This window comes from Carcharhinus amblyrhynchos, chromosome 3 (assembly GCF_965287045.1).
Source record: "Carcharhinus amblyrhynchos chromosome 3, sCarAmb.v2.hapA, whole genome shotgun sequence".
NCBI lineage: Eukaryota > Metazoa > Chordata > Chondrichthyes > Carcharhiniformes > Carcharhinidae > Carcharhinus > Carcharhinus amblyrhynchos.
Genome location: NC_137326.1, coordinates 74,397,070 through 74,541,248, shown reverse-complemented (window position 1 = coordinate 74,541,248; position 144,179 = coordinate 74,397,070). Strand labels below are relative to the sequence as shown.

General features: G+C 41.6%; 3 protein-coding genes across 6 annotated transcripts in view; all 3 read left to right on the top strand.

Moving 5' to 3' along the window:
- LOC145341404 (single-pass membrane and coiled-coil domain-containing protein 1-like) overlaps positions 1–15,077 on the top strand; it is a 16,321-nt gene extending 1,244 nt beyond the window's left edge. Inside the window, exons 2-3 of the mRNA XM_080186343.1 lie at positions 4,784–4,933; positions 10,803–15,077. Of these exons, the coding sequence (XP_080042469.1) occupies positions 4,784–4,933; positions 10,803–11,250 (598 nt within the window). The 3' untranslated portion in view covers positions 11,251–15,077. The remainder of the gene's footprint in view (positions 1–4,783; positions 4,934–10,802) is intronic.
- A 4,443-nt stretch (positions 15,078–19,520) lies between these two features.
- rnf168 (ring finger protein 168) lies at positions 19,521–49,941 on the top strand. Of its 2 annotated transcripts, none has more exons than XM_080185302.1 (6): positions 19,521–20,009; positions 25,782–25,858; positions 34,606–34,782; positions 40,637–40,773; positions 44,679–44,751; positions 47,065–49,941. In XM_080185302.1, the coding sequence occupies exons 1-6, from the start codon at positions 19,679–19,681 to the stop codon at positions 48,205–48,207; spliced, it is 1,938 nt and encodes a 645-aa protein (XP_080041428.1). In that variant the 5' UTR covers positions 19,521–19,678; the 3' UTR covers positions 48,208–49,941. The 2 variants fall into 2 exon arrangements, with proteins under 2 accessions (XP_080041428.1, XP_080041427.1); XM_080185301.1 differs by having other exon boundaries at positions 44,667–44,751.
- Positions 49,942–58,001: 8,060 nt separating this feature from the next.
- ubxn7 (UBX domain protein 7) lies at positions 58,002–139,295 on the top strand. 3 transcript variants are annotated; one of them, XR_013886307.1, is made up of 12 exons: positions 58,002–58,129; positions 70,076–70,247; positions 90,262–90,329; positions 91,117–91,182; positions 96,824–96,936; positions 112,559–112,705; positions 116,276–116,366; positions 119,776–119,903; positions 120,216–120,615; positions 133,401–133,480; positions 133,602–133,728; positions 136,445–136,556. XR_013886307.1 is itself a non-coding variant. In XM_080185300.1 (11 exons), exons 1-11 carry the CDS (start codon positions 58,051–58,053, stop codon positions 136,604–136,606), a joined length of 1,482 nt encoding a protein of 493 aa, XP_080041426.1. In that variant the 5' UTR covers positions 58,002–58,050; the 3' UTR covers positions 136,607–139,295. The 3 variants fall into 3 exon arrangements, 2 of the variants coding, with proteins under 2 accessions (XP_080041426.1, XP_080041424.1); XM_080185300.1 differs by lacking the exon at positions 133,602–133,728 and having other exon boundaries at positions 70,076–70,223; positions 136,445–139,295; XM_080185298.1 differs by lacking the exon at positions 133,602–133,728 and having other exon boundaries at positions 136,445–139,295.
- Positions 139,296–144,179: the final 4,884 nt, after the last annotated feature.

Below are 144,179 nucleotides of genomic sequence, written 5' to 3'. Positions count from 1 at the left end.
CCAAAAATGTGTGGGTTAAGTGGACTAGCCATGCTACATTGCCTCTTAGAGTTGGGGGACTAGCTAGGGTAAATGCATGGGATTATGGGGTTGGGGCCTGAGTGGGATTGCGATTGGTGCAGACATGAGCTGAATGGCCTCCTTTGCACTGTAGGATTCTATGATTCTAAGGGAGGGAGGCACAGTGAACAGAAAGAATGAGGAAAGAAGAATCTAGATCAACAATGGTGTGCCTATGAAATCATCCAGTCTCTTCTACATTGGATTCAGATACTTGGGGTGATGATCTGCAACTCCATTCCTCTGCCACCTGTGACCTGGCTGTTTGTACCTTTTTTAACACTCCTTGATTCTGACTGTAACCAGTAATGCATCCAGGGAGGTTGATCTGGGAGACAACTCATCCATTTCTGCCAGCATTATTCACCAACTAATGCAAGAAGAAATAGAAATGGAAAGAATATGAATATCAGTGCATCCCACAAGCTTTTAATCGAAGCCTGAAGCCTTCAAATATCCTCCAGCAGGTCTGCCACAGAAATTGCATGGTGGACAATTGATCTACATTGAGAAAATTGGCCATCCAGCCTACTAATATTATTATAGTGTGGCTCAGATATTAAAATCTCTTTTTTTTTGTAAAGCACTGTCTACCCTATTGTAGGGTCATTTGAGAACACAAGAAAGTCCTTGTTGCCCTTTTGTGAGTCACTTTAGGCCAAGGTAAGGCTTATATCTCAGAGTTGCAAGCCACGACCAGCAGCTGAACCATGGAGTTTTCAGTGGTGATAGAAGAAGAATGAGAACCTTGAGAGGCAACTGCTGCTTACAAGTGGAGGATCCTCGGGGACAAGGATTTGTATTTTCGTTAAGCAGACATGAGAATGGCAATGGGAAACTACACCATGTATTTTTTTCCTGGTCACTCAATGAAATTAAAGACAGGCAGCTCCTGCATGCAATTGGAAAGTAAAGGACAGCGAGGCATGGAGAAATGAGCAGGTGCCTTGAGGGAAATATTACAATGAGTTTAGAAGTGATTTAGCCAAGTCCAGAACTAGGGTCATAAATCTAAATAAAGCCAACTATGTAGGTATGATGGGCAAGATTGGAAAATTACATTGAAAGGAATGATAGGAGACAAGTAATTGCATTGGGGAGATGGAGGAGTAGAGGTAATGTAGCTGGATTAATAATCCAGAGGCCCAGGCTAATGCACTGGGAACAAGTATCCAAATCCCATTACATCAGCTGGTGGAATTGAAAGCTAGTCTAAGTAATGGTCACAATCAAACCATCGTCATCTGGTTCACTAATGCCACTTAGGGAAGGAAATCTGCCTTCCTTACCTAGTCTGACGTACATGTATCTCCAGATCCACTGCAACTGCCCTGTAAAATGGCCTAGCAAGCTACTCAATTAGGATAAACAACAAATTGCCAGCCTCTCCAGTAATGCCCACATCAATTGAAAGAATAAAGAGAAAACTATTTAAAGAATTAGAACATAATTTTCAACAAAGCTGCCACGCTAGCATCTGCCCAGCAACGTGGAAAATTGCCTGGATATGTCCTGTAGAAGGACAAATCCAACCCAAGCCAATTATCACCCCAGCTGTCTATTCTTGATCATCAGCAACATGATGGCATGTCATCCACAGCACTATCAAATGTCACTTGCCCGACAATAACCTGTTAGCTGACGCTCAGTTTTTGTTCTGTCAGGGCCACACAACTCCTGGCCTCATTGCAGTCTCAGTTTAAATATGGACAAAGGAATTGAACTTTGGAGGAGACATCTTGAGTTCAAAGGCAGACTGACTGTGGCATCAAGGAGCGCTAGCAAAACAGGAGTCAATAAGAACTGGGAGGAAGCTCTCCACTCAGCTCCAGAACATTACTGCTGGAGTTCCTGAGGGTAGGCCCAATCATCGTCAGCTGCTTCATTAATGACCTTCCTTCCATCATAAGGTCAGAAGTGGGGATGTTCACTGATTGCACAATATTCAGCACCATTCATGATTCCTCAGATACTGAAGCAACCCATGTCTGAATGCTGCAAAACCTGTACAATATCTTGACACATGTCGATTTTGACAGCTCTGTCCTTCAGAATTTGGTGAGCTCAGTCATTTTTGGGATGGACATTGAAGCCTCCCGTCCACCAATAATATATTGTGCCATTGCTCTTTTTGACGCTTTTTCTAAATGGTGTTCAACATGGAGGATTCATGAGCTGAGCAAGAGTGCTGATTGGTCATCAGAAGATTTCCTTGCCCATGTTTGATGTGAAACTATGAGACTTTGTGGGATCCAGTGTCAACATCAGGGACCCTCCAACTGTACTTATCTGCATATACCACCATGCCCCACCTCTGGTAGCTCTGTGTTGCTGTTGCAGGACAACAACCAGGAGTTGATGGAGGAATCGGGCTGATGCTTATCGAGTCTATGTGACAACTCTCCTAATTTTGGTACTAGTTCACAGATGTTAGTGGGAAAGATTTTGAGAGTTGACTGGGCTGGATATGCCTGTGTTGTTTCTGAATCTGACGCCAGGTAGCCCATCTAGTTTTATTTCTGCTTTCCTTTTATTTTCACGGTATGATGTAATTTAGTGGCTTGCTAGATAATTTCAGTGAGTTAGTAAAGAGTCAACCTCACTAGTGTGGGGCTGGGATCACACATAGACACTATCCTAGAAAAATGATATGTTTTCTTCAAGCCTTCAGTGAACCAGTTGGGTTTTTATGACAATCAAACAGCTTCATGGTCCAATTTAGAGCCAGCTACTCCCCCATCCTATTCCCCCATCTTAATATTCATTATATTAAGTTGCAAACCGAAATGAAACCCAGCTATCATTTACATTTAAAAATCCCAGTTGAAAACTATGTGGTAAATTATGTCAGGTTGGTGAGAAGGTGTCACAATCATAGAGTGATGTAATCACTAAGTGAGATGGATACATTTCCAGCTAAAGGTCACTACTTTTCAGGCCAATCAGAGCATGTGTGCACTTTCAGAACGCTCCAATGACCGTTTTGAGGCTGTTTATTCTGAGTTCAAGTTCTACAGAGATAAGGTTCAAGACTCTGATAGCAGGTAGATAATAAATCTTAGAACTATTAAGCTTCTTGAAAGCAACAGGATAGCAATATGATAACCTACAAGATCTACTGTGGTAACATTTGCAATAATTTGCTGGATCACTGCAGTCATCAACTGGATCTATTGGTGCACAATTGAAGTAATCAGTTGAATTTATTGGGTTGTTATTACAATGTTTGGGTGCAATATGTCGGATGATATGAAATTGACTGCAACAGGACATATATAGGTAGCCGCAGCTTGGACAGACAAATGGCACAATGGACTTTAACACAGAAGTGTGAGGTCAGGCATTTCTGCAGAAGGCGTAAGGAGAAGCATTATAGACTTGAATTGAATTGATTTATTATTGTCACATGCGTTGGGATACAGTGAAAAGTATTGTTTCTTGTGTGCTGTTACAGATAAAACATACTGTCAAAGAGTACATACAGGAGAAGAATAGGGTGATTGCTCCAATTGTATACCCTAGAATATAGTTGCAGTTACTGATGGGATGAAGAGAAAGATCAGCTTATTGTGGTCCTATCACACAAATTAAGATTTAATAGCATTCCTAAAGAATATGCAGGGAGAGAGGGACCTTAAGGTCCATGTGCACTTTTTGAAGACATCAGGACATATTGAGAGGGTAGTAAGCAAAGCAAATGGGATTTGGAGCTTCATAAATATAGGTATTTAGTGTAACAGTGGGAAAGTTATGTTCAACATTTATAAAGTCCTGCTGACGCCACAGCCAGAGTATTGCAAATAGTTCTTGTCACCACACCTTATGAAGAATTTTAGTGTCCTTGAGACAGTACAGAGTAAATTTACTCTAAACCATGAGAATGGTTCCAGGATTGAGGCATTTTAGCTATAAGGATATTTTAGAGAATTAAGCTGGAGATAGTATCCTTGCAGCAAAGAATGTTGAGGGGAGATTTGATAGAGCTGTACAACATTATGATGATTTTTAACTAAGGTAAAGAAAGAAAACTATTAGCTGATGGTACAAGGACTGGGGGACATGGATTTAAGGGGCAGGATTTACCATGCAACATGCCACATATTTCGCCGCCATGAGATCTTCTGGTCCTGCTGTTATCAATGGGGTTTACTGTTGAATGCACCCTTTGCCACCAGAAAGTTCTAACCAAGATTTTGGGCATGAAATGTTGTGGATATGTGAGGAAGAACATTTTTACAATTTGAGTTTTAATGACCTGGAACTCTTTATCTTCAAGGGAGGTAGAAATGGAGTTCATTTATAATTTCAAAAGGAAATTGGATGGGCACTTAAGGGAAATAAATCTGGAAGTCAACAGGGATATGATGTGGATATGCCAGCGTTCTCAACAGGGATACCCAGGGGGAATTGGACTGGCTGGATTGCTCCACATACAGCCAGAATCAACTTGGTAGATTGAATGGCTTCCTTCTGTACTCTATGGCACCATCCCCTTTAATTGTTCTAATCCCTTTAAATTTCTCTTACAAGCATTTTTATGTTGCTGTCACAACTCGTAAGCCCCTACATCCACCCCAAATTTACAAAAATCAATGAGATGAGTGGGCACTTTGCCATCCTGGAAGGATCAACATTAGTTCTTAACCATAGATTTTCACTGGGAATGCATGACAGAGAATTTTGTGCACTTTTAAGTCTACACTTCTTTTGATTCAACTTTCAGATTGGAGAAGAGAATAGAGGAATTGAAAGCTGAATACCAGGCACTGGATCAGAATGCAAAGGAGCTCATTCAATCATTCGAACCGCAATGTGCAAACATTGCTCAGGAAGCCGGAGAAGATGAGCTATGGTCATCGCTCCTGGAAGACAGGTGATGTACCGATAGAAATAGCTGTGCAAGGACAAGAGGACTCCATTCTGCCATGAAAAAATGGATCAGCTTGGCATGGGATGGTTACTTTGGACCTACCCTTGCAAGCATCAGAGCTCAACTTTGACTAAGCACATGATTGCCTCCCCAGAATCTGTATGGAGTATCTGGCCTTGATGGCTTAATTGGAAGTTCCACTCCTGCTCCTCTACAGGCTATACACAGGTCCAGGCCTCAGCATTTTGTTTCTCAATAAGTTGTGTAGGTGACAGTGCAAGGCCATTAGCTTAGAGTGTTTACAGTACATACATTATTGGGATCCCACTTATTTATATATAGCTTATATTACTGCTCAAGGTTTCAAAATTCCTGACATGGGAGAAAGTATAAATCCTATTTCCACCTAAATTTAAACTGGGCCTGATTCCTCTGGAACACTGCTTTAATTGGATTGAATTTTTAAGTTCTAGCCAGGAGCAAAGAGCCATTTGTGGATCTTCTGCCTATCATCTCTAATGGGCGTGTTTAGGGGCCTTTCAGAAATTTCTCCTTTGTACTTATGAAAAGTCACGCTAGTTCACGAATCAACTTCTAGTCTTCTGTAGGTCCCAATCCTTTGCTTTTCAGAGGTAACTGGTCCCATGAGAATTCTTTTATCCCTTGTGCTGGACTTGTCATAATCCAGGTCAGAAACTCCGTAGTGTTTTATGAAGTCAACCCAGACCATAAGTTTTGCACTTTGAACTAGGTGCAGGTAAGCATAAGATGTTTCACTCCAGGTATGAGTCAAATGTCCCACTAGGGATAAATTATCAAACAAAGTTTATTTAAAAATATAGTTGAACTATAATAAGAAAAATCAGCAATAACTTTTACCAATTACAATAATACAAATATAACATTATATAAACCTTAACAGCTAAGTTTTCTGTTCCAAGCTAAAATAACTCCCACAAACATACACCCAGTTCTATACTTAGCACAGAGCAAGTATGCTCAAGTGATGCTGGACCTTGCAGCTTTCCAACCCCTGCTATGGGTGTTGAATTGAAGACGCTGAGGCTTTCTCAGTCCTGGGACTTTTTGCACACCTTGAGACTCACACAGATACTGCTTGCCTCTAGCATCTAGCTGCACCTCACAGGCAGCAGAATTTTTACTCCAGAGAGAGGCAGAGAACACTGCTTTCAATCTGCAGTCCCAACAACTTCTGCCAAAATGAAAGTAAAAACTTGGATTTCTCCTGTGAGAAAAAACACTTTCCCAAATTACCACTGACCTGTCAATCATTGTTCACCCAACAACTCAAAAAGGATTATAAAACTCCAGGAATTACATTAGTTCAAATTAAAAATAACCAAGAAGAGCAGTATATTGCTTCAGCATCATTTAGAAGGCACTAGTACAGACAACATGGTGAAAAAACTAAAAATGTCAGGCCTGCTTAAAAAAACTGCAGGGAACATGATTAAAATACATTTTTAAAGGCACAAGATCATCACAGACTTGTAAGAGCCAAAGAATAACAAGTCACTGCTGCACCTCACAAGGTTGCACCTCACAAGGTCAAGTCAGAATAGACATCACTGGTGACCCCAGCACTAAGGTTAAGCAATAGGAATTCTGGCTTCCAGTCAGGGAAGCAAGAAATCCATTCTTAAACCAGTGATGTAGCAGGCACCTGAGAGTTTCTGAATCTACATGTACAAATTCTTGATTAGCTTGCATGATTATTAAAGCTTTTTCGTTGGTTGCAAGATTCTGTAAGATTTTAAAAAGCCTTTTACTTTATTCCCAATTCTCCAGACTTATTGCCACTGTTTGACTAATGTCACAGAGAAATTCCAGTCCAATCCCATATGTCTCAGACTCAATGCATGATAAATTTCAATATATATGAATATATAATGATTGCAAGCAACCAATTTGGCCCATGAGACTCTCAAGTAGGTCACAAGTATCTCCCAAAAATACACTGTAATCTACACTTGTGCTTTTACAATAATGCACCTACTTTTACATACATTAAAAGCAGCTAATCTGTTTCAATTTGATTTAAACCCATTCTGTCCAAACCTGCATACATCACATGTCAATGTCTTATCAATTATATTGTTAAAGTTTGTTATGCTGCTAAGGGAAACAGGTGATAGGTATTGAACACAAATGAAAAAAGAGTGGCTGGGATGCTGGATTTATGTGAGGAGTGTTGATACTTGCATCAACTGACATGGATCCTATTAACATCTCATGACTGTATTTTGGAGTGTAACAGTTACATGAGGCCCAGTGTTTTTCCATTTCTCAAGGTTGATGCATACTGCTTTCTCCTTTAGCTCATTTTGGTCCTTTTCCATAAGAATAGGGCACTCAGTATAGGTCCATATTTTAACCTATTCACTATCAAAGTCATGCAATATGTTCCATCTAAATAATGCACTCCAATTGTTGATATGTAGTTTTCGCCAATGTTGCATTTAATTGAATCTGTACCAATTGGTTGTTGTATTTATTCTCACCGAAGCAGCCTGTTCTGTACACTCAGAAGAATTCAATTCGTTGCTCTTGCTGGTCTCCATACTCTCAACGTGTAAACTGTAGTTCCCTATACTACACATGAGATTTTTTACCTAAGTTAACCTTTTATTATGCATTGTCCTTCAGCTTCATAGTACCAGTGATTTCCTGCAAAAGGGATAAGGTGATTTACTCTTATATCCTTTAATATCTGTCCCCATTAAGCTTTCTGGTGCTGCCAACTCATCACCTCCACACCACCCTACCCCATTCCCCCAGTCTTCACATTGATGTTGGCCATCTCACTAAAAGAAGCTGCCCAGGAATAAAAATTCCTGATACAGCTCACAGATTAGGGTTGAGGCTGGAACTAAATTAAGAGTTGGGATAAAGCTAGGGTTGGATTTATGATTGGAACTGAAGGTTAGAGTTGAGCTAGAAGTTAGGATGAGAGTTACTGCCAGTGTGAGAGGGAGAGTTGGGATTCCACTTTGGGTTCCAGCATTCCAAGATTTCCTTGGTGCCTTAAAAGACACTGCTGCAAGCAACCAAGGAATGTTCCGGATAGGTCAATTAGCCTAACATTAAATTATTGGAAAAATGATGGAATTTATCATTAAGGAAGTCTCAAAACACTTAGAAAAGCATACTGTGATTTGAACATGTCAACGTGGTTTTAATAAAGGGCAATTCTGCTTGACAAATTTATTAGTTTTTGAGGATGTGACAAGTAGGATAGATAATCAGAACAGGTAGATTTGGTATACCTGGATTTCTAAATGGCATTCAATAAGGTGCTGCATAAAAAGTTAATAGGCAAGATAAGGGCACATGGAGTTGGGGGTAATATATTAGCATGGATAGCGAGTTGGTTAATGAATAGAAAACAGAAAGTGAATGTAATCAGAGCTTTTTTAAATTGGCAAATAGTGAATAGTGGATCAGTGTTGGGTCTTTGGCTACTTACAATCTGTTTTCATAGAATCCCTACAGTACAGAAGGAGGCCATTCAGTTCATCGAGGCTGCACCAACAGCAATCCAACCCATGCCCTATCCCAATAACACACGTATTTACGCTGCTAATCCCCCTGATACTAAGAGTCAATTTAGCATAGCCGCTCAACCTAACCCGTATCTTTGGACTACGGGGGGAAAACCAGAGCATCCAGAGGAAACCCACACAGACAGGAGGCGAATGTGTGCAAGCTCCACACAGACAGTGACCCAAGGCCGGAATTGAATCGGATCTTAGATGAGTATTATATCTACGTCCGTGATGGAAAAGTGGAAAAGTGAGATATGGGAGGACACAGAGAAGCTGCAAAGTAACGTAGACAGGTTAGGTGAGTGGGCAACAAGATGGCAGATGGAGTATAATATAGGGAAGTTATTCACTTTGGTTGTAAGAATAAAAAAGAATATTTTTTGAAAAAGATGACAAACATGTGGGTATCGATATTCAAAGAGACTTGGAAACACTTGTATAAGGAACACAAAGATAGCACCCAGCTGTAACAAGCAATTTTGAAGGCAATTGAGATGTTCGTCTTTAATGAAAGAGGATTAGAGTGGACGAATAAATAAGTTTTGCTACAGTTGTACAGGATCTAGGTGAGACCAAAGCTGGAATACTGTATGCACTTTTCATCTCCATGAGTTAATTGGGCTTATATTCTCTGGGGTTTAAAATAATGAGAGGCGATATTATTGAACCTACAAAATTCTGAAGAGGCTCAATAGGGTGGAGGACACAGATTGTTCCCGCTGGTTGTGAAATCTAAAATATGGAGGCACTGTCTCAGGATAAGGGACCAATCACCTAGGACTGAGCTGAGGGAAAATTGCTTCACTCAGAGGATTCTAAGTCTTTGGAATTCTCTGCCTCAGATGCTCCATTGTTGAATACATGTAAAGTTGGAATAGATTTTTAGTCTCAGGAAATTAAGGGATATGGAGATCAGGCGGAAAAATGGAGTTTAAGCCAAATATCAGTCATGATCGTATTGAATGTCATAGCAGGTTTGATGTGCCGTGAGGTCTACTCATATTCCTATAATCTTGTATTCATAGTGCCAATAAATCTAAATTTTAAAAAATACCTTTGTTTACTATTTATAAAACTTGGAACATATAAGATCCTGAGGGATCTTTTTCGAGCTGATATGGAGAGGATGTTTCTCGTTGGAGATTCTAAAATTAAGCAATACTGTTTAAAAATAAGGGATTGCCCATTTAAGGCAGAGATGAGGAGAAAAATTTTCTTTCAGAGGGTTGAGAATCTCTAAAACTTTCTCTTTCTCCAAAGGCAGTAGAAGCAGAATCTTTGAATATTTTTGAGGCAGAGGTAGATAGATTCTTGATAACCTTTAGCCCCCTAGCTTATCGGGGTAGGCAGGAATGTGGGATTGAAATTACATTCAGATCAGCCATGACCTTACTGAATGGAGGAGCAGGTGCCAGGGCCCAAGTGGTCCTAATTTCATCAAATTTTGGGCCTGGAAATAAAATGCTGTTTGATGATGCACTGAGTGGGAGTGTTAACTTGAAGCGGGGGAAATTCTGACTTCCACCACATTGGTTTATTTGTGACTGTAAGACTTACTTATTTTACTTATTTGTGTCACAAGTAAACTTGATTAACCCAAAGGAATATGAGCAAAAATACTGATGTCTGCTAGAGATGGATTTCAAATCCATGACCCTCGCCCTGCCTCAGAGCCACCCACTGCCCACCAACCCTCATCGATGAAGATATGTACTAAACACGGCAGCAGTGGAGAAGATGAGGGGTAAAACAGTCAACAGGAGGTAGCAGCAGCCACTGATCAGGTCCATAGTCTGTAAAGCAGTTGACTGCAGTGACATGAGAAATTCAATGACCTCATGAGAAGAGGATGAGTACATCAGGTACACGAACATACTGCTGCTGCTGTGGCACTAATACTCAGTGTTAATTATCACTCTCTGACAGGGGTATTCATCATAGCTCCCTGTGAATACAACAATATCCCCTTTCTTTATGCACAACCCATTGTCAAAATCTGTTAGCACAATTTCCTGATTCCAATGGTGCTGCCTACAATCTGGTGGCTTGTGATGAATGTGCACTTCCTATCTGCTATATTGAAGACTTAGGAAGCTACTTAGTGCCATTAAAAAACAGGCACCATGCGATCAAATTTCTGAGATCATATGTCTAAAATTGAGCTAGATTTGAATCTAGGTATCTAGGCATGAAGGTTAATGCTTTAAACCTAATTTTTAATGTTTGTTAAATAATGTTGATTTTCTAAACCACTTTACATCCATCAATACCACAACTTACTCTGTGCTTTCTTCTGTGCCTAATAGGCTCACACATGTGGAAGTCAACATATTCTTCAGTTATGTTGTTGACATGCTTAAGTCTTTGCATCTTTGTGTGTTGGAGAAACAGCCAAGCTTTACCAGCATTCTGCCCACGCTGTCTTCTATCCTGAGAAGGAAAGTTTGGGACATGGAACTAGAGGCCATTTGGACAAGTGTGCTCCCAGAGTTTGGTCTGAATGAATCCGATGTAAAGGCTCTGTGTGCATTCTTTGTGACCCACTGCAATGAGGCTGACTATTACCCACTGAAGGAAAGACAGATGTACAGTCAGAATATCCAAGAAGTCTTAGACAAAGCTGTGCCCAGTCGCATTCTACATCACTGTCTCTGCCATCTCGTGCAGTTGGCAGAGAAAGAAAATAGTAAGGTAGCAACAGAGCAACAGCAAGTCACAAGAGCAAGCACACGAAGGAGACCTAGACCAAAGTGAAGAACAGGACACATGCTCAATTCAAAGCTCAGGGTGGAGATTGACTTCATTGTCCCACGTTGTAATATCCTTTGCCTCCAGTTAATAAAACACGTCACAGATTCTTTGCAAAATAAGCAAGCTTGAACTAATTAAGATATCGGGCAGCGAATTTCTCTCTGGAATCTCAGAAGCAGCATCTGCCAAGAATGTTAAATTGACAAACAGTCAATCAGTACCCAACACACATGGAAGGAAACAGCCAGCAAAACCACAATGCTGCTCAGCAAGGGGTTGCCAAGAAAGTGGGAAGTGAAGTTCAGAAACATTGTAGTGATAAAAGATTCCGCAGTCAGGGGAATGGAAAGGCACTTTGGCATGAGTCTCAAATACTCAGCTGTGATACCTTCAGTTTGAAGGGATGGTCTCATAACTGACACATTGAGTATCCTATCAATAGATGTGATCTGATCTGTTGAGTGTTTCCAGCCATTTTAAAATTTTATTTTGCTTCAGATTCCAGCAGCCACTATTTTCTGACTTCTGTGATAAAGCTCAGCCTGCTGAGACGAGCCTGAGAGCGTGCAGTGTATGAAGCTATTCCAGGTGGGGTTGATCTGAACGTATTTTGACACAGCCTGTGACTTGGTCCTACATATCAATGATCAATCAGCTTGCTTTGTGCTTTCAACAGGCAGTTTCATTTGTGTTACAACTAAGACTTGTATGTAATTAGAAGTTAGGACACAAGGGGAGATTTTTCCAGCACAGGAGTGTGAAGTCCTAATCCAAGAGAGGTTAAATTCCAGACTTTTACACTCATTTGAAACAAAATCTAAATCCAATCATCATACAGTCATATATGAAGGGTTATGTGGACTGGAAACGTTGCCTGTTTTTCTCTTCACAGATGCTGCCAGACTTGCTGAGTATTTATCCAGCATTTTCTGTTTCTATTTCTTTTGTGTGATGGGCACTGACTCCTTAATGCTAAATTAAGTGAATCCATGGGCTAAATCAAACAAAAATAACACGTTGTTTTGGTGAAACGTCATTGAGTTGAAACATTGCTGCCTAGCCTGTTAAATATTTCTACCATTTTCAGTTTTCATTTCAGATTTTTAAAAAAATAACAAGTCTGTATCTTTAATAATGGAATCCTCCATGACTACAGCGTTTCTGCAAGTCACTCTTTTGGCATCTTTGCATTGGTTTTATTTATTGCTTGCCTAAACCAATTTGTTGCCTTTAGTTATCCGTATCGTTGTAAATTCAGCATTCTCATGGGATATTTGGACTCTTATCCTATTCTTCCTCCTAACATGCTCTCAAACAGAATGGAATGTCACCCACTGCATTGGAAAACAGTAAGCCTGAGCCCAAGAGCTGGAGTGACTTGCTGCAAGTGCAGTTATCCCAGACACATGCAACTTTGCACAGGACAGAGGGGAATTAATTTCCTAATTAATAGGAAACAGAGGGCTGATATGAATGGGTCATTTTCAGGCTGGCAGACTATAACTAGTGGGGTGTCTTCGGGATCAGTGTTGGGGCCTCGACTATCTACAATCTATATTGGATGAAGGAGGTGACTGTATTGTAGCAAAATTTGATGACAGTACAAAGATAGGTAGGAAAACAAGTTTTGAGGACAGAATCTGCAAAAGAATATTGATAGTAAGTGAGTGGGCAAATACTTGGCCAATGGAGTATAGTGTGGGAAAATGTGAGATCATTCAGTGTGGCAGGAAAAATAGAAAAACAAAATGTTATTTAAATGGAGAAAGACTTCAAAATGCTGCTGTACAGAGGAACGTGGATATCCTTGTACATCAATCACAAAAAGTATTTGGGAGGCAAATGAAATGCTGCCCTTTATTGCAATGGGGTGCGTTGGGAGGTTGGAGTTTAAAAGTATGGAATTCTCATTATGATTGTACAGAACATTGGTCACACCACACCTTGGGAACTGTGTACAGTTTTGGAAGGATATACCTGTATTTGAAGCAGTTCAAAGAAAGTAAACTAGGTCGATTCTTGGGATGAAGTTGTTGTCTAATGAGAAATGGTTGAGCAAATGGGGACATAGTCACTGAAGTTTAGAAGAATGAGAGGTGATCACATTGAAATGTATAAGATTCTGAAGAGGCTTAACAGGATGGATGTTGAGAGAATGCTCCCCTTCATGGGGGAAATCAAGAACTGGAGCACAGTTTAAAAAACAAATCTCCCATTTAAGGTGGAGATGATGAGGAATTTCTTCTCTCAGAGGGTGTTAATTTTTGGAATTCTCTTCCCAATTGAGCAGTGGTGCCTGGCTGATTGATATATGGGTTATTGGATAATAATGTCCTCTTCTATTCTGTATTCAGGGCTGACTTAGATTGTTACAAAAGCAGAACGAGGCAGATGTTGAAGATCTGAAATGGAAACAAAGTGCTGGAAAAACTCAGTGGGTCTGGCGCATCTTTGGTGAGAGAAAGAAAGTCAATGTTGTGAGTCCAATATGACTCTACAGAGCTGGGCACACTTCTGTTCTACAAGAGAGTCAAAGGTTATGGGGTTGCAGGCACAGAGTTGAGGCTAGGATCATGATCTTATTAAATGGTGGAGCAGGCTTGAAGGCCAAATGGCCTATTCCTGTTCCTATTTCTTACATACTCCATGTTGCAGATGTCTCTGTACTGCAGTAAATGGATTTATCTTAATGAAGAATTTAAATTCATTTTGCACTTTCTATGATGCCAGGACACCTGGAAACACTTTATTGCCAGTGAAGTACTTTTGAAGTGTTCTCATTATTGTAGTGTAGGAAATGTTATAGCCAATTTGTGCTCCATAAGCTCCCACAAAGTGCAATGAAATAAATGATGAACGAGGTCATGTTTTAGATCAAAATATTGTGTAGGGATCTGTTACATCCACCTAAAAGGACAGAAGAGGCCTCGGTTTCACAAAAGATTGCACTTCTGACTGTGCAGCACTCCCACGATGCACCATTGGAGTGTTAGCCCGGATTTTGTGCTCAGGTCTTTGGACTGAATCCTGGACCAATAGCCATCTCACTCAGGTGCAAGGGTACTACCACTGAGCCAGTGCTGACACCAGAAGAGAGTAAATATTACATAAGAGCCATGGTGAAGTTTTTTCAGAATGGTATTGAAGTAAACTAATGTGTCCCTTAAAAACAAACTAACATGGACATCATTTCCTCTGTCAACCTTTCCTGTTCAGTGCAGTCATGTGTAAACGGGTCGAACTAACTGATTGGGGTGATGCAGAGCCATGATCAACAAATTGCTTAAAGTGCCCAAGATATATCATGTGTTTTTGCATGTTATGATGCAGTGAAATACATGCATCTCTTACAACATTCATTACCCAGCACCCTGAGCCAAGAAAGGGGAAGAATTAATAAATTATACTGAGTCATGCGATTTTTAATTAATTCATGGGATGTGGCCATTGCTGGCTGGACCAGTGTTTATTGCCCATCCCTAATTACCTTGAGAAGGTGGTGGTGAGCTGCCCTCTTGGACTGCTGCAGTCTGCGTGGTACAGGTACACCTAGTGTGCTGTTCGGGAGGAAGTTCCAGGATTTTGACCCAGCGATGATATATTCCCATGTCACGATGGTGAGTGACTTGGATGGGAACTTGCAGGTGGTAGTGTTCCCATGGACACTAAAGTGGACATGACTATCTCAGGCTGTTGCTTGCCTAATCTGTGATACAACCCTCCCAAGTTTCATGGGGTCCAGAGTTGATATTGATGACTATCAGGGTCATCTGAACAACATTATTTTTGTTTGATTTATTCCATGGATTCGTTTAACTTAGCACTAAGGAGTTAGTGCCCATCAGACGATTGAAATAAAAACATCAAATGCTGGATATACTCAGCAGGTCTGGCAGCATCTGTGAAGAGAGAAACCAGTAATGTTTCGAGTCCACATGACCGTTCATATATGACATATGATGACTGGATTTAGATTTTGTTTCAAATGAAAGAGTAAAAGTCTCTCCCAATTTTGGCACAAGCCCCCAGATGTTAGTAAGGAGGACACTGCAGGGTCGACAGGGCTGGGTTTGTCTTTGTTGTTTCCGGTGCCTAGGTCAACACTAAGTGGTCTGTCTGGTTTCAGTTATTTTTATTAACTTGGTGGCCATTTCAAAGAGCTGTTAAGAATCAACCACATTGTTATGGGTCTGGAGTCATATATAGGCCAACAATAATTTCCTAACAATATTAGTTAACCAGGTGGGGTTTTACAACAATGGTTCCATGGTCATCATTAGACTTTTAATTCCAGATTATTGAATTAAAATTCCACCATTTGCCATGGTGGGATTCGAATTCAGGTCAGCCAGAGCATTACCCTGGGTCTCTGGATTACTTGTCCTGTGGCAACACTCTGTACTGTAAAACTCTTATGAAGATAATACCACCACCCGCCTTTCCTTATTGCAGTCTCCCTGGACTAGAAGTGTCACAGTTCATTGCTAAAGTAAAATGAACTTGAGTAAAAGTCTCATCATGAAGAACAAAATCCTCAAATGTTCTTTCAGAAGCAAGGACCAATATGATCCAGAAACAATCTGTGCTGGAAAATAAGATGCTGTTTTGGCTGCTGTCATAATGGAGGAAAGAATAAATTGTCCTGGCTAGAGTTAATCATGTTCTTTCGTCTTGCAAGCCAGGAACAGCTCATCAATAAAAATAATTTATTTTTAAAATTCACTAAATTGTAATGTTCTCAATGAATTGCAAATTCATTATGCAATAAATTGCTCTTGTGAATTTCACATCGATTGAAACAAGTTGCCAATTAGCTTCAGATCATGGTCTGTGAGCATTTGATGAGGACATGTCCTCGTTACACTAGACAGCAGAGATTAAATTGCAATATCAAGTGCTATCAGCTCACAGGCCTATCACACCCAGTCTGTGGACAGCACCTAATACAGCTTTCCTTGTTTCTGGCTGAACTCTTTCTACAGGTCATAGTAACTTATGTGCAGCATAATAATTAAAACATTCCTGCCCTCTTCCACTACCAACACACAATCTCTGCAGTGTGTGTTATCTGTAGGATACACTGCAGCCTGTTAACAGCATGCTCTAGCCCCATAACCTCTGGCACTAAGCCAGATCAGGGTCACTGATACATGGGAACACACACACCCCCTGGTCATAAACTATCCTGATTTGGACAGATATCACCAATTGTTCACTGTTGCTGGGTCAGAATAACTGGGGTAAATCTGGACAGCTGGGAAGTTCCAGTAGATTTCTGATGAAAGGTCATCCACCTGACATGTCAACTCTATTCCTTACTCTGCAGCTGTCAGCATTTTATGTTTCTGCTTCAAATCTTAAGTATCCCCTACCTTTCTATTAGAATTTTCCAGAAACATTTCCAGGATATGGTTAAACATGGAATCATCTCCTAGCACAAACTGTACAACCATAGTGGGTGTGGGGCATTTAAAAAAATTATTTTCAGGACTGTGGGAATCACTGGCTAGGCTGCATTCACTGGCCATCCCTTGGTGCCCTTGAGGTGGTGATGTTGAGCTTCCTTCTTGAACTGCTGCGGTCTGTAGCGTGTAGGTACACCCACAATGTGTTAGGAAGGGAGTTCCAGAATTTTGATCCAGTGACAATGATATATTTTCAAGTCAGAATGGTGAATGGCTTGGAAGGGAACTTCCAGGTTGGAGTGTTCATGTGTTTGCTGCTGTGTGGTGTTCACAACTGCGGGTTCGGAAGGTGTTGTCGAAGGAGCCTTGATGAATTGCTGCAGTGTATCTTGTAAACGTTATACACTGTTGCCACTGTGCATTGGTAGTGGAGGGAGTGAATGTTTGTGGAATGGGTGCCAATCAAGCAGCTTGTTTTGTTCTGGATGGTGTTGAGTTTCTTGAGTATTTTGGGAGCTGCATTCAATCAGGCAACTGGAGAGTATTCCACCACACTCTGACTTGTGACTTGTAGATAGTGGACAAGCTTTGGGGAGTCAGGAATGATGTAGAGATGCCAGCGTTGGACTGGGGTAGGCACAGTAAGAAGTCTCACAACACCAGGTTAAAGTCCAACAGGTTTATTTGACAGCAGAAGCTTTCAGAGTGCTCACCTGATGAAGGGGCAGTGCTCTGAAAGCTCATGCTACGAAATAAACATGTTGGACTTTAACCTGGTGTTGTGAGACTTACTGGGAGTTAGGAGATGAGTTACATGTTATAGGGTTCCTAGCCTCTGACGGGTTCTTCTGGCCACAGTATTTATATGGCGAGTCCAATTTCGTTTCTGGGCAATGGTGACCCAGAGCATGTTGATAGTGGGGGAAATTCAGCGATGGTAATGCTATTGAATGTCTAGGAGTGATGGTTAGATTCTCTCTCGATGGAGATGGTCATTGGCTGACACATGTATGACATGAATATTACTTGCCCTCTACCAGTGCAAGCCTGGATATTATCCACGGAATTACAGAACTCTTATGGTGTAGGAGGAGAACATTCAGCCCGTCATGTTTACACTGGCTCTTCAAATCAGCATCATGATTTAATACCATTCCTCTGCCTTTTCCCCACAACCTTGCACTTTGTTTATATACAAAGAATCATCTAACACCTTCTGGAATAGTTCAACTGAACCTGTCTCCAACATATTCAAGGCAGTGCATTCCAGATCCAAACCGCTCTTTCTGAAAAAGTTTTTCTCCCATCACATTTGCAGTTTGGCAAATCGACTCAGTAGGATTGAGGGTTATAGGTAAGCCTAGTAGGTAGAGCTATGTTCGGCGCAAATTGTGGGCCGAAGAGCCTGTTTGTGCTGTAGTTTTTCTATGTTCTAAATCACTTTAAACTCTGCCCTCATACTCTCAATCCTTTTATGGAAAGGACAGTTTCTTCCTATCTAAGCCACCTGACCTACACATGTTTTGAACACAAAGGTTTTTTTTAAGTTATTTATTAGTCACAAGTAAGGCTTACATTAACACTGCAATGAAGTTACTGTGAAATTCCCCTAGTTGCCACAGTCCGGCGCCTGGTTGGGTCAATGCAGCTAACCAGCACGACTTTCAGAATGTGGGAGGAAACGGAGCACCCGGAGGAAGCCCACACAGACAAGGGGAGAACATGCAGACTCCACACAGACAGTGACCCAAGTCAGAAGTCAAACCCAGGTCCCTGACACTGTGAAGCAGCAGTGCTGACCACCATGCTATCGTGCCTTTATCATGGTGAATCCATCTATCCACACATCTTTGTAAACTCTACACAATCACCCAAGGCTGGAATTGAACCTAGGTCCCTGGCACTATGAGGCAGCAATCCACTCACTGCACCAGTGTTGCCCTTCAATGGTCTCAGGAAGGTGATGGCCTAGTGCTGTTATCAGCTAATGTTCTGGGGACTGGGTTCAAAACCTGCATGGCAGATGGTGGAATTTGAATTCAATAAAAATATCTGGAATTAAAAATATACTGATGCCCACGAAACCATTGTCAATTATTGGAAAAACCTATCTGGTTCACTAATATTTTTTAGGGAAGGAAATCTACCATCCTTACCTGGTCTGGCCTACATGTGACTCCAGAGCCACAACAAAGTGCTAGACTCTCAGCTGCCCTTAGGCAACTGAGGGACAGCAATAAATGCTGTCCAGCCAGATTAATCTGGTGTTGTGAGGCTTCTCACTGTGTTTATCGCAGTCCAATGCCAGCATCTCCACATCACGTCAGCCAGTGATGCCCATGCATCGCAAATGAAAACAAAACCTATGTACATATACACCCAGGTCCTTCTTCTGTTGCACTCCATTAACAATTGTACCCTTACTTCATGTTGTCTCTCCATGTTCTTCCTACCAAAATGCATCACCTCAAACTTCTCTGCATTCAACCTCATCTGCCATCTATCTGCTCATTTCACCAATTTATCCAAGTTCTTTTCAGATGCACTCACAGTTTACAACTCTTCCAAGTGTCATATCATTCACAAACTTTGAAAGTAACCACTTCACACAAAATGTAGCTCGTTAACAGATATTGGGAAAAGCAAGGATGCTAATACCGCTCCGGAACCAAACTTTGCTCCATTTGCACGGGAGCTGCTTCAGGGTCCAGACAGCCCGGCGCAGCCGCACTGCACTGGTTTGGTTGCCAGGGACAACACGCGCAGTCGCAGTGGGATCGAGCGGTTGCCAGGATGCGCAGCCGCAGTGCGGTGGTTGCCGGGGAGAACGCGCGCAGCCGCAGTGCGGTCATTTGTGCGCGAGCGGGAAATGGCACTGATTTGAAGGCGGTGGTTATGGGGAGTTTTCCCTCAGCCAGGCTGGGGGAAGGGGAGGAGGGCTTGGCAGCCCCTCTACCCCCTTCAGAACTGCACTGAGGAGGTGAGGAAACGCAGAACCACTCCCAATCTGGACTGGAGCGGCCACAATGGGGCGAAAGAGACGGAGCGGCCTGGCCGAACCCGAGGCCCCGCTCCAGCCCCCGGCTCCGGCCCTCAGCCTGGCCGAGTGCCTGTGCCCGGTTTGCCAGGAGCTGCTGGCGGAGCCGGTGACGCCGCCGTGCGGACACTCGCTGTGCCTGAGCTGCTTCCAGCAGACGGTAGAGATCAGTAACCTGAACTGTCCGCTGTGTCGCCGCCGCCTGTCCAACTGGGCGCGGACCAAGGCCCGAGGCGGCAGCCTGGTTAACACCGAACTTAAAGAACAGATCCGGCAGCAGTTCCCGCAGCAGAGGAATGAGGAACCCAGTGACGAAGAGGGTGAGTCACAGGCGGGAAGCAAAACATCGCGTGTAAAAAAAACATTAAAAAGACCAGTAGAGGTACAGAAATGAAATTAGGCCCATATTGTCCATGCCGACCTACTAACACCCGGATGCCCTTTTAATCATACCTTCCTGCAAACGGCCCATAGTCCTACAGCTTTCAGCATTTAAGGTGCAGATCCAGGTACTTTTTTTTTGAAAGGGTTTAGGGTTTCTTCCTCCACCACCAGCTAAGGCAGTGAATTACCATTACTATTTACCATTTATATAGATGATCTGGAGGAGGGGGTTGAGTGTAGGGTAACGAAATTTGCTGATAACACAAAGATGAGTGGAAAAGCAAATTGTGTGGAGGGTGTGGAAAGTCTGTAGAGGGATCTGGATAGGCTGAGTGAGTGGGTGAGGACCTGGCAGATGGAGTACAATGTTAGCAAGTGTGAGGTTATCCACTTTGGCAGAAATAATAGTAGGAGGGATTACTATTTAAAGGGTGAAAAGCTGTAGCATGTTACGGTGCAGAGGGACCTGGGGGTCCTTGTGCATGAGTCGCAAAAACCCAGTCTGCAGGTGCAGCAGGTGATCAAGAAGGTGAATGGAATGTTGGCCTTTATAGCGAGGGGGATAGAATATAAAAGCAGGGAGGCCTTACTGCAACTGTACAGGGCACTGGTGAGGCTGCAGCTGGAGTACTGTGTGCAGTTTTGGTCGCCGCACTTGCGCAAGGATATTTTGACCTTGGAGGGAGTGCAGAGGAGGTTCGCTAGGCTGATACCAAAGATGAGGGGGCTAGACTATGAAGAGAGAGTAAATAGACTGGGTCTGTACTTGTTGGAATTTAGAAGCATGAGGGGGGATCTTATAGAGACGTATAAGATAACGAAAGGGATGGATAGGGTAGAGGTAGAGAGATTCTTCCTGCTCAGAAAGGACAGCAGGACTAGAGGGCACAGCCTCAAGATAAGGGGGGGGAGATGCAGTTTAGAACGGAGTTGAGGAGGAACTTCTTCACTCAAAGGGTCGTGAATCTCTGGAATTCTCTGCCCGTTGAAGTGGTGGAGGCTACCTCGCTAAATATATTTAAGTCACGGGTAGATAGGTTTTTGACAGACAAGGGAATTAAGGGTTATGGGGAGAAAGCGGGAAAGTGGAACTGATCCTCTTCAGATCAGCCATGATCTTATTGAATGGCGGGACAGGCTTGAAGGGCTAGATGGCCTACTCCTGCTCCTATTTCTTAAGTTCTTATGAATTCCAGACACCCACCACCCTTTACATAAAAAAGCTCTTCCTCATGTCCCCTCTGATGCTTCTGCTGTTTAACTTGAATCAATACTAGGTGTTGATGCATGGAAAATTTGCAATAAGGTAGACAAATTAACAGTGCAAATTAGTATTCAAGGGTACAATATATTATTGTCACAACTATTGGAATAGAGTAAAGAGTGTTGTTTCTTGCATGCTATACAGACAAAAATACCGTTCATAGAGTACATTGGGAAGAAGGAAAGGATAGGGTGCAGGATATTGTGTTACAGTCATAGCTAGAGTATAGAGCAAGTTCAACTTAATATATGGTTGGTCCATTCAAAAGTCTGACGGCAGCAGGGAAGAAGTTGTTCTTGACTCTATTGATACATGATCTCAGACTTTCCTACCTTTTTTCCTGAAGGAAGAAGGTGGAAAAGAGTATGTCTGGGATGTGTTGGGTCCTTGTTTTTGCTGATTGTTTTTCCAAGGCAGCGGGAAGTGTAGATTGAGTCAGTGGCTGGGAGGCTGGTTTGCTGATGGTTCACAGCCTTTTGTAGGTTCTTGTGACACTGGTCAGAGTAGGAGCCATACCAAGCTGTGATACATCCGGAAAGGATGCTTTCTATGGTTGCATCACTAAAAAAAATGATGAGAGTCGTAGCAAACATGCTGAATTGCCTTGGTCCCCTGAGAAAGTAGAGGTGTTGGTGGACTTTGTTAACTATATTGCCAATCTGGAGGGACTAGGACAAGTTGGTCATCTGAATACCTTGAAACTTGATCATTTCCACTTCATCGCCATTGATGTAGACAGGGGGCATGTCCTCCACGACGTTTCCTGAAGTTGTTGACTATTTATACATTTTACTAGTATTGAGGGAGAGGTTATTGTCATTGCACCATTTCACCAGATCCTGTACCTCTTTACTTGACTCCGTTTCATCATTGTTTGAGATCTGACCCACTATGGTGGTGTCATCAGCAAACTTGAAAATGGATTTGGAGCAGAATTTGGTCATAAGTGTATAACGAGTACAGGAAGGGGCTGAGAACATAGCCTTGCAGGGCACTGATATTGAGGATGATTGTGGAAGAGGTGTCCTTCCTGATTGCAGTCTGTGGGTTAACAAGTCTAGGATCCGGTTGCAGAGGGAGAAGCCGAGCCCTAGGCCACAGAATTTGAAGATGAGTTTTGTTGGGATAATGGTGTTGAAGGCTGAGCTGTAGTCAATAAATAGGAGCTAACATAACTGCCCTTGTTAAGTTTATTTATTTATTAGTCACAAGTAAGGCTTACATTAACACTGCAATGAAGTTACTGTGAAATTCCCCTGGTCGCCACAGTCTGGCTTGTGCCTGTTTGGGATGCACCTAACCAGCACTTCTTTCAGAATGTGGGAAGAAACCGGAGCACTGGAGGAAACCCACGCAGACACGGGGAGAACGTGCAAACTCCACACGGACAGTAACCCAAGCCCAGGAATCAAACACATGTCCCTGGTGCTGTGAAGCAGTAGTGCTAACTGCTGTGCTACTATGCCACCCAGATTATTCAGGTGTTCCAGGATTGAGTGTAGGGTCAGAGAGATGATGTCTGCTGTGGATCTGTTGCAGCGATAGGCAAACTGTTTTGGATCCAGGCAATCTGGTAGACCGGAGTTGATGCATGTCTTTCGAAGCACTTCATAATGATTAGATTACATATGATTGATTTTTGGTAGTCTCATGCTGGAATTGGTGTAGGGATGATCCTTTGAATGCAGAGGCCAGTGGGCTGGAAAGTGAAGACGTACCATGGTTCTGGGAGTGAGGGGAAGGGGATAAGGGCAGAAGTGTAGGGAATGGGTTGAACCTTGTTGAGTGTGCTGCCAACCACAGGTAGGGGGAAACTTCCGTTAGGGAGAAGGGCAGACATGTCAGAGGTACCATTTTCAAACGCAACATCACTAAAACAGATGTGATGGAGGTGGAGAGAATGGAGAACGGGATGGCGACCTTATAGGAACCAGGATGTGAGGAGCTGGAGTTGAGGTAGCTGTAGGAGCCGGTGGATTTGAATATTGCTGGCCAATCTTTCACCAGGAATGGAGACAGAGATCTAGGAAGGGCAGTGTCAAGAGATGAACCTTGTGAAACTAAGAGAGGGATGGAAATTTGAAATAAATGGTCCAAATAGGAAGAAAGGGAAAGGAGATGGTGGTGTTGTTAGTTAAGGATAAAATCAGTGCAGTGCTCCAAATGGTAGTGTTAAGGTAGACATTGAACGGGAAATTAGATGCATGCGACAGGGTGCGACAGTAATTCTGGTCAACTTCGATCTCGTTGTAGACTAGGCAGATCAGTTAGCAACAGTACGGTGGCAGATGTTGGTGTGGATTGAGAATTGGTTCGCAGACACAACAGAAAGTGAGAATAAGTGGGTCTTTTTCTAAGTGATAGCTGGTGATGAGTGCGGTCCCACAGGATCATATTGAATGGCAGAACAGACGCAGGGCCAAATAGTGTACTCCTGCTCCTATTTTCTGAGAGAAGAACCACTCATCCCAGTCTCTCATGTTGGGATCTTCACCAACCCTCCTGAACCCTGAGGTCTCCATGTCATACAAACTTGCAGAACTTTGTTAAAGCAAACTAGTGATCTTTTGTGGGTGTACATAATATATATTTAGGTACTTTTTGCGATGGTAGCTTTTCTCAACTTGTGATACTCCCTATTTCAAGTTTGTAACCCATTTTCCTGAGTTATGGTTATACTTGGTCATACTGATGTTCACTTTTTTGCTTCATTTATTTCAGTAGAGCAGATATGTTTGAGGTCAACTTTTTGCCACAAGTAACTTTTTTGTACATAATGTACAATTCCCACTACTCACAGGGACAATCATTTACATAAACCAAAAATCCAATTTAGAATCATAGGATGATACAACACAGAATCAGAGAATGGTTGCAGAGAAGGTGGTCTTAAATCTGTCATGTCTATAATCATGTTCTGCAAGAGCAATTCACCACGTGCCACTTCCCCATAACTCCGCTTTGTTCTCTTTGCATAATCAAATTATTTTTTGAAGGCCAGGACTGTATCTGCCTCTACCATATTCAGGCAATGTATTCCCAATTTCAACCACTTGTGATGCAAGCAAGTTTTTTGTCGTTGCAGAGAAGCAGAAGGAACCCATTCAAATGACTTGTGCTTATGTTTGCTCTTTGAAAGAGCTATCCAATTAGTCACACTCCCCGACCATTTCCCTGCAGCCCTCCAAGTTTTTTCCACTTTAAAATACTTATCTAATTGCCTTACACCACCTTATGTGGTGTTCATTTTAGGCAGTTCCTTACTGTATACAATATTGAAAATAAAATGCCATCCTTATGTTGTAGCAGTTTTAATGAAATCTTAGTAACAAAAATATGTCAAGTATGTGCAACATCTGTGCTGAATAGCAATGCACTGCTACAGGCTAATGTAAAATCGTAGATATTCTACACAGCCGTAATCATCAATCACAGAGGCTGGACTTATCAAGGATAACCAGAATGCTGGTTGTTTGCTTTATGCTGGTCTGAATGTAGGTTTTTCTTCAATCTGAGATCCTTCCAGAAATGTAAATCTTTCACCAATTAGTTCAGCCATGTCAACTGATATGCTTTCCATGTAACTAGCTGGCATTTTCTGTATAATTCACACAAAGGTAAGTGCTGTTCCTTTTAATTGCTATCTGCTAGACATGTTTCACAGCTTTCTGAGTCAAATTAAAAAGCTGTGACAACATCTGGTTCAAAACTTTAAATACCTATCAGGTAAAATAATATGTTAGATGTTGTGCTCGTTGGTCATAAAATGATAAATGTAATAATTACTGGCTATCAAAAAGCAAAATGCTGCAGAAGTTGGAAATCTGAAATGAAATCAGAAAATGATAGAAATACTCAGCAGATCTGGCAGCATCTGTGGAGAGAAAAATAGAATTAATGTTTCAGTTCACAGGCCGTTCTTCAGAATCGAAGTGATATCACCTAGCTATTGTGTACAACAGGCAAATAGCCGGTATGCATAAGTGGAGGAGATTATGTAACTGCTAATTTATCAAATGACATAACTCTGTAAAATGTGTATATCAAGCCTAAATCATAAATTGAGCCAAATTTAGTTTAAGTTCAGCATACTGAATTTAGATGCATAATTGTTCTGGGTTAACCTTTTTTGCTGCTTGTTAGATCCATAACATGAGTTAGCCAGTGGTGGTGCTATGATATTTTTAGTAGCAGGGTCACTTCTGTATTAAGGAACATGAATGGAAAAATAGAAAATAGAAGCAGTAGGCGATTTGGCCCTTCAAGCCTGCTCTGTCATTCATTATGATCATGGCCAATCATTCAACTCAGTAGATTGATTCCACCCAAACCTCCCCCCCCCAACCTCTTTGATCCCCTTTGGAACACAGGGATCCCAGGATTTGGTGGAAATGTTAGGGAATGAGTTATGCACTGGAAAACTGACCAATCCGTTTTTGTTAAGTTGACAGATTGCGCTCACGACCTCAATTATCCAAACCTGGTGAGGTTCGACAGGAGTATGAAGAACAGATCAGTAAGGTGAGAAGTAGATTGCTAGGGTTTCTATTCCATCAGAAAACATTTAACTATAACAATATGGTCTGTGTATATGCAATTGATGTAAGAATTGTACATTAATAAGAACATAAGAAATAGGAGCAGGAGTAGGCCATCTAGCCCTTCGAGCCTGCCCCGCCATTCAATAAGATCATGGCTGATCTGTCGCTGCTCAGTTCCACTTTCCCGCCCTCTCCCCATAACCCTTAATCCCCTCTCTTATCAAAAACCCATCAACCCGCGTCTTAAAAATATTTAGCGAGGCAGCCTCCACCACTTCAACGGGCAGAGAATTCCAGAGATTCACCACCCTTGTCCTCTCTGTAGGTAGCATGGTGGCACAGTGGCTGGCATTGCTACCTCACAACACCAGGGACCTGGGTTTGATTCTGGCCTTGGGTAACTCTCTGTGGAATTTGCACGCTCTCCTGTGCCTACATGGGTTTCCTCCAGGTGCTCTGGTTTCCCCTCTCAGTCCAAAGGTGTGCAGGTTAGGTGGATTGGCCATATTAAATTGCCCCTTAGTGTCGGGAGGCTAGCCAGGTACATGTATGGGGTAATGGGAATAGGGCCTGGGTGGGATTGTTGTTGGTGCAGATGGGCTGAATGGCGGCCTCCTGCACTGTAGGGATTCTATGATTCTGTAATTAGTTTTAATTCAAAAACTGGAGTACACAGGCATCAGTTATACCAAACATGATCTGGTCTTTAATGAAGTAGTACATTACAGGTTCTGTCAGGCACATCGCACTTCCGGTGTGTGTACGTGAGTCTTTACTGAGCTCACATTACACAATACAACATAAAGTGCTCAGCTACGACACATTCTAAATTGAGCACAAGTATTGATACATCATGTTACACAACTCAATGTATATGCCAACTTTTGGACCACCGTTTTGCTTGATTGCTACATTCCATACATACTACCTCTAAATCACAGTGCAAAGGTACATAAAAGTGATATTCAGTTAAAAATAACGTAGATATAGTGAAATTCATTGAGGTCCTTAATCTCTTCCAAAAGTCTTGAATGCCATTTACACCTTTCATCAATTCCTTACTAATAAGAAGAAACCCTTGCCAAGTCCCATTTTCACAATACATAAGAACATAAGAACATAAGAAATAGGAGCAGGAGTAGGCCATCTAGCCCTTCGAGCCTGCCCCGCCATTCAATAAGATCATGGCTGATCTGTTGTGGCTCAGTTCCACTTTCCCGCCCTCTCCCCATAACCCTTAATCCCCTCTCTTATCAAGAACCCATCAACCCGCTTCTTAAAAATATTTAGCGAGGCAGCCTCCACCACTTCAACGGGCAGAGAATTCCAGAGATTCACCACCCTTTGAGTGAAGAAGTTCCTCCTCAACTCCGTTCTAAACCGCCTCCCCTTTATCTTGAGGCTGTGCCCCCTAGTCCTACTGTCTTTTTTGAGCGGGAAGAGTCTCTCCACCTCTATCCTATCCATCCCATTCATCATCTTATACGTCTCAATGAGATCTCCCCTCATTCTTCTAAACTCTAACGAGTACAAGCCTAGTTTATTCAGCCTCTCCTCATAGCTCAATCCCCTCAACTCCGGTATCAGCCTAGTAAACCTCCTCTGCACTCCCTCCAGGGCCAAAATATCCTTGCGCAGGTGCGGCGCCCAAAACTGCACACAGTACTCCAGCTGCGGCCTCACCAATGCCCTATACAGCTGCAGCAAGACCTCCCTACTTTTATATTCAATCCCCCTCGCTATGAAGGCCAGCATCCCATTCGCCTTCCTGACCACCTGCTGCACCTGCAAGCTGGGTTTTTGCGACTCATGCACAAGGACCCCGAGGTCCCTCTGCACCGTCGCCTGCTGCAGTTTTTCGCCACGTAAGTAATAGTCCTTCCTACCATTCTTCCTACCAAAGTGGACCACCTCACACTTGCCAACATTAAATTCCATTTGCCATTTCCTGGCCCATTCGCCCAGCCTATCTAGATCCTTCTGCAGACTCTCCACACCCTCCGCACAATTTGCCTTTCCGCCAATCTTGGTGTCATCAGCAAATTTCGACACCCTGCACTCGGCTCCCTCCTCCAGATCATCTATATAAATGGTAAATAGCTGAGGCCCCAGCACCGACCCCTGGGGCACCCCACTAGTCACCAACCGCCAATCCGAATAGCACCCATTGACCCCCACTCTCTGCCTCCTATTTGACAACCAATCCTCTATCCACGCTAACACCCTACCCCCAACTCCATGTCCCCTGACCTTCTGCAATAACCTCTTGTGAGGTACCTTGTCAAACGCCTTCTGAAAATCCAGAAAGACCACATCCACCGGCTCTCCTCTATCCACTGCCCTAGACACATCCTCATAGAACTCCAGTAAATTTGTCAGACACGACTTCCCTTTAATGAAACCGTGTTGCGTCCGCCCTATCAAGCAATTCCCTTCAAGATGCCTCGCAATTTCCTCCTTAATGACGGATTCTAACATTTTACCTACCACAGACGTTAAACTAACCGGCCTATAATTCCCCGCCTTTTGCCTGGCACCCTTCTTAAACAACGGCGTAACATTAGCCGTTTTCCAATCTTCCGGCACTTCCCCGGAATCCAGCGACGTCTGGAAAATAACCACCAAGGCATCCACTATCACCTCCGCCATTTCTTTCAGAACCCTCGGATGCATTCCATCCGGTCCTGGGGACTTGTCCACAATCAGCCCCTCCAGTCTGTCGAGCACCACCTCTCTAGTAACAGTAATGTCATTAAGACCCTCCATTCCTACCACCTTTCCATCGCTAACACCCGGCAAATTATTCACGTCCTCCTCCGTGAAGACAGAAACAAAAAAGTTATTCAAGACCTTAGCCATATCCCCATCCCCTACCACTAGGTCCCCTTTCTCATCCTCTAAAGGACCAACGTTCACCCTAGCCAGCCTCTTCCTTTTTATATATTTATAAAAACTCTTGCTATCCTTTTTTATATTAAGTGCTAGCCCAGCCTCATAGCTTCTCCTACCCTCCTTTATCAACTTCTTTGTCAATCTTTGTTGACATTTAAACCTTTCCCAATCCTCTTCTCGCCCACTGCTCTTAGCTACTCTAAATTCCTCCGCTTTTAATTTAACACTTTCCTTCACCTCCTTCGTTATCCACGGCTTATTACCTCTCTTCCTACTGTCCTTTTTAACCATCGGAATAAATTTCTGCTGAGCACCAAGAAAGATCTCCTTAAAGATCCTCCACTGCTCCTCAGCAGACCTACCTTCCAACGCACTCCCCCAGTCCACATTCGCCAATTCTTCTCTCATCCTACCATACTCCCCTCTATTCAAACAAAGGACGCGTGTCCGGGAACCCACTTTCTCCTCCTCCATCTGCACCAGAAACTCCACCATACAATGATCACTCTCTCCAAGAGGATCCTTCACCGCAAGGTCCCTAATTCTACCCGCCTCATTACATAGCACCAGATCCAAGATAGCTCGCTCCCTCGTCGGCTCCAACACACACTGTTCAAGGAAATTATCCCGGCAGCATTCCAAGAACTCCTCCTCGAGCCCACCTCGTCCAACATGGGTCGACCAATCAATATGCAGATTGAAATCTCCCATAACTACTGCCGTCCCATTCCTGCACGCCGCACTTATTTGCGTGTTAACAGCCCGCCCCACCTCCAGATCATTATTCGGGGGCCTATAGACGACACCCACCAGCGTCTTCCTCCCTTTGCTGTTCCTAATCTCCACCCACGATTCCACGTTCTGCTCTTTGGCTCCGATATCATCCCTTGCTACCACCTTGATACTGTCCTTAATCAGCAGAGCTACGCCACCCCCTCTTTCCTCCTGCCTATCCTTCCTAAACACTTGATAGCCCTGTACATTCAGCTCCCAGTCCCTGTCACCTTGCAGCCACGTCTCTGTAATGGCCACCAGATCGTATCCATTTGTGTCGATCTGCGCCACCAGCTCATCCACTTTATTCCGAATGCTTCGTGCATTCAGATAAAGCGCTTTCATCCCAGCCTTCACCTGGACCCTATTTGCCGTAACGCCACCACTTGGGACATCCTCGGCCTCTTCCCTTACCTGTACCCTATCCTTAACTTTAGACCTCGTAGCATCACCTACCCTCGCACCCTCCCCCCCCCTAATTAGTTTACAGCCCTGTCTACAGTCCTCTTTACTCGATTCGCCAACACTCTGGTCCCAGCACAATTCAGACCAACCCCATCCCGCCCGAACAAGTCCCACCTACCCCATCTTAGTCCCTCTTGTATGATACTTTATCAGAAGCGTTCTGAAAATCTCAATACACCACATTCACTGGTTCTCCCTTCTCTATTCTTCTAATTACAGCCTCAAAAAACTCTAGTAGGTTTGTCAGACATGTTTTCCCTTTCATAAGTCTGTGCCTTTCCTTTAACATCTTGATCTTGGGAAAGATCAACCTTGGGAAAGGTTGGTGGGTTGCTTTCTCAAAGCTCTATCTGACAATGAAGAGGCTCCTCTTCTTAGTCTTTGTTACCTGGTACAGGGGTAACTCTGTGAAGTGTAGCTATCTCTCTTCAAGAGGAAATCAAATTCAATCAAAGGAAAACTAATGCATTGTTGTCAAATTTTATAGAAACGAAGACACACAAAACCTTTATGCCAATTACATCACAACAACTGTGTCCGTTTACCATATTGGCTCAACATACAATAGAGAAATTAAATACTTCTGTGATGTCCTGTATTCAATAAGCATAGATGTTAGAAACGTCGTTCAGAAAGTGTACACTAACTAAATAACTGGCAATCCTCATCATGTCGGCAAAATTAACTTTCATTGATTTAGCTGATTAAGGCTCTGTGTAGTTGAGCTGTATAGATTAGGAAGATATTAAATTCAATTCCCAATCTATGCTTAGCTGACCAGTCATACCAATAATAAAAGGAGCTGAAAAGAATTGGAGAGAACTATATTCTTAATCAATATCCAATGACGCTTGTAAAGAGCACACGTGGGGATAAGATGACTGGCCATTGTTAGGTGCAGTTGAATGGCTGTGGTGTTCACTCTGTTAAGTTCATTGTTCTTCTTCAAAGGTTTATTTATTTAAAATGAACTTCTGTCATGGCTAAGAACCAAGTTAAGGTAAGCTCTACAATAGTCATTTTTCCAAGTAAAATACAGGCAGCGATACAACAAAGTGAAATAATATGTTGGTTATTACGTTAGTCTTTACATTAACAGATTCACAAAGTTGTTATTTAGGTGAGTGCCCACTGTTGTGAAATTGTATTTCAGAAAGAGTCAATGCCATGAGCAGGAGAGAGAGAAAGAGCAAAATGGCTACCTATTTGGTTGATTTTCAATTCCACATATGAGCAAAAGAGTACGGGTACAGTATTTCACTGGATAGATACACTAGTTTGGACAGGCTTCAAATGATTTTTTTCCATCTAAAGGTGATGGCTGCATGGTTCCAGCAGCAAATCAGGAACTCAAGCTGTTGCTAATATGTCAAAACACCATTCAAGATGTTTTTGTGGATAAAATATTTAGTTAAAGCCCACTGGAAGACTTTTTTTATTTGTTTATGGGATATGGGTGTTGTTGACAAGGTCAGCATTTGTTGCCCCCTCCAAATGCCCGTAAGTGCAGATAATGGTCAGCCACATTGCTGTGGGCTTGGAGTCGCATACAGACCAGACCAGGTAAGGATGGCAGATTTCTTTCCCTAAAGGACATTAATGAACCAGATGGATTACAACAATTGATCATAGTTCACATTGTCACTGTTATGGAGACTACTTTTGAATTCCTGAATTTTTAAATCAAAAAGTAGAGAGAAAATGTCTAAAAGTTAAACTTAAATCTAACTATATTGCCTGTCCTGAGTATTGCTCAGCGAGGAGAGGTAAGCCTATGCAATCCCATTACGTGTAAATTTAATCTTTAGGTATTTTACCTCTTTCCTTTTATCAAAAGATTTCACGCAACTGAAACTGATCCGTAAAACCCACTAAATATTAGTTATGCCTAATAGCAGCATTTAATCCATGTGTGTGAGACCAGTTATGATACATCTGTGAAAGCAAATTTTACTATTTAGCATCTATAGAAGATGAGATACTAATTTGTCCATTGTCCAAACACAGCAAGATCTGAACAATATCCAGGTTTGGGCTTTTAAGCGGTAGGTAACATTCATGCCCGATCTGGCCATCTGCAAAAGAAGCAAATGTGATTGAGGAGAAAACTTGCACGCAGAGAGGGTCTGCAATACGCTGTCTGGAACTGGTGGAGGCAGGTTCAACTGAAGCATTCGAAAGGGCATTAGATAATTATTTGAATAGAAACAATATGCGAAGGTATGGGGAAAGGGCAAGAGAATGGCACTAAGTCATAATGGTCATTTGGAGAGCCAATGCAGTCATAATGGGTCAAATGGTCTCCTTCTGCACTGTAGTAATTCTAAGGACAAAAACCAGATTTGGGCTAATAAGTGGCAAGTAACATTTGTGCCATGGAAAGACTCTTCCCGCTCAAAAAAGACAGTAGGACTAGGGGGCACAGCCTCAAGATAAAAGGGGGGCGGTTTAGAACGGAGTTGAGGAGGAACTTCTTCACTCAAAGGGTGGTGAATCTCTGGAATTCTCTGCCCGTTGAAGTGGTGGAGGCTGCCTCGCTAAATATTTTTAAGACGCGGGTTGATGGTTTTTTAATAAGAGAGGGGATTAAGGGTTATGGGGAGAAGGCGGGAAAGTGGAACTGAGCAGCGACAGATCAGCCATGATCTTATTGAATGGCGGGGCAGGCTCGAAGGGCTGGATGGCCTACTCCTGCTCCTATTTCTTATGTTCTTATGTAAGTGCCAGGCAATGACCGTCTCCAACAAGAGAGAATCTAACCATCATTTCTTGACATTCAATGGCATTACCATTGATGAATCCCCACTATCAACAACCTGGGACTTCAATTGACCAGAAACTGAACTGGACTAAACATATAATTACCGTTTGTTTCAAGAGCTGGTCAGAAGCTTGGAATCTTGCAGCGAGTATCCCATCTCCTGACTCTTGTCCACCATCTGCAAGGTGCAAGTCAAGAGTGTGATACTCTCAACTTGTCTGGATGAGTGCAGCTCCAACAACACTTAAGTAACTCCACACTGTCCAGGACAAAGCAGTCCACTTGATTCCTACCTATTCCACGTACGCTCGCACTCTCCACCACCAGCAAACAATCATAGTAGTGTGTACCACCTACTACCTGCAGGAAGCATTGGAGGAAATCAACCTCCAGTTTCCTGGGTGAAGACTGTTAAGAGAGGACCTTCTAAACTCATGGCTGCTATCAATTAGAAGGACATGAGTAGCTGACACATGGGAACATCACCACTTGGGAGTTCCCTTCCTAGTCACTCATCACCTTGACTTGGAAATACATTGCCGTTCCTACACTGTCACTGGGTCAAAAGCTTGGAGCTCCCTCCCTACAGCACTGTACATGTACCTACACCACAGGGACTGCAGTGGTTCAAGAAAGCGACTCATCACCATCTCAAGGGTAATTGGGGATGGCCTAGCCAACGACACTCATATCCTGTAAATTAAAAAGAAATTCTTGAAGCTTTTCACTTCTGCCATTTTATGAAAGTTGGAAAAAGTACTTAAGTTCTTATAAACGTACTCTTTCCCATTTAATGTTGTTTTAAAACTATTAAACACTTTCTAATGACCAATGAGTAATTGGATTCTCTTAATGAACAATGTTGAATCTGTTTTTGGAAAATTCTTGAAGGTTTCTGGGATATTTTCCCCCTTGACTTGCCTCTCTGATACAAAATCATTAATCATCTTTGAAACGGGGCAATAATAGGTTTTTGATGCTCTGGAAAGGCGCTTGTGTACGTATGGAGTCATGGTGGTTCCAAACAGATGCCTTCACAAGTGATATTGGTCCTGCTCAATAATAGATACTTAATTGTACTTAGCTATTGAGTTTGGTTCATGTTTAATGATTGTTAACCAATCAAAGAGCCATTACATTGGAACATGTTGAATTTTATATCGCTTCTGCTGCAATGTTGAATATGCCTATAAGCATGCAAAATCCTTCCCCAGAGAAGCTTGCAACTACAGTACCACTGCACACTGATTCTGATGAATTACCTGAGAAATTCAGGCTATTATAAAGCTTGGTATAAATTGCCAACTGAGTTTTGTGATGGAGTTTATCCTTTCCAAAGAATTATTTTATTAACTCGTCATTTCAAGGTGTTGCTGAATTAAAAGTGGAGATTTTTCATGTGATATTGTATTTGGATAGGAAAAAATGGACTGTAGCCAGCATAATGTATCTGATTTTTCAGTATTTATTCTTTTATTTTGGCTGTCCGTCAACGTTGAGATTTTGTTTACCTGAGAATACTGGTTTCTGCAAGCTGCAGTAGAAATTTCCAAGTATTGCTGCAAATTTCTGTAAGGCCATCTCAGAAATGTGTGTGCTTGTTGATCTGTTTAGAATTAGTCAGGAGAATAATGTGTGTGAAATTATTAAAGATGCTCTATAATAAGCATATTGGCCCTCTTGGTAAATGGCACCAATGAGAGTTTATAAAAGGACTGCTCTAAAATGGGATTCAGAATTGCCTGTGGTTGACCAGATTAGTGGCAAGATTAGAATTTGAATATAGTTTCTTCAGCCATAGATAATGAGATGATCATGTTGGAATTACTTCACAGTTGAAGGCAGAACGCCATGCTCGTGAAGAGGAGGAATTCCGAGCCAGTGAAGACTTAATTCAGAAGATATTAGCAGAGGAAAAGGAGCAACTTGTATATGAAGAACAACAGAGGAAACAACTGGATGAACAATTAAAAAAAGATGAAAAACTAGCTAAAATGTTAAGCGAGGAGATGGTAAGTAACTGTCCACTGTTAACCTTGGATGCTTTCAAGCTGTGAGCTAACGAACCTCAGTTAATTCAGTGCTTTTCATTAAAGGAACACAATATTGCTCAAGAGAAGTAGTTGATTTATATGAGCCTTTATTATGTATTTTAATGTTTCTCTTCAGAACTTTTGTTGAAGAGCCAGGAACCTGTAGAATAATTTTTTGGCTTGCACACAAGTGCAGATTTGCTGTAAATAATTAAATGGGAACTGGATATGTTTATGGGAATTGTTAATATTGTGGCATTCAAAAGATAGGTGTTTTGATCACATTTCAGGCATGGGAGCGGTATCTCTCAGGAAAAGATATGGCTATTGATTACACTGAGTGTATGAGCCACCTACTCTTTTTCCAACATAAGAAGTGAATGTATTTATTAAAAACAAGAAACTTGCAAGCAGAGTGTCCAAGTGAGCATTATGTTCTTTTAAAATTTTGACTTTGGCAGAATTCCAGTTTTTTTTTCAGGGTTTAGGCATGTTTTAATTCAGTGTTGTTTCATCAGTAATGATTTTGTCAATTTGCTCTTGGTTAATGTCAGTTAGAATTTATGAATAGCTGAATATTTTACCTCCCATCCTTTAAAGTATTTCCAACTAAATCTTTCTTAACTTCCTATTTTGGACCCAGATTATCATCCCTCCCTTAGGATCGTGTGTGCCAGAATCAGAAACACCCCCCAGCACCTCAAAGACAAGATTTATCCCATTGAAAGGCAAATCGAATGCAATTGTACCTGGTTTATCTGCTTTTAGGATTCTTCAGGCAGCTTTTATGTTGCAGCTGGAATCTAGATCCTGGAAGGTGTCTGGGGCCTGAGGTTTGCATTTGGATGTGATGCTGACACACCCTCTGCAGAGTTTCTCCATCATTGGATATTGTTCACAGCTCAGGATCTCCCTGAGAAAATTTCACAGCGGGTGTTCCCTCAGAGGAACTGCAATGCAAACCTCAGGACACTCTTTCCCTGCCTTTTCACAGAAATCCCCATCCCCTCCAGCAGCCTTTCCCACAGCCTGTCTCACAATGAGTGGCCATTACTCTGGAGGGTCTGGCCATTGAGGAGGGATCCCCCAGTCAGGAGGTGGCTTCTGATGGGGGATCTCACACCCCTATCTCTCCCAGGAGATCTAGGGTTTAAAACTATTTATTTCCCAACCCCCAAACTGTCCACTGTCCACTAGATTAAAAATTAAGGCTGGGCAGGAAAAGTCCCTTAAGTAACTCAGTCAGAGAGGGTCAGTGCTGAGGGAGTGCCGCACTGTCAGCGGGTCGGTGCCAAGGGGGTGCCGCACTGTCAGAGGGTCAGTGCTGCGGGAGTGCCGCACTGTCAGAGGGTCAGTACTGAGGGAGTGCCTGTACTGAGGGATCTTGCTGCAGCTGTATAGAGCATTGGTGAGGCCGCAGCTGGAGTACTGTGTGCAGTTTTGGGCGCCGTACTTACGCAAGGATATTTTGGCCTTGGAGGGAGTGCAGAGGAGGTTTCCGAGGCTGATACTGGAGTTGAGGGGGTTGAGCTATGAGGAGAGGCTGAATAAACTAGGCTTGTACTCGTTAGAGTTTAGAAGAATGAGGGGAGATCTCATTGAGACGTATAAGATGATGAATGGGATGGATAGGATAGAGGTGGAGAGACTCTCCCCGCTCAGAAAGGACAGTAGGACGAGGGGGCACAGCCTCAAGATAAAGGGGGGGCAGTTTAGAACGGAGTTGAGGAGGAACTTCTTCACTCAAAGGGTGGTGAATCTCTGGAATTCTCTGCCCGTTGAAGTGGTGGAGGCTGCCTCGCTAAATATTTTTAAGACGCGGGTTGATGGGTTTTTGATAAGAGAGGGGATTAAGGGTTATGGGGAGAGGGCGGGAATGTGGAACTGAGCCACGACAGATCAGCCATGATCTTATTGAATGGCGGGGCAGGCTCGAAGGGCTAGATGGCCTACTCCTGCTCCTATTTCTTATGTTCTTATGATGCAGAAGGAGGCCTTTTGGCCCATCATGTCTGCACCAATTCTCCAAACGAGCATCATGACTTATAACTTTTTCCTGTACCCGTGTACATTGTTTGTGTTCAAGTAATCACTCTTGAATGCCTTGATTGAACTTGCCTCCATGACGCTACCAGACCAGACCCCAACTACTCACTTTGTGAAAAAGTCTTTTCTCACGTCACATTTGCTTCTTGTGCATATCATTTCAATCTGTGTCCTCTCATTCTTGATCCTTTTACAAGTCAGAACAGTTTCTCCCCATCTACTCTGTCCAGCTGCCTCGTGATTTTTAAGCATCTCTATCAAATCTCCACTTAGCCTCCTTCTCAATAAGGGGACAGTCCCAACTTCTCCAATCTGTCTTCATAACTGAAGTTTCTCATCCCTGGAGCCATTTTTGTAAATCGTTCCTGCACTCCAGTGCTTTCACATCTTTCCTATATTGTAGTGCCCAGAACTGTACACAATATTCCAGCTCAGGTCTAACTGGTTTCTTGTGAAAGTTCAGCAAAACCTCCTTGCTCTTGCACTCTATGCCCCTATTATTGAAGTCCAGAATAGTATATGTTCTTGCCACTTTCGTGACTTCTAACACCCAAGTCCCTCTGCTGCTATACCCTGATAAGAATTTTACCCCTATTTTACATTGTCATTCTATGCTCTGCCTACCAAAATGTATCACCTCACACTTCTCCATATTGAACTTCACCTGCCACCTATCTGTCCTTTTGAAGTTCTACACTGTTGTCTTCAGTTTACAATATGGTAAACTGCGTCATCTGGAAACATTGAAATTGTCCCCCAAAATAGATCTAACCAAAATAACAAAAGACATGATCTGCGACTGCAGTTGGATTGTGTTACTATGCACCATCAACCCCACCATCTTTCTCTGTCAAATCTATGTATAGTGGAAATTCAACTCCAATGGTATCACCTAACCCTGCAACTTCACCCTGGGACTTCCACAACATCGATCCTTAACCCTTTCCTATTCCTATTCCTCTTCCAAATCTTTGACTTGACATTGAAAACACAAATGGGGTCAGCTTTCATGTATACCTGGACATTTGGCTGATAGTTTAAGAATTGGAATTTAGTTATTCAAAAAAAATTTAACTAAAAGCCGCTGTCACTGAAAGTAACAGTGAAGCTGTTAGATTGTCTTAAAAACAAAACCGGTTCAGTATGTCCTTTAGCAGAGGAAACTTGCCATTTTTAGAAGATCTCTGTGTGATTCAGTCACGTAATGTGACTGTGAAGGCTTCTAGTACTCATTCAATTCTATGAAATTGCTCCAACAATTGCAGTGGTTGAAGACAGCCCATCATCACTGTCTAAGGACAACTTGGGACAGACAAATGCTGACCTTGCTGGTTATGCCCCACCCTGTGAAAGAAAGTTTCCTTTTGAAAAAAAAGGACTTGGATGATCAGAGATTTTGACAGTTAAACATTGTGAGGACCAAAATTAGTATCTTCAGCTGCCTCCACAAACCCCTGTCCTATTGACTTGCTTGGCCACCATATCATACTGAATTACATCATTGAGTCTACCTTATTTGACCTCCAAACTGAGTTGAATTTCCATATCCTTCCCATCTGAAGGACTACTTCCACTACCATACCTCAGCTCATCAAACTATATTATCCATATACTATTCTGTATTGAGTCCTGCTAACTATTTCCCTGTTTACTTGGCCCATTTCTCTGGTCACTGTAAGGCTCCAGTTATCATTTTTCATTGTTAAATCCTTCTGTGCCTTTTCATTTCCGTAACCTGCATATTTACAACTTGCTTCCAGAATTCTTCTTTTGACTAACAGTTCATGTGTATGCCTTCCACTTGTGTTCAGCTGCTTAAACTTTGCAGCCTATAAGACTCTTTTTAAACATTCTATCATTCCACTTCCCTTTTCGTTATTACAGTCTACATTCTTGAGCAAACTTGCACACAATCCTAATTTCTACTGCTTTAATGTCGTGTCCATTTCTTACTTCAAATCTGTGACGCACCTTGGGATGTTTCTGTGTTAAAGGTGATGTTTTCTTATATTTTAAGGTGGCTGATGACTACTATTTGCACTATCTGACATAACCTGTTTCATATAGCAGATCGCATTAATTTTTAGAGTTGTGGGCTTGCCTTCAATCCTCTACATTAGAAATTACTGGTTAAGAACATTCCCTCAAAGCTCTTTCATAAACATACTATGTTGTGGGAGAAAACACTAACTGAGATCCACTATATAAACAGTATCTGGGTTATTACACAGCTACTTTCTCCACTCTAGCTTTATTGGTGATATAATTTGTATCTTCTGACTTGGATTGCAGCCTTTCTCTCACAAATAGGACCCAGATATCATTACATAGGATCTTTAAATGATCACATTATCGTTACATTATCTCTAAATGACCTGTATTGGGTCCGGGAGTACAGTTTAAGTTAGTGAATGATACAGCACTTGCCAATGTAATTCATGTATAGGACGGAAGGAGAATGTAAACTCTGAAGTGAGCAGACGTGAGGTGAAATTTAATGTGGATAAATGACATTATGGAGGAACAACATGGAAGGGCACGAGAAACCTAAATTGTACAATTTTCAGGGGGATGCAAAAGCAGGGGAATTTGGATGCATGTTTACTGAACTTTGAAGGTGGAAGCACAAGTTTAGGTGGTATAGAATACTTGTAGATTTGAGAGTAAGGGCATTGAAAAAAAAAGGAAATCGTGCTTAGCCACACTCGATTGAAATCCCGTCCACCACCTTAAGCATTCACTCCGTGTATTAATAGAGAGTGTGACCTGCAGTGCATACTATCTATAAGATACTCTACAATTTACCAAAGTTGCTTTGACAATTTCTTACATGTCTGTGCACTTCAGTGGGGTCGGGTTGCCAGCTTCCTGTTAGTGGGGAGCTGTTGTAAAACACTTCTGAGGGGACCGCTGTGCTGCTAGAGCAACTTACCAGGCTGGGAGAATCACCACTGTGGTGTCTGAACTGTCAAAGCCACAATCAGAATTACTTGTTAATCTGACGACCTTAAAATGCTGGTAGCCCTATCTGTTGGCTGTCAAGTTCTCTCCCTGACTGCTAACTAAAAACTGATGCTGCGTACAGACTGCCAATATAATGTTGTAACGTGGAGTCTAACCAAAAGCCATCAGGGTTCCAGCCAGTGACACCTCCCTCTGAAAAGTCATGTAAAGGCTTTCAATCAATATTGTTGCGCCAGGCTGGAAGCATTCTCTGATTAGGCCATAACAAAAGCAGCTGCAGGGTTTCCTTTTTATGGCATGATCCCAGACACTTTTTGCTATCATTCAACCATCAGTGATTGGCTCTTAAAACGGTGAACTTACACCACAACCCTATTCTTGGATCCTAGGATTGATTGTCAGCAGTTATATTGCTCTTGATACAAAATTCCTTCAATTGGTTGCTGCTATATCTCTTGCAAAGTTGACCTTGAGATGTTCTGTTTGAACCAGTATATAATGGTCTCAAATGATAAAGGCTAAATGATAGAGTAAATTTGATTTGCAAACTCTAGAACCGTCTGCTTTAGTTCTTAATGTATTAACCCAAGCGATGTGAATCTCAATGTATTATGATGTAATCAACTTTGATCCTCAAGCATTGTGACCAGCTGAAGGCCTTAATTCTGCAGTATGTCAGTGACTGAGTGGATGCAATTATAGTGAGCTGTTTCAATAAATAGTAAAGTATTTATTCCCACAAATACGTAATTAAATGCAGTGCATATCTGTAAATATTTTTGTTGTATTGTGTTTATTTTATAGGTATCTGTTTTCTCTGCAGAATTCAATGTCCAAGACTTTTCCAGAAAACCTGAACGTTCATACAAGACGGACTTCCTCAAAGTTCAATTCTTCATCAGTCAACCGGGGAATCAAACTGACTGCACACAGTCCCAGCCATACAGGAGATATACAGAAGTGAGTGGAGTTACAAAGGGGTTCCCTAATCCATCTATGTGGTTATTAAGGGATCACTCTTATTTGTTCCTGTATCTTCTACATAAAGCAAGAATAAACTTGGATTCTGAATGAGGAAATTAATACAGGTTATGTTTTAAGTTGTAGCTTCATGTTTCATGTAATTGGTAGTTTATTTTGTTACTTATAAGTGATGTTCAAACCTTTTGGGCTGATGAAATGTTCAGGTCATGGCAGATATAACGCAAAGTATCGTTGCTTAACCCTTTCCAACTTGGACATGGGGCTAAGTTTGAGAATAAGATCAATGGTCGACAATCAACACACTTGTTTGGGTGTCCTTTCGATTTGCTTGTGACAACAGTAGTTGACACAAAGAAGACAAGTTGTCTGGTACAGAATTCTGTTTATGGCTAGAAAATAGCAACAGCTTGCATTTATGCCTTTCAATGCCTTCAAATGATATCAAGAGACTTCATAGAGTTCTATCCGATTGCAGTTATGTGCTAAGACATAAAAGAAAAGAAAATAAAAGCAGAAAATACTGAAAATATTCAGCCAGTTATTTATGGCAGCATCTAAGAAGAGAAACAATGTTCCAGACCCAAGACCTTTCATCAGAATGAGATGTAAATATCTTTTGAACATGGGTGGCAGGACATGGCAGAAAGGAAGGTCTGTGATGGGGTGGAAGTTGGGAATTGAATGACAGGATAATGAATCTTCCAGGGTGAAGGGAAATGTTGATGGGACAAGAAACAAAAGATGTGCCAACAAGCAAAGGAAACAACATAGAGCAGATAATAATTTGAAATTGTTGAATACAGTATTGAGTCTGGAAGGCTGTAAAGTGTCTAACCAAAAGATGAAATGTTATTCCTTAAGCTCCCATTGAACTTCACTGGAACATTGCAGTAGGCGGAGGATAGAGATGTTTGCATGAAAGCAAGTTAAAGAATTAAAATGACACGCCACTGGAAAATGTATGGTCATGCTTGCGGACTGAGCAGATGTGTTTGTTCTCCCTATTGTAAAGCTGACTATATTTTGAACAGTGAATACAGTACACCAGACTGAATGAAGTATATGCAAGTTACTGCTATGCTTGGAAAGGGTGTTTGGGGCCTTGAACTGTTGAGGAGATGGAAGAAAATAGCTGGGGCTTGGAAAGATAATGAATCTTGTGATATAGAGATTACATTTAAGGAGGGCTTTTAAAAGACGAAAGGGAGGCAGAGAGGTTTAGAACCTATCAAGTTTGCACTGAGACTCCAACAAATTGTCTTCCCTGCCCAAACCCATCCCATAACTCAGCGCTTTTGCCATGATTAATCCATTTAACTTACACATCTTTAGATACTAAGAGGCAATTTAGCATGGCCAATGCATCCAACCTGCACATCTTTGTACTGTGAGAAGAAACTGGAACACCCAGAGGAAACCTCACAGGCATGAGGAGAATGTGCAAATTCCACACAGTTGGTCACCTGAGGCCAGAATCGATCCCAGGTTCCAGGCACTGAAGCAGCAGTGCTAACCACTCTGTATTCCAGAGCTTATTGTGGAAGCATGAAGACATAGATGCCAGTAATTGAAAGGAGTAGGGGTTGCACAAAAGGTCAGAATTGGAGAAGAGCACATTTGTAGTGCTGGGAGGGTTAGATAGGAGCAAGACCATGGATGTATTTAAATGTAATTTTTCAATCAATGGTGTCAACGGCATGTGCAGTTGGGAGCTAGTGTAGGTGTATCAGTGCAGATTTCAACAGCAACTGCATTGAGGTAAGTAATGCCATAGAGGTGGAAGTAAAACATTTGCAACTGGGGGAAATGTGGACTTGGAAGCTTGGGATCAAAAAGGATGCCAAAGTTATAAGCAATCATCTTCATCCAGAGACTGACCAGGGATGGGGTTGGAATTAATGGCAGTGGTATCAGGTTTGTGGCAGTGGCCAAAGGTGATGTTGGTCTTGACAATGTTGAACTAAGAAAATTGAGCCTCAGCAAGGACTGTATGTTGGTTAAGGGTAAGAAACGGTCGAGAATGAGAGAAAGGGGTGATGGAGTGGTAGAACCAGATGCAATCTGTGTACCGTGGCTTTGATTGTTGTGGCCATGTTCAAAATGTAAATAAGGAAGAGAAGGAAGCAGCAAGAGTGGATCGTTGGTGGACTGCTGAGGTAATTTTGTTTTCTTCATTTTTGGAATATGCATATCTCTAGCTAGGCTAACATCAGGGTGTTGTGTACCTTGGAAAGGAACTTGTAGGTGGTGGTATTCCCAGAGACCTGCTGCCCTAACCTTCTCGGTGGTAGACGTCACTGGTTTAAAGATGCTGTCGATAGTTGGCTGAGTTGCTGCAATTGTTATTATCTTGAGGGTGACTGTTAAATTTGAAAAGGAAATTCAAAGTTCCATAGACCCCGTTTTAACAAAAAGAAATTACACCACGGGGAGCTCTGGGGACATGGGTTCAAATCTCACCATGGCAGTTGAAATAAAGGTTAACATCCCATTTACCTTTGGTATTACAAGCTGAATTTGCATGTCAGCTTTTTGAAATTTCCTTTCAATCATTCATACTATTCAATCAACTTCTATCATCTTCTCAGACAGTGTATTCCAGATCATTATAACTTGCTATGTTTAAAAAAAATTTATTGTCACCTCTGATTCTTTGCCTACCACCTTAATCTGTGCCCTCCAGTGCTAACTTTTTTGTCACTGGAAACAGCTTATTTACCATCGATCATCGTGATTTTGAATATCTCTTTTAAAAAAGAGAACAAGCACAGTTTCTACAATGTTAGCACTCTCTCTTCTGAATCAGAAGATTGTATGTTCGTCCTGTCCCAAGATCACCTGAATGCAGCCATTTAGTCTGAAGCTCCAGTGCAGTACTGAGGGACTGCTGTGTTGTTTGGATGTGCCATCTTTTGGATGAGAGTTAAACTGAAACCTGTTCTGCCTACTCAGATGTGTGGAAAATATCCCATAGTACTATTTTGAAGAGTAAGGGTAATTATCTCTGGTATTCTGGTCAATTTTTATTCCTCAGGCAACCTCACAGGTCATTATCAGTGTTGTTTGTGGGAGCTTGCTTTATGCAAATAGGCTGCAAAATTTCCTCCATTTAGAAGTGTTGTCACTGTTATAAAATATTTCATTGGCTGTAACTCTTGAAATCAGTAGTCATGAAAGGCCCAATACAAACACAGCTCTTATGTGCAAAAAGAAAATAACTGGTCTCTCTGGAAATCTGAATTTTTTAATAAATATTGGAAATGCTCAACTGATGAGGCAGCATCTGTAGAGAGGGAGTCAGAGTCAATGTTTCAGCTCCATGACCTCATCAGATGCAAGCCATCGACCTGAAATGCTGTTTTTTCCACAGATGCTGCTCGAGCTCCTGAATATTGATAGCATTTTCTGTTTTTGCCTATTAACCCTAGTACCACTCTAGAAAATCTTTTCTGCACTCTCTCCAAAGTTTTCAGATACTTTCTAAATGTGGTGCCCAGAATTGATACAATACTCCAGCTGCGACCAAACCAGTGTTTTATAAAGGTTCAGCACTTTCTGTCTCCCTTAACAAAGGCACGGATTCAAAATCCCCTTTTTGTTTTTAACTTGTCCTACCACCTTCATAGATTTCTGTACATGTATCCCTGAATCTTGTTATAGGTGTTGTAATAAAATTTTTGTATACAATGAAGTTGTTTATAGCTGAAGTATATCTTTTGCATGTAGATACCACATTTGCTTTGGTGACAGCACCTTCTGCAGCTATATAGGATGTTTACACAGACAGTGGTTCTGCTATAGGTTTACATTGCTGTCATTTCTACAACTGCTACTCCACTTGAGTTATTTGAAATGTTATTTCACTTTAGCTTTCTTTTTAGGTACTTATCTCCCACTTCACAAAAGCATCAAATAGTTGAAACCAGCGGGCGGCAAAGTGATGCATCTGCTACAGTGAGTGTTTTTGAGAAAGTTTAGCTTTAATATTTACATGAGTGCAAAAGCTACACTATTTTATTTTAGGAAGGGGAAACTCCCATGTTAGGTGTGGATCCAAAATTGCAGTAGTTTTCTACTGTTACAAATTCAAGTCTATTGCAGTTACCTATTCGAGTTCCTGCAAATGGATTTAGCGAAAAATCCAACATCCCAGCAGCAGTACAGAAGATTTGTGATCCAGAACTAGCTACCCTCTAGACAAGCTGTTCCAGTACGGCAACAACTTGAAATTTACCCAATAATATGGAAAATTGCCCAGGTATGTCCTAATCACAAAAAGCAAAGCAAAGTCAATCTGTCAATCTGACTAATTACTGCCCCATAATCACCATTAAGTGCCATTAGTGCTGTCGAGTACCATTTTCACAGCAATAACCTGGTCACTGCTCGCTTTGGTTTCCACCAGGGCCATTCGGCTCCTGACATCATTTCAGCCCTGATTTAAACATAAACCAAAGTGCTGAATTAGGTGAGAGTCACTCCCCTTGACATTGGGGCAGCATCTGACCAAGCTTGGCATCAGGGAGCCCTTGAATCAGTGGAAATCAGAAGGAAAACTATTAGTTGGGGTCATGTCTAGTGAAAAGGATGATAGGTGAGCATGTTAGAGGTTGAAATCTCAGCCCCAGGACATCATTGCAGGAGTTCCCCAGGGTAGTGTCTTGGGCTCAGCTGTCTTCAGCTGCTTCATCAATGACCTTTGCTCCATCATTTGGTCAAGAATTGGAATGTTCATTGATGATTCCAGAATATTCAAAACCATTGATGATTGCTCAGATACTGAAACGGTCCGTGCCCATATGGACAATGTTCAAGCTTGGACTGATAAGTGGCAATTAACATTTATACCCCACAAGTGCCAGGCAATTACTGTCTCCAGTTGGAGAGAATCTAGCCAACTCCTCTTGATATTCAATGACATTACTATTGCTGAATCCCCCATTATCAACAAGTTGAGGGATGCCATTAGCCAGAATTCTAGCTGGACCAGTCATATAACTCCACAAAGCCTGTCCACCATCTACAAGGCACAGCCGACAGTGTGATGGCATGTTCTCTGCTTGCCTGGATGAGTGCAGCTCCAACAGCACTTGGATGCCTGACACTACGCAGGACCGCCAAAGCAGTTCACTTTATTGGCACCCTAAGCATCAGCTTAAACATTCACTTCTTATATCTCCAACAATGGCAGTAGTACCACCTCCATCATCAAACCTTCCAAACCTGTGATTTCTACCACTGTGAAGAGGCAGACAGCAGATACTTGGTAAAATCTCCATCTGCAAGTTGTCGTCCAAACCATACATGATTCTCACTTGGAAATATATCACCATTCCTTCACTGTCACTGGGCCAAGATCCTGGAACTCCCTTCTTAACAGCACTGTAGGTGTATTTACACCAGATGGAATACAGGGATTCAAGAATGTACATCACCATAGTTTCAAGGGCAATTAGGGATGAGCAACAAATGCCACTGAAGAATACAAAAATAAACCTTGTTGGATTTAATGATTTTGGGTCCAAGTCTCCTACTGTTACAAGTTTGTTTGAACTGCCCTCTAGCCACTAGTAATAGCAGCAGAACTCAAATGTAACAATGAAAATCCATTATGATCTGAACCAGATCTGACTTTTCAATAAATATTCCTTCATTGTCACCGTGAGCCATATTAAAGTTCAGGCAATTATGGTTTTTTTTTTATTGTGATCAACTTTATAAACTGGTTTATTCCAAAGTACAGAACAATTTATGTGATCAGAATAGATTAATTCAAGTAGTAGAAGTTATATTTACTTTGTGACTGAGGAAAAGAAAATGTAATGCTTATTTGAGTTGACTTATTTAAACAAAGCAATTTCTGCATTCTGTTCTGTTCTGTCCTGTCCTGGAGCGGAATTACTCTGCAGTATTTTGTTACCAATGGAACTTACTTTACAAAAACTGCACAGCCTTCCTGGTCCCCCTGTCCTGTTATATTTCTGATTGGAGGATTTTGATCTCTTCGTTGAACAAACACAGAGGGTACAAAGTTCTTACAAAGACATGCTACTGATTTGTTAGGTGTCTGAGGGATCAAGATAAGATCTATTTCATGGGTTGAATGGCCTCTTCTGCACTTAGGAATTCTATCTTTCTAGATGTAGAAAGAAATCTAGTGATAATTCATCGACTAGCAAAAGATGTTTTGCATACAACTTCATGATTCACTCTGAAAGCTTCTGAATGGTCTGCAAACTTCTGAATTTCTTTTCTGTTTTTATTCAGGAAAGCAAATCGACTGATGCAGATGACATAATTTCAAACAATGACTCAACTGAAAGTATTTCTCCTTTTCATTACGAAGATGAGCAGGAGCCAGTCTGCAGTTCAGCCCATTCAGAGTTAGCCCAATATACTGAAGAAACTCCTGCTGTAAACATGACAGATTATCAGCAAGAAGGCGACTATAGTGGAGACAATGAAAATGAGATGGTGGGAGTTTGCAGTGGTGTATGGAAGGGCAGAGAGAGGTATAAGGAAGATGTACCACTTGCAGAATTGGAGCTAAATGCCATCAATAGCAGTGGTGAAGATGATCAGTTAGAGTTTGCAACTCTGCCAATTTTAGGTCACAAACCTGATGATTATGCACACAATAATGCAAGCTGTTGTGGTTTAGATAATATAGACTGTGCAACAATACACTCTGAGGGCATTACATTAAAACAAAAACCTAGCCAAGATCAAGGTACAAAAGATCAGCTTGTAACTCAAGCTCCCATTCAATTGAAACCCGTTCTGAAAAGAGAAACATGGAACTCCTCTGAAGCAGTAGGAGAAACTCACTCTTCTGTTAAAAAGCGAAAAGTCTGCCTTAATGAATCCTGTGAAAGCACTTCCTTTGGAATCTTCGATGAAGAGCAGCTCTCCAATTGGGAGAAAAAGCAATCTGAAAAACTCAAAATGGAAGAGCAGGACAGATTGTTAGCATTACGCTTACAGAGGCAACTTGACAAGGAGATGCTGGCGGTTGACAGAAAGAGAGGATCACCTGATGAATATCTGCTTCGGACCAACAGGTCAACTCCCATAAATTGTGAGAAAAGGGTGTATGCTAAAAACCAATCATCAGCAGGAACACGAAACGGCAGTCGAACTCCTGGAAAGTTGCAGAGATCACAGCCTAACCATTCTGCACTAGGTAGAAAGGAAAGAGTACTCAGAGATTCTTCATCTACTACAAACAAACAGAAAAGCAGAATCTGGCAGCACCCAACAGGACAAGTTAAAGATCAAATAACTCTTCGTCAGGGGCCACTTAATTATATGGATGCTAATTCTGCAGCATTGATTCCTGTCAATGAACTGAGAAGCAGTAAAAAACAACAAACTATTGTTGAAATGTTCCAGAAACATGCTAAAAACTAACAGACTTGTGCCAAAATGCAACCATTGCTCCGATTGCTAGTAACTGTTCATTTGTTGAATGTGACTTTCATGCTCGTGTTTAAATTTCTTTACAGACTACAGTTCTCGTTTGCCAGATTTTCCATTTGTCATGCAGTTATCCAACATTCTGAAGCTTTTCTGTTGACTGTCCAGAGCTTCAAATCATCCTTAAATTCATTGGAGCAGTCCTTGGTAACAGTATTACAAGTTCTGCAATTGAGATTGTGATATTTAAAAGCTCGTGTAATTACAGTTTATCTCCATAAATATTGGAAATGTATAAACATCTGGAATTCCTTTTAAACGGTAGTGCAACTTCAAGGCACTGCAACAGCAAGCAAGAGGAGAACTTGCTCTAAATAGTGCTGTGGTTTACCTATGCCTGGCCTTATTGCAATTTAACGTATTTGTTATTCGGTTCATGAAATAAATTTGATTATTCTAAAAGTTGAGAATCCAAACTTCCAATTACATCTCTAAACCCAAGTGCCATTGATCAGTATAGTTAATACTTTTTGTATTATACTTCATTGTTTAAAAGAAGCTGATATTATAGTTAACCTCCATCTGTATCATTGTTGATAGCTTGATACAATGTAAACCTTGCTCGAGATGGTTCTTTTTCAAATGGTTTAAAGTAGCTTGAATTAAAAAAAGAAAATGAGACATTCTGAAGTCATCAATAAAATCAGAGCTGCTGGCATTACACAACGGAAACGGACAGATTACTGTTTCTGGCATTGATCCAATGGAAAGTATAACTGAACAAACTGCAATGGAGAAGGAGGAAGATTTATGCTACCTAAACAGATTTGATTTTCTTTTGAAGCTAATTTCAGTGAGTACAGACCAGCTGTTGCTTTCTGAGCTATCCTTTAGGCTGAGACCTTAACTCGAAGGCCATTTATTTGCTCAATTGGACAAGGTGCACAAGATGCAGATGTTTGCAGTGAAATGGTAAGTAGTGTGCTCTTATCAGCAAGCAGCTGGAGAATGAATATGAAAGCACTGGTGTTTGGGACTGAGATGACAGGGTAAAGGGTGAGGAATTTGAAAGAATGGGTACTCTGTGGAATTGGGTATATTAGCCTGTTTGCAGGGGAGTACTTGTTTCAGATTTAGGACAGGACGGTTCCATATTAATTCTGAAACTAATTAGAAGCCTTCAGCAGAAACCTGCTTTTGATATTGGAAGGTTTGGGTACTCTAAAGAGTGTTCTTGAGTGAAATGCCTAATATTAAGAGATTTCCCATGTCATAGAGAAGCATTTTTGGGTCATTTCTCCCACTCATTTTCAAAACCCAGCTTATAGCAAAAGTCAGGAAGCTATTTTCAAATTACTTTTTATAAGATCACAATTATTGAGGATAACTTGGCTCAAATCAATTGATCCAAGAGAGGCAGTAGTGAAGTGATATGTCACTGGACTCTTGTAATTGAATGCTCTGAGGACCTAAGTTTGAATCCCACAATGGCAGATGGTGAAATTTGAATCCAATAAAATCTGGAATTAAAAATCTAATGATTAAACCATTATCAACTGTCATTTAAAAACTCATCTGGTTCACTAATTACTTTTAGGGAAGGGAACCTGCTGTCGTACCTAGTCTGGCCTATGTGTGACTCCAGATCAGTAAGAAATCTCACAACACCAGGTTGAAGTCCAGTCGGTTTATTTGGCAGTACTAGTTGCCAAATAAACCTGTTCGACTTTAACCTGGTGTTGTGAGACATCGTACTGTGCTTACCCCAGTCCAATGCCAGCATCTCCACATCATAACTCCAGATCCATATTGATATGGTTGACTGAAATGGTCTAGCAAACCAAGGGTAATTAGGGATGGGAAATAAATGCTGGCCCAGTCACTGATGCCCACATCCATTGAACAAAATAAATCCATCCAAAAAAATCTAAAAGTGCCCTTGTTATAGTGTCAGTGCATTTCAGATGTTCATTCCATTAACTGGGAATCTGTTTCATATATTGATCAATGTACTTTCAGATATTATACCTTAAACTTACACAATTTATGTTGAGCGTTCCAAATATACCTCCGAAAGGCCGTGATATAATGGTCGTATCACTGAACTAATAATCCAGAGACCCATGGGAATGCTCTGGAGACACAAGTTTGAATCCCAACATGGCAGATGGTGAAATTGGAATTAAATGTCTAATGATGATCATGAAACTACTGTTGATTTGTTGTAAAAACCCATCTGGTTCACTAATGTCCTTTAGGGAAGGAAATCTGTCCTTATTTGGTCTGGCTGATATGTGACTCCACACCCACAGCGATGTGGTTGACTCTGAAATGGGTGGGGAATAAATGCTGACCCAGCCAGTGATGCTTGCATACCGTAAATTAATAACTAAATACTATTTTGTGCATCTCTTTGATGACTCCTTTCCAGGCTGAAACACCTGTGTGAATTACTTTTTGATATTGGGGATAGATGGGTATGTGGAATTCAAAACAAAAACAAATCAGCCATGAACTTATTAAATGGTGGAGCAAGCTTGAGGGGCTGAATGGCCTACTCCTATCTCAAATGTTTGCATTTTAGACCCCTAATATCAAGATCTAACCTTGTTTAGCTGGAGGCCATGATCCTGTGGTTTGATCATTGAGTTATATTGAACTGTTACACTATATACTACAACCTATGTAGTTCAACATTAATTTAGCTCTATTGCTGTGTATTGGTTAGACATACTGAGCATTGTGTTGACTGAGACTCCGAGTTTCTTCCCACTTCATCTGGAGCTGTCGACAGAGAGGCTTTTGTTCATGAAAAGACTGCTGGTTGGTGGGTGGGTCATAGAAATAGTTTGACCAACAAAAATGCTCTAAATCTTCACTAATTCCATTTCCAACACTTTGCTCTTGGCCTTGAAAGTTATGGCCTTTGTCCAGATATGGAAAAATTAGCTAAGTTCAAGATATGAAGTGCAAGTGACTGCCCTCAACATCAAGGCAGCATTTGACCAAGTAGGGCATCAAGGAGCCCCAGCAAAACTCGAATCAATGGGCAGCTGGGAGGAACATTCTCTACTGATTAAAATCATACCTACTACAAGGGAAGATGGTTGTGGTAATTGGAGCTCAATTGCAGGACATCATTTCACATCATGTCCTGGGCCCAATCATCTTCAGCTGGTCAGAAGTGGGGATGTGTGCTGATGACTTGTAAATTTGTGATGACTCAGATACTAAAGCAGATTATATCCACGCGTAGCAAGACCTGACGAGCTTGTAAGTGGCAAGTTATGTTAGTGCCACACAGGTACTAGGTAATGATTATCTCTAACAGGAGAGAGTCCGACCATCGCCTCTTGGTATTCAATGGCATTACCATTAGTGTAGCCCTCACAATCTACTTCCTGGTGGTTATCGTTGATCATGAACTGAACTGGACCAGCTGTATAAATACTGTAGCTACAAAAGCAGGTCAGAAACTGCGAGTTCCGTGATAAGTAACTCCTCTCCTGATTCCCCAAATGTGATTTAAGTATTCTCCATTTGCCTAAGTAAGTGCAGCTTCAACAACACTCAAGAAGCTCAACCCCATCCAGGGCAAAGCAGCCTACTTGATTGGCATTCTGTCTATAACTGTATTAAAAGGGGTGAACACCACACAGTCTTTGTAGAGCCAAAGTCTTCAAGTTGAGCATTCTTTCCATAGTGTTGTAAGGCACAAGCACTGTGTTTTATGGGTTAGATTTTGAACACTTTCAGTCATTCAATCCCTTCACCACTGAGATACAGTGGCAGCAATGTGTACCATCTACAAGGTACGCTGCAGTAACTTAGCTTTTTCACCAACACCTTACAAACTGCAACCTCTGCCACCTGGAAGGACAACAGCAGCAGCACTACACTTGCAGTTTCCCCTCCAAGCCACACACCCTCCTAACTTGAATCTCACCACCATCCTCTCAAGGGCAATTAGGGATGGGCAATAAATGCCAGCCTAGGCAGTGAAACCCATATGTTATGAAATAATTTTTAAAAATGCAAATATTTGGGGGTGGGTCATGTAGTCAGACAGGAGGCATAGACAATCCAGAAGTGTGATCTACATCGGAGTCAGAATTGAGCCATGAGATTTAAATTCCAAACAGGAGCAGATGGTGCCTCAAACATTAACAGTTTTGGAATGGGCATCAGAGAACCATTAGGAGTGTCACAAACTTATAACTGGAATTCATATTTGAATGTCACCTACTATCAATACAGGAAAATGTAACAGCTAACAGAAGAAATGCCTACTTAATTTTCATTGGATTGTACAAAGAATTTTAACAGCATGGATCTATGTATATAAGCACAATTTTTTAATTCTTAGGGTTTTCTCATTTTGAGGCCTTAAGGAGCTTTGAAATCTATGTTATTCTAAATTATTTCCTAACGGATTTAATTTTGACCCATATCAGTTGACATCTTATTCTGGGACCTTAACTACATTATATATATTGTGGGCCTTATATAGAACAGAACCTTGGATAGGCTGTACATCTTAACCATGAGCATATTTGGCAAACTAGAGAAATACATTGTACTTAGCAAATAACTTCTAATAAAATGCCTAACAACTCAGGATTTTGAGAAGAGTAAATAGGAAGAGACTATTTTTCAGCGCCAGGGACCCGGGTTCAATTCCCAGCTTGGGTCACTCTGCGGAGTTTGCACATTCTCCCTGTATCTATGTCGGTTTCTTCCCATTTCCTCCCATAGTCCAAAGGTGTGCAGGTTAGGTGAATTGGCCATGCTAAATTCTCCCTCAGTGTACCCGAACAGGTGCCTCTGTGTGGCAACTAGGGGATTTTCACAGTAGCTTCATTGCAGTGTTAATGTAAGCCTACTTGCAACTAATAAATAAACTTTAAAACTTTAGTGGCAGGTAGATCAGTGAGCACATATTTAAGATTAGGGAAAAAAAACCACTTAGGAGAAACAATATTTGTAAGCAGTAAGTCATTTATGATCTGGAATGAACAGTCTTAAAGAGTGGTGGGGAAGTGGTAAAAATGTTTAACAGTAACTTTCAAAAAGAAATTGGAAAAGAGGTGCAGTTTAGGTGAATTGGCCGTGCTAAATTGCCTCTCAGTATCCCAAGATGTGTAGGTTAGGGGATCAGTGGGGTTAATATGTGCAGTTACTGAGATAGGTAAAATGTTCTGTCGAAATGTTGGCACAGACCCGATCGGCTGAATGGCCTCCTGCATTATAGGCATTCTATGAAATTCTATACACATCAAACAATGCCCAGTTGTTGAGAAAGAGCTTTGGAGTAGAAGTTGACCTGCAAAGGATCACCAGCATGTTAAAAGCAGATGATCATTGTATAGCTGATATGAACACACGGAAACTGAAGACTGAGTGTAAGCACACACTCGTGTACGAGCTTTGGTGCCTACCGTCATTGGGTTGCAGGCAAGCAAGCAGCAGTTGCTGACGTTTTGTGCCTCTAAACCTGATGGAATATGCTTGTTTGGAGTGGGAGGATGGTGGCCTTACACTCGCTTCGAAGTTATAGACAGATTATTAAACCCAACTAGTCTGTATTAGCATTGATGTTCTGCTTGAGCAAATACTTTTCGTCATATTGACCCACAATGTTCCCATATCCTTTCAACCTCTTATTTCACACGCCTGTTCAACCCATCTTGAGCATTGGTATGTTGTCTGCCATATTCAGAAGCCCTTTAAGTGAATTCCAATCTCATAAGTCTCTTTACTTTCTCCTTTGGGGAATGTCACATGCTCACTCTGCTATACATTTAATCATACATATAAAGCTGCCCATTCTTGACTCTTCAACAATTGTAAATAGTCTGCTATTTGTTCTGTTTCATATTTTAATAACTTCAAAATCATTTTGGACAAAAAGTGTGAGACTATAGTGAATCTTATGGATTGAGCGTAATTTTAAAAATTGGTTATGTTGCTGCTTTTCCATTTATTGATAAGACAGGTTTTTTTTAAAAAAGTGTTTTTTTGAGAGTCTTCTGGGGTGAACATAAACGAGGCAAAGGCCAAAGTTATGGCTCTAAATGGTAATGGAAAAGTCATGATTGGAAGCATCGAGATGTAACCAGTGGATGATTTCAACCTTGGCTGGATGATAAACATCGAGGTTACATCGAAGAATGAAATACAGGTTGGATTAGTTATGACAAGTTGCGTGACCAGTGACTTAAGTAACATTTGGAAGTTCAAAAGTGTAAGCATAAAGCTGAAAAACATCTAATACAATCACAAATGTGGAGTGTTGCACTCTGAATGTGAAAGTTGGGCTCTGAGGAAAGAAGGTGAGAGCAGCTTTAGAAATGTGGATGTGGCAGAGGATGCTCAGAATCACCTGAATCCATGTGTTCCCCAATCGGAAACCATAGGTGAACAGGGATATCCACTGCTTGCTGAAGTCCAGGTCTGAGGCGTTCAAGTCAGGCAACACTGACTTATACAAGAAAACCAGATATCTAAGGAGATCCATCAACGATGCCAAAAGACAGTACTGTACCAAGCTAGAGTCCCACAGCAGCCACATCAACCTCTGCTAAGTATGGCAAGTTCTGCAAGACATAACAGGCTACAAGATGAAGACCTGTAATATCGCCAGCTCCAACGCACCTCTCCCTGATGAGCTTGATGCATTCTACACCTGTTTTAAGCAAGAGGTCAACAAAAACATGCCCTCCACCCTAGAAGATCTGGATGAACCTGTATCTGGGGTCACCATTGCAGATGTCAGAATAGCTTTCTCGAAGATCAACACACAGAAAGTGACTGGCCTGGATGGGGTACCCAGATGAGCACTCAGATCCTATTTGGATCAACTGGCGAAAGTATTTGCAAACATCTTCAACCTCTCTTTAAAACAATCTTGAGGTCCCTATCTGCTTCGAGAAGACATAAGAACATAAGAAATAGGAGCAGGAGTAGGCCATCTAGCCCTTAGAGCCTGCCCTGCCATTCAATAAGATCATGGCTGATCTGAAGTGGATCAGTTCCACTTTCCCACTTTCTCCCCATAACCCTTAATTCCCCTGTCTGTCAGAAACCAATTTACCTGTGACTTAAACATATTTAGTGAGGTAGCCTCCACCACTTCAGAGAATTCCAGAGATTCACCACCCTTTGAGTGAAGAAGTTCCTCCTCAACTCTTATCAACTCCCCCCCCCCCCTTATCTTGAGGCTGTGTCCTCTAGTCCTGCTATCCTTTCTAAGCAGGAAGAATATCTCTACCTCTACCTCTACCCTATCCGTCCTTTTCATTATCCTATACGTCTCTATAAGATCCCCCCCTCAGCCTTCTAAACTCCAATGAGCACAGACCCAGTCTATTTAGTCTCTCTTCATAGGCCAACCCTTTCATCTCCGGTATCAGCCTAGTGAACCTCCTCTGCACTCCCTCCAAGGCCAATATATCCTTCCACAAGTGCGGCGACCAAAACTGCACACAGTACTCCAGCTGCGGCCCCACCAGTACCCTGTACAGTTGCAGCAAGACCTCCCTACTTTTATATTCTATCCCCCTCGCTAGAAAGGCCAGCATTCCATTCGCCTTCTTGATCACTTGCTGCACCTGCAGACTGGGTTGTTGCGACTCATGCACAAGGACCCTGAGGTCCCTCTGCACCGTAGCATACTGCAGCTTTTCACCTTTTAAATAATAATCCCTCCTACTATTATTTCTGCCAAAGTGGATAACCTCACACTTGCTAACATTATACTCCATAGACAACCATCATCCCGGTACCTAAGAAAAACCAAGCAGCGTGCCTTAATGACTATCAGCCAGTGGCTCTGACATCCATCATTATGAAGTGCTTGGAAAGGCTAGTTATGGCATGAATCAATTCCAGCCTCCCAGACTACTTGGATCTACTACAGTTTGCCTATCACCGCAATAGGTCCACAGCAGATACCATCTCCCTGGCTCTGCACTCAACCCTGGAACACCTAAATAACAAGGATGCCTATATCAGACCCTACTTATTGACTACAGCTCAGCCTTCAACACCATTATTCCCACAAAACCCATCTCCAAACTCCATGGGCCTCGGCACCTCCTTCTGTGACTGGCTCCCGAACTTCCTAACTGACAGACCACAATCAGTAAGGATAGGAAACAACACCTCCTCCACGATCATCCTCAACACCAGTGCCCCACGAGGCTATGTTCTCAGCCCCCTACTATACTCTTTATACACCTATGACCGTGTGACCAAATTCCCTTCCAATTCAATTTTCAAGTTTGCTGACAACACCACCATAGTGGGTCAAATCTCTAACAATGACAAGATAGAATACAGGAAAGAAGTAGAGAATCTGGTGAACTGGTGCAGCAACAATAATCTCTCAATGTCAACAAAACAAAAAAGAGATTGTCATTGACTTCAGGAAGCATAAAGGAGAACATGCCCCAGTCTATGTCAATGGGGATGAAGTAGAAAGGGTCAAGACCTTCATGTTTTTAGGTGTCCAGATCACCAATAACCTGTACTCATCCTCTTCATGCTGACACTATAGTTTGAAAAGCTCACCAATGCCTCTGCTTTCTCAGAAGACTAAAGAAATTGGGCATGTCAGCTCAACCCTCACCAACTTTTACAGATGCACCATAGAAAGCATTCTTTCTTATTGTATCACAGCTTGGTATGGCTCCTACTCTGCCCAAGACTGCAAGAAACTACAAAAAGTCATGAATGTAGCCCAATCCATCATGCAAACCAGCCTCCCATTCATTGACCCTCTGACTTACTGCTGCCTCAGCAAAGCAGCCCCCATAATGAAGAACCCCACACACCCTGTACATTCTCTCTTCCCACCTTCTTCTTCTGGGAAAAAGATACAAAAGTCTGAGGTCACGTACCAACTGACTCAAAAACAGCTTCTTTCCTGCTGCTGTCAGACTTTTGAATGGACCTACCTTACATTAAGCTGATCTTTCTCTACACTCTAATTATGACTGTAACACTACATTCTGCACTCTCGTTTCCTTCTCTACCAATGGTATGTTTTGTCTGTATACTTTTCACTGTATGTTAACACATGTAACAATAATAAATGAATTCAAATCAAGAATGGACAGAAAGACAAATTAGGGGGTTGGGAAAGTGCTGTTGAGGGAACCTTGGTGAGTTGCTGCAGTGTATCTTGTAGATGGTACAGACTGCTGCCACTGCATCGCTGGTATAGGAGTAATGTTTGTGGAAGGGGTGGCAATCAACTGGGCTGCTTTGCCCTGGATGGTGTCGAGCTTCTTTTCTGTTGATGGAACTGTACTCATCCAGAAAAGTGGAGAATATTCCATTACAATCCTGACTTGTGCCTTGTAGGTGGTGGAGCAGATAGTTGGAACAAAAAGCTCTAACCCCATTGATCAAGTTCCAAAACTTTTGTTTGTAATACATTTCTAAAGGCTGCAAATGTAACAGGAATTCCGCGCTGCTCTTAACGTTACGCAAAACAAATCTTCCATACGAACATCATTGCCAACACCTTGCCATATGCGATACTCACAATCATTACTGATACGCAAACAATGAGGCTGCGCTCCTTTAAATGGACAGGAGCCAATGTTTCCTAGTGCCTTGAAGAAATATGGCACCGGACAATTTCAAATCAGCACAGAGGCCAGTGCGCAGGCGTGTGGAGTTGTGACTCCCGAAGTGCAGTGCAGCGGGTTGGCTGGCGGGTGCTGCTTGTTGCCGACCAATGGGATTGGAGTGGATCACGTCAGACCTCGAGCCGGGGTGAGAGGTTGTGTTTGTTGGAGGGAGTGCGCCTGCGTGGGCGCTGGCGGCAAGATGGCGGCAGTTGGTGATGGAGCGGGGTCGACCGGGTCGGCACTGCAGGGGTTAATTCGGCAGTTCACAGCCATTACAGGTAAAGAGCTGAGGGAGGGCGACCGGGAGCCGGCCCTGAGATGACCGCAGCGACACTCAGCCGGAGAGCAGGCGAGCAGAGATCAGGGCAGCTACAGCCGCGGCTCCAGACGGGCCGTAAGGGCTGAGCAGATGGAAGTGGGACCCTGGGTGGGGAGATTGGGCGGTCCCAGCAGTCCTGACAGCCCGCCTGAGGTAGGCATATGCGCCCTCCCCAGACTGGCCCTGGTGAAGATACCCCCCCCCCTCCACTCTGGCTCTAGAGATTATACCCACCCCCCATTCTGGCCCTAGAGATGATAAACTATCCCCCACCCCTCCACTCTGGCCCTGGTGATGATCTCTGCCCCATCCCACACACACACACACAGCTTGACCCTGGTAATCATCCCCCCCTCCCCCTGCTTTTCCTTTAGCTTGGTGCAAGTGGTCAATGCCCTTCTTGGGGCTTGGCAAATGCCCCCTTCCTGGCATTCTCCCTCTGGCCAGTGTCCTCCCCTTGCCTGACCATTGCTTGGAGACCAGTACTCTGCCCAGTGCTGGTGGTCAACTCCATGCCTGGTGCTCAGTCCTCCCACCTAGCCACCTCCCACTCTGACTTATTAATGCAATTAAGCTTGTAGGGCAGCTTATCTGTAAGATGTGTTGAGTCTCGATGAGTTATGTGATGTTAGAATATAAGCAGAAGTGTGCCATAAAGCTCATCCTTGGTTCAGTATAATCTTGGCAAAACTTCTACATCATCTCCCCATCCTTTGACTCCGTCTACACTTCCCACTACCTCAAAAGCAGCCAGCATAATCAAGGACACCACACACCCTGGACATTCTCTCTTTCACCTCCTTCCATCAAGAAAAAGCTACAAAAGTCTGAGGTCACGTACCAACTGATTCAAAAACAGCTTTTTTTCCCTGCTGTCATCAAGTTTTTGAATGGACCTACCTCGCATTAAGTTGATCTTTCTCTACACCCTAGCTATGACTGTAATATTACATTCTGCATCCTCTCTTTTCCTTCTCCCCATTTACATTATGCTTTGTCTGTGTTGAGTGCAAGAAACAATACTTTTCACTCTATACCAATACATGTAACAATCAAATCAAAACCTTCTCACCTGCTCCCAATGTCCATAAATCCTTTGTGAATTCTTGGTGCAATCTTATATAGTGCCTTAAACTTCAACTTTTTACTATATTTTCCCTTGATGTGACCTCAGTTGCTAATATTTTGTTAATGCTCTGGACACAATCTGTAAATTTAGCCAAATCCCCAGTCGACTCTTCGGGCTTATAAATTCACCATTATCTGAGATGAGTCGATTGGATATCTAGAGATATAAGGATAATGCAGGAAAATGAGTTAGAAGCCCAAACATGATTTAGTTGAATGGTGGAACAGACTTGAGGGGCCAAATGACCTCCTGCTCCTATTCCTATTTTATTCTCTTCTATATAGCTTAACATCCTATCCATTGCTTGAGTTACCCAATTCACTAGGACACTGGTCCCAGCCAGTTTAAGTGAAGTCTGGGCCAATGGAATATTCCCCTAGTACTGGTGTCAGTGCCCCTTGGATTAAAGCAATCATCTTCCATAACACTTTGAGTTACATATTTATTTAAACCTCAAACTTGTTTGTCCCTACCCCAATTTGAAGGTGATATAGGTAGGAATCCAGACATTACTACCTTTGAGGTTCTGCTTTTTAATTTGTATTCTAGTTCCTCAAACATCCCCAGTACCTTACTCCTTGTCTGATGTATAGGGCAACGGGATATCTTTCTCCTTCTCCAACTGTGAGGAGCTATGCTATGAGCATGAACCCTGTAGTGTAAGTGTTAAGGTGGTACTGAGTACAGTCCCATTCGCAAAGTGATGTAAGAGAACATGTGATCTGTGCCCAAGGGTCACCATGGTGTTGGACCAAGCCACATATAAAAGCATGCATGGAAAATTTCCCAGCTTTGACCTTTGTGCAGAGTTTCTAGTAATCAATAAATACTTACTTACAAATTCCTCCATAAGACTGGCAATGCCCGATATCTTACAACAAACCCAAGTCGCCTTTAAAGTTTTTTTACCTTTTTGAAATTGCAAGAAATGGTTCAGTTGCTCTTCCTGGTGATGATGGATGTCAGGCAGATGATTCTTAACTCTGACATTCCTGTTTGGAGGCAGGGGTTAGGGTGCTGTTGGATGGAAATGCAACCATACGTTATTGATTTTGACATTCATTGCTTTCCTTGCTCCCAGTATAAAAGGTATCTTCCCACCGGCAAGCTTATATTTATTTCCCTGTGAATAGAAATGTGATTTAACACAAATGAATTTGGGAGTGGTGTGCTCTGGGTGACTAATGAACTGATTTACCATTCGTTTGCTCTGGGAGCAGCATGTGATTGCCTTCAAACTTCCAATCTCTGAAATGAGACATTGCAGCTCAGGTTAAAAACTGCAGTTGCATTTATTCATTCGCTAGGTGAAACAAAAATCTTGATTTGACTCATTTGGAAAACTTGATTGAACAATGTCTGAATACCTATAATTTGTAACAGTTCTCTGTTGTCCACAATGAGGAGTTTTATACAAGGCTGAACCTTGAAGGATCCTCAACTGATAGAAAACTGGATCATCAAGTTCCTCAATAAGTCAAGGCTGTTGACACAGAAATCAAAGGTTTAAGGATTGCCTCATAATTTCCCATTCAGTTTTGATAGAGCAAAATCATGTTGCTGTGATGGGTGAGAATCTTCACCTTGGGTAAACCAGCCAATATGGATAGTGTTTGTTGCCTGGAATGTTTGCTAAGCAAACCAGGCAAAGAGGTTAGAGAACTTGCTTTGAAGCAGTAACTACCAACTAGCCAGAGATGTGCATTTACTTTGAGCCTTCACCTCACCAAAGCAACTACTTGCTCACTTCCACAATGCGGAACTATTTTTAGTTGCAATGATATATCACACAACTCAATTGTGTATTTTTGCCAGTATGTTGAATTGTATCCACAGTGTGTGAATCTTGTAATTGTGTATATGTTGATTGTTAAACATTTGTATTTATATTGTGTAGCATTCAGACAGTAGGATTGCATGTTCTGGTGTGAGTATGCAGTTTGATATAGAGTGCACGAATGCAACAGCTATGTATTGAGATACAGATACATAATTCTGTGCAGTATTTGTGCTAGTCATGCAGATTGTAGCTTTTGTGCTATTCAACTGCAGCGCAGATGCACAGCCTGTCTTCTCTAATGTTGTGTGCCATATGAAAGCTGCATGTAATTTGGTAAGCAGAATCTAGGCTTGGGCTCATCCATTGCAAGCAGGTTTGCTGTTCATAGCTATGGCTTTTTTTGAAGATGCCAAGTGTTTCCCCACAATGCAGGGGAATCTGTGGCTGAATCAATATAAATCAATATTATTCATGGCAGAAGTGACAGGAGTATATCACAGTTTGCTTACTCTAAAGGGGAATTTTGCCAGAAGACCTTGAGCTGGAGAAGTTGGAAGTGAGGACCACTGTGTTTTTAAATAAAAAGTGCAATGGTTTCACTAGTGATGTCTAGTTAAAGCAAAGACTGGGTAATTTTAACTACACAGCCAAGCATCAGTGCTTCCTTCAGGCTAACTTTATGTGCAACAGTTATTGTACCATATCTATATTGCCGAATGTGGCAGCTCTCTGTTAGACTTGTAACTCCAGTGTCAACCTACTGTCTTCTCTTGACTTCACTGAGTATGACTTATTTAAGGAAAGATAATTCATTAGCATGATCCCACTTTGGAGGGATTGTCATATGAGGAAAGGTTAAATAGGTTGGGACTCTATTCATTGGAATTTAGAAGAATGGGAGGTGATCTCATTGGAACATATAGGATTCTTAAGGGACTTGACAGGGTAAACGCTGAGAGGATGTCCCTCATGGGTGGGCCTGGAATCAGGGCATTGTCTCAGAATAAAGGGGCACTTCCTTGAGGGCAGAGTGCTTGTGTATATTTAAGGCGTAAATAGATTTTTGATCATTAAGGAAACAAGGGTTATGGGGAAGGACAGGAAAGTGGATGTGAGGAACGTTGGTTCAGCCATGATCCTATAGAATGGCGGAGCAGGCTTGAGGGGCTGAATGGCCTACTCCTGTTCCTTATGGTCTTATGACAGCAAGAATGGAAACAGCTGCTTTTCCAGTACTACTGGCTTAATTTGTCTCAATTTTCTGAGTGTGGGAGGTACTATTGAGAATGCTACTGCTCTATTGATAGACTTAACATGTTATACTGTTTGGTGTGCCAAATTCCAATTGCTAAATGCCTCATTGGAAGAATGCTGACAGATCAAACACCCAGTTTCATATCATGGGAGTTAGAGAAGAAGTTGTTGCTGGCATGAAGTAATAGGAGGTGCTTCCACTGATGATCAGCTAGATTTCTGAATACGGTAATAATACTCTACCTGTGACAAACATAGACAGCCTGGCAGCAGAACTTATGAAACATTATTTAGATATAGCAAGGTTTTTCTTTGATACATTAGAATAAAATTCAGTGCAATTCAGCTCAATTTTGGGCACCACACTTGAGGACAGGGCCTCTCAGACTGTAGAGCGTGACCCCCAAAGGGGTTGTGGGACAAGATTTTGGGGTTGCGACTTCTGAGACAGCAATAGCCACCGTAGAGTTGAGACTGAATAGTAATCGCACCGAGTCCCTTTTAAATCCTAGAGTGTTTTTCTGTTGGTGGGTGAGGTCTAATAGGCATCTTTGAAATCTGATTTCTGCTGCAGAAAGAGTCTGTGAAAAGATAAATCAAACTAGGTTTACAAAATTTGCCGTTGATGAGGCTTGATCAGAACTTGTCTCCAACAAAAACAGAAAATGCTGGAAAAATCTCAGCATGTCTGACAGCATCTATGGGGAGGGAAATGTTTTGTATCGAGATGACTCTTCGTCAGTGCATTCTTGTCTCCATCTCTTTCACATCTCCACCCCCTCCTAATCTTGTAAACCGCATCATTCTGCAGTTGGAGTTACTGATACTAGTTTAAGTAATGACATTAGGTTTTGGAGCGCTGCTCCTTCGTCAGGTAAATGGGAGTTCTGTTCACAAACAGGGCATATAAAGACGCAAACTCAATTTAGAAAATAATCCCCTATGGACAAGCCCTCCATGTTAACAGGATCTGCTCAGATGAGGAGGATCGCAACAGCCACCTTCAGACGCTGAAAGATGCCCTCGTAAGAACAGCAAATGGCACTTGACTCATCGATCAACAGTTCCAATGGTAGTGAAAAACCACACTGACGTTCTCAGAAGAAAACGCAGGACATAGCAGATAGAGTATCCTTCATCATCCAGTACTCCCCCGAAATGGAGAAGCTATGACATCTCCGGAGCCTTCAACACGTCATTGATGAAGACAAACATCTTGCCAAGGCTGCCCCCACTTCTTGCCTTCAAACAACCACGCAACCTCAAACAGACCATTGTTCACAGCAAATTACCCAGTCTTCAGGAGAACTGTGACCACAACACCATACAACCCTGCCACAGCAACCTCTGCAAGACATGCCGGACCATCGACATGGGTGCCATCGTCTCACATGAGAATACCCATCCACCAGATACGTGGTACATTCTCTTGCAACTCGGCCAACATTGTCTACCTGATACGCTGCAGGAAAGGGTGCCCCATGGCATGGTACATTGGAGAGACCATGCACACTCTACGACAATGATGAATGAACACCCTTCGACAGTCATCAAGCAAGACCGTTCTCTCCCTGTTGGCGAACACTTCAGCTGTCACGGGCATTCGGCCTCTGATCTTCGGGTAAGCGTTCTCCAAGGCAGCCTTCATGACACATGACAACGCAGAGTCGCTGAGCAGAGACTGATAGCCAAGTTCTGCCTCAACCGGGATCTTGGGTTCATGTCACACTATTTGTAACCCCACAACTTCCCTGTGTTTTCAAAATCTCATTAACTGTCCTGCCTGGAGACAATACACATCTCTTTACCCTGTGCTTAATGCTCTCTCCACTCACATTGTCTGTACCGTTCAATGCCCCGTAAATGGGTTTGAATTTATGGGGCATTGGCATCAGTACTGGGGCAGATGGGACCTGTTCAGATGGGATGGTCTAGTCTGAATCGTGCTGGGACCAGAGTCCTGGTGAATCGTGTAACTAGGACTGTAGATAGGGGCTTTGAACTAATTAGGCGGGGGGAGGGTGCAGGGGTGGGGGAAATTACAAAATCTAAAGTAAAGGAGAGGGTACGTGTGCAAGTAAGTGTTGAGAATGTTCCACTAATAAAAGGAGTAGGGGGCATGAGAGAGGTTAGTAGCGTTTCTATAAATAAGGTCCAGATAAAGGCTGGTGTAAAGACACTTTACCTGAATGCACGAAGCATTCGGAACAGTGAATGAGCTGATGGCGCAAATCAGCACAAAAGGGTATGATCTAGTGGGCATTACAGAAACATGGTTGCAGGGTGACAGGGACTGGGAGCTGAATGTCCAGGGGTGTCAGGTGTTTAGGAAGGATAGACAGGTGGAAAAAGGGGGTGGGGTAGCTCTGTTAATTAAGGATAATATCAGGGCGGTAGTAAGGGAAGATACAGGCTCCAAAGAGCAAAACGTGGAATCGTTGTGGGTGGAGATAAGGAACAGTAAGGGGAGGAAGACGCTGGTGGGTGTGGTCTATAGGCCCCAAATAATAACTTTGAGGTGGGGCGGGCTATAAACAAGCAAATAATTGATGCGTGTGAAAACAGAATGGCGATAATTATGGGGGATTTTAATCTGCATATTGATTGGATGACCCAAGTCGGACGTGGTGGGTTTGAGGAAGAGTTCTCGAAATGCTGTCAGGGTAGTTTCCTTGAACAGTATGTAACGGAACCTACGAGGGAGCGAGCTACCTTAGATCTGGTGTTGTGTAACGAGGCAGGTAGAATTAGGGATCTTCTTGTGAGGGATCCTCTTGGGGTGCGTGATCATACTATGATTGAATTTCTGATGCAGATGGAGGATGAGAAAGTAGGGTCCCGAACCTGTGTCCTCTGTTTGAACAGAGGGGAGTATGATAGGATGAGAGCAGAATTGGCGAATGTAGATTAGGGGCGCAGATTAGTTGGTAGGATGGCTGAGGAACAGTGGAGGATTTTTAAGGAGATCTTTTTTGGTACTCAGCAGAAATATATTCCGATGGTAAAGAAGGACTGTAGGAGAAGGGATAACCAGCCGTGGTTATCGAAGGAAATAAAGGAGAGTGTTAAATTAAAGGCTGATGGGTTCAGAGCGGCTAAAAATAGTGGGCGATTAGAAGATTGGGAAAGATTTAAAAATCACAAAGAATGACTAAGAAGGTGGTAAAGAAAGGAAAGATAGAGTATGAAGCTAAACCAGCTCTAAATATAAAAAATGACAGTAAAAGTTTTTACAAATGTATAAAGAAGAGGCTGGCTAGAGTGAATGTTGGACTCTTCGAGGATGAGGGGGGGGATTTAGCGGTGGGCGATGAGGAAATGGCTGAGGCTTTAAATAAGTTTTTTGCCTCAGTCTTCACAGAGGAGGACACGAACAGTTTGCCGGATATTAAAGATAGAAGGATGGTAGGAGATGAGGGCCTAAATGCGATTACTATCACTAGAGAGGTAGTGCTTGATAGACTAATGGGACTGAAGGTGGACAAGTCCCCAGGACCGGATGGAATGCGTCCCAGGGTTCTGAAGGAAATGGCAGAGGTGATGGTGGATGCCTTAGTAATTATTTATCAAAATTCGCTGGACTCCACGGAAGTGTCGAAAGATTGGAAAATGGCTAATGTTACGCCATTGTTTAAAAAAGGTAGCAGACAAAAGGCAGGGAATTATAGGCCGGTTAGTTTAACGTCTGTAGTTGGAAAAATGCTAGAATCTGTCATCAAAAAAGAAATAGCGAGGCACCTAGAAAAGAATCAAGCAGACGCAGCACGGATTCGTTAAGGGAAAGTCGTTTTTGACGAATTTATTTGATTTCTATGAGGGTGTGACTGGTGAGGGAGACAGAGGGGAACCGGTGGATGTGGCGTTTTTAGATTTCCAAAAGGCGTTTGATAAGGTGCCTCACAAAAGGTTGCTACAGAAGGTTAGGGTGCACGGAGTTGGGGGTAAGGTGTTAGCATGGATAGAGGATTAGCTGTCTAATAGGAAGCAGAGAGTTGGTATCAATGGGTGCTATTCTGGTTGGCAGTTGGTGACTAGTGGAGTGCCGCAGGGATCGGTGCTGGGGCCTCAACTGTTTACCATTTATATAGATGATCTGGAGGAGGGGGCTGAGTGTAGGGTGACGAAATTTGCTGATGAGTGGAAAAGCAAATTGCGTGGAGGGTGTGGAAAGTCTGCAGAGAGTTCTGGATAGGCTGAATGAGTGGGCGAGGACCTGGCAGATGGAGTATAATGTTAGCAAATGTGACGTTATCCACTTTGGCAGAAATAATAGTAGGAGGGATTATTATTTAAAAGGCGAAAAGCGGCAACATGCTACAGTGCAGAGGGACCTGGGGGTCCTTGTGCATGAGTCACAAAAACCCAGTCTGCAGGTGATCAAGAAGGCGAATGGAATGTTGGCCTTTATAGCGAGAGGGTTAGAATATAAAAGCAGGGAGGTCTTGCTGCAACTGTACAGGATACTGGTGAGGTCGCAGCTGGAGTACTGTGTGCAGTTTTGGTCGCCGCACTTGCGGAAGGATATATTGGCCTTGGAGGGAGTGCAGAGGAGGTTCACTAGGCTGATACTAGAAATGAGGGGGTTGGCCTATGAAGAGAGACTAAATAGACTGGGTCTGTACTCATTGGAGTTTAGAAGGCTGAGGGGGGGATCTTATAGAGACATATAAGATAATGAAGAGGATGGATAGGGTAGAGGTAGAGATATTCTTCCTGCTTAGAAAGGATAGCAGGACTAGAGGACACAGTCTCAAGATAAGCGGGGGGTGCAGTTTAGATCAGAGTTCAGGAGGAACTTCTTCACTCAAAGGGTGGTGAATCTCTGGAATTCTCTGCCCGTTGAAGTGGTGGAGGCTACCTCGCTAAATATATTTAAGTCATGGTTAGATAGGTTTTTGATAGACAAGGGAATTAAGGGTTATGGGGAGAAAGCAGGAAAGTGTAACTGATCCACTTCAGATCAGCCATGATCTTATTGAATGGTGGGGCAGGCTCAAAGGGCTAGATGGCCTACTCCTGCTCCTATTTCTTATGTACCTTTAAGACTTGATTACCTTTGAAGACTTGCATTCCAACCATTATTTTGTAAATTGAGTTTGTGTCTTTATATGCCCTGTTTGTGAACAGAACTCCCACTTACCTGACGAAGGAGCAGCGCTTCGAAAGCTAGTGGCTTTTGCTATCAAATAAACCTGTTGGATTTTAACCTGGTGTTGTGAGATTTCTTACTGTGTTTATCCCAGTCCAGTGCTGGCATCTCCACATCACAAGTAATGACATTATAGTGTCCAGAGCCTAGTTTACTTTGCCTACTTCCACAGCAGAATGTACGAAGGTACGTATTTAGGGTCACACTGAGAAAATGTTTAGGAATTACTGTTTTAGAAAGAATGACAAGGCATTGGAGGTGATGCAGGGGTGACTTATTAGAATGGTACTCGGCTGAGCAACAAGAGCTTTGTGGAGCGGTTAGACAAGCTGAGATTCTTTTCAGCAGAAGTTAAGGGGAGATTTAAAAGAGGTCAAAGTTTTATGCATGGTTTTAATTGAGTAAATAAAGAGAAACTTTTCATGATTTAAAACAATGGGAGTAAACCAATCAACCCCTTGAACCTATTCCACAAGAAAGGGCAATAACTGAAGGACACAGATTTAAAGGAATTGGCAAGAGATGAGAATTACTTTACACCAAGTTATCATGATCTGAAAAATGGTGCCTAAAAGCGTGGTGGAAGCAGATTTGTTAATAACTTTCAGAAGGAATTTGGATAAATTACTGCACTGAGTAAACATTGCAGAACTATGGGCAAAGAACAGGAGGATAGGACTATTGACACTGATGCCATCGTCTCACGTAGAATGCCCATCCACCAGGTACACGGTACATACTCTTGCAACTCGGCCAACGTTGTCCACCTGATATGCTACAGGAAAGGATGTCCCATGGCATGGTACATTGGAGAGACCATGCAGATGCTACGACAATGATGAATGAACACCCTTCGACAGTCATCAAGCAAGACCGTTCTTTTCTGTTGGCGTCATACTCTATGATGTGGAGATGTCAGCGTTGGTCTAGCTTTTGAAGTGCTGCTCCTTACCTGATCAAGGAGCAGCATTCCAAAAGTGGCTGGCTTGTGCTACCAAATCAACCTGTTGGGCTTTAACCTGGTGTTGTGAGACTTCTTATTGTGTTTATGCTCTACACAGGTCTCCACCCACTCTGTCATCTCAGCCATTCAGCAGATCTTTCCATTTCCTTTTCTCTCACGTACTTGCCTACTTTCCTTTTCAAAGTATCTAAGTGACGTACCAAAATCACTCCCTGTGATAGTGAGTTTGAATTAAAATTAGCTGTACCAAAGAGCAGTCTTAACTGAATGGTCTCCTGTGCATAATTCTGTGATTTTTGAGACAGCGATCTTGTCAAGATGATGCCAAACTTTTTTCTGGGATAATGGTGGAGTTTACAGTTTACACATGAAGAATGGAGCATTATATAAAAGAGGTTAGAAAACTTACAGCCTGGACAGTTAAATGGAAAATCAGCTTTGATAGCTGAATCCGAGTTGATGCACTTCAGTAGGAAAAACAGAAGCACCACTACACCCGAGAAAATAAATAAATGACAAGGTAAAAGAGCAAAGAGTTCACGGCATTTAGGTGAATGAATTATTTAATTTGTAATAACATGGGTAAACAAATCAATAAAAATGCTGTCAAAGCACAGGGATTTATTTCTAAGGAGTATAGAAATCAAAAGTAATGAATTTATGTTAAATTCATACTGGACCTCCAATCAGGTTACATTTAGAGCATTATGAATAGTTCTGGACTCCTTACTATTGAAAAAGACAAAAGCACTGGTGAAAATGCAGAAAAGATTTGCAAATGTGGTTCCAGAGCTAAGAGATTCCAACTATTAGGGGAAACTGAACATTAGAAAACACGAAGAATTAGCCATCCGATTGCGGTTCTTAAGATTGAGTAGGTTGATCAGGGTAGATGTGGGAAGAATTTTTCCATTTGTGGGGGAATCCAAAAGTAGGGATTAACAATGCAAGGTAGTTATTAATAAATTCAATAGGAAAATGAGAATTATCTTTACTCAGTAATTTCAATTCAAACTCACTATCACAGGGAGTGATTTTGGTATGTCACTTAGACACTTTGAAAAGGAAAGTAGGCAAGTACGTGAGAGAAAAGGAAATGGAAGGATCTGCTGAGTGGCTGAGATCTCAGAGTGGGAGGAGACCATCAGGTAAGGAGCAACACTCCAAAAGCTATTGGCTTGTGCTACCAAATAAACCTGTTGGACTTTAACCTGGTATTGTGAGACTTTTTATTGTGTTTACCCCAGTCCAATGCCGACATCTCCACATCATAGAGTATAAACACCAGGCACAGACAGGTGAGGCTGAATGCCTGTTCCTAAATCATACATTTTACATAAGTGTATATAATGCTGAGGTGAGTACTAGTGCTTAGAGGTCCCCTAGTGACAATTCAGGATATACACCTTTTCATCAAAAATCTCCTTGGTTCGTATCTTTCTTTTCATAGCATATTGGCAACAACGATGCTCTTGACGTAGTGCCAACACCTAAATGAAGTAGCTCACATTTATATTGGATAATGGATAACCTGTAAACTTTTAATCAGTGAAATAGCATGTATGTCATTAAACATTTAGTACTGTGGTGAACACGTTGAGCTCTCTAAAAAGCTTTTCTGTGATCTAGGTGCCAGTGAAAGTGTTGGGAAGCACATATTAGAAGCATGTGGCAACAATCTGGAGATGGCTGTCACAATGTACTTGGATGGTGGTGGAATAGCAGAAGAGCCCAGTACCAGTACAGCAGGAACATCAGCAAGTAGACCATCTCCACAGTATGTTCTAGCTCAATTAATACGGTATAATATGTTTGGTTGAATTATTGTTCTTAATTTTGTTTTTTGTAGTGTTGTCATTGCAATTTGGCCAACTTTTGTACGAGAAAATCCCACAAAAGAAGATAACTGTTAATTGAACTGTTTTTGGTGGTTTTGGATGAAAGAAGGTTGTTGTCTAGGATATCAGAATTCCAGAGCTCTTAATAGTATCACTGGAACTTTATAAGCCCGCCTAAACTGGCAGATATAGGCCTCAGTTTTGGGCTTCTCTTGAAAGACTGCACCTCCAACATTGAAATATGACATTTAGCCCTGGCCAGGTGTTCATTAACGTCTAACTTTTGAAATATTCACTTATACATTTTAATGTGCTCTATTTAAATGTATTTTAATTTCCTTAATGTTAGCAGCTCAACATGAATTGTTTGAGGCACTAATAGGTAATAAACTGGTTGTTAAAGACGTTTGATTATCTGTCCTCTGGCAGATTTTTTTTCCAGTGGCACTTGGGTTCTTGAGTATTAAGTTGACATATACTTGAGCTGAGCTGAAAGAGACCAGAAGAGTGTGGTGTTTAACCACAGAGAATTCACACTGAAATGCTGTTGAGCAGAAATGTTTCCCCTGACATTTGTACTACTTCAATTAGAGGAGTTTACTCTTACAAGTCTTTGGTGTTAGTGGAAGTTGAGGTCAACACTATCATCATTTCTTTGGCAGAAAGACCAAGGCAGTATAGTGAAACCTTGTAATGTAGACAATCATTGATTCTCAACATGCTGTAGAGCAGTCCATTAAACTTGGTCAGAAAATTGAAGCAGAGTTTCTCTGGGCTTACAGCTTTGAAAGGATGAGACGTTTTTGGATAATGCTCTTCAGACTGTGGTTGTCCAAGAGACAATGCCATACAGTTTGGGACACAAGGTTAAAGTAAAAAGATAGAACTGGGTGACCATTAACAAGGATAACAAAAGGAGGCACTGCCATGTGAAATCCCTGAGTTACAGGAACTGGCTAACAAATAAGTAGCTTCTCGTATGGTAGATGTAGATGTGAAGCTATACTATGGGCTAAATTTTGCATGTTGTCCCACACATGCCTAAAACTGGGAGTGGTGATGTGTGGTCACAACCCTGGCATCAACACACCAGTTTCCCATAATATGGAAGTTAAATGGGTGCTGAAATTGGTATTCTACTTAGCAATTTCTGCAAATTGACCTGAATAATGTGTTGTCCATGTCATAATGCGATGAGTGCATGGGAAAAGTGTTCGATAGGAATTAGATTTTCACTGTGAAGATATGCAAAGGTAGGTTAAAAGACTACAAGCTTACCAGAACAGGTCAGAGATTTGGATGTTATGGTTTTTTTTCTTTTAATTTAGAACTCCATTAGGCCATTTTCTGAGGAGAGAGGGACAGCCAGAAGTATTGCAGGCACAATTGTGTACTGCAGCATTTGTGAAACTCAGTGTACCTAATGGAGGTGGTCCATTCTGTGGGAAACTCCTCCTTCAGGGGGGGGGGGGGGGGGGTGCGCGCACGCGCGCCAAGCACAATTGTGACTTATAGTCCAATCAGCCAGCTTACCTAATGCTGGGCAGGGACCTGTGGAGTGTAGGCAACAGTAGTTGCCAGGCAGACTTGAGGAGAAGATATTATTCAGCCAGAAGTACCTCATGGCCAAGGCGCATGGATAAACTGCCTTTTAGGCTAGCTTTCTTTGAAAGTTGAAATGACAGTAAGGCTGAATCCCAATACTCCGGCCATCTAGGAAAATGGTAATAGCAATCTGTGACATGCTGGCTGCTATCACTGAGTCTAGTTGTGTAGGTGGGCCCCCGATGTCTGTTGTACTGAAGGTTAGGGCCCTGAACTTTTTTGCCATGTGCTTCTTCCAGGAGTCATCTGGAGAACTGTGTGGGATCTCTGTGGGATGTACATCACTGCAAAAAGGTGATAACAGATGTTGTTTTCAGGCATGCCCATGAATTTATTTGACCTATTAATAACAGCTAGTCAGGCTGAAAAAGCCAGGACCTTTGACAGCATTGCTGGTTTTCCAAAAGGTGCAGGACATGAAAGACTACACGCATGTGGCCACTAAAATGCCTTCTGGACAATTAGGGAAATGGATAGGAAGTGAATATCTTCCACGATAAGATTTCCACACTTCTCAGAGGAGGTAGTGGTAGTTCCAGGAGTTTGACCCTGCGACAATGAAGGAAGCCAAGATGGTGACTGGCATGCGGGTGATATTCCCATGTGTTTGCTGCCCAAGTCCTTCAAAATGGTAGTAGTTGTAGGTTTGGAAGGTGCTGTCAAAGCACTGTTGGTGAGTTTCTGCACCGCATCTTGTGTGCAGAGGTGGTGACGTAGTGATACTGCCAGTGGACTAGTAATGCCCATGGTAATGATTCTCCAAGGCGGCCTTCACGACACACGACAGCGCAGAGTCGCTGAGCAGAGACTGATAGCCAAGTTCCGCACACATGACAGTCTCAACAGGGATCTTGGGTTCATGTCGCACTATCTGTAACCCCCGTGACTTGCCTGGGTTTGCAAAACCTCACTTACTGTACTGTCTGGAGACAATACACATCTCTTTAACCTGTGATCAGTGCTCCTTCCACACACATTGTCAACCACTTTAGGACTTGAACAGCAGGTTAGGTGTAAAGATTCGCATTCTAAACAGTAATCTCTAAACTGTCTGTGCTTTATATGCTCTGTCTGAGGCCAGAACTCTCCATTCACCTGAAGAAGAGGGAATCCCCTCGAAAGCTAGTGAGTTTACTATCAAATAAATCGGTTGGACTAAAACCTGGTGTTGTCAGACTTTTTACAATGATCTGGGGACCAGGATTCGAATCCCATTATGATAGATAGTGAAATTTGGATTCAATAAAATTCTGGAATTAAAACCATTGTTCATTTTGCTTAAAAAAAAATTTGGTCCTTGAGAGAAGGAAATCTGTCTCCAGATCCACCACCTGACCTAGCACTCAGTCTAAGGGCAATTAAGGATGGCCAATAAATGCTGACCCAGTCAGTGATGCCCACATCCTTTGAACAAATGGAATTAAAAAAAGATAGCGCACCTTGCTGCCACTGTGTGTCATCTGTGTAGGGAATGAATGTTCGTGGAAGGGGTATCAGTCAGGTGGGCTGCTTTGTCCTGGTGGTGTCAAGCTTCCTGATTGTTGCTGGCGAGTTGTGTAGGTGGGCACCTAATGTCTGTTGCCTTGAACATCATGGCAGCCCTGAACTTTTTTGCCACTGGCTTCTTCCAGGAGTCAGCTGGAGACCTGTGTGGTCCATTCTGTGGGAAGCTCTTCCTTCAGTTGGGGAGGGGGAAATCTGTCGGATGCACAACACTGCATCAAGGTGGCAACAGTTGTTCTTTTCAGGCACACCTGTGAATGTGTTTAACTTAGTGATGGCAACGCTGGTCAGGTTGAAAAAGCCAGAGCCTTTGACAGCATTGCCGATTTTCCAGGCAAGTGGAGAGTATTCCATTACACTTCTGACTTCTGCCTTGTAAATGGTGGACAGGCTTAGGGGAGTCTGGAGATAAGTTACTTACTGCAGGATTCCCAGCCTCTGACTGTTCTTGTAGCCATGGTATTTATATGGTTAGTCTAGTTCTATTTCTGGTGAATATTCTGGATATTGATTTTTGGGGAATTTGGTGATGGTAATGCCTTTGAATGTGAAGGGGCAATGGTTAGATTCTCTTTTGTCGTAAACGCTCATTGCCGGGCACTTGGATGGTGTGAATGTTACTTGCTGCTTGTCAGCCCAAGCCTGGATATTGTCCAGGCCTTGCTGCATTTGGACATGGGCTGCTTTAGTATCTGAGGAGTCACAAATGGTGCTGAACATTGTGCAATTATCAGTGAATATTCCCACTTCTGACCTTATGATGAAAGAAAGAATGTTGGGCCCAGGATGCTACCCTAAGGAACTCCTGTAGTGAAGTCCTGGAAATGAGATGTTTCACCACCAGCAACCAGAATAATTTTCCTTCATTCTTAGTATGACTCCAACTCCTGGAGCATTTCCCTCTGGCTTTCCATTGATTCCACTTTTGCTAGGGTTTCCTGATGCCAGACTCAATCAAATACTGCCTTGATATCAAGGGCAGTGACTTGCCTTAAGACCTTAGGATGAACTCCATCAAGATCAGGGGACTTGTTGGCTTTTAGTTCTAATAAATTTCTCAGCACTCTTTCCCCAGTGATTGTGATTGCTTTATGTTCTTCCTTCCCTTTTTATTTCCCGATCCACAATTATTTCTGGGATATTTCTGTAGCCTCTACAATGGTGGCTTCCAATTGATGTGCCATGAAGGCTGCCCAAGTAAGACGCAAAATCGAAAACAATTTCAAAAATCAATGTAAATAAATTAAAACTAGCCTTCATCTTCGCTCCGTGGTTAACATCTCCAAGTTTCAAGGAACCTCAGGCCTCTTGTGCTGGCCATAGAATTGCTTGCACGGTTAGGATTTTTTACCTTAGTCTGATCTGTGCACACACATGAAATTTTGGCTTTGCATGGAGTGCATATGGTGGCATAGTGGTTAGCACTGCTGCCTCACAGTGTCAGGAACCTGGGTTTGATTCCTGGCTTGGGTCACTGTCGGTACGGAGTCTGCACGTTCTCCTCATGTCTGCATAGATTTCCTCTGGGTGCTCTGGCTTCCTCCCACATTAGTGCTGGCTAGGTGTATTGGCTATGCTAAATTTTCACTGTGTATCTGAACAGGCACTGGAGTGTAGCAACTCGGGGATTTTCACTAACTTTATTGCAGTGTTAACGTAAGACTACTTGTGACATTAATAAGTAAACTTTAAATTTTAAACATAATGATCTAATAAATGATTTGGTTTGCTAAGCTTGCATAACTTTTGATATATTTAGCCATCTAAATGAGCTGAATGTCAAACTGCAGGGGAAAAATTAGACCATTCTGACTGCCACTGGTAAACTTTAAGGCTTCAGATTAAAACTGGATCTTAGGAAGGAAAAATTGATAAATGGGTTGATTTGAAATGTTCAAGCTTGCATCCCTAAATCTTGTGGCAAAACCATACTCAATCTCATCTTCACACATCTTAAAACACTAAAGAGACGTTTGAATGTTACTTCCCCCTCCATGAGTATAAAAGACTTTGACTATGTGCATGATCCATTTAGTTCACTTTCTTTTTGAATCATCAAAAGCACGTCATTAAAAGAACAAGAGAAATTCGCCAAGCTCAGTATGGATTGTTCATTGAAACTCTGGATGCATTTTGGCTACTTGAGACAAGAATATCCATCTATTCCAGACTGGTATAGCAGTAGCTTAAATTTTCCCATTATCTATCTGTGCGAATTGACATTCTCAACACTGGTTTATGTGGGGGAAAAAAAACAAACAGATGAGCACCTGTCAGTGGAGTTGCCCTGACATCAGTTCCTCCCTGGATCGAGAGATTTTGCTCATAGAGGCAGACCCAGGTATTATGTTAACTTTTTTGGTAAGATGGTGCTCACAGTATTGCATCGTTTATGAACACTGACTTAGAAAAATGGAAAACAGTTAAAATCTTTAACGGGGAGTGCTTTTAAATTCTATATATTTTCAATAAGGGATGTTGTATTTGATATGCAGCTGGTAATGAGGCTAATCAATGGTGGCTTGATGTGTCTTTAGGAGATTTTAAAGATAAAAGGCTTTTGCTAGAGGACAGTCCAGTTGGAGAAAATAAATATATCTCAATTTTTAAAAATATAAAACTGTGCCATGACACACAAGGTTGGGCGCCACTGCTCTACAGTGATGACTGATATAAAATGTCTGTTCAACTGATCCACCATTTCTTTATTTTCCAGTAATAATTTAACCGATACTCTGTCCAGAGGACCACTGCTCACTACTTTTCTTCCTTTTTAGTTACCTATCAAAACTTTTATTATCTATTTATATATTTTTAACTAGCTTCCTCTTGTACTCTAATTTCTCCTCCTTTATTAATCTCTCAGCTATTCTTTGCTGCTGTTATGTTCTGTCCAATCTTTTGATCTGTCATTTTGCTAATTAATTCACCGTGGATTGTGCATTCTTCCCTTAGAACCTTTCTTTTTCAATGTATCTTTTATGAGTATTCCAAAATATCTGAAATATCTGCCATTGTATCTCTGTTGGCCTATCCTTTAACCTAATTTCCCAGTTCACTGTGTTCATGCCTTCACAATTGCCCCCAAAGCACTAGTCTTGGGTTCACTTCTGCCTCCCTCAAACTTAATGTGAAAAGACAGCTGTTGTATTATCTGTGCTTGCTCTGGAAGGTGCCATAGGAAGGGCTTGGAGTGCTGGAGGTGATGGGAGCGTAAACATGGGTGTCATGGAATAAATGGTCCCTTGAAATGCAGAAAAAGGTGGGGAAAATGTGTGCTTGTGACAGCACGCTGGAGGTGAAGATGATGATGGAAGATGACCATTGAACGTAGAGGCTGATGGAATAAAAATGAGAGGAGGCGCAACTTTCTCTTTGCTTGGGAAGAAAGGGGAAGGAATTAGAGTAGAGGTGGGGGTTGTAGAGCAGGCAGAGCTGAGGTCTGTATCAACCAGGATAGAAGGGAATCTTCGGTTGAGGGAAAATAACCTATCAGAAGCACTATTATCGACGGTAAAATCATCAGGAGACCAAGAAGCCAGAAGTATGGAAGAGAGTCCTTGGCAGAAATGATATAGGAGAAGTATAGTGAAAGTAGCAGGCATTTTGTTGTCATTTAAACCTGATAAATCCCCCACCCCACCTGTATTAAGCCATTTAGCAAAGGAGACAGAAGTCAATCTTCATTCATTTTTTAGATTTCTTCACAAGTGTGCAGTTCTTTCTTGAGGCTTTTACCTGCTTGGTTGATGTTCTGCAATTCAAAAGCTGAAAAAATGTTTTTTATTAAGAACTTCTATCTCATTGAGAAGGCTTCAAGCCAATTAAGATCCAATAACTTGCTCTGAAAACTCTGCTCACATTTTGACAGCTGTGACAAATTCCACCTCAGCAGCCCAGATAACCTACAACAATCTAAGTAAAGTGACCAACAACATTCTTCAAAAAATGTCAGTTCGCCCTATCCCCCAGTGTTAATGGATCCTTTGGAAAATTCCAGGATGTGGATCTGCATTTTTGTTAAAAACTAATCAGTTCTTTCTTGGTCGTACTCTTGTGTACCAAACTTCGTTGAAATGCGTCCGCCAGTTGTTGAAATGCGATGTTTACTAATAGTCGAGCAAAGACATTAATTTAGAAATTGACTCCAGAATCACCCCTCAAGGGGACGCTTTAACATGAAACAAAAATAAAAACAGAAAATTATCAAACTGGAACAATATCTCAGGGGAAGATAGTGTCTCTTTATACTTTTGAATCGAAGTCATTATAGGCTACCCAACAGCCATTTTATACGCAGCAAGCTCCCAGCACAGAATATAACTAGATGGCCTGTTTTTAATCATAGAATCCTGCTCTGCAGAAAGAGGCCCTTTGGCCCATCAAGTCTGCATTGACCACGATCCCACCCAGGCCCTACCCCCATATCCCTACATATTTTACTCGCTCATCCCTCTAATCTACACATCTCGGGACACTAAGGGGAAATTTTAGCATGGCCAATCAACCTAACCCACACATTTTTGGACTGTGGGAGGAAACTGGAGCAAACCCACGCAGACACGAGAATGTGCAAACTCCACACAAACAATGACCCGAGCCAGGAATCGAACCCAGGTCCCTGGAGCTGTAAAACAGCAGTGCTAACCACTGTGCTACCGTGCCACCCTGGCATGGTAGCACAGTGATGTTGATGTTATGATGTTGACTGAGAGGTGACTGTTAGCCAGTGCGCTGGGGAGAACTCCTCTTCTTCACAATAGCATTGTGGGTTCTCTTGCATCCATATAAGATTGCAGAATGGCTTTTTGTTTGATTTCTTATCAGAAGGCAGTGCTTCCTCAGCGTGTCAGCCCCAATTTTTGTGCTCAAGTATCTTGAGTGGAATTCAAACTTGTAACCTATTGATTCAGAGGCAAGAGTGCTACTAGTTGAGCTACAGCTGATACTGGCATAGTGTCTCTTCATTCTCTTTTCAAACCAATAAAGAAGCATAATCTAATGAACTAATTGAAAGCCTCTTCAAGGGGAAAGTGTCTCTTTACATACACAAGTAATTATCCAATTAATGCCTCCATTTGTATATACTTAACCTTAATTAATTCACTTAATATTCTATTAGCCTTGACATTAATTTTTGTACTTCTAAATATTAATGGTCTGTGTACATGGAGCCCTAGTCTCTTTGCATATCAGTGCAGCATTTCACCATTTAAAAAGGATAGATCTGAATACTTTCTCGATCCAAAGTGCATCAACACACATTGGAATCCATTTTCAGGCCTTGTTTTAATCTTTCATCATGTCATTTAGCCTTGCCTCCCAACCCTTTAAACATCCCAGTCTGTACTAGTATAAGTCCTATCATCCCACCTCAGCTTATCTGAAGAAAATCATTAGTTTGTTGGTAAGTGGAATAGTATAAACTGCATGAAACTTCTTAAAATGTTGAGCAGACTGACAAAGGCAGAGCACCAGCAGTTTAAAACATGTTGCTCAATCACATTTGGGTTTCATGGTATTGCACTTAACATACCCTCTGACTTGACTTGAGACAACACAAGCCAGTTGATAAGATAACAGACAAGCACCAGCAAGCATTTGTGCCCGTTTTAGATGTGCCTATCTGTTTTGAGTCCAGTCCCTTTGAATCCTGTCCTTTCCATATGTTGAAAAATTTCTTGTAGTTTATCAATAGAGGAACATGACTTTGAAGATAAAAAATTTGCACAAACTTCAATCCTGTGAAGCTCAAACTTTAGTTTGCTCATTTTGACAGGATAACCTGTAAATCCTTGTAAAACCTTGTGCTTGAGCAGTGGGAGAAGCACATACTGAGTGAGATATAGCCAGTGTGGGTATTGGGAATTTGGAGAGGTGCTTTTTGCGCTTTTTCCCCTTTACTTTCAAGCTTTTTAAATATTTAGAAAGTGGTCTTGCCCTGCTCGAGAAGCAGAGGCTACAAGTAAGAGAGCTGTTTAGTAAGTAGTGGGCAAGGTTGGGTAAGTATTTGCTACTTTTATCACTTATAGTTCATAGGCCTTTTTGTGGTTTATAGTTTGTAAGGGCAATATTTTGTTGTAACGAATACCAGGGAAGAAGGGACCTGGAGTAATTATTGGATTTTCAGCATCTTCCAAAAGTTTGATTTAAAGGGTTAAGTCATGGTGTGCTCATTATTCTCCATGTGGAAAGCTGGGGACATTTTCAGTGCCTGGGGCGAGCATTTGTGCAGAAAGTTTCTCGAACGGTAGCTCTTTGAAGCCCAGATTTTGGAGCTGGAACAGCGGCTAGGGACACTGGAACATCTGCGAGGTGGAGAGTATGGTGGACAGCATGTGCAGAGAGGTGATCTCACCACAGACTCCACAGGCAGGAAGGGAATTGGTAACCGCCAGGCAGAGCAAGAGGACTAGGCAGGCAGTGCAGAAACCTCCTGCAAAACAATATACTAATAGATGCTAATGAAGGAAATCGTCTTGCAGGGGAAAGCAGCAACAGCCAAATTTGTTGCACCACAGTTGATTGCTGCTTAGGGGGACGAGTAAAAAGTATGGGAATGCAATAGTTATAGGGGATTTGATTGTAGGGGAATAGATAAGCTTCTCTAGAATAGAGTAGAATTCCTACAGTGCAGAGAGCCCTTTTCTGCCCCTCAAGCCTGCACCGACAACAATCCCACTCAGGCTCTATCCCCATAGCTCCACCTATTTACCCTACTTTCCCCCCGACCTTAAAGGACAATTTAGCATGGCCAATTCACCTAAACTGCGCATCTTTGGAGTGTGGGTGGAAAGTCACACAGTCACGGGGAGAAAATGAATTTCTGCAGCCACGTATGGGACTCCAGGATCCAAAAAGGAAAAAGCATTGAAGTTGCATTGCTGGTTAAAAAGGAAATTAATGCAACAGAGAGAAAAGATATTCGCCCGATGATTTGGAATCTGTATGAGTAGACTTGAGAAACACTAAGAGGCAAAATAGCTTTTCTCTGAGTCTGTGACAGAGCATCTTACCCAAGCCCACCCCACGCCTTATCCATGTAATTCCGTGCATTTACCTTACTAACTACCCTAATCTATACATCTTAGGACATGAAGGGGTAACTTAGCCTGGCAATCCGCCTAGCCTGTGTATCTTGGGATTGCCGGAAAAAATCTGAGTACCCGGAGGAAACCTATGGAGACATGAGGTGTAAGTGTAGACTCCATGTCGGCAGTCACCCAAGGCTGAAATTGAACCCTTGTCCATGGCACTGAGGCAGCAGTGATAACTACTTTACTACTGTGCCGTCCCATGGGATGTTTTGCTACAAGGCCTTGGTGTGCAAAACCTGGAATATTATGTGCGGTTTTGGTCTCCTTATCTGAAGAAGGATCTTCTTGCTGAAGAAAGAATGCAGAGAAGGTTTACCGAACTGATTCCTGGGATGGCAGTTCTGATGTATAAAGAGAGATTGAGTAATTTTGGATTATATTCGCTGGAGGTCAGAAGAATGAGGGCAGATCTCATAGAAACCTATAAAGTTATAACAGGACCTGGCAGGCTGGTTGCCAGAAGGATGTTTCAGATAGTGGGGGGGTACGTAGAACCAGGGGTCATAGTCTAAGGATAGGGGAAACCTTTCAGACCTGAGATAAGGAGAAATTTCTTCGCCCAAAGAGGGGTAAGCCTTTGGAATTTGCTACCACAGAAAGCAGTTGAGCCCAAAACATTGTTTTCAAGAAGGAATTAGATATAGCTTTTGGGGTGAAGGGGATGAAAGGATATGGAGGCCAGGTATATTGAAGCTGTTGAGTTAGGTGATTAGCAATGATCGTAATGAATAGCAGAGCAGACTTGAAGGGCTGAATGGGCAGAAAGATAGCAGATAACTGTTAGTGCAGAGAGGCATGAACATATGCATTTTGAAAGAACTTAATTCTTTTAAGATATCTCAAAAATGTTTTAAAGCCGAAGAAGTACTTTGGCAGTGTATGCACTTGTTTGTAAATTCGCAGGCAAGTAAAATGGTGCAATTTAAAAATGGTGCAGAAACAGAAGTAGGTTCACATATACATCTTCAAAGGTGCCAGGGCAAGTTCATAAAGTTGTGTTTTTTTTAAACAAACACAGGATCCATGGCTTTATAAATAGTCATGATGTGGAGATGGTTGCGTTGGACTGGGGAAAACACAGTAAGAAGTCTCACAACTCCAGGTTAAAGTCCAACAGGTTTATTTGATAGTAAACGCCACTAGCTTTTGGAACACGCTGTTCCTTCATCAGGTGAGTGGAGAGTTCTGATCAGAAACAGGGCATATAAAGGCACACATGGTTTACAGAATACTGATTAGAATGTAAGTCTTTACAGCTAATCTGCTATTTAAGTCTTTAAGTTGCAGACAGTGTGAGTGGAGATAGCATTAAGCATAGGTTAAAGAGATGTGTATTGTCTCCAGACAGGACAGTGAGTGAAATGTTGCAAGTTCAGGCAAGTCATGGGGGTTACAGATAGTGTGACATGAACTCAGGATCCCGGTTGAGGCCGTCCCTGTGTGCGGAACTTGGCTATCAGTTTCTGCTCAGTGACTCTGCGCTGTTGTGTGTCGTGGAGGCTGCTTTGGAGAACGTTTATCTGAAGATCAGAGGCTGAATGTCTGTGTCCGCTGAAGTGTTCGCCAATAGGAAGGGAACAGTCTTGCCTGGTGATTGTCGAGCGGTGTTCATTCATCCGTTGTTGTAGCGTCTGCATGGTCTTCCCAATGTCCTGTGCTTTGCGACATCCTTTCCTGCAGTGTATTAGATAGGCAGTGTTGGCCGAGTTGCAAGAGTATGTGCCGTATACCTGATGGATGGTGTTCTCACATGAGATTTGCTCCTCTAACCCATTATCTAGTTGTTGTGCACATGGGTCATTTTAAGCCGACTGTACATTCAGTCGACTTCTTCAGTGTTAGTAAAGCCAAACTAAGGAAGTGGAATCAGCATGTCATCTTCTGACACACTGAGGTGGTGGAAATGTCCACTAGCTGCTTAGGCCCAAAGGTATCTCATCCCACGTACTCCCCACATTGGAGATTTCTACTGCCTCTTGAAGATACACAAGGCCAATATGCCCGGCCGTATTCTCACACCAGGCAATGGGACTCTGTGTGAGGACCTCTCTGGCTACATCGAGGGCATCCTGAAACCCATTGTACAGAGAACCCCCAGCTTCTGTCACGACACTACGGATTTCTGACAGAAACTCAGCACACATGGAGCAGTCGAACCAGGAGCGCTTCTCGTCACAATGGACATCTCGGCACTCTGCACCAGCATCCTCCACGACTACAGCATTGCTGCAACTGCCTCAGTACTCTACACTAACAACTACCAATCTCCAGATGCAATTCTACAACTCATCCGTTTCATCCTGGACCACAAAGTCTTCATCTTCAACAATCAGTCCTTCATCCAGACACATGGAACAGCCACGGGGACCAAATTTGCACCTCAATGTGCTAACATCTTCATGCACAGGTTCGAACAAGACTTCTTCGCTGCGCAGGACCTTCAATTGATGCTATACATGAGATACATCAATGCCATTTTCTTCCTTTGGACTCATGATGAACAATCACTGAAACAACTATATGATGACATCAAGAAGGTCTGTCCCACCATCAGACTTCACCATGGATTTCTCTCCAGAACCGGTTGTACTCTTGGACACACATTTCCATCAAGGACAGTCACCTCAGCACTTCATTGTACTGCAAGCCCACAGACACCTCATGATTCTTCACTTCTCCAGATTCCATCCTAAACACGTTAGAGAAGCCATCCCCTGCAGACAAGCCCTCCTTGTATACAGGATCTGCTCAGGTAAGGAGGATCGCTACAGATGCTGAAAGATGCCTTCATAAGAACAGGATATGGTACTCAACTCATCGAGCGACAGTTCCGATGCACCACAGCGAAAAACCACACCGATTTCCTCAAAAGACAAACATGGGACACGGTGAACAGAGTACCCTTCATTGTCCAATACATCCCCAGAGCGGAGAAGCTGCAACATCTTCTCCGGAGCCTTCAACATGTCATCAATGAAGACAAACATTTTGTCAAGGCCACCTCCACTACTTGCCTCCAAACAACCACACAACCTCAAACAGACCATTGTCCATAGCAAACTACCCAGTCTTCAGGAGAACAGCGACCATGATACCACACAACCTTGCCACAGCAACCTCTGCAAGACATGCATAATCATTGACACAGGTGCCATCATCTCACGTGTGAATACCATCGACCAGGTATAAGGTACGTACTCTTGCGGCTCGGCCAATGTTGTCCACCTGATGCGCTGCAGGAAGGTAGTCCTGAGGCATGGTACATTGGGGAGACTGTGTGCAGATGCTACGACGACAAATGAATGAACACCGCTCAACAATCACCAGACAAGACTGTTCCCTTCCTGTTGGCGAACACTTCAGACATAATTCTTAGCTGCTAAACTATCCCTGTGAATTCTAGTTTAAGCAATATTTCTCTTACAGCCTTAAAATCCTCCTTCAAAATCTGTTAGCAAAACACAGGCTTACTTACTTGTACTCGAGTTGCTGGCTGAGCTCTCAGACACTTTCTGTCAGAGACAGACAGAAAAAAATGTCTTGCTTCTTTAAGAACCAGCCAGTAACTGCTTGTTTTAAAATGAAAGAGAAACTGTCTTTTCCCCCATAAACTTACCTCATCCCATTAAGCACATGACTCTATCCTTGTCAATCAACCTAATAAAACTATACTCTGAAACCTCAGGAGGAACCTAAGTAAACACAGATGCATTAACTCAGCTTAAAACAAACATCCCAGGTACTTATTTATCCTTTTCTCTCAGCTAGCAAATTAAAAAAATATTGTAGACAAATCAGCATTCTTCAAAATGGATCTGAATTCTAAACATACCACTTGCAAAAATCATGATAAGCATATATCCCTTAAAGGCACACAATCATCACATTGTGTAGACAGTCAAATTGCACATAGCAAGATTCCAGCAGTGATCTAAATACCTAAATTTGTTTTTGATGGAGAAATAAATGATAACTAGAATCTCAAAAGAGACTCTTGTTCTTCAAATAACATCATGGGACTTTTTTATGTTCATTTGAAGAGGCACACAGTGCCTTGATTTGACTTCTAATCAGGACCTCCAATATTGCAGCACCCCTTTGGTACGGCACTGAAGTGTCAATGGACGTACATTGTGCTCAAGTCCTGGAATAAAATTGAACTTTGCCCTTCTGATTGGGGCAAGCATGCAGCCAATTGAGCCTAGCTGGTGTACTGGTGAAGACGAACAGAGGACGCTGGAAAAACGCAGCAGGTCCGTCCGCACCTATCAGGGCAGAAACAGAGTTAACGCTACATGTTCATTGGGCCATGCATAATCTGCTGTATCCCACTGGAATATTTACAGTCCCATACAAATTCTGAGACAGATTGATCATAAGGCCATCCATGAGCTAAACAATTCTGCCAGCTGGACTTTTGGTGATTTCCCATAAAGTTAGTAGCGAAAGTAGCTTCAAGTAGTTTGTCACCTTTAGTGTGTGTGTGGAGCATTTGGCAAGTTGAAGCAGCCTATAAAAGAATATCCACAGCATGGCTGGTGAAGATTTGCGTTGAAAGATTTAAGCAAGTAGAAAACTCCCTTTGCTTTGGATCTGCCCCATTTTGCATAAGTGGTGTAAGATGTCATGGCAGCAAGAAGCAGCTGCATATGCATGGTGAAGAATTCAGAAAAACGTGGCTTCAATTTCTGACATGGATCTTCACCAAAGATAAAGTCGCCATAGTCCCAGATGACCATCGTTTGCTCTCCCCTTAGAGAGAGAGAGAACTAACCGGTGGTGATTTTAACCTGAGGATCATCACACCTCAAGTAGGGGGTAAGTTGAGAAGGTGGAGCCTTCATGAATAATCTCAGTATGCAAATTGAATCCGCACTGTTTGCATTGCTCTGCATCATAAACCAGCTGAGCTAACTGACTCCCTGGTGATTAAGGAAAGGCCCTAAAGACTAGTCAATTGAAAATGGGCAAGGTGAATGTTGAGCCTATGGATGGTCAGAATTAACTGATACTACCCATGGAACCTGTTTGTACTCATACTGTGTCTCTTGTACTCTTGTAACATGGCTAGCTCTGCCCAACATCATTCTGTGCTGCTTCTAATTATCTGAGCTTGACATCAATTTACATAAGCTCTGATTCCTCTTGTTCTGGTTTGGGCTGGAAGGACCTCCATAGTCTTGGTTTAGATTTATTTCCGCTATTTGACTTTTATTCTTAAAATTCCATTATTGTAATGTAAAAAGACAGCAAACAACTCACATTTGTTTGGGAAACGTAGATAATTTCCACACTTGAGATGCAGGTTTCATACATAACCAACTTACTATAAATCACAGTACTTAGTTCATTTTGTCTGGTTTCTATGGAACAAATTTGTTCTTCTTTGACACTGCATAACGTGTGCTTGCAAACATCATTCTGAGGAATGCCCATGGTAGTCTTTAGAAAGATTTAGAATAAAAATCTAAGTACAATGATGCAAGCTATTGCTTTTATTTGGGCTTGTGAACCACATCTATTCTTGCAGTATATGTCTTTATCAGGAAAGTTGATGTCTGTCACCTGAATTAAAGTGACTTACTTAATGTTTATGCTTTAGAAAATGCTTTGTACCCAAAGATTTCTCAGTGCATCTCATAATTTAGTAACTTCTAGGAGTCAACATGATCTCTGAAATACAAGAACATCTGTAAAATAAATCTCATTAACTCAGACTCCCCTGCCTTGGAATCAACTATTCTGCAAGCATGAGCTGGCAGTGGTGCTGATACCTCTGATTATGGCTTGGGATGGGCAACTTTTGTTTTTTGGTTGTGAGATTTCTGCCTCATGGCAAGGATTGACTGGACTAGTTGCCTTTTGCTCAATGATGCCTAGCCTGCTTTGTCTTGCCTTATAATTGCTTTCAGTTCTTGGATTACAGAATGTAGACATGTGGACTAATTTAAGAATGTTTTCCGTGAGTGCAGTAAATATAAAATGCCAGTCTACAGCACGTACTAGGTTAACATATACGAACAGGTATTTGTCAGAGTGTGCAGGGCCAACAAGGGAAATTGACTAATGTAAAAACAAAATGCTGCAAATACTCAGCAGCTCCGGCAGCATCTGGGAAACAGAGTTAATATTTCAAATCAATGACCTTTTATCAGAAAAGTTAGAGATGTCACATATTTGAGCAAGGGTATGTGGGGAAAGTGGGAAAAAGAACAAAAGGGAAGTTCTGTGATAAAGTGGAAGGAAGAAGAGATTAACTGGCAAAAGGTTTCATGGTGCAAGGCCAAAGGAAGTGGTAATGGAATAAATAAATAAACAAAAAATATCTAGAGGAGATGTGAATGGCAGGATCCAGTCCGGGAAACTTGCCTCACTTTTGAAAGAGGGACCAGGATAAAGAACATTGGATATTGGCCAAACTGAGAACTTCTGCTTGATGGTAAATAAGTTGGCTGCAGCTGGAGAACCACCTAGAGCTTTAAGGATGTGAGAGCCCTTGAGTATAATTGGTGCTAGTGATTTTTTTAAAAAAGTGGACAAATAGAAATGGCCTATGTAATGAGAAGAGTTAGTTAGAGACAGCCTTGGAATCGTAGAATGATAACTGCACAGGAAGAGACCTCTTAGTTAATTAAGAACTGCGCTGGTTCTTAATTAATCCCAGTTCCTCACTCTTAAACCTTTGTTCTGTATATTTTTCTCTTCAAATATTTATCCAATCCCTGTTTGAATGTAACTGTTGAATCAGCTTCTGCTTCTCTTCCTGGCAATGCGTTCCAAATCATCACAACTTGTTCTGTTGAAAAAAAAATCTCATCTGGCTACTGGTTCTTCTGTCAACCTTTAAATCTGGTGACTTAACTGCCACTGGAGGCACTTTGTCAACTCTTTTGGAAATGTTCATCATTTTGAACAAATCCGTCAGTCTCCTCTTACCTCTTCTGCTTTAAGGAGAATTACCCCAGCTTTCCCTATCTCTTTGCATAACTGAATACTGCCACCATTGGTGCTTTTTTAGTAAATGTTTTCTGCACCCCCTCGAGGCTTTGATATCTTCCTAAAGTTGGTGCTCAGAATTGAACAAAATACTTCAGCAAAGGCCTAAGCCGTGTTTCCTGAATTACTTCCTCACTTTTGCACTCTGTGCCTCAATTAGTAATCCGACATGCTTTTTAATAGCCTTCTCAATTAGTCCTGCCATCTTCAAAGATTTGTAATACATACACCCCCCGAAATGTCTCTGATCCTACATGACCTTTAAAGTTGTACCATTTGTTATTTCCTTCCATCATTTCTCTGTCAAAATCTACCATATCATATTTCTTTGTGTTACATTTCAGTTGTCATGTGTTCATTGCATTTAACCAATTTGTTATTCCAAAGTCTTCTAAATATTTTTACATTTGATTGTGCCTTGTCCTTTTCCATGGACAGACCCATATGCTGTCCTAATCACAGTGACCAAACTTCACAAAGAAAATTAAGAGACAGCTTGCCACAGAAGCCTGTACTAATGGGGGCCAGCAGAGGCTGCTGGAGCTCCAGGAACAGACAAGAATTGCAAAATTGCTCATTAGTGTCCAAAGGTGCATATATTAGGGGGATTAGCGAGGTAATTATGTGGGATTATGGGGATAGGGCAAGGGGGTGGGCCTGGGTAAAATGCTGTGTTGGAGAGTCGGCGCAGACTAGATGGGCTAAATGCCTGCACTATAGGGATTCTATAAAATGGGGTAGGAATAAGTGCTACATATGGGAGAAATGTCAGGGTCCAAGTTACTGGACAAATAGCATCCCGGTATCATGCAGTCTGAGACGTACACTGCACTGGAATGCAAAAAAATACTGTAAAATAAAGAATAGTTGGTCACTCTAATCCCACTGCAAAATGCTGAACTTGCCCACTGTGTTTTCCAGAATGAGTTTCAATGCTGATTTCCTCAACAAAACAAAACATGTTGGAAATGCAACAGGTCTGTCAACAGAAGGGTCACATCTCAAATGTTCTGTCTTTCTCTCTCCACAGATATTGCCAGACTTGATGAGCATTTCCTGCATTTTTGGTTTTTATTTTAGACTTGTTGGTGACTAGTGGAGTGCCTCAGGGGTCGGTGCTGGGGCCTCAGCTATATTTATATAGATGATCTGGAGGAGGGAACCGAGTGTATGGTGTCGAAATTTGCTGATGACACCAAGATTGGTGGAAAGGCAAATTGTGCGGAGGGTGTGGAGAGTCTGCAGAAGGATCTAGATAGGCTGGGCGAATGGGCCAGGAACTGGCAAATGGAATTTCATGTTGGCAAGTGCAAGGTGGTACACTTTGGTAGGAATAATGGTAGGAAGGATTATTACTTACGTGGAGAAAAACTGCAGCAGGCGACGGTGCAGAGGGACCTCGGGGTCCTTGTGCATGAGTCGCAAAAACCCAGCTTGCAGGTGCAGCAGGTGGTCAGGAAGGCTAATGGGATGCTGGCCTTCATAGCGAGGGGGATTGAATATAAAAGTAGGGAGGTTTTGCTGCGGCTATATAGGGCATTGGTGAGGCCGCAGCTGAAGTACTGTGTGCAGTTTTGGGCGCCGTACTTACGCAAGGATATTTTGGCCTTGGAGGGAGTGCAGAGGAGGTTTACTAGGCTGATGCCGAAGTTGAGGGGGTTGAGCTATGAGGAGAGGCTGAATAAACTAGGCTTGTACTCGTTAGAGTTTAGAAGAATGAGGGGAGATCTCATTGAGACGTATAAGATGATGAATGGGATGGATAGGATAGAGTTGGAGAGACTCTTCCCGCTCAGAAAGGACAGTAGGACTAGGGGGCACAGCCTCAAGATAAAGGGGGGGCGGTTTAGAACGGAGTTGAGGAAGAACTTCTTCACTCAAAGGGTGGTGAATCTCTAGAATTCTCTGCCCTTTGAAGTGGTGGAGGCTACCTCGCTAAATATTTTTAAGAAGCGGGTTGATGGGTTTTTGATAAGAGAGGGGATTAAGGGTTATGGGGAGAGGGCGGAAATGTGGAACTGAGCCACGACAGATCAGCCATGATCTTATTGAATGGCGGGGCAGGCTCGAAGGGCCAGATGGCCTACTCCTGCTCCTATTTCTTATGTTCTTATGTTCTTGTAGCATTTGCAGTATTTTGCTTTTATATTACCGCCTTACTCTTTTTTCTTTGGGATGTGAGCATCGCTAGCAAAGTCCGTCCTTTCTCCTTCCTTGAAGGAAGCTGATTATGGTCACCATTATTGAGATTAGCTTTCAATTCCAGAATTATAATTTTTTAATTTAGTCTAGGTCTCTAGATTATTATTAGTCCAGTGATGTTACCACAATGCCACTATCTTACCTTATTCCATGTTAGACCGGAAATACTCTGATCAGGATAGAACTGAAGGAAAGAATTTGACTTGAAGGATTTTTGGTTTGGCACAAAAATCATGGTAAGCATCAAATTATCCTTGCTGTGCTCTTCAGAGGTCGCATGAAGTAGCAAACTATCAGCATAATGGAACAGCACAAGGTTCACTTAACCTTGTATTCAATCACAGGTATTGCACATGGATTTATAGTTCTGACCTGGAAGCAGATGCAGGATAACAACAGATATGTTTTGATATCTGAGAAATATTCACTACTCAATGGTAGTCGTCGTATAATAACAATTTTAGCTAAAGTATTCCTGGTCTTGGCCTTTGAGTTTTGTTAATCTTGAACCGAGGCTAATGGATGCAACAGTTTCTTCCTCAGTGTGATGCTTGTTCATTTTACATCATTTCAGGGATGAAGTGAGAGCTCCGATTCCACAAAAGCAAGAAATCCTGGTGGAACCTGAACCTTTATTTGGTGGTAAGGTGTTGCAAACAATATTTCCCTAAACTATCAGTCTCTTACCTCTATGTAACAGGAACACAATTGCTGTCTGTGTCTGATGTAGTTTATCTACAGGTAAATCCACCCAAATGCTCATATTTGTGTCGGTTGTAATTTGGATGATTTACATTATACTGTAAAAAAAAAAGTTGTATTTATGTAGTGTTCTATCATCTCCTGAGTGTCTCCTAAAACATCTCTCAACCAAGTCAGGTGATTGACCAGCAATTCCTCTGCCACCCGTCTTCCTCTGAGCTGCTTGCTCCACCTATCTCTTTCCCACTTGAGCTTTGACACAGGGCCATCTGGACTCAAAACGTGAGCTCCTTTCTCCTCTTAGAGATGTTGCCAGACCTGCTGAGATTTTCCAGCATTTCCTCTTTTGGTTTCTTTCCCATTCCTCTCCCTCTCCCCACGAGCCTTGGTCCGTTTATTACCTTGCCCTTTCACCCTATTTGACCTTGAGAGGCTTTTGTCAGCACATTTCATATGCCATGGCACAAGAGATTGTCTATTGGTTTAATATGAGGGACAGGGTCATTGAAACGCAGAAATAGCTTTTTCTTTATTCAAATACTGTTCTCTGTGGACCAGTCATTTCAAGGATTCTACACTGCTGTGGGGAAAACAAAAGACTTAATTTGCTGTGGTTGCCTCACAGTGACCATCAGAACTAACAGATTAATTTTACAATCAAGCTTTAAATGTTGTTTATGAGCTTGTAGTTTTTGATGCACAGTAAACACTGTTGTGTGCTCCACAGCTCCTAAACGACGGAGACCCGCACGTTCCATATTTGATGGATTCAGAGACTTCCAGACTGAAACAAGTGAGTATTCTTAGTATTATTTTAAGAGGGAACTGATATGAGAAGGAAATTTCACTTTTCCATACAATGTAGGAAGATGATAAAATACTTCTAATTTTCATCTTTCAATAATCGTTCTCTGCTCCCATGCTCTATTCCAGAAAATCAGGTAGTCATTCACACTGATATTTATTTATGGAGATAGACATTACAAGCATACGCCTACAGTTTTAATAACCACAGTTTTGGACTCTGTCTATTTAGTGGGGACTCAAGTAAATCCCCACCACCTGTGTATTTAAGATATAATTAATAAATTGTCTGTCTGTTCTTTAACAAATTTGCCAGAATTGGCCCATGTGGGCATTGTTATGTGAAACAAAGGGGCTGGAAGATGCCAAACATTTTGTGTTTATTCTTGAGCCTGCAGAAGTGGGAGCTTAACAAGAGTTAAAAAAAACTTTTTCTTCATAGGAAATAGAATCCAGACCGAAGTAGTACCACTGGATTGCTGGTTGGTTCCTGGCTACTGAGCACTGCGTGTTCTGCATCGGGTGTTTTTCACACTGAGCAGAAAGGTCATGGGAGCCGGATGTCTAAACTATGCATCTGTGGTCTTACCAAACATGCTTCCAATTAGGTTTACTACCACAAATGTTTCCTTACATCTTTCCTTCTGCTGGACAGCAGTACTACTTTCTATTTTGAACAGAAATTTTGTTTCAAAGGACACTGTGTTAGATATGATTATAGTTGCACTCAATCACATTTTGGTTTGTTGCCACTGGAGGAGCAAGTGAGTCCAATTTGCATGTCCAATCAATGTAACAACAAAGATCGGTAAGGTTTTCACCTGTCATAGCCCCGTATGTAAACTTCATTTTATCACTTCAGAAAGTATGGTAAACACAGTAGTTTTGGTTAAGAAAGCCCACCAATGCCTCTACTTTCTCAGAACACTAAGGAAATTTAGCATGTCAGCTACAATTCTCACCAATTTTTACAGATACACCATAGTAAGCATTCTTTCTGGCTGTATCACAGCTTGGTCTGGCTCCTGCTCTGCCCAAGATCGCAAGAAACTACAGAAGGTCGTGAATGTAGTCCAATCCATCACTCAAACCAGCCTCCTATCCACTGACTCTGTCTACACTTCTCACTGGCTCGACAAAGCAGCCAGCATAATTAAGGGCCCCATGCATCCCAACATTCTCTTTTCCACCTTCTTCTGTCGGGAAAAAGATACAAAAGTCTGAGGTCACATACCAACCGACTCAAGAACAGCTTCTTCCTTGCTGCTGAATGAACCTACCTTGTATTAAGTTGATCTTTCTGCACACCCTAGCTATAACTGTGGCACTATTTCTGCACTCTTCTGATTCTTTTTCTACGAACGATATGCCCTGTCTGTATAGCGCGCAAGAAACGATTCTTTTCACTGTATACTAATACATGTGACAATAATAAATCAAATTTAAAAAATCGGTTGAGGTGGAAACATAATTACTGATTTGTCTACTTTGACACTTTGATCCTGATACCAAACATGTAAGTATTGGGTCTGGAGTCTGCATGGACAGCTAATTTCAGAATCCTAGTTCTAGCAAATTTGTCAAGTGTAATTTTGTAAGACCATAAGATTTGCACTCCCCCTCACAACAGATGGTTTCCCTAATTGAGTGGAAATTGTACCATTGCATTCTGTTTATCAACAGGCTGGACTTACCTGCAGTATAAATGCTGAATTATTATTAATGTACAAGATAGTCTTTGCTAAGTTAGCAGAACTATGAAGTGAAAGGACTGAGTTGGGACATATGGTGCAAGTGTATAGTGATGATTGAACATTGCTTCAAACATGAGAGCAGTCCCTGAGTTTCTGAAAAGTGGTGTGGAGATGCCAGCGTTGGACTGGGATAAACACAGTAAGAAGTCACACAACACCAGGTTAAAGTCCAACCACGATCAAATAAACTGGTTGGACTTTAATCTGGTGTTGTGAGACTTCTTAATTTCTGAAAAGTGGGCCATATTTAGTTGGATGTCTCCAACTGTAGTGATAGTTCCTAGGTAAGGTATACATTTGAGGTGCTGGACTGCATTTCAGGTAAAAGCTAGATAAGCACACACAAAGAATACAATCATATACTGATTGGGTGAGATGCAGTAATGAGGAGAGGAGGCTTGTCTGGAGCATGGATCATTTGGGTTAGAGGCCTGTTTCTGTGTTGTACATCTATGTAATTCTAAAATTATTGCTCGAGATATAAGTGCCCCAGTCCACACTGGGTTCTCCTCCATTGTTTTAGCAAATTCGTCTGTTTTCCGTCGATAGCCAGGATGATTGTTGGAGAGAGTAGATAGTGATTTTGGCTTGAAGGTATGATTTAAATGTTCTTTTCAACACAGCATACATTTACTTAGAGTAGGGAAATCAGGCAGAAAATTGATCTAAGGAATATTAGTTGGATTGTTGAATTGGACATCAAGTTCCCAGAAATGACTGGTTCAAAATGCGAATAATAGGATGACAGTGAAAAAGCATCAGGATGCAGGATCTAGGCCCGTACTGATGTACCATGGGCGGGCTCTTCTAGTTCTACTGAAAGTCAGTGGACTCTTAACTGCCTCTTCAAATTTTTCGGACAATCCCAGACTGCCCTAATTTGGAAGAGGTCCAAACATGATTATTCAGATTGAGCATGTAGCTATTTATGATCATTGGCATTTAAATATTTAACTTCTATAAATAAAATTTAAAGGTCCTTTGAAGTAAAATCAGATGACAGTTCAAATTCTAACACCTCTTGTGAATTGTGATGTACCAGATCTACATTTGATCTTGATAGTTTAATGATTTTGCGGTGCAAGTCATGGAGATGTTTTCAGTATTCAGTTGTTCAGGAATAAATTGGACTACAGCTCCTGACATGTGTACAGTTAAACATGGAAATCATGAAGTTTCTCTGCTTTTAGACAAGTTTCACTCCACCTGAGTTTTATTCATTCGTGGGATGTGGGCATGGCTGGCTGGTCAGCATTTGGCAGTCAAATGAATGCAATGGTGTGATGTTGAGTTGCTTAACCTATTAAATTGGCCAGAAAAGATTAGGGCTTGTCCATTCAGGTATAAATGAGTTTTTAACAGCATGGCAATTTTTAATTACTGTCAACCAATTTCTGACATTGAAGATGTACTTGTACAAGTGTGAACTCGTGTTCTTTCAGACTTAAAGGGTTTTTCTCCATCTCCCTTTTTTTTTGCTTTTAGTGATTGATCTTGCATTGAATCAAACATCCTAAATTACAGCCAAATTTGGATTTAGTGTCTCAGTGATGATTCTTCAATCTGAGATATGCCATTGCTTTGCTTTATTCACACATGCCCCAGATCCTCTGTAGAAACTGCTGGACTGATTCAGTTCTTAACTACTGCAATTTGCAGTGTAAAGGTTCTGGGAAAGTTGAAAGTAATGATTGGCGAGCTCACATCCTCGCTGCTGACCACAAAATCTAGTAAAAAGTCTGACAACACCAGGTTTTAGTCCAACCTATTTATTTGATAATATACTCACAAGCTTTCGAGGGACACCCTCTTCGTCAGGTGAATGGAGAGTTCTGGCCTCAGACAGAGCATATAAAGCACAGACTGTTTAGAGATTCCTGATTAGAATGCGAATCTTTACACCTAACCTGCTGTTCAAGACCTGAAGTGGCTGATAATGTGAGTGGAAGGAGCACTGATCACAGTTTAAAGAGATGTGTATTGTCTCCAGACAGTACAGTAAGTGAGGTTTTGCAAACCCAGGCAAGTCACGGGGGTTACAGATAGTGCGACATGAACCCAAGATCCCTGTTGAGACCGTCCTCATGTGTGCGCAACTTGGCTATCAGTCTCTGTTCAGCGACTCTGCGCTGTCGTGTGTCATGAAGGCCGCCTTGGAGAATGCTTACCCGAAGGTCAGAGGCTGAATGCCCGTGACCACTGAAGTGTTCGCCAACAGGAAGGGAACAGTCTTGCCTGGTGACTGTCGAGCGATGTTCATTCATCCGTTGTCGTAGCGTCTGCATGGTCTCCCCAATGTACCATGCTTCGGGACATCCTTTCTTGCAACGTATCAGGTAGACAATGTTGGCCGAGTTGCAAGAGTTCTTGCAACTCGGCCAACATTTCTTGCAACGTATCAGGTAGACAATGTTGGCCGAGTTGCAAGAACTCTTGCAACTCGGCCAACATTGTCTACCTGATACGTTGCAAGAAAGGATGTCCCGAAGCATGGTACATTGGGGAGACCATGCAGACGCTACGACAACGGATGAATGAACATCGCTCGACAGTCACCAGGCAAGACTGTTCCCTTCCTGTTGGCGAACACTTCAGTGGTCACGGGCATTCAGCCTCTGACCTTCGGGTAAGCATTCTCCAAGGCGGCCTTCATGACACACGACAGCGCAGAGTCGCTGAACAGAGACTGATAGCCAAGTTGCGCACACATGAGGACGGTCTCAACAGGGATCTTGGGTTCATGTCGCACTATCTGTAATCCCCGTGACTTGCCTGGGTTTGCAAAACCTCACTTACTGTACTGTCTGGAGACAATACACATCTCTTTAAACTGTGATCAGTGCTCCTTCCACTCACATTATCAGCCACTTCAGGTCTTGAACAGCAGGTTAGGTGTAAGGATTCGCATTCTAATCAGTAATCTCTAAACTGTCTGTGCTTTATATGCTCTGTCTGAGGCCAGAACTCTCCATTCACCTGACGAAGAGGGTGTCCCTCGAAAGCTTGTGAGTATATTATCAAATAAATAGGTTGGACTAAAACCTGGTGTTGTCAGACTTTTTACTGTGTTTACGCCAGTCCAACGCCGGCATACCCACATCACAAAATCTAGGCCATAGCTTTTCTTGCAGTCTTTCCAAGTAGATAAGGGGCCTTGAATCTAAATATCTGAAAGAAAAACCTTGTAGATGTCATTCCCTTAAATTTCCTGATTTTGTTACATTATATTCGAGCTCTTGACTTTTTTTCTTTCTCCCCTTCCCTAAGTTTAATTAAATGCAGGCTAGGAACTTTGTATATTAAATCGTTACTTTTATGAAATTGGGTCATTAGTAACATGGCAAGCAAAAATCAGCTGCGTGGTTGCACTGCAAGGAAAATTGTAATGATGGTTACAGGATTACTCAGAGAGGGAGGTGATTCCTGTCATGACTTGGTTTAATAGGACAAAGAGAGAGAGCTACTGTATTATACAGATACATGATTATTCTAACCCAGAATATACTTGGAGCAATTAACAATCAATTTAACTTTAAAGTTCATTGGTCTTGATGCACCTACCCTGAATGTTTTTCGAGAAAATATTCATAAAGTGGAAAGAGTGGAAGTTCATTTGAAATCCTAAATGGCAAAGGTTACTAATCACAAAATGAAAAATTGTGTCATGGAAAAACAGAACATTTAAAGAAATGGGTAGAAATGTATTACATGATGATGATTAACTGGAATATTGCAAACTGTTCTGCTTCACTTTCTTTATGGTGTTATTGAAACACCTCTTTATTGGAGGTTTAAGACACTCTGCTAACTGTTTTCTGTGTACAGAGTGTAGACCGTAAATGTATGCACTAACATTCTCTGGTACTGTGTTTACAGTCAGACAGGAGCAGGAGCTGCGAAATGGTGGTCCAGTGGACAAGAAGCTGACCACTCTGGCAGACCTCTTCAGACCACCCATAGACTTAATGCACAAAGGCAGCTTTGAAACGGTGAGGATTGGGAATGGAGCTAATGATTAGAGTAACAATTACAGGAACAGAGTGAACTTATTATGGAGATGCAGGGGCAGTAATATTTCTTTTTATAGTATTTTCTTCCCAGTATAGTCATGTAACTAATTATTTGATTACTGCACACTTGCTTGCTTAAATTCAGTATTGTCTTGTTTAATGCACAAGTCTTTTGAGAGCCCTCCATCAGATGTTGATTTCAACGCAAAACAGTAAGCTGCTGACTTCCTCTTGTTCCTCCCGATGACATGCCCAGCAGTGGCATTTTGAGTATATGAACTCTTAGAGTTCCTACCTGGGTGGTATTCTGTGCATTCATTCTGTTATTTGTTATTGAAGTACCATATAGTACGGTATATTTATCTTCATGTTTATGATGGCTTCTAAATGTACTATCAGATTTTGGTTTCCTTTCACTGGTTAAGTGCATTAATTACATTAAGGTTTATTTTGGAGGGGAAAAAAGTAACATTTTAGACAATACCAACTTGAAAATAGAACATTTTAATGTGAAAAAATGTTACACAGCACCTCAAAGGAGCATCATAAAAATGGTTTTGATTACAGTGATTGTCAATATTAGGAATACACAGAATCATGTTGGCCTTAAAGGTTTAAGAACTACCACATTACTGTGTCTCACTTCTCAATTGCATGTAGTATCTATATTGTTTCTTGGTTTTAGTCACACCCTTCGAAGCTTGAATACCGCCATATAATGTAGCCACTTACTCTGTGTGAATGTTCACGTTTTCCAAAGCTGTTTCTCTAAGTTGTCTATTCTGAAAAAGTAATTTGGCTGCCCATTTACAAAACTAAGATGTTCCTATCATGGTACAATGATTCAAGTTGTACATAGTACTCTAGGTGGAGCCAGAAGATTATTTAGTGCAAGCTCCCACTTGTTTCCTGGGGCAGGTGGCCTTCCCCTCAGGATTTTAAAATCTTATAATATAACCTGCAAATCTTTAAAGTATAGGTCTAAATTTTTGTTGTCTATAATTAAAGATCCTCTTACCTTCACCCCATTAAGCACTGCCAATTCAGATACAGTTTAAATGCAGAATGAATAAATATTCTTTTACACTTGTTACAATGGTATGAGGCTGTTTTCATTAAAACAGAGCTGGTAAACAGGGTATTTGATGGAGCATTTTAAAATGATGAAAGTATAAAACAGGGTACATAGGGACCGATTGTTTCCAGTGATTTAAGGATCAAGATTGAAAAGACATATGAGGTTAAATTTAAGAGATTTGGAGAGCTGACAACCTTCTTTTACCCAGGGTTGTGAAGATCTCGAAATAGCAATCTCAGTTTGGAGCAGAAACTGTGTTAGTCTTTAAGAATAAGTTTGTTATATGTTAAAAGAATGTTGATCGGATATAGAAGCAGAATGGTCACATGGGATTAGAATTAGTGCTCATGCGGGGAGTAACTTAAACTGGTTGGGCCAAACATAAAAATTGTGAATTCCAATGGTGTTATATTTACAGGCACATAGAACAAAACTAGTACTCAACAGTACTTTTTGTTCGCCAGGTAAGTACATATGGTCATGCATCTAACCCCACTCTGTCTACTGGCACCTGCTAGATAACCTCATCTGAGAGATGGATTTGCAGGATGTCTGAATTGCCAGAACTACGTTTGGTGCACATTACTGGATGTATCATTACTTAATTGACTGTCCGTCGACAGTCTTACTTTGGAGGGCAATGACTTCACATATCTTGGATCAACAATTATAAGGAACCTGTCCCTCAGTGCTGAAATCAGCACCGGAATTGCCAAGGCCATAGCTGTCATATTGAAGTTGACTGTGCGCCAACAAGAAACTAGCTAAAAATACAATGCTCTGTGTACCAGGCTTGTGTTCTTTGCATTCTCCTTTACAGTAGCAAGGCATGGACAGCTAATTGACTGAACAGTTTCTCCCTCTGCTATCTCAGAATATTGGACATCTCCTGGCAAGACAGGGTGCCAAATATTAAAGTACACGAGCATGCAGGAATCACAGTTCACTGAAGTCTACGATAAAGGATGTTTGCAAATGAGATTTCAAGTTGTCTGGGATCAGAGGCGATGCATGGAAAGTCCTCTCTCCTGACCGGACTACCTGGTGACAAGCAGTCAGAAAGGGCATGGAAAAACTAGAGAACAAAAGAAATGACTAGATAGCCAAAAAAAGAGCCTGCTGGAAGTGAAATAATATCAGTTGGACCAATGCAATTTATCTACAGATGGGATTGCCACTCATAAGCAGCCTCTGCAGCCACATTCCAGAAGTGACAAACTCCTTTACGCAATCCATCATCTCTCATGATAGATGGATACCATTACATCAGTTCACCAAAATTATGTTGCTCATCATTCTGTTGTGTGCAAGTGAGAGCCATTGAGTGTCCGTGATTCCCCTTGAAGTGTTGTATCCAAAACCATTGGCTTAATTGAGCAATAGCACCAAGCCTAGATTGATGAACAAGAGTTGGAAGTCCTTGCTGAGGAATAAAAAGCTTCAATAGCTGATTGACTGGTGACATGTTAAAAGCAAGCAGCATATTTATTATGAATTGTATCACATACAGACAAAAGTTTGGGACAAGAAGGCAATGAAGATCTGAACTTGGGCAAAAACCAGAGGACAACTTGCTCATCACTAGTGAGATGCACATTCTGCAATAGCAATGTTATTTTTTTGACAACATATTTAAATAAACCAGCAACTATCAACAAGTCTATTCATGATGGGTCTACCACTAAGACACAAAAGTAAAGTTTATTTATTCGTCACGAGTCAGCTTACGTTCACACTGCAATGAAGTTACTGTGAAAATTCCCTAGTCACCACACTCCACACATGTTTGGGTACACTGAGGGAGAATTTAGCATGTCCAATCCACCTACCCAGCACATCTTTGGACTGTAGGAGGAGACCCTGGAGCACCCGGAAGAAGTCCAGGCAGACATGGGGAGAATGTGCAAACTCCACACAGACAGTGACCCAAGCTGGGAATTGAACCTGGGTCCCTGGTGCTGTGAGGCAGCGGTGCTAACCACTGTGCTACCGTGCGACCCCTAAAATTTCCCTCTTAACAATAAGGTAGCTCAGCATCCTGCTGCAAAGTTATGAATTCCATTCATTCCCTCCTGTCCGGATGGTTCTGCGGAAAGTCTACAAAACCTATTTACTTTGCTGTGTGTTTACAGTTCTCACCTGTAGGATCGACAGAATGTATGCAATTGATAGAATGACTGTGAAAGACAGCAGTACGTCAGGTGTTAGTTCCTTGGTTGTTAGTGCGAGCAGCTGAGTTTGGCGGTTCAACATTTTTATTAGGTTTTGAGCTTGAAATCTGTCCAAAGATAACTAAATGTACAGATGGTGCCACCTGTAACCAGTGCCAAAATGGAAGCAATGTTCATAGACTCAGAAGGATTTGAAGCAGCTGGAGTTTTAAACGGAGAAATGACAGCTGGGGTTTAATGCTTTTAATAGTAAAGTGAATGAGATTTGGAAGAAGATATGGGCATCTCTGGGAACAAACTGGAGGACTAAAATAATGTTATATTTGTGGATGTTATCATGGTGCAAAGAAAACCAAATGTTGGGCTGCACACGGAAGACTAGTTTACAAATGAAAAGAGGCAAGTTTATGATTATACATGGCCTTGGTGCATCGGCATCTGGAGTGTTAAAACCAATTTTATTTCCTGGTTTTAAAAAGGAGACTTTGGAGATGGAGAAATTGGATGCATCTACCTGAAAATTAGTTGTGACTGGCAGCAAGATATTGACTCATTTTTATGATAATCAGAAGAAAGATGTGCACTTATATAGTATCTTTCACGATGTCATGACATTCAAAAGCACTTTACTGCTACTGAAGTTCTTTGGAATTTCAAATATAGGAGTTGTGGCAACCAATCTGTACATAGCAAGGTTTCACTTTGAAAGATAAATATTGGCCGGGACACTGAGGTGAAATCCCCTGCTCTTTTCTGAATAAAGCTATGGGATTTTTATGCCCACCTAACTGAGTGGAGTAAACCTTGAGTAAGCTTTGTTTTTGAAGCATAGATCATAGAAACATAGATCTCAGTAGCAGGAGTAGACCATTTGACCCTGCTCTACCATTCAGTATGATCATGGCTAATTATCCAATTCAGTAGCCTGATCCCACCTCTTTCCCACCATATCCTTTGATCCCTTTTGCCCCAAGTGCTATATCTAACTCCTTGAAAACATATGATGTTTTGGCCTCAACTGCTTTCGGTGGTTGCGAATTGCACAGGCTTACCATACTAGGTGAAAAAATTTCTCCTCGTTTCAGTCCTAAAAGGTTATCCTTAGACTATGACCCCCTGGTTGGGGACTCATCACCATCCTTCCTGACTGTTCCTGTTAGAATTTTAAGGTTTTTATGAGATGCCCTGAATTCTTCTCAACGCCAATGATTATAATTCCTACAACTCAATCTCTCCCTTTTTTGTCAGTCCTGCCATCCAAGGAATCAGTCTGGTGAACCTTCTCTGCACTCCCTCTAGCACAAGAACACCCTTCATCAGATAAGGAAACCAAAACTGTACATAATATTCCAGGTGTGACACCTCATCCAAAGAGTGCACTTCTGGCAGTGCAGCATTCCATTCCTCCTGCACTGGAGAATCAGCCTCCATTTTTATAAGAACATAAGAAATAGGAGCAGGAGTAGGCCATCTAGCCCTTCGAGCCTGCCCCGCCATTCAATAAGATCATGGCTGATCTGTCGTGGCTCAGTTCCACATTCCCGCCCTCTCCCCATAACCCTTAATCCCCTCGCTTATCAAAAACCCATTTTTATCCTCTTGTCTCTGGGGTGGAATTTGAACCTATAACCTTATAACACATGAAGAGAGAATGTCAAAAATTGAGCCGCAGCTTTTGTCTGGAAACTAGAACCAGTTCAAAAATGGTGAAATTTACAAATGGTACCACATTATGAATAGTTACACATGTAGTCAACATGGAGATACTCTGAAGAATTTGCAGCAGCCGGACTTGAGTGTGAAAGTCTCTGCTACTGCTTAATTACAGAATTTAGAGAGAAAGTTGGCCGTGTATCCTGAGATTTGCAGTAACATAGTCTGGAGACTTACATGAATGCTTATCTTTATGAAGGGGCTTCGTAAGTTGTAAGTTTCTGCAGAGATTTTGTTGCCATGTATGGAACTTCAGAGCTAATCTCAAGATGAAAACAAAAATACACTACTGATGTAGTTTCTTCTAAATGTGATCATAGTGAAACATACCACGAGGAATTTAGTCAGAAGCTTTCATTTTGAAAAGGGAATAGACGAAGTTGCTAGTATCTGAAAAAATTGATGGCTGATGATTTTTCTAAAAGATATTTAGTGATGTCTCTAAAAAGAGTTGGAATTGAGAAAGAGACCGAATAGAATGATGGCTGTTTTCCAGAAATACATTTCAGTGCTGTTAATGTCTACAGGTGGACCTATCTGAATGTTAGCGATAACTTGAGATGCTGAGGATATTCAAATTATCCTGTTGTAAATTTAGTAACTTCAGTATTTTCTTATTGCTCAACAGGATGTTTCAATGTCCTGGGTGTGTCATTGTGTCATGATGTGGGTATGCCGGCGTTGGACTGGCGTAACACAGTGAAAAGTCTGACAACACCAGGTTTTAGTCCAACCTATTTATTTGATAATATACTCACAAGCTTTCGGGGTTAGCCCCTTCGTCAGGTGAATGGAGAGTTCTGGCCTCAGACAGAACATATAAAGCACAGACAGTTTAGAGATTACTGATTAGAATGCGAATCCTTACACCTTCGGGTAAGCATTCTCCAAGGCGGCCTTCATGACACACGACAGCGCAGAGTCGCTGAACAGAGACTGATAGCCAAGTTGCGCACACATGAGGACGGTCTCAACAGGGATCTTGGGTTCATGTCGCACTATCTGTAACCCCCGTGACTTGCCTGGGTTTGCAAAACCTCACTTACTGTACTGTCTGGAGACAATACACATCTCTTTAAACTGTGATCAGTGCTCCTTCCACTCACATTATCAGCCACTTCAGGTCTAGAACAGCAGGTTAGGTGTAAGGATTCGCATTCTAATCAGTAATCTCTAAACAGTCTGTGCTTTATATGCTCTGTCTGAGGCCAGAACTCTCCATTCACCTGACGAAGGGGCTAACCCCGAAAGCTTGTGAGTATATGATCAAATAAATAGGTTGGACTAAAACCTGGTGTTGTCAGACTTTTCACTGTATCATTGTGTGACAGAAGAGTGTAAAACTACCTATCTGCATCTACCCTTTTGCATCCTTTAAGAACTTTTTAAGTTTCAATGAGATCAGTTTCTCATTCTTTGAAATGCTATAGAATATCAACCCAAAAAGGAACAGAAATCAAGTAGATAATGCCAGTCAAATTTGCTGGTGTGGGATTGGTGATTAATTCTGCACCATTGCAAGAAATCAAAAATAACCATTTTACTGGAAATTGGGAAATATTCGTTCTGACCAAGCATTTCCATTTGAACCACACAAAATGCATCAACAAAGAAGGAACTATTCCTGAACATAGCTGGGGAAAATCCAATGTGTAAATCTTGAAGCATAGCTATTTAGATACTGTGACCATTCTGTGATTCTATTTAACTTGCAGTCAGGAAATCTGCAAATCTAAACTAAAGACTGGAAATGCTGGAATTACTCACCAGGTCTGTCAGTTCCCACAGTGAACAACCTGGATGAGATGAAAGACAAGTTCTACGAAGAACTAGATGCCCTACTATCAGCAGTAAGCAGTACCAACAAACTGATCTTGCTTGGCGATTTCAATCCAAAACTAGAGTATGACTGTGCAATTTGGCAGGGAGTGATTGGGAGGCATGGAGTGGGCAAGCTAACAGTAATGGCCGACTCTTAATGAAGACCTGTGTAGCATACGATCTCCTTATCACTAACACAACCTTCCGTCTGCTTACCTGTAACAAGACCTCCTGGATGCACCCCGACTCTAAGTATTAGCATCTTATCAACTATGTCATTGTCAAGAGAAAAGACAGGCAGGATGTCAAAGTGACCAAGGCCATGTGTGGCGCTGACTGCTGGTCAGATCACAGGCTCATTGTCTTCAAAATGAGGCTCCGCATCAGACCAAAGAGGCGACCACAAGGAGGCAAGATTATGAAAAGAATCAATGCGGCCAAGCTAAAGAACCCCAGCATAGCTTCAGCAATGGCTGAAGACTTAGAAATCAAGCTTGCTGACCTACACCTCACAGGCAGCATTGAGGATGACTGGGAACACTTCAGAGATGCTGTCCATTCATCTGCACTGAAGATGCTCGGGCCCTCTACCCACAAGCAGCATGACTGATTCGATGAGAATTATGAGATACAGGCTCTACATGTTGAAAAGCACCGTCTTCATCGGGCCTGTCAGAACGACCCATCATCAGCTGCCAAGAAAAATGCTTTTACCAGTGCTTGCAGGACAGCCCAGAATAAATTGTGTAAAATGCAGGAAACCTGGCTGAGTGCCAAGGCAGATGAAATACAGGGATATGCTGACAGAAATGACTTGAAACGTTTCTGTGAAGCCCTCAACACTCTCTGTGGACCTCAATCTCTCGGGAGTTCCCCCCTCCTGAGTACAGATGGCACAACTCTCATTAGAGAAGGCTCAAATCCTGCAGAGGTGGGCTGGACACTTTGAAGCCGTCCTCAACCGACCGTCATCTAGTAACGATGAGGCAATAGAGAGGATTCCCCAGGTCGTATCAACAGCCCCATGTATGACCCACCGGTAGTAGCCAAAGTCATGAAAGCTGTCAACTAGCTATCCAGTGGCAAAGCCCCAGGGGCAGATGCCATACCCGCAGAGATCTGCTGGTCCTGTACATATTGAGAAGCTCACTAAGTTGTTCCAGTTCTTTTGGAAGCAAGATCCATTCCTCAGAAACTTAAAGATACTTCCTTTGTACACCTGTACAATGGAAGGGCAATCAGCAAAGTATGACAACCATCGAGGAATCTCGCTGCTCTCCGTCACACGAAAAACCCTCGCAGGAGTTGTGCTAAATCATCTGGTTACTCATTTGGAGCTGGGCCTGCTTCCACAGTCACAATGTGGCTTCTGCAAAGGACGCTGGACTATTGACATGATTTTTGCTGCGTGCCAACTTCAGGAGAAGTGTCAGGAGCAAAATTGCGAGCTCTACACAACCTTTGTTGATCTCGCGAAAGCCTTTGACATTGTCAGCTGACAAGGCCTGTGGAGGATCATGTCAAAGTTCGGCTGCCCACCCAAATTCATTCAGATGGTACGCCAGTTCCATGATGGCATGATGGCCAGAGTACTGGATGGCGGAGAATCCTCTGAGACATTCCCAATCACCAGTGGCGTCAAACAGGGCTGTGTGCTCGCACCCACAATGATGTTTACTGCCATGCCGAATGATGCCTTTTAGGACAGTGTTCCTGGAACCAGCCTCAAGTACAGAGTGGATGGGAAGCTCTTTAACCCGAGGAGACTTCAAGCTATTACCAAAGTGAAGGAGACTGTTTTGAGAGACTTCCTCTATGCCGATGACTGCGCCCTGTATGCTGGCTCAGAACCAGAGATGCAAGTCAGTATGGACAAGTTTTCCATGGCTTGTGACAACTTTGGATTCACCAAAGACCGAAATCATGCACCAGCCTGCTCCTCACACACTGTACACAGAACCCATAATCACAATCAAAGAGCAGGAACTACAGGCAGTGGACCAATTCATTTACCTTGCCAGCATCCTTTCCCAAGCAGTGACTATTGATAAAGAAGTTAACTGCAGAATAGCAAAGGCAAGTTCTGCTTTCGGTAGACTGTGCTCCACTGTATGGGAACGTTGAGGAATTAGGCCAGCAACAAAACTGAAGGTCTACAGCGCCACGGTACTCACTACCCCACTGTATGCCTGTGAAACGTGGACTGTGTATCGAAGGCATGCAAGACAGCTCAATCATTTCCACATGACTTGTCTTCACAGAACATTATGCATCAGGTGGCAAGACAATGTATCAGACACTGAAGCTGTCTCTAGAGCAAGTATACCATCAGTCCACACACTGCTGATGAGAGCGCAGACCTGGTGGGCAGTCATGTCATCTGTATGTCAGATGAGCGCATACCCAAGCAGCTCCTTTTTGGGAACTCTCTTCTGGAAGACGCTCGCATGGAAGGCAGAAGAAATGTTACAAAGACACGCTCAAGGCCTCCCTGAAGTCGTTTGACATAGACACGACCACCTGGGAAATGCTGGCACAAAACTGCCCTATCTGGCGCTGCCTCATCCACGAAAGCTGTCAAGCTTACGAAGCAAGGTGCATTGCTGAAGCACAACTTAAGCACGAGCTGCCCAAGTCCAGAGCCATCAGTGCAACAACTACAGTGTCTACACAAGTCTGTCCAATATGTGCCAGGACATTCCGTGCCCGAATTGACCTGTTCAGTCATCTTTGGACACACCGCATCCAACCTCAAAATGACTAATGGTGTTGTGGTCCTCATTGACGACAATGGACGAACAACAATGCCCGTGAAGCGAGGAACAGAGTTAAGGTTTTAGAGTTAAGGTTTGTGTCCTAATGCAAGATCACAAGACCTGAAATGGTAATTTGTGTTCTTCTCCACAGATGCTGCCTGATCTGATGAGTATTTCCAGCATTTTCTGTTTTTATTCAAGGAGTCTTGATATTATTTCTGAAAACAGACAATATTCCGAGATTGTGTATTAAGCCACTTGTTATATGTTTGGGTTCACAAAGCTGACTTGGACAATTTATTAGCCAAGCTTTTGAGAGAGGCTAGTAGGAGGTAGCGGCAGTGCAGAGAGAGAGAAGGAAATGATCAGTTTGCCTAGTATCCTGTGCCTTCCTCATTCTTCCTAGATAGTTATTAACAGAATCACGTTACTAATTTACTCAGATTTTAGGTAACTTTACAATGAATACTCAACTAATTTGCTTATTTTTGCTCTGTGGGTTTTCTTTGGGTGTATTGGTTAGGTGAAATAACCATTCTATACTGCCCCTTAGTGTCCAATGATATACAAGTTAGGTAGATTAACAATATTAAATACGCAGAGATAGGGGTGGGGGTATGAGCCTGGGCCTGGACAATATGCTCTTCCAGCACGTCAGTGCAGACTCGATGGGCTGAATAGCCCTCTTCTGGATTGTAGGGATTCTAAGATGTTTGAGCGCATATTTTTGGTGTTTTGCCTCTGCAAGGTGTGATGTGATCATCACTAAATGGAAAATGTTAAAATTACCTTCAGATTTTTCTTTTGGAAGGTTTAGTACAGCTTAGACTAGATTAGAAATTTTTTAACATCCATACACAGCAGAGAAGGGGTGCCTGTGCTGGGAGGTAGCTTCTAGTGCACAATTTCTGATAGTTACTGGAACAAATGATGCAAGAAACCTGACTGAGAGGAATCACAACCTGGGACTGGACAAGCTGATTGGAACATATACACAAAGTCAAAGTACACCGTAGACCTTTCAAGAAGTAGGTGAGATTTGGAAGAAACCAGAAAAAAAATCACATGCTTTGAGAATGCAAAATTATACAAATGTACGGCAGGCTTTGACAGAGGAGACAAATTGGAAAGTTATTATCAAAAATCCAAATTAATTAGTTGAAGGAAGCTACATTACAGTTTAATAATCAGTGTCACATGTAGGCTGCCATGAAGTTATTGTGAAAATCCCCTAATCGTGATACTAGAATTTAGCATCGTCAATGCATGAAACCAGCACGTCTTGTGGACTGTGGAAGGAAACCGGAGCACCTGGATGAAACCCACGCAAACATGGGGAGAACATGTAAACTTCACACAGGCAGTGACCTGAGCCTAGAATCGAACTCTGGACCCTGGTGCTGTGAGGCAGCAGTGCTAACCACTGTACTATCATGTCGCAGGAGATCAAATGACTTTGTAATGAAGTTCAAGAGATACTTACTTTATCGAACTAATTCTTGCTCAAGGACATTGAAGTGCATCTGAAATGGAAGCATTGGATTACTAGCTTAAGCACACAATGTAGTATATCAGATACACTGTTGTTAAGATCCTTTGAATTCAGTTTCCACGTGGCCATTGCTTCCTTCAGATCATTTGATTCCAAATGTAACTATTTCATGGTGCAATGATGGGTTCACTTTAGCCCCTCTACCGCAGCTACATTCGCGGCCAGGTGTCCCTGGAGAAGGAGCACGCGGTGTCCGCGGGCACAGTCGAGGCCTTCTGTGCCCGTTGGGTACCGCAGGGGCTGAGGTGCCTTATAGACCCCGACAGTCACATTTTGATTTGATGTGTCTTAAGTTTCTTTTGTACTTTTTGTTTCTGTTCGGGCTGTTACCCCTCATTTTGGGGAGCTGCCCCCTTTTTCTTTGTCTGAATGTAATTTGAGTTTGTTTACTTGGTTTGTCTGGAAAATACCCTCCGTGCTGTGTTCTTTTGGTAAGTATAATCTTGCTTTTTCGAGCTTTCTGTTCAATCTAGTCTCTTTCTTGTCAAAACTGTTACTTTTGGCCCCACTTAGTTCTTTCTTTTTGCCTCCCCTCCAATACCAAAACTTCCCACTGACAAATTTGTTGTTTGTGACAAACGCTACGTAAGTTTAATTCCCTGTAACATCTGTATCCATTCAAGGCTTGAATATAGCTCTTGAACACAGATCTTACAGTACTGCTGAACAAGATGGGAAAAAAGGTGGAATTCTGAGAATTTGAAAGGCGCTATATAAATATAAATTTTTTGTTTATATAGTCCTACCACCTTTTTGTCCACCCTCTCTCAGCCTTCTATGTCTTTGTTTGCTGCATCCTTCCTTATCACATTGGATTCTGTGCCAGTTCATTCTTTTGCAGAACTCTGGAGCTCCTTATCGCCATCTGTTTTCTTTTACTTTAATCTTCAAGTTTTTATAATCCAAGCTTCTCAATGATTTTTGTCCTATTTTTGATTTACCTTATATTACCTTACTATTTCCAACTTCCAGTCCTGTATTACCAGCCTTGGCCTTTTCCCCAGATTTTTCAATTTTAAAAAAAGTCAGGATCAAACGTGGTGAAATAGGAATGATATTTGTCCTTCCAGATGTTTAAAAAAAAATGTTCTTCGGATGTGGGCAACACTGGTATTTATTGGCCATCCCTTTGAGAAGGCCATAGTGAGTTACCACCATGAAGTGCTTCAGCCAGTGTGGTGTAAGTACATTAGAAATGCTGTTAGGTAGGGAGTTCCAAATTTTGACCCAGTAATATTGCAAGACCTGTTTGAAGGGTATTTGCATTTGTTGGCGGTATTCCCTGACAGCTGTATTTTGTTCTTCCAGGTCATAGAGGTCACTTCTTTGAGAGATGTTGGTGAAGGGTCCTTGACAATTTGTTGTACTGTATTTAATGGATGTTATTCAGTGCAACTATGGTGCAGAGATGGTGGAAGCAGTGAATATTTAGTGTTGGATGGGATGCCAATAAAGCAGGCTGCTTTGATCCTGATTAGTGTTTAGCTTCTTGTGTTGTTAGAACTGCCCTCATTCCAGGCAAGTGGGGGAGAGTATTTCCATCATGTACCTTATTCTCCCTTTGAAAATGATGGAAAGCAGATTCAAAAGATGAATTACTTGTCGCAAAATTCCCCATCTCTGACCTATTCTTGTAGCTGCACTATTTAGAGGACAAGTTCACTTCATTTTCTGGTTGATGGTGCTGACCTAGGATATAGATGATGGGGTTTTCAGTGATGTTAATATCATATTTGTTAAGGTGAGGACTGGTTACATTCTCCTTTGTTAATAGTCATTGCCTTGCACATCTGTGGCAAAATGTTACTTGTCACTTAGCCCAAGCCTGACAATTGTTCAGGTGCATGTGAGGACTGACTGCTTCATGATCTGATAGTTGCGAGTAGAAGTAAACAAGATGCAATTGTCAGCAAACATCCCCACTTCTGACATTCTGATGGAGGGTTGGTTATTGTTGAATCAGCTGAAGATGATTGAGCCTAAAATCTTACCCTGAGGGATATCCTGGGGCTGAGATGATTGATTGATTGCCAACAGCCTCAATCATCTTTCTTCATGCTAGTTATGACTTCAACCAATGGTGAGTATTCCCCTGATTCCTATTGATTTCAATATTACTAAAGGTCCTTGATACCACAGTTGGTCAAATACTGCTATTATGTCAAGGACAGTCACTCTCATCCATCTGTCCATGTTTGGACCAAGGCTGAAATGAGATCTGGAGTCAGGTATTTCTGGCAGAACCCAAATTGAGCTGCTTGATACATCCGTCAATGAGACTTTCCATTACTTTGATGATTGATTGACAGTAAACAAATGGGCAGTAATTGGCTGGATTGGATTTGTCCTGATTTTTGTCAATAGGGTGTACCTGGGCAATTTTCCACATTGTCGGGTAGATGCCAATGTCGCAGCTGCTTTGGAACATCTTGCCCAGGAATGTGTGGCTATCGCTGGAGCACAATTTTTAAGCACAGTAGCTGGGATGATGTCAGGATCCCTGCTGTATCCAGTGCTCTTAGTTGATTCTTAATCACATAATGTGAATCGAATTACCTGGAGACTGGCATCTGTTGTAACAGGAACATTCAGAGGAGACAGATGTGTCATCCACCTGGCATTTCTGTTCTTACTGGATTGATAGGACACATTTGCCTTGTGATAAAAAAAGAAAAAGCGAATAAGACAAATATAATGAACCTAAGGACTCTTGGGTTACATGAAAATGAAACAGTGCAAACAGGACCAAAATAAATTGAGTTCTTCCGAGGTCCATGACCCAGATTCTGTCAGCTACAGATGACCCAATCAAGTAAATATCATCCTGAGGAAGGCACGACTCTGATTTGTCTTTCAAGGCTAGTGCATGAGGGAAATTTGGACAAAAGAGCTTGAGGACATGCAACTTCTGTGCCAGCTCCTACATAACAGTCTTCGCACTGAGTTGTTTTAAATGACAATTAAAACATGTGATGCTTCATAAGTGAAAACTTTATTTTGGTTTCTCCCCTGCTATTTAATGTACAACTTCAGGTAATAAGCAAATTATAAGTAACATTTACTAAGCCCCATGGCACTTGTAGTTTGATTTCCCCAGGGGAAGATTGATGATTGTTCCTAATGCGGAGCCCATCTTTACAAAAAAAATGGTTCTGTGTCTCTAAAATTTGTATAGCAGCTCAATCATAGTTATTAAAACTGGCACCTGTTTGCCTGATTCCTTTCTTATTTGTTGGCTGACTTTTATTTTAACTTAAGATTTACAGATATTGCTGTTCTGCCAGGCCAAAAACTATTCCCATAAACTCATCTGCATTTCCTGTGAACTAAAGCAAAATCACCAGGGATGTTTTGACTTTATACTTAAATTCTCAAACTGTTCCACCACCTTCAGTGACCTATGCACATCTATATTCAGGTCTCTCTGCTCTTGCACTCTGTTTAGAGTTGTACCCTTTTATTTTATTGTCTGTCCATGTTCTTCCTACCAAAATTAATCACTCTCATTCCTCCTCATTGAGTTCATCTGCCACTTGTCAAACCATTAACATTTATAGATATTGGGAAGGGCAGGAATCCCTGACAAACTCCACTATTCCCCTTCATCCAAGGACAGCCATATACCACTACTCTTTGTTTCCTGTCACTTGGCCAATTTTGTATCCATGTTGCTACTGTCTGTTTTGTTCCATGAGCTCTAACTTGGCTCACAAGTCTGCTGTCAACATCTTATCAAATGCCATTTGGAAGTCCATGTACAGCACAGCAGCAACATTACCCCTATCAGCCCTCTTTGTTACCTCATTTAAAATCCCAAACAAGTTCATAGAATCCCTATAGTGCAGAAGGAAGCCATTTGTCCCATCGAGTCTGCACCAACCACCCAGGCCCTATTCCTGTAACCTCATATTTACCCTACTAATCCTCTGACACTAGGGTCAATTTAACATCGCCAGTCAACCTAACCCGCAGATCTTTGGACTGTGGGAAGAAACTGGAGCACCTGGAGGAAATGCACAGAGAGATGGGGAGAATGTGCAGACTCCACACAGACAGTGACCCAAAGCCAGAATTGAACCTGGGTCCCTGGCGCTTTGAGGCAGCAGTGCTAACCACTGTGCCATCCCAAGTTAAACATGATTTGCCCTTAAATCCAAGTTGGCTTTCCTTAATTAAGTGATTATTAATCTTCTTTTCTTCACCATGTCTACATCTGCTCTTCAGTAAAATGCTGCACAGTATTGTACTAATTATTATAATAAATTGTCATGTACAATTAGCCAATTCTAAAGTTTAGTAAATGGTGTAGATTTATTTCTGAGAAAAGTCTATTGCTGGATTTTCTCAAGCTAGTAGCACAAAAAGAACTGTAGTAAGGCATGACTGAGCTACTGTGGATGCCTCCCTTTTCAGAAAACAATTCACTTCCAGTACAGGATACAGCTCATCACTTAATACAAACCATGAAGTTACAATCTTCTAATCATTCATATGTTTTCTCTTTGAAAAGGCAAAGGAGTCAGGACAGCTGCAGAACAAGTGGTTAATGGTAAACATTCAAAATGTCCAAGACTTTGCCTGCCAGTGTTTGAATCGTGATGTTTGGAGCAATGAGGCTGTGAAAACCATCATTCGAGAACACTTCATCTTTTGGCAGGTACCAAGAGACTGGCAAGTGCTGTGCTACAGTTTTTAGTGAAAAATGTTCAGTATGCTATTGCTGGTGAAATGCAAGAATCTATTGAACCACGTTAATTATAGTGATTCACTTAGTAGTAAATTTTGGTCCAGTGAAATGAATGCACATTTAAATGGATGGTTTCTTCCAACTATTTTGTTTGTATTTGCTGTGACTTGATGTTCGTCTTACACTTGGCTGGTTACCGGGCCAGAGGAAGATCATGAATTTATAAGAGCGCAGCCAATCTTCCATCTGTTACATATGGGAAATCAGGCAGGATCTGTTTTGTGTGTAGATCCTGCTTGCCCACTTTTCCTCCATGCACCACACCCTGGTGATTCTTTGCATCCAAGTGCAGCAAAAGAAATTTTTGTCCACTCCAACTTTGGTAATTATTCAACTGTTTTGACATTTTGTTTGTGTGCTTTTGCTCCCTCTCTAACTCTGATATTTGCTCCTGTATTTTTTACACACACACACACACACACACACACACACACACACACACACACACACACACACACACACACCCTCTCCACATCAAATCGTTACTTTGGTGTTCATTTTTCCAATCTTGAATGTAATGCATCTAGTGCAATTGCTGGTTCACCCCCTGGAAACAAGTGATGAATCTATCACATGGATTGAGCTCTCTAGCGATAGTTCTTTGTATAGTTTTGGATTGTTCCAGTGGTCAAAACTTTTAAAATTTAGCTATTTGGCTTCAAGAATGTATTTTTTTAAATTTTAAAGATTGATGTAAGTGGGACCCAAAACATGTGATGCTTGTTGACCCCTTGCTGTATGAAATCAAGTAGTCTTCGTTGCCTTTTCCTTTTATCTGTCACACTGAACATAGAACATTACAGTGCAGAACAGGCCCTTCGGCCCACGATGTTGCACCGACCAGTTAAAAAAACAATGACCCTCTAACCTAAACCAATCCCTTTTCGTCCATAAACCTATCCACGGATCTCTTAAACGCCCCCAAACTAGGCGCATTTACAACCGCAGCAGGCAGGGCATTCCAACCCCTCACCACCCTCTGGGTAAAGAACCTACCCCTGACATCCGTCCTATAACTACCCCCCCCTTAATTTAAAGCCATGCCCCCTCGTGCTAGCTTTCTCCATCCGAGGAAAAAGGCTATCACTGTCCACCCTATCTAAACCTCTAATCATCTTATATGTTTCAATAAGATCCCCTCTTAGCCGCCTTCTTTCCAGCGAAAACAACCCCAAATCCCTCAGTCTCTCCTCATAGGACCTCCCCTCCATACCAGGGAACATCCTGGTAAACCTCCTGTGCACCCTCTCCAAAGCCTCCACATCCTTCCTGTAATGTGGGGACCAGAACTGCACACAGTACTCCAAGTGCGGCCGCACCAGAGTTGTGTACAGTTGCAACATGACGCTGCGACTCCTAAATTCAATCCCCCTACCAATAAACACCAAATCTGATCTGGCCTACTTCCCTTCTTCCCTACTTCCCTTTCTTAAAAATCTTCTGTTTGAAGGGCAATTGACTTCCATTTTCTTCTTTCAGAGTTTGGATCTGATCTAAATATTGCAGAAGCTAATTTGTTTGCCCTTTAACATGATGCATTTATAGTGAGTTAAGTTTTTAGCATGAAATCGTCCACAGCCCTGTTTGAGTTGGAAAATCTGGTGGCTCCTAACTTTACTGAATATTTAATCTCATAAAGCCCAAGATAATAAAATAAAGCCATTCCCAGGAAAAGCCTTCTGTTGTTTCTTTCGCATCCTGAATAGTTTGCTCCATGTTGCCTTGTACTCAGCGGTTATTTTCCTGAGGAATGTTTGACAAAATCTCTTCAAAATCCTGAAGTTAAATCAATCATAACTCCAAATATTTGCCAGCCTAATCTCTCCCTATTAAAAATTGCAGATTATTTGTTTTCTTTGATCAGGCATTCCCATGTGAGAGTGACTGTATTTGGAATCCTCAAACAATCCCTAACCAGATGCTTATCCAATTTTAAAAATCTTAATTCGTGTACAAGCTTATTTACTTGGGACTTTAATATTCACATCTGATTTAGGGAGGGGAAATTCACCCTAATGGCACCATGTTTGAGGTTGTAAATTTTACGGTTCATGCTAAATATCTACGTTTATTTATTTCTCTCAGCATGTTTTAAAAGCATGGACCTGCCTCCTGATAATTTCTTGAAAACAAGTTCAGTCCTGTAAAAGCAAAATGTGGCAGATGCTGGAATCTGAAACAAAACTGGAAAATATCAGCAAATCTGACAGCATCTGTGGAGAGAAATTAGAATCAATATTTCGAGTATGGATGACTCTTTGTCAGAACCTCTCTGGAGAATGGTCACCCAAACTCGAAACATTCTTTCTTAGACTTTTTAAGTTTGGGATTTATCCTCGCAGCTCCATTCTGAATCCAGTCCCATGATATCCTTCTAAAGGTAAAATGCTGAAAGCACCATTCAAAGAATGTGCAAGGTTAGGTAAAATGCTCTTTCAGAGAACCAGCACAGACTCAATGGGCCTAATGGTTTCCTCCTGCACTATAAAGATTCTATAATTATGTAATTCAATACTCTGAATCTGCTCTCAACGTTGAATTACTTGTGATAGAACAGCTTATTAATTCTGTTGATGAAAATATCCCAGTACGTGATTGAGTTCTAAATTTGGTTTCAAATTTTCAGACGCACCCAAATTATTTATCTTATTATTTTTGACAACTTATTGTTTGTTCTAACAACTTTATATTTTATCACTTCTATTCTAATAGGCGGAACCTTCCCTACATTAAAATTCAATGTTCTTCCTTCAGCCCATAGGGTCAAAGATATTTGAATTCCGTTCTACTCATTACTTGAAAGATTTGCACATCTAAAGCGCTTAATTTTATAGCCCTTCCTACCTCTGATTCTGAACTGGAGCATAAAGCATGTGTATATATTTAAGGGGAACCCAAACAAGAGTAGTGTACAAACTGAAAGCCATTCCCAAACCATAAGGAGATCCACTTCACAAACCATGTAATTATTTTTTAAAATATATTTCAATAACTCCATGAAGATTCACACCTACACTTGAAGAAATCCTCAGACATTAACCATTTGGATTCATCAGAAAAAGACTGACATTTCAGCAGGTTAATTTTAGAAGCAGGGTTAATCCTGTTAGAAAATTTGAATTCTTTTTTGGCAAATTAATGACGAGTTGAAAAATCGATCACCTATTCTCTTGTTTAAGGACTTCCTTATTCATCAGATGCTGTTGCCTTTTGCACAGTGAATATCTGGGCATCCTCAGGTAAAATAATTAACCTGGGAGACAATTGTTGAGCTAATATCATTCAGAAATGAAATTGAAATAACCACCTGGCATAACTTTCCTTATTTGATCTCATCTGAATGAATTAATTAACACAACTTGTTTGCTATTCTCTTCAGCCTGAAATACCCATTTATCCTTTTTCCATTAGAACCTTAGCAATTATTTCAAGTGAACAATCTTTGTGTTACCCGTTTTTGACAGTCAATCTCTTTTCCAGGTATACCATGACAGTGAAGAAGGGCAACGTTATGTTCAGTTCTATCAGCTCTCAGACTTCCCTTATGTGTCTATACTAGATCCCCGCACTGGTAAGTGACCTTTCATTTAGAATTTCTAAAGTTTCTAGACTGAAGTCTTGCGCAGACCAGCTGGTATTCGCAGACATCTTCATCTTCTCTTCACACCAATCTGAGGTACTTACTTGCCTCAAGCAGACAACCATCATCCCGGTACCAAAGAAAAGCCAGGCAGTGAGCCTTAATGACTTCATAATGATGGATGTCAGAGCCACTTATTAAGTGCTTCGAAAAGTTAGCTGTGCCACAACTCAATTCCTGACTCCCAGAATGCCTGGGTCCACTACAGTTCACCTCATACTGCAACAGGTCCACAGCAGACACCATCTCCCTGGCCCTATGCACAACCCTGGAACACCTAAATAACAACAACACCTATAATTGGACTTTATTTAACACTATTATTTACTTAACACCGTTATTCCTACAAGACTCATCTCCAAACTTTGTGGCCAGGGGCTTGGCTCAGCTCAGCTCAGCTCCCCCCTTTGCAACTGAATCCCACCCACAACCTGCAGTCAGTAAGGATGGGCAATAACACCTCCTCCATGATCATCATTAACACCACAAGGCTGTGTCCTCAGCCTCTTACTATACTCCTTATGCACCTTTGACTGTATGGCCAAATTCCCCTCCAACTCGATTTTCAAGTTGGTTGATGATACCACCGTTTTGATCTGACCTCAGGCAATGACGAGACTTAGTACAGGAAAGAGCTAGCGAGTCTGGTGAACTGCTGTGATGACAATAATTGCTCCCTCAGTGTCAGCAAAACCAAGGAGATAGTCATCAACTTCGGGAAGTGTAGTGGAGGGCAAGTCAATGGGAACAAAATAGAAATGGTCGAAAGCTTCAAGTTTTTACGTATCCCAATCATCAACAACCTGCCCTGGTCACTCAATGCTGATGCTAAAGTTAAGAAAGCTCACCAACGTCCCTACTTTCTCAGGGGATAAGGAAATTTGATATGTCCGCTACAACTCTCTCCAACTTCTCCAGGTACACCATGGAAAGCATTCTTTTCAGCTAAATCACAGCTTGGTATGGCTGCTGCTCTGTCCAAGACTGCAGTAAACTACAATGGGTCATGAACGAAGCCCAGACGACCACTCAAACCAGTCTCCCATCTGTTGACTCTGTCTACACTTCCTGCTGCCTTGGAAAAAGAGTCAGCATAATCAAGGATCCCAAATACCCTGCACATACTCTCTTCTACCTACTTGCATTGGGAAAAAGATACAAAAGTCTGAGGCCACATACCAATCAACTCAAAAACAGCTTCTTTCCTGCTGCTATCAGACTTTTGACTGGACCTACTTCGTATTAAGTTGATCTTTTTCTACACCCTAGCTATGTCTGTAACACTACACTCTGTACGCTCTCCTTTCCTTCCCTTTGTAAAGTATACTTTGTATGGCATGCAAGAAACAATATTTTTCACTATATACCAATAGAGCTCACAATAATAAAATCAAATTAAAATAGTAGTGCTTTTTAAAGATTACCAGCCGACTGTTTACCTGGCTTTGAATGGAAGTACTTTTCTGTTTTGTACTTGTAGTATTTCAGTGGTGACTCTGCTACACAGTTTGGAATATGGAGATTTTCTGATAGAACCCATTTTAAAAGAGGATCTCATCAATAGAGCTGCTTTTAAAAATAAAGTTGATCCTATAGCATTTTCTATTGATGTGATTGAGGCACTGTTAATATTTCTTAAGCTGGGTTCATTGAATTTTGACACAATTTCACAGTCACAAATTTAAATCTGATCCTTGAGATAGGGATCATGCTTGTTATCTTCTGCTTAGATGGATCAACTTAATGGTTATGTCATTGAACTAGTAATCCAAAGACCCAACTCTTGACACGGATTCAAATCCCGTGGCATATCAATTAGTGGAATTTAACTTCAATTTTTTAAATGAAACCTGAAATTAAGAACTAATTCAATTCCCTTCACATGATATTAAGAAACAGCTGAAGGCCATGGGCCTTGACAACATTCCAACAGTAGTATCAAAGTCTTGTGCTCTCAAACTAGCTGTGCCTCTAGCCAAACTGTTCTAGTATAGATGCAGCACTCGCCTCTATCTGACAATGTGGAAAATAAGGACAAATCTAACCTGGCCAATTATCGTCCCATCAATCTACTGTCAATCATGAACAAAGTGATAGAAGGTGTCGTTGATAGAGCTATCAAGTGACCCGTGCACAGCAATGACCTGTTATTGCACAATCTGTGGACAGCATCTGCTATCAGACTTGCTGAGATTTTCTAGCTTTTTTTGTTTTTGTATCAGATTTGAGCATCTGCAATATTTTGCTTTTAATATTGGAAATATCAGGTTTGGAAGGTGATGTCAACAAGTGACTTTCTCCAAAATCTCTTATAGAAGTGGTGGAATGAGTGAATCATAAAAGCCATAAAATCCCTAAGGTGCAGAAGGAGGCCATTTGGCCCATCAAGTCTGCACCGATCACAATCCCACCCAGGTCCTATTCCTATTACCCTACATATTTACCCTACTAATTCACCTGATAATAGGGTCAATTTAGCATGGTTAATGAACCTAACCCACACATCCTTGAACAGTGGGAGGAAATTGGAGCAGCTGGAGGAAACCCACGGGGAGAATGTGCAAACTCCACACAGATGGTGATCCGAGGAATTGAACCCGGGTCCCTGGCGCTGTGAAGTAGCAGTGTTCACCACTGTGCCACTGAATGTTTAAGGCTTGAACAAATTATTGGTTAGTACCTTCCATTTATTTAATGCTCCTCTTGCACAGGAGGGCATCTGAATTATTGCATACCAATGGATTCCAAATGTGGGGAAAAGAGCAGAAAGGCTCAGTTGCGATACTGGAAATATAGTCAAAGTGGAAGGTTTTGGAAGGAATCAGGTGTGTGTGTGTGAGATATGTAGGGTCATATGATTGAAACATTTGCATCAAAAAACTGGGTAAAATAGAACTGAGCTTCTCATGCTGTGCCTTGTTTGTTTTTGAAGATTTTGGGTCATGCAGGTTCAGGAATTCTGAGTTCTATAAATGCATTTATTTAACCTATTATCAAATAAGTTACAAACATTTATTAGGAAGCAATAAAGTATCTTCCTTGGTGAGAAATGCAAACTATGACAAGTTCCCAAGAACCCAATTTGTTCAAGTGATTGGCATCACTTTTTGTTTATCAAAGAAATGTGAAGGGTGATGAATAACCAAACTATAAATTATCACAGGTCAGAACTTAAAGGAAACATTTTCAAATATTAATGGGATGTATTATTGGAAAGTGAAATATTTCTATTTCTCCACATTGCACTGGAAAGTTTTTGTTTAATATCGTCATTTAAATTCAAATATCATTTCTTGCTCACTTCCTTTCTCACTATCTGCCCACCAATTCCCCTTTTCAGGTCAGAAGCTAGTTGAGTGGCGCAACTTGGATGTGAATTCCTTTCTGGAACAGGTGACGGGGTTTTTAACAGAGCATGGTCTGTTGGATGGACTTTCCTGTAGCCCACCAAAGAAACGTCTGCGTTCAGTAAGTATGCAGAGAAGAAGATACCACCTTTTTTATGTGTTTACTGAAGGCAATGCGCCTTTATAAGTACCCTGATGTGTGCTTTGAGGGCAAGAAAACATAGTATTCGTGGAGCCTTATGTATATGGGTTGCCAGATTAACAGATATGGTGGCCAATTTAACATCAACCTGAAAGTGGAGGGAAAGGAAGCGCTTGGTGTCTGTGTTTCAGAATTTTGGGTGAATTTTTTTTTCAACAGTTTAATTGTTTGATTTGTTGTATGGTCTGCCTACATTAATTTATTGCTGATCTGTTTCGCCTGATCCATTAGGAGAGTTTAATTGATGCTAGTGAAGATAGTCAGCTAGAAGCAGCCATCAAGGCATCCCTACAAGAGACGCACTACGAGTCCTCTAGCCCAGAGAATGAGGATCAGTCAGACGAAGAGTCAGAGGCAGAAGCGTTCTCAGATAGTGAAGGGTTCATCTCAATCAATGGATCGGATGAAGAACGGGAAGAGGAAAGTAGCACAAAAAAGAAACCATCGCCCCGCAAGGATGTGAGCTGTAAACAAACACGTGTGGAATTAACTGAAAGGACTGAGACAGGGAAAGACTCTGGTTTGGAATTTTCCTACAAAGACATGTCTGAGAAAATTCAATCAGGGGGAGACGCAGCAACCTCAACAAAGCAGCAGGAAATAGACACAGCAGATTATTTTGATACCAGTGGTAAGGACTTCTTTCTGTTTCTCCTTAGATTCACATATGCGTGTATGTAGATCACTTATAAAAAAATTAAATCACACATAGACTGAGCAACAGGTGAGTTCTTGCATAGATTCCCTTCAACAATTTCATTCTTTACTTTGAAGGTGAATGATCAGCCGCATGTAAAATGGGATGCTGCGTTTTATCTGCTGTCCTCATGATCCCGTGTATGTCAAGAACTTTGATCAATTAAGTAATCTTCTACTCAAACTGTCCTATTTTGTAATATTTTGATATTGATATAAAACTGTAATATTTTTATATTGTCCAGGTTTTGGCTTTGAAGGAAAGAAACTTTTTGATCTCTGGGAAAAGCATGAATGTTGGTGCCCCTGGTGTAGCTAGAAGACATTCACGCTGCTATTTTGATTAAATTGCTAGATTTACATTATTAAAAGACAGAAAATTTAAAAACATTGTGAACTGATATTTTGATAGCAGACATCTCTCAGTGAAGCAAGCTGGAGATTTTTTAAGGTTGTCTGTGTAATCAAAGCCCCACTGCCTGGGTATACTGTATTGAGGCACTCTGGTTGTTACTGGGTTATGATCTCTGGGGGAAGGGGGTCCACCATTGCACTTTGAAGTGGACTTCCAGGATGTGTTTGTAAGGTTCCAGATTTGCACAAACGCTAGAGACTGAAATTCTAGCGATAAAGAACCAGATTCTGGATCTGTGTGTCTTGGCAACTAAGAACACTGGGGAGAGAGTTCTCAAAGCTTGGAATATTATTTGTGGTTCTGGGATCAATGATCACCAAGAATGTGGTCCACGGGTTTGAGACCTCAAAGATGGCCTTGGGATCTGCAGTTCTGATAGAAGTAATCTAAAGATGTAGATCTTGCTTGACTAAGGAATGGGTAATTTCAGGATTTCTGTGCAAGATTGGAAAGGAGGCATAAATATTTTTTTCACTGTCACTGGGTCAAAAATCTTGGAGCTTGCTTCCAAATGGCTCTGAGAGTGTTCCCACAACACATGAACTGCAGCAGTTCAAGAAGGCAGCTCACCACCACCTTCGCTAGGGGAATTGGGATATGCAATAAAAATGCTGGCTTAGCCAGCAATGCCCAAAGCCCATGAACAAATAAAAAAGCACTGATCTTTTGAGATGCTTTTTGTTTGTGGAAATATTTGTAAACTCATTAAGAAGTGACTGCACATCAACAAATCGCATACCCCGGCTTATGATTTTCAGTTCATTGAAAGCCTAGGAAACTGGGACTTGAGCTACCAAAAAAGATCCTTTCAAACTATTAGGTTTCATTTGAACCATCAGTCCCTTTCCCTGCACACATTCCAGTCTCATCCCTCCCCACTTCTTTGACCTATCCATGGCCTGTTTTACACACTGAGGTGCCACATTAATTCTTTCTGCATCATCCTCTTGCCATTTAAGTGCAAATGTTAGGCTTAAAGTTAATGGATGGAAAATCATAAATTGCGCAATTGGTTGATATTCACTCACCTAGGGTGGCATGCCACAATTGCTAGCACTGCTGTCTCATAGCCGTGAGGTGTCCTCCGGGTGCTCAAATTTTCATAAGCAAAATGAAAAAAACCCCTCAAGTTCATTGTTTTTTGAATTCCCAGGTTTTCATTTTTTAAATTGCTTAAATCAATCTTGAGCAATTTTTAAATTGTGTACAGATATATTCAACCAAAAGATTTAAAAATAATCCATTCCCTATAAGGCAGTTTTTCATTGTCTCTCATACCTATCAACAGTAAATTCACAGTAAAAGCTGCTACTGTTCATATATCTCCTGTATTGTTTACTTTGTGGAGTCCACAATAGGAAAGCATAATAAGAAATAGGGACAGATATAGACTATTTGGCCCCTTAAAATTGCTTGACCATTTAATAAGATCGTGCCTGCCTTGCTCTTGGCCTTAACTTCACTTTTCTACTTCTCCCAAATAATAACCTTTGACCCCTTTGTTTTAAAATGATGCCCAAGTTCTAGATTCCCTCAAGTGGGAACTATGTTAGTGTCTAACCTGTTAAGCCTCTTCAGAATCTTGATCACCTCTCATTCTTCTAAAATCCCAACATGCTCAGCATTGCCTCGTAAGGCAACTCCTTCATCGTAGGAATTGACATAATGAATCTTCTCTGATCTGCCTCCAATGCAGGCACGGCATGTTGTGGTAAGGTGGCACAGTGGTTAACACTGCTGCCTCACAGCGCCAGGAACCCAGGTTCGATTTCTGGGTTGGGTCACTGTGAAGTTTGCACGTTCTCCCCGTGTCTGTGTGGGTTTCCTCCAGATGCTCCGGTTTCCTCCCACAGTCCAGAGATGTGCAGGTTAGGTGAAATGACTATGCCAAATTCTCCCTCAGTGTACCCGAGCAGGCGCCGGAATGTGGTGAGTAGGGGATTTTCACAGTAACTTTTTTGCAGTGTTAATGTAAGACTACTTGTAAGAAGACAGGAGGTAGTAGTGGAAGGGCGTGTTTCTGAATGGAGGGCTGTGACAAGTGGTGTTCCTCAGGGATCAGTCCTGGGATCTTTGCTGTTGGTCATATAAATGATTTGGAGGGAAACGTGATTCGATTGATTAAGTTTGTGGACAACACAAAGGTTGGTGGATATGCGGATAGCAATGAGGACCATCAGAAGATACAGCAGGATATAGATCAGTTGGAGACTCAGGCGGAAAGATGGTAGATGGCATTCAATCCAACAATTGAGGTAATGCATTTTGGAAGGTCTAATACAGACAGGAAATATACAGTAAATGGCAGAACCCTTAAGGACATTGGTAGGCAAAGGGATCTGGGTGTACAGGTACAGAGATCACTGGAAGTGGTAATGCAGGTGGAGAAGGTAGTCAAGAAGCCATGTGGCATGCTTGCCTTCATCAGCTGGGGTATTGAGTTTAAAAATTGGCAAGTCATGTTGCAGCTTTGTAGAACCTTAGGTAAGCAGCACTTGGAATATAGTGTTCAATTCTGGTTGCTGCACTACCAGAAGGATATGGAGGCTTTGGACAGGATACAGAAAAGATTTACCAGGATGTTGCCTGGTATGGTGGGCATTAGCTATGAAGAGAGGTTGAAGAAACTTGGTTCCTCCTCAATGGAGTGATGGAGGTTGAGGGGAGACCTGAAATAAGTCTACAAGATTATGAGAGGTACAGACAGAATGGATAGTCAGAAGCTTTTTCCCAGGGTGGAAGAGTCAATTACTAAGGGGCATAGATTTAAGGTGCGAGGGACAAGGTTTAAAAGAGATGTATGAGGCAGATTTTTTACACAGTGAGTGGTGGGCGCCTAGAACTCATTGCCAGGGGAGGTAATGGAAGCGGATAGGGTAGTGACTTTTAAGGGGCGTCTTGACAAGTACATGACTGAGATGGGAATAGAGGGATATGGTGACCGGAAGGGTAGGGGGTTTTAGTTAAGTCAGTGCAGGCTTGGAGGGGGCGAAGGGCCTATGCTGTAATTTTCTTTGTTCTTTGTGACTAATAAATAAACTTTTTTTAATGCGATATCTCTCAAGTAAGATGACAGATCCATACCTATTACTCTAGGTGTGATCTCACCAATGTCCTGTATAGTTACAGCAAAACTCCTACTTTTACACTCTATACCCCTTACAATAAAGATCAATATTTAAATAAATTTATGACAAAACTGAAGTCAAAGCTCAAAGAATTCAATCATATTTTTCTTTCAAAGTCTTTGAGCGAAAGAAAAACTCAAATCCTCACAATGTAAGAACAGACTACTTCTCCAATTCCTATTCGTACAGATTGCACGTTAGGAAATTTTACAAACTGCATGTGACCCGAATACACGAGATTGAAAGCCCTATCATGATTGTTGATGTACAAATGTGCAATTGAAGCCCAGGCTTTTAAGGCTGACACTCAAATAAATTCAAATATAAAGATTTCAAATGTAAAACGTAGTAGTAAATGTAATCATTGCCGAAAAGACATTTTTTTGTCAGAATACAAGGCATCTTTCTTGCAGTCAGAATGTGTACACATTGCACCTGTTCCATCTAAACAAAGTAAGTGGCAGCCATTTGTTGGTTAGTTCCTTAGGCAATGCTTTGACTAATCAAAATTAAGCTTTTGATTTAAATTTCAAACAATGCTTGGCTGTTAACTGTCAGTTGCTATTAACTGTCAGTCATCATCAACTGGAGCATTCTCCATAGCAATGCCTGTACCAGTAAGAGTCCAATAAATGCTCTACATACAGTATAAATTGTTGTTCCTTTTAGATTTGGTGTTCTTGCAAATTGTCCTGATGAGTGTAAGATGAAAAGCTTTGATAAAAATGTTTCTTTTTCAGCAATACTTGAGTTCTGTTCTACCATATGACCAAGTATGATTATTTTGTTGTGAAATTTGTATTGCTTTGAAATTATTTTGTTTAAAATTTTATTTTGGACAATTACTGAAGGAACCAAAATGGACGAAATTTTTTCAGAAAGCATTTTGTGATGCATGGGGAAATTATCAGTTAATAGCCGGACCTTTAATTGAACAGCATATTAATACAACAGGAAGTAAGATTGAACAGGAAATGTACATGGACATCTGACCATGTCTGGAAAAATTCAAATACTTCTTGAAATGAAGCTAATAGAAATTTATACAAAAGTATACACTGCTGATTGAGAAATAGTTAATCCAGAGCACAGTTCCTTCTACTTTGGCGACTATAGCACAGAAACAGAAAATAGGTGCAGGAGTAGGCCATTCAGCCCTTCAGGCCTGCTCCACCATTCAAAATGATCATGGTTGATTGTGCACTTTCAGTTTCCCACTCCCACTTTCTTGCCATACCTTTTGATCCCTTTAGCCACAAGGCACACATCCAGCTCTCTCTACCAAACTGGCCTCAATGGCTTTCTGTGGTAGAGAATTCCACAGGCTCACGACTGAGTGGAGAAATTTTACCTCATCTCAGTCCTGAATGGCTTACTCCTTATTCTTAGTTAAAAGTCCAAGTTCAGAATTGCTGCCGAAAAACACTTCTTCACAAACAATGATTCAATGTTGAAATGGTCCCTTGGGTAATAATGAACGTAAGAAATGAGCAGCATAGGAGAGGAGGCCATAAGTCGCCAAGTGACAGTGAGTTGAACGGCCTCTCGTGCGGACTGTTTGTGTTGACTGACGGCAGGTTAACCACCAGATCTTCTTGGTGCATGTGCCAGAAATGGCTGAAATAATGGCGAAAAAGGGGAAGAAAACAGCAAGAGGAATGCCTACTTCTGTACGCCATCATCAACACTGCAGGTGTCTTTACTTCTCCGTTTCTCCAAACGTTAATGAAGTGTGTGGGATCAGGACAGGTTGAGATATTGTCCTTTTCAACAGCAAGCAAAACTCTAGTCCTGTCTTAAAAACAGCAAATGTGATTAGACACAGTGAATTGATTTTGATATGAAAATGAAATCAATATTTGAAAGATATTTAAATGAATTAAAAATGGCAAACTGAGTGTGATATATTTTTTCTTCTTTCACAGAATGAGAGTATCACTGGCTAAGCCAGTGTTTGTTGCCCATCCTTAATTGCCCTTGTGAGGTTGGTAGTGAGTCTCTGTCTTGAACCACTGCAATGTTTTGTGGTGTAGTTGCACTCGTGCTGTTAGGAAGATTTTAAGAAATGCCATTTTCATAAAGGCAGTATTTAGCCATGTTGACTAAATATGCCAAGAGTTATGCTATTGCACATCTTGCTGTATTTCTTGACTTTCATGAATTACCTGTAAGTAAATAAGAACATAAGAACATAAGAAATAGGAGCAGGAGTAGGCCATCTAGCCCCTCGAACCTGCCCCGCCATTCAGTAAGATCATGACTGATCTGAAGTGGCTCAGTTCCACTTTCCCGCTTTCTCCCCATAACCCTTAATCCCCTTGCCTACCAAAAACCTATCTACCCGCGTCTTAAATATAGTTAGCGAGGTAGCCTCCACTTCAACGGGCAGAGAATTCCAGAGATTCACCACCCTTTGAAGAAGTTCCTCCTCAACTCCGTTCTAAACTGCCCCCCCCCCCCTTTATCTTGAGGCTGTGCTCTCTAGTCCTGCTGTCCTTTCTGAGCGGGAAGAACCTCTCCACCTCTACCCTATCCATCCCCTTCATCATCTTATACGTCTCAATAAGATTCCCCCTCATCCTCTAAACTCCAACGAGTACAAACCCAGTCTATTCAGCCTCTCTTCATAGTTCAACCCCCTCAACTCCGGTATCAGCCTAGTGAACCTCCTCTGCACTCCTTCCAAGGCCAAAATATCCTTGCGCAAGTGCGGCGACCAAAACTGCACACAGTACTCCAGCTGCGACCTCACCAGTGCCCTGTACAGTTGCAAATCTGACAAAGCAGTTTAGGAAATACCACGTGTCTGTTTGAGGTATTTTCTGCCTTTTGGTAGGGTTGATCCTCGAGGGGTTGATGGGGACATTCTTCTAGACAGGTGATTCCTACTGTGATCGCCATAGGATGTTTTGAAACAGTGCTATCTGAGAAAAGTATTTGATATTCTTGCAATTGTTTGCCATAATAAAGTTAGCTGAAGGTGACCTGAGCAACTCATTTCACTGGTGTTTAGTCTCAGTGTAACAGATCACACTTCCTTATCACCATTTACAGTTTGTGACTCTCAAAACTGAGATGTTATGATGTGGAGATGTATGCATTAGACTGGGGTGGGCACAGTAAGAAGTCTTACAACACCAGGTTAAAGTCCAACTGGTTTATTTGGAATTACGAGCTTTCGGAGGGCTGCTCCTTCATCAAAACTGAGATGATCAGAGATCTCTCACACTGAAAATCATCATGTCTTTTTCTGTATGAAGCAGGAGAGAGCTCTATAATTCAGTCAGTCATTATAACCGTTTTAATTAGTAACTGTCCAAATATTATCTGGATTAGATCCCCCTGTCTTAATCTAAGAAGTCTTGCTCCTTCAGTAAACAAGCTCTAACAGGCTAATGGCAACCATGATTTCCACTGGATTGGTCCATGATTATGTTTGGTGAAGTACTGCAGTGGTGTGCCATTGCTTTCTGCAGTATGGCTGATCAGGAATCTCTTCTGGTCTTTACCATCTGCCATCAAGTTGTATTGGAAGGATTTCCAGATTGATAATCAACCTGTGTGACCACATTATGAATGCACTATCTGTGGTCAATTCCTGGAGTGATCCTTAAACCCAGAGCTTCTATGCCAGATGTACGGAACTTAACCACTGCACTACAAAATCTCAGACTAGCATCAGTGGTTCATATTTTTGTCAATAGTATGACTTTGGATTTCTTTTTCTCTGGTGCATTTCAGCTAATGTGAGGGAGTTCTTTAGTCAGGAGTCATCCCAAGATTGCAAATTCTTTCATCTAGGTGATGAGAATTACATTTGAACAGGACTTTGATCATTCTATCTTTGCGGCCTACTTCATTTCAGGTGACACAGATCTGTCTCAATGGGGGGCTTGTTTGCCAAGCTCTCTCAATAGATGAATAGCTTGAATAGGATTTCTAAAGGATCTATCCTGGTTCTATTGAAGGTTTATATCATTGACTATTCTGTATCCAGAAGCTGCCAGTGATTGAGTGATGATATACTTTTTAGTTTGGCAATTCCCTTCTAATGTTTTGATTATAAGGGCAGAGTTAGCAAAGAATTTTGAGTTGTTATTCTCCTGTAAAGCTTCTGATCAATAGATACCTGATCCAAACAAACTAACACTGTAAAATAATTATTGATTTTTTTATTGTTTTTTAAAAGCAAACAATTGTCATATGTTATAGCTTAGATAAAATCTGTTTGTTGCCCCAAAACTGTATTTGTGGTTATATTAATATTTAATATCAGAGAGTGTATTGCATATCTGTCATCCCAAAGTATTTAAGGAAGTGACCTTAGAAATAATGGATGCATTGGTTGTCATCTTCCAAGATTCTACAGACTGTGGAACAGTTCCTACAGATTGGAGGGTAGCTAATGTAACATCACTATTTAAAAAGGGACATTGATAGTAAACCAGGATTATAAACCAGATAGCCTGACGTTGGTAGTGGGGAAAATTTTTAGAGTCCATTATCAAAGATTTTATACCAGAGCACTTGGAAAATGATGATACAGTCAGACAGAGTCAGCACAGATCTACAAAAGGAAGATTTTGCTTGAGAAATCTCCTAGAACTTCTTGAGGATATAACTAATAAAGCTGGTGAAAGGAAGCTAGTGGATATGGTTTATGTGGACTTTCAGAAGGCTTTTGACAAAATTAAAGTGCATGGGATAGAGGTTAGTGTATTAAGAGGTACAGAAAAGTGTCTGGCAGACAGGATACAAAGAGTAAATGGATTTTTTTCTGAATGGCAGGCAGTGACTAGTGGGGTACTACAGGGATCAGTATTAGGATGCCAGCTATTCACAATGTATATTAATGATTTAGGTGAGGAAGCTAAATGTAATATCTCCAAATTTGCAGATAACACCAAGCTGGATGGGAGGGTGAACTGTGAGGAGGATGAAAGATACCTCAGCGTGACGTAGACGAGCTGAGTGAGTGGGCAAATGTAAGGCAGATGCAATATTAGGTGGACAAATGTGGGTTATCCACTTGGTAGCAAAAACAGGAAGGCAGGTAATTATCTGAATGACTATAGATTAGGAGAGGGGGAAATGCAATGTGACCTGGGTGTCCTTGTACACCTGTCACTGAAGAAAAGAATACAGGTGCAGCAGGCTGTAAAGAAGGCAAATGATATGTTGGCCTTCATAGCGAGAGGATTTGAGTACAGGAACAGGGATGTTTTGCTGCAATTATACAGGGCCTTGGTGAGGCCACACCTGGGATATTGTGTCCAGTTTTGGTCTGTGGAAGGATATTCTTGCTATAGAGGGAATGCAGCGAAGGTTTACCAGACTGATTGCTGGAACGGTGAGACTGACATACGAGGATAGATTCAATCGGTTAGGATTATATTTGCTAAAGTTCAGAAGAATGAGGGAGGATCTCATAGACACATGTAAACTCCCAGCAGGACTTGACAGGCTAGATCCAGGAAGGATGTTCCCGATAGTGGGGGTGTCCAGAACCAGGGGTCATGGTCTTAAGGATGTGAAGTAAACCTTTTCAGATTGAGATAAGGAGAATTTCTTCAGTGAGTGGTAAGCCTGTGGAATTTGCTACCACAAAAACAGTTGAGACAAAACATTTGTGTTTTCAAGAAGGAGTTGGATATAGCTTTTGGGATGGAGGAGCTCAAAGAATATAACGGAAAGGCGTTATCAGGTTATTGAGTGGGATAATTAGCCGTGATCATAATGAATGGTGGCGGTTCAGGCTTGAAGAGCCAAATAGTCTATCCCTGCTCCTATTTTCTATATTTCTGTATGCCTCTGGAGTATTGGGAGCTTTAGGCTTGTATATGAAAATGGGGTGGTATGAGGGATGGAAAAAGTCTGCAGTGAACTTGAATCACAAAGTCAATGGCTCTTTCCTGTGTGCTCCACATAAATAGGTGGTGATCAGTTGAGCTGCTTTGACAGCTGTAAACCTTTAGACATATTTCTTGGAGTTCTTGCTTTCTACTTTAATCAGACAATGATTATTGTTCACGGTGGAAGTTAAATAATCTGAGTATTTGGAAATGTTGAAATGTTCTTTTGTAATAATAAAGGATTAAGCAATCCTGAATAATTTCCAGTGGCCGTTGTGTGATTCTGAATTTCTGGTTGGCAAGCTCACAAATAAGGTGCCACTTTTAACCTTCTGTTCCCAGATCCTCCATGTTGTACCAAGCTGGCCAAGAGATGCATCCACAACATTGTCTGCTTTGGACTGCAAAATGATTGTTTTGTCTTGTTTCCTCTTCCACATCCTCAGGAAAAGCCTCAAAGCAATCCAAGCCAATGAATTGGTGATAGTTTAGCTACTGTTTCATGGAAAATGTAGCAGCTGATTTGCACACAACAGGCTGCTATAAATGGCAGTGAGATATTGACCTATTAATCAATTTGAATGGTATTGGCTAAGTCTTTGGTAGACCTCTTGTGCTTCTCTTTGAATAGAGCCTGAGATGCTTACGTCCATAATAACGCAGATAAGTTTTGGGTTCATCTGAAAATTGACACCATTCACAACTACACTCAGCCCTCATTTGTGAGTCTCTCGGTTTCGGAACTAAAATGTTTGTAATTCACGTGGATTTATATATGCAAATATATAAAGTCTGAATAAAAGCTAACCTTGTACTAAACCTTAACTGGACAGCTCTTGGGATATCATGTAAAGTTCTGGTTGTCATGTTATGTAAAGGATATGGAGGCCTGGAGAGTGCAATAAAGATGTATGAGAATATGAACATTCAAGTGATGATGTTTGGTCCATTCAGCTGGTCCCACTACAGACAGTCCTTATCCTGTCCAAAACTAGGTGATCTCCTGGGGGAGGCAAAGAAGTAAATAATAACCCAAGCCAATTTAGGGTAAAATCTAGATAATTCCTCTGTCTTTTCTGGGTGCTTGGAATTAGTCCAGGCTTCAGCCCTGAAATCCCTTTTGTAAGACATGTTTCTGCGCCAACTAGAAACAGGCACAGCTCTTGTTTGAAAGAATTCAGGGAACATGCATGAGCAGAAGAACCATTTCCTGACATCAAATCTAGATCTTATGCAACTGAAATTTAGGATACCTGGTCCCCTCTCATATATTTAATTTGACCCAATTGTCAATTCTAACACAACCTATTCCCTTAATCATAAATTTCGATCAGATCATCCCTAAAATATACACTTGTTGGTGTTCCAACCCTTAGCTTATCTTGATGACTTAGTTGCATTGGATTAGACGTTAGACTAATGCAAAGTCTCAATGTCAGCCATCAAGAGTTGAAAGTTGTGAAGAGACCAAAACTGGACACACTTCCAAGTGAGGCATGACTACAGTTTTACATAAGGATGTATATTTGTCTTATATTCAATTATCACAATGTATTCCAACACACGCATTTGCTTTAGTTATCATTTCACAGTCCATTCACTACCTTTTACAGTTTTATGTTCTTCACCTTCTTTAATGCTTTTCCATGAAGAGTGTTTGCAAATTGAACTATCAGCCTGTCCACATGCATAACACAACACTTATCAAAGTTGTGCTGTTATGAACCTAATTTCCCAACACATTAAGATCTGCCTAAATCTGTTGAGCATTGTTAATAGTTCCAACACACTCATAGGTTTTCGTACCATTTGCAAACTCCAAACACGTTTTGTCCAGATGGTTATAGAAGCAAAGAGCAATAATTCCAACACCAGTCCCGTCAGAACACCACTGACAGCAGGTCTCCTACTGGGTCCGACTCCATCTGTAATTACTTACCAGAACTGCAAGGTTTCCACTATCAGGAAAGAATGAACAGCTTTGGCTTTCTTCAATCCAGGAAAGTGAAGGCTGAGAGGGTGACCTACATGTAAAATTATGAAAAGTTTTGATAGAAGGGGAAAACACATTCCCCCTTCCACGTGTTGGGGGGAAGGAGCAAAATGGGGCCACAACTATAGGATAGTTATACAAAAGTCAAACAGGGAATTGAAGAGAAACCTCTTCTCTGCTGTTTCACCTGCATAATGTAGAGAAGGTGGAAGTTGCAATTACTGCGGTGAATGATAGATGAATTTAAGAGTTAAGCAATTGAGGGAGAATAGAATAGAGCATTATGCTGGTGGAGTTAGGTGAAGAAGAATAGGAAGAAACTCAAGTGGGGTGTAGAAGTTGGCACGGGCAGTTTGGGTCAATTTGTGTTTTGTATGTCTTATCACTTCAGTAATTATCACTGGTTCTAGGAAGATTACAGTCCTCTTGTTGAAATGAGACAAAATTTATTTACAAACATCAGCTGAAAGAGCTAAAATCTCGTTAACTAGATGCTTGAAATGCTGACCCTGTCTTGATTTTTAGGATAGGTTATAGAATCATAGAATATTTTAGCAAAGAAGGAAACCATTCAGCCCATCATGGTGGAACCAGTTCTTTAAAAGAACACTCCAAGAAAAGGGAATCAACTTGTATGTGGCTCATATTGGATGTGGATTTATATAGCATATCTAGTGCTTCGCTTTTGAGAAAAGTACATTGGTACTGAGGAGGGTTGGTCATGTTTGTGATCATGTATACCAGTTGTAGGATTGTTCCTTGCTGCTAATTTGGACATCCGTGTGGCATATGATGATTCCTACTTAAACAATGACAAAGAAAGTAAGTAATCAGTATCAGTTCTTTATTCCCAGATGGATAAAAATGTTGACAAAAAATACCTGGAACAACCAGACTAATGCTCCAGTTAAACAGTATTAACTAGACTGGTGCTGGCCCCAGAATGCTAGCATGTTGATTCTAATTGTGATGAACCTATAACAACACTATCTCACACTAATTCGCCTTTCTGGCAGCGGAGTTGAACTTCTACTGATTTCTCAGCAGTTTCAGCTGCATGCAAGATTTGAAATGTTGCTTTTCTTGACATCTGCAGTGTGATAAAGAATACATTTGGATTTGAAAGGAGGGCTGGATCAGTAGTTCTCTGTTGACTGTCAGGTTTCCCCTTATGTTGCACCCTGTTCCCTGAGCATTCTTCGAACATGCAGGAGGAAGCGGGTAGTAAAATTTATTGCTGGCTACATGAATCATACACAAATGAGCTGGCACTGCACTGACTAACATGGATAATGAATATAATGTCATTTTTGTGTTGTCATCATAAAACAGGACCAAAGGCAAGTCTGATGCTGCGATATCCGAATGGACAAAGGGAACAGATTGCACTCCCAGCTCAAGCAAAACTACTGGTTAGTAATTATTTCCTACTTCCTAGAGTTTAAGGGAAGTAGGAGAATGGAGTAGAATACTTATACTAGCTTAATCAGAAAACATTTTAGGCACTTGACCAACTATTCTGATCTACTACAGCCATAGATCCTTACTGTGATGAATGGGAGAGGTGCAGACTCAGATAGTTTGGTGGAAGTGTGATGGTTTGGTCATAAGCCCATCTCATCATCCGTATTACATGAATAAAATGAAGCATCTTGTGTAGGTGAGCTACAACCTCTTCTATTTGGTTCTATCTGCTTCTTGGGGGGGCGGAGGGTGGAGGGGGAGGGTGGGAGATGGTGGTGGTGGGGACACCAGAATGGTGAGTGTGATGAAATGTTCATACCATGTTCCACTTGATGTGTGGAACAACACCCAGCTGGACATTTATTAATAAATCTGGTTGTGCCTCTGAAGAGTTCTTTCAGTTGCACAGTACTAAAGTCTGTCTTCAACAGTTTCAGACCCTAACTCTTCCCTCATGTTGTTTTCTCTTTTTCTTGCTGATTTTTGTTTTACAACTTTTCTCTAGTTGTTCTTTTCAGCTAGCAGCTATTCACCATTCTGCCATTGAATCTTGTGTAGGTACACCTTTTATCTCTTTACTTATCCCATTACCACTTTCTTTGGCTTTACAGTACCAGTCTTTTTGTCATTGATTCTCTGCCTTCTGCCCTGTCTCAGATCCTTTCTTTTAGTTGTGGGGTGTTGGTTACAGATCAGTATATCTTTAAAGAGGTCTCTGTAATCCTCTGTAGGTTTGCTCTAACTCTTATTAACTATGTGCTGTAAACGGTACAGGCCAGGAGTTGTCTCTATGCTTGGATCTACACATGGCTGTGTTTCATACTGACATCTAGGTCATGTGCCTTAGGTCCCTGGGCAGTATTGTACTCATTCCAACATCTGGTCCTACATGTTTCAGACCGTTATACTACATCTTTTAATTCTTTTCCTTACTCTTTCCCTCATTTTCACTTCCCAGTGCTGATAAACGACCATTGACTTGAAACACCTGGTTTATCTCTCCACATATACTGCCTGACTTGCTGAGTATTCCAGCATTTTGTATTTTTTACTTCAGATTTCTAGTCCCCACAGTATTTTGCATTTGTTTGAGTAGTTACAGTCTAATAATACAGTCTAGGGTGGCACGGTGACAGTGGTTAGCACTGCTACCTCACAGTGCCAGAGACCCCGGGTTGATTGCCGACTTGGGTCATTGTTTGTATGGAATCTGTACGTTCTCCTATGGAATCTGTACGTTCTCCCTGTGTTTACATGGGTTTCCTCCAAATGTTCCAGTTTCCTTGCACTTTCCAAAAGACGTGCTGGTTAGGTGCATTGGCCATCCTAAATTCCCCCTCACTGAACTTGAACGTGCACCACAATGTGATGACAAGGGGATTTTCACAGTAACTTCATTGCAGTGTTAACATAAGCCGACTTGTGACATTAGTACACTTTAAAAAAAACTTGAGAACTTCGCTGAATGGCCATTGCACAAAAAGGAGAATTGGGGGAGGATAATAAATGCCCCTCTTGCCAGTGATGCCCATATCCTGTGAATGACTGAAAAAAGAATGCTGGCAAATCACTGGAGCGCAGTGACTAAAGTGGAGATTTTCAGAGAGTGTGGTATCAGCATATTTAATATCTTCAGTACCCTTACTGCAGAAAGACCTGTTTGTTTACAAGACTATTGTATATACTGATTGTACACTTTTCTATTTTATATGTAAATGTACCCACAATTTATTGGAAGAAGGCAGTCTTAACATTCCCATAACATTGGATAGGAGCTGTTTTATACTCCTGGCAGATGATCTATTGGATTGGATTGGCTTGCTCAGATTCATTCAATTCGTATAGGCCTTCTTCAGCCAACAAAGAGAAATAACTATGCCCCAACACACACTGTAGAAAAGATCAGCAAACACTTGGCTGTTTTGTACGATTCATTTTATTTGGCGATTGAAGATTTGAAGAAGCTTGAAAATTAAACATTGTTGGAATTATTAATTGTATGTAGTCCAGTCTCTGCAAAGACCCCTCACACTTATCCATATTGTTGATTTGATGCAATCGTCGTTTTATATTTTACATGTGCAGTAATTCTTTATATTAATCTGAACTGGATTCTTTGGACCAGGGTCTTGTAAACAGCAAGAGTTGAGGAGGGACAGACAGTCATATATTAAATATTAAAAGATGATTGTGTGTTTGCCACCACCACTCCTCACCCAATCCATTTAGGCAGTAGTCCAATCACTTGTATGCAATGGTCGAATTTCTTTTGAACAATGAGAAAGCCCATACTGATGGGAAGTGATCTAATACATTGTAACTTCATTTCACATGTGTCCTGTGCAAAATTCGTACCCTCCTGACTGACTCATTTTGTTTGAAGTGAATAAAGTGTTTTGCGTTCCTCTCTGACATAACCTTTAAGTTTAATCATTCCAATCATTGAAAGTCTGATTTGGGCTGACCTTAAAAGTGATACCAGTTCATTCCATTTGAAAGATAACCTTGAGTCACTCGTGAAGAGTACTATATCAAAAGTAAGGTGGTCAATCCTGTAGTGCTATGCTAGCGTCACTCTCGATTGTTCTTTGTGTTCTGTGATGAAAGTTACGTAGCGGCCATGTTGTTCACTACACCGTTTATATAGCCTTGTATATATTTTTGGATGGCCATTGAGTTACTGGACAGCAGGCACTAATGCAGTCCCTCCACTGGGTTGTCTGCTGAAGCATGGTGAGAAAGGAAGTATGCTAGATATCCTTTTGGAGTGACATCAGGTTCATCATGAAGTAGAGTTCGAGATTATGAATGAGGTTTGTAGAGGCTCATTGTAGAGCCACATTGTGAAGACTGCTGCAAGGTTATCTCCTGAAGCTCTGTGTAATCATTTTTCCTTTTCTCTCCACCCCCAGGCACTGGTAAATCACATCCAGTCGAAGGGATATCCAAATGAGCGGTTTGAGCTGGTTACCAACTTCCCACGCAGAAAGCTTTCCCACTTGGACTATGAAATTACACTGCAGGAAGCTGGGCTGTGCCCTCAGGAAACTGTCTTTGTTCAGGAGAGGAATTAACTTGGGGAGTGCAAAAAGATTTTATACAAATATTTGGAAGACCTGGCCTGTTGGAAATGGTGATAACCTGGCTTCAGCCTGAACAACGGAAAATACATGTCTTCACTTTTTACTGGACCTATTGAGGCCATTGACCTGTGAAGAGATTTTGAGATCTACACTCATTTCTTAATACTTTTTGATTCCCAAACGAAGAACCCTTTTTATTGGACCAGAGAACACCGAATGTGATTCTTTTGTTAATAAATACCCAACATTCTATGCTTGAGCTGTTACTTTTGACTGTGTCAAGCAATATTACTGTTTATTTTCTACAACATCTGGTCTTGGCAATGCTATTGAGTTGTTGTAACCAAAATTCACAGGAGTACTATTTTTGAATACCAGGAGGAAGCATTCCCCCACCAAGGCCAGACGACACCAAATGCTGGGGAAAGAGGAATGGGATAAAACCAACTGTCGTCTGAAAAGATTTGACTTTGTCTCTTGGTAGTGTTACTTATTTAGGCTGTAAGTACGTGGTAGGAATTTGCTGTTGTTCACTATGATGTATCTTCAATTGCCCTAATGCCACCAGACAACCCAAATGACAGGCCTGTGTTTGAAATTCATGAGCCGTATTAGAGGCAGGAAGGTTTGAAACATTGTCCAACATTCACCTGGTGGATCTAATATCGGAGGCGAGAAACCTTTGATTGGCCTTCACTCTGCTCTCTAAGGCACAGGAGTTACTGTGGAATAATTGCTTTAATATTTGAAGCAGTGAGACATTCCGAGAAGGTCAACCTAGTTCCTGAAGAAATTCTTTAGGCAACCCCAAGACAAATCAGGCTACTTGGCAGAAGGGATGAGTCCTTGTCCATAATCCATGGAATCCCTACCATTCAGCTAAAGGGAGTGATGTGTTTTAAGTTCGTTGACAGCAAGATTAGTTCTGAAGGATACTACGCAGCTGCATAACTCCTTGCAGTGTTGAGAACTAAGTGACACTGGGTATAAGTACATCAATTTCAAGGAATTCTACACAGTTCCTGAATTTCTCTTAGATCATGCTCATTGCTCTTTTTTGTGTGTGATGGTAAAAGCTTGAGAAATTGTCTGAGGAATCCCAGGATATAGAGCTCCAAACAGTAAGACCAGATGGGATTTATTTGTATCAAAGATCCTTTGTGGTTATCTCAGTGAGATCCTAGACAGGAGCCCCCACAGTAAGAGCAGTTTGGGATCCATTTGAGCCTCTGACCGTCACAATGGCGGGGGTGAAGGAAGGTGAGGGCAGAGGTTGATGGTTGAAGCACAGTACCTGGGTTTAGAAGCCCCAGCAGTAAAGAACATGGAGGAATTTTCCACCACAAAGCAGGAGGGGTGTAAAGTAGAATGTACCACATTGGGAGTAATTGACATGGGTGTGTCCTGCAGGGAATTTTCAGTCTTTCACAACTCTGCTCACTCTTCCTCGCTAGTGCCAGAGTGCCTGATAGAGGGGAGGGATTTGACATACAGTTCACAGTCAAGGCCCTGGGTGTTGGTGTGAGCTTTGTCCGTTCATAGTAAGAGTATAAATTACAGTGGGAAAACTGTGTGGGTCTGAGTGGAGTGGGGTTGGAGAGGGGGGATTAGGATGTTGGGTGGGGGGTGTAGGTGGAGAGGAATGGATTGGGTTTGGAACAGCTACTATATTAATGTATACTTTTTGGAGAGGGGAATTGACCAAACACATCTGAGCAAACTGTTGTGAGGAAAGATAACGTTCGGAATATGTTGTCTGAGGGAAGGCAGATAACGATGGGAAACAGTATGAAAATATTAGTCCAGTAACAGTAAACGAGTCACATGCCTGAGGAATGGCATGTAAGTCTTTAGCAGGGGAAAAGAACACTGCCATGTCGAATAAGGTGTGATGAGCAGCATTTCATAGCAGCATTGTTTTCCAATGTTGGCTCAGTGAGGGTTTTTCATAGCCCTGTGGTTTATGTTGGTGTGTGTACTGTAATTATGTTCCACACTGGACAAAGGCAGTTGTGCATTGTGCTGACAGTGACCAACATTAAAGGAGGCTCAAATCCATGAAAATGAATAACTACAAATTGAAGAAAAATAGCCACTTGTCCACAGATGGAGAATGGAGATACTTAAAATAGATAAGAAAACATGTTTGGTGATATTGTGACTGCGCAAGGGAGCAGAGATTGCAAGTTAAGCAAACTATTCCATTTTTCATTCTGGCCACTTATTTACAGGACAACACTGCCTTCTTGCATTTGAGCTATAACTATATCAAATTGACAGGTATAACCCTGCCCATAATCCCCATCTTGTAACTGTCTTACGAAACCAGTGTTACGTTAAAGGATGCAGATTACTGCTGTAAAATACTGCACCTTCCCAGATCTTGGACTCAATTCTTCAACCAAATTCTACAAAATATAAAATCATGTCTTGTAATGTCATTACTTATTGGTTTTATACTGCTTCAGTTATTGTTCAATGTTTTTGAAGTGTGAAGTTGTGCCCCTCGATAGGTTCGGCAGGCTAGCTGGGTATGATCCTGAGATCAAACAATTCCCCACAAATCTGACCAAGTAAATCAGTAAACTGCTGAGTAATTTGAAGAGAACATTGCAGGATTGCATCAACCAGTGTCACATTTTGTAACCTCAATCAATAAAATTTATAGTTTGCTTTTTAACAGGAGCTTCTTAAGATGTACTTTTTAAGCTGTACTTTTAGTGAGCATTCTGTTGAAGAATAGAAGGAATAGGCTGAAGTTGTGTAATCTTTTAGCAATTTAAAGGATATATATTTTCAAAAAACTGATTTTATTGAAGAGCATAAAAATTTGGGGTGGAAAAAAATCATTGGATTTTTTTTTACATTAAGTATGATAGAACAATATCCAGCTGTAAATCATAATCATAAGAACTAGGACCTGGAGGAGGCAAAATAGGCCTTTGAACATAAGAATTAGGAGCAGGAGTGGGTCATCTGGCTTCTCGAGCCTGCTCCACCATTCAGTAAGATCATGGCGGATCTTTTCGTGGACACAGCTCCATTTAGTCATCTGCTCACCATGATTCCTTTGCTGTTCAAAAATGTATCTATCCTTGCTTTAAAAACATTCAATAAGGTAGTCTCAACTGCTTCACTGGGCAAGGAATTCCACAGATTCACAACCTTTGTGTGAAAAAGTTCCTTTTCAACTCTGTCCTAAATTTGCTCTCCCTCATTTTGAGGCCATGCCCTCTAGTTCTAGTTTCAACCGCCAGTGGAAACAACTTCCCTGATTCTATATTATCTATTCCCTTTATAATCTCATATGTTTCTAGAAGATCTCCCCTCATTCTTCTGAATTCCAATGAGTATAGCTTCTGTCTACTCAGTCTCTCCTCATAAATCAACCCTCTCAACTCCAGAATCAACCTTGTGAATCTCCTCTGCATTCCCTCCAGTGCCAGTATATCCTTTCTCAAGTAAGGAGACCAAAACTGTACACGGTACTCCAGATGTGGCCTCACCACCACCTTATACAGCTGCAACATAACCTCCCTGACATCGCTTTAGCAATGAAGGACAAAATTCCATTTGCCTTCTTAATTACCTGCTGCAACTGCAAACCAACTCCTTGTGATTCTGGCACAAGGACACTCAGGTTCATCTGCACAGCAGCATGCTGCAATTTTTTATCATTTAAATAATAGTCCATTTTGCTGTTATTCCTTCCAAAATGGATGACCTCACACTTACCAACATTGTACTCTATCTGCCAGAGCCTCGCCCATTCACTTAGATTATCTATATCCCTTTGCAGACTTTCAGCATCCTCTGCACACTTTGCCCTGCCACTCATCTTACTGTCATCTGTGAATTTTGACACACTACAGTTGGTCTCCAAATCATCAATGTAAATCTTAAACAATTGTGGTCCCAACACTGATCTGAGGGCACACCACTGGTCACTGATCGCCAACCAGAAAAACACCCATTTACTCCTCACTCTTTGCTTTCTGTTAGTTAACCAATCCTCTATCCATGTTAATACGCTATCCGCAACACCATGCACCTTTATCTTGTGCAGCAATTTTTGGTGCAGCATCCTGTCAAATGCCTTCTGGAAATCCAGATACACCACATCCACAGGTTCCCCATTGTCTACTGCATATGTAATGTTCTCAAAGAATTCCACCAAATTAGTCAAACATGACCTTCATGAACCAATGTTGCATCTTATCAGTGGGACAATTTATATCCAGATGTCTCACTATTTCCTCCTTGATAGATTTAAGAATTTTCACTACTACAGAAGTTAAACTAACCGGCCTATAGTTACCTGCCTTTTGTCTACTCCCTTTTTTAAACAGTGGTGTCACGTTTGCTGTTTTATAATTTGCGGGAACCACCCCAGCAAATTTTGGTAAATTATCACTAGTGCATTTGTTATTTCCCTCGCCATCTTTTTTTAGTACCCTGAGATGCATTCCATTAGGTCCAGGAGACTTGTCTACCTTTAGCTTGCCCATCACTAACTCTTTAGTGATAATAGTTTCTAGGTTCTCATGTGCCATAGCCTTCCTATCATCAATTTTTGACATGTTGTTTGTATCTTCCACTGTGAAGACTGACACAAAATACCTGTTCAATGCCTCAGCCATTTTTTCATTTCCAGTTATTACATCCCCCTTCTCGCCCTCTAAAGGACCAATGTTTACTTCAGCCACTCTTTCATTTTATATATTTGTAGAAGCTTTTGCAGTCTGTTTTTATATTCTGAGCTAGTTTACTCTCATAATCCATCTTAGCTTTTTTTGTGGCTTTCTGTTGACCTTTAAAGATTTCCCCATCCTCTAGATTCCCACTAGTCTTTGCCTCTTTCAGTTCGATACCCTCCTTTATTTCCTTAGATCTCCATCACTGATTATCTCTCTTTCTACAGTCCTTCTCACTGGTATATATTTTTGCTGAGCACTGTGAAAAATTGCTTTGAAAGTCCTCCACTGTTCCTCAATTGTTGAGCCTGCTCTGCCATTTAATATAGTCATAGCTGATCTCAACTCCATTTACCTGACCCTTCAACCCATTGCTAATTAAAAATCTGTCCATCTCTTCCTTAAATTTACCCAATGTCCTGGCATTCCCCATGCTCTGAGGTAGTGAATTCAAAAGCTTTATGACACTTAAGAGAAGTAATTTCTCCTCGTCTTTGTTCGAAATCTACTAACCCTTATCCTAAAACTATGACCTATTGTTCTAGATTACTTTACTAGAGGAAACACCCTCTCCATGTTACTTTATCGATCCCCCTTATCATCGTGTACACCTCAATTAGATTTCCCCTCATTATTCTGAGCTGTAGCGCATATAGGCCTAAACTGCCCAATCGCTCTCTAACTAAAACTCCTCATCTCTGGAATTAATCTAGTTAACTTCCTCTGAACTGTCTCCGATGCAACTACATTCCCCCCCTCAAATAAGGAAACCAAAACTATACACGATATTCTAAGTGTGGTTTCACTAATGCTTTGTACAGTAGCAGCAACACTTTTTATATTGTATTCCTTTAGCAATAAATGCCAAGTTTCCATTTGCCTTCCTTATTACCTACTGTACCTGTATACTAATTTTCTGCAATTCATGCACGAGGACACCCAGATCCCTCTGCACTGAAGCATTCCCAAGTTTTTCTCCATTTAGCTAACAATTCGCCTTTGTATTTTTCCTGCCAAAATGGATAACCCCATATTTACCCACTTTAAATTCTGTCTGCCAACTTCCGGCCCATTCGCTTTACCTATCCATATCCATTTGTAAATTAATTATTGCAGCTTCTTATCCAACCTATTTTAGTGTTATCTGCAAATTTGCAAATGGTATCTACTATCCCTGCATCCAAGTCATTAATATAGATTGTAAATAGGTGGGGCCCGAGGACCGAACCCTGTGACACACGACTAGTTACACCATACCCACCTAATAAAGACCCATTTACTAACTGCTTTCTGTTAGTTAGCCATTCCTCTATTCAAGTGAATAAATTACTCTAATCCCATGTGAACTAATCTTGTAAATTAACCTTTTTGTGTGGCACCTTATCATGTGCCTTCTGGAAGTCAATCTACAGGATCCCCATTACCTACCTTGCATGTTACATTTTTGAAGAAGTCAAGCAAATTAAACATGATTTATCCTTCATAAAACCAGGCTCACTCTGTTGGTTGCATTTTGATTTTCTAAATGTCCTTGTTACTACTTCTTTTATAATAGATTCTAACAATTTCTCAGCGACAGATGTTGAACTAATTGACCTATGGTTTGCTTCCTTCCCTTTTTGAATAGCGTGTTTTATTAGCATTTTTCCTATCCACCATTCCCACATCCAGTGAATTTTGGAATATTGTAACCAATGTGTCCAGTATCCCCAGTGCCACTTTGTTTAAAACCCTAAGATGTAGGCCATCAGGCCCTGGGGACTTGTCTGCCTTCAATTCCAATAGCTTCCTCAGTACTTTTTCCCTACTGACAGTTCTAAGCTCCTCCCTTTCTATTACCTCTGCACTTTCTGTTACTATTGGGATGGTGCTGGTGTCCTCTACCGTGAAAACTGAGGCAAAATATTGATTTAGTGTCTCAGCCATTTCTGCATTCCCTACTATTAACTTCCCAACCTCGTCTTCCAAGTAACCAGCATTCACTTTAGCTACTCTCATTCTTTGTATACTTTTTAAAACTATTGCTGTTCATTTTTATATTTTGCACCAGTTTTCTTTAACTTGCCTTTGCTCTTCTATTACTTTTTAGTGACCTTTTGATCTTTAAAAGCTTCTCAATCTTCCAGTGTGCTAGTGGCCTTTGCAATATGGTTTGCCTTAGCTTTTGTCTTTGTTATCCTTGCTTAGCCATGGAAGTCCCATGTCTCTTCTCTCCACCCCACCCCACTTCGCACCGCCTTTCCTTCTGCCTGTTAGTTGGGAGGACTTAAATATCTCCTTAGATATCTGTCACTGTTTATCAACTGTCCAACCTTTTGGTCTTCCTACCCAGTCCACGAGGGCCAAATCTGTCCTCATGCCTATGTAATTTATTTTGATTAACTCCAGAATGCTGGTGTGAGACTCTAGTTTCTCACCCTCAAACTGAATTCCAAATTCTAGCATGCCATGATCACTCATCCTTAGAGGATCCTTAGAACATCATTTCTTCGCCTCATCCCATTACATCATATCAAATCGAGAATAGCCTGCTCCCTGGTTGCTTCCACAATACATTGCTCCAAAAAGCAATCATTAATGCATTCGATGAACTCTCCATTGAGGCTCCCCTGGCTAATTTGATTACTCCAGTCAATATGCATGTTAAAATTATCCATGATCATTGCTGTAAATTTCTTACAAGCTCTATATTTCTTGGTTTATACTGTCCCACTGTGGAACTACTGTTTAGGGACCTATAGGTTACACCCATAAGGTTCTTTCCCTTGCTATTTCTTATTTCTACCCAGACTAATTGTACGTCTTGGACTCCAGTGCCTACATCTTTTCTCACTGCAGTACTGATCTCTTCCTTTACTATCACAGCTACA

Excerpts from the sequence above, each read along its gene's own strand:
- rnf168 (XM_080185301.1), top strand. The coding sequence starts at position 19,679 with ATGGGGCGAAAGAGACGGAGCGGCCTGGCCGAACCCGAGGCCCCGCTC. Across the intron at positions 34,783-40,636 it reads AAATGTTAAGCGAGGAGATG|AATTCAATGTCCAAGACTTT; the intron begins GTAAGTAACTGT and ends TTTTCTCTGCAG. Across the intron at positions 40,774-44,666 it reads CATACAGGAGATATACAGAA|CTTTCTTTTTAGGTACTTAT; the intron begins GTGAGTGGAGTT and ends ATTTCACTTTAG.
- ubxn7 (XM_080185298.1), top strand. The coding sequence starts at position 58,051 with ATGGCGGCAGTTGGTGATGGAGCGGGGTCGACCGGGTCGGCACTGCAG. Across the intron at positions 70,248-90,261 it reads GTTCTAGCTCAATTAATACG|GGATGAAGTGAGAGCTCCGA; the intron begins GTATAATATGTT and ends ACATCATTTCAG. Across the intron at positions 96,937-112,558 it reads ACAAAGGCAGCTTTGAAACG|GCAAAGGAGTCAGGACAGCT; the intron begins GTGAGGATTGGG and ends CTCTTTGAAAAG.